Below are 144,179 nucleotides of genomic sequence, written 5' to 3'. Positions count from 1 at the left end.
GGACTGACACCATCCCACCACCTTTCTTATGTTGCCATATCTCTCTCTCTCTCTCTCTCTCTCTCTCTCTCTCTCTGATGATGGTAGGCCTAATTAACCAATCGTCTTGGAGCCAAATGTGTAGCTCTCTGAGGTGGAACGAGTCCACTCGGATCTGCCATGTGTACGTGTACACTCTTATAATTACAACAACAAAAACAAAACAAAAAAGAACTCAGGAACTTTACGATGCTGATTGGGGGTACCAGTGATACCAGTGATTCGGTGGGGGGTCCGCGTTGACACTTTCAGCGGGACATCGATTTTCCTTGTTGCAACTAGGCTATCCGTTTGGTCTCTCTCTCTCTCTCTCTCTCTCTCTCTCTCTCTCTCTCTCTCTCTCTCTCTCTCCTGCTCCCATGGCGTGTCTTTTATTCTGGTGCCAGCGCGGGCGCCATGCCGCGGCAGACTGGCGGTTTGTGGGTAATTAACGGGCAGCCTGAAGACATGTTAGCCAGCGCTCTGCTGCAGAGCCTGCTCTGTCCAGCTCCACCCGGACACCTGCAGTACCAGGAGAACCCACTGGCCCCCGGGCCGAGAGAGAGAGAGAGAGAGAGAGAGAGAGAGAGAGAGAGAGAGAGAGAGCACCGTTGAGCGCTCCATTCAGATGGTCGGCCAATCGCGGCCTTCCGCTCAGAACAAGCTGCCTAACAAGCCTGTGTTTACATCAGGGCCAGGGTTATCAACTACGGGGACAAAGATGTGTCCGTGGCAAAAACTCATATTGCACACATAAACAGCGTTATATACGAACACATTTTAAATCTGAGGCTTTTCTTTGCATACTATCTATATCAGGGAACTTCAAGGTTTTAGGCCAAGGACCCCTTAACAGAGAGAGAGAGAGATGAAGCAGTGACCCCCTCTACATATTGTATAAATGCGTTAATGCAGATTTTCATCGACTTGTTTGTCATCAGTCTGTTGGATTCGTGTTAATGTTTTTTTTTTTTCAGACATTTAGCCACTTCAATCGTTGATAGGTAGTGAATTTGACCTTTCACACTGTACTTGGTCTGCTCTTTTTGACCTCTACACCAAACCTCTTTGCTGAAAATAGCCGATCTACAAGCTCTCAACGCTTCGCAGTGCGTTGAGAGCGTGTAGTTCTGCTATTTTGGGCTAAAGTTCTCCTCAGAGTATTGGGATGCGAGGGTTCAAAGTTTTAAATTTAAAATAATTATCCTATCACACAAGGATCTGGTGGCCACCCTGTAGTAACTCTGAGGACCCCCTAGGGGTCCCGGACCCCCTGTTGAAGACCCCTGATTTATATTGTTTTGAGGAAAAAGAAAATGCTGCTATTTGTCCCAAAGTGACTGCAAAAGTTTTCTGCCATTTGTTTCAAAAATCTTTATACCCTATAACGACACAATGTGACATAGCTCTGTTTACACAATGCTGTACCCCCTCCAACTGTATATACTAGCCCTTACCCGTTCAAAGATATGAGCTCCAAAATGATGTGCAGTGTGTGGGTTATGGGATGTGCACTGTGCACACGGTATATGAGGGATGGAAAGTAACTTTAACTGGTGCTTGCATGATAATATGTAGGAGCATCAATATAAGAAATACCCGTTTCGTTTAATGGCTACAGAGATACTGTCCCCCCGCCCGCACGCACGCACGCACGCACGCACGCACGCACACACACACACACACACACACACACAGAGCTGGTTAAAGATGTTGCCTCATGCTAGATGCAGAATAGATATGCCTCATGCTAGATGCAGAATAGATAGTAGATACACCATAAAAATGCTAATATACAGCATATGATTTGTGAAAGTGACAAACGGGCTTCACAGTTATGTCAGGTGTGTTCATATGCTAATGGTGATGCGATTTCAGATCAATTGCTCCAGCCACTGAGGAGAAACGCTGTTTCAGACAGACAGACAGACAGACAGACAGACAGACAGACAGACAGACAGACAGACAGACAGACACTCACTCAGACATTCGGAAAATTATATGTTTGATGTTCCCCATTTTCAACTGTTTTTGTTATATTTTGACACTTGCTTTGGCAATGTAAACACATGTTTTCTCATGCCACTAAAGCTCCTTTGAATTGAACTCAACTGAAATGTGTCCGTCTTTTGCCTTCCCTTGCAGCCTCACTCACAATGAGATGTTCATAACATACTCCAGCTGCTGAGGGTCTGGATTGAGAGCTATAACGTCGTCAGGAGCTGAGCTTCCATTGATCTTTCAAAGTTTGGATGTCTCTGCATTGAGCATGTGTGAAGCTGCTCTTCTTCCCGGGAACATCGAGACCTGTTCGGCTCTTCACCGGGCTTCGGGTTCATCATTCATACAACAGCAAAGAAACCCTCACAGGTAAGTGATTGTGGACGTTTTATTTTGTATTTCCTCCCCCCCTTCCCCCTTTCTTTAGCCATTTATCCGTATCCATGTGCGAGTCAGTGCGACCGCACTCTAACCTAACGCGGACCAGTTTGTGTAGGCAGATGGGCGGGCGCGGCGAATCTCTCCGTCTCCGCGAGTCTCTGGCCAATAGCATGTGTTCTCCTCCCCCACCCCCCTCTGCTCCTCTGCTCAGCGCAGAGAACGCTGCTGCGTCATGACGTCAACACATTCGGTGCGACGCTCTCTGCACTCTGATTGGTTAGGGAAATTCTACAATTCCTCCAACAGTGATCATAACGCGATCGCCCAGGCTTCTTTTTCTTCCTATCACCAAAAGAAGCCTGGGTTTCCGAGGCTAGTGCGACCATGATCTGGTACCACCCAAATTCAGAGAAAACATGGGCCAGTTCTCATTCTACTGCTCTGCCACCAAAATGTTAACATTGTATGGTTGTATGTGTTGATGATAATGTAGGCCTACTATTGTGTTGCATTGTGGGACATTCATCATCAATAGCTTTGGCGATGGACACTAACGTAACTGTCCTTTATCTCTCTATCTATGAAAGGTTTTGGAAATGGCAGAAACAAACACTCACAGGGCAGTGCATAAAGGCATCAAGGCCACTGATGGGGCAGCCACTGATACTAATCGAGACTGAAATGTCCAATCCCCCCCCCCCCCCCCCCCCCCACACACACACACACACACACACATGCACACATAGCGCTCAATAGTAATTCTCAAATTCCTGCCATTTGTCTAAAATTCCTTTATTATTCATAATTATTAACAAAATAATAACTAAAAAAAAAGAAAAAGAAAAAAACAGACCACTTTTGAAAGAGTAATTTATATCCTGGCCGTAAGCCAAGCTGTCAGAAGTTGAGGTTGGACCAAAAGCAGATATTTGCCTCCATGTGTTCTCCCTGGAGAGAAAACACCAGTTTTAACACTAAACTCTATTAAATGAGATGTGTGTGTGTGTGTGTGTGTGTGTGTGTGTGTGTGTGTGTGTGTGTGTGTGTGTGTGTGTGTGTGTGTGTGTGTGTGTGTGTGTGTGTGTGTGTGTGTGTACGTGCGTGCGTCCATTGCACGCTTGTGCATGCGTGTGTGTTGTTTAGCATGTTTCCCTCTGTTTAGGCATTGGTGATTCAGACATACCCTCAATTCAATGCAAAATAGAGTGACACACATTGTTGCAGTTGGGTGGAAACCTTACTTTTCAGGACTCAAATTAAAAACAATTGCAACAAACAGCAAATCTACAAACTTGTATATCACAAAACAAAAAAAAAGTTAAACTATGGCGATGAAATGTTTCTGCCTGTATTTTGACACTTGCTTTGGCAATGTAAACACATGTTTTCTCATGTATAGTATAGTTACTTTGTAACAGTCTTATGGGTTTGTCGCTCTGACAACACTGTGATGTCAGGGGAACCACACTACCACACTAACAGAATCCCTTTTATACCCATATATGGAGTTCCCTGATGTCATCAATATTAAGCCCATATCTAACAGGTCTTCATATGGGAATGCCCATATATGGAGGCTACATCGGCCACACTAACAGAATCCAAATTATGGCCAAGACAGCCCATATCTGTGTGGCTGGTTCTACAGACAGGGATCTCCATGTACAGGCAAGAAAGGGATTGTATGTATGATGTCAGATGTCTAGACGTCATAGGACTTTCACATTTATCTATAACTATGTCCGTGTGTGTCTGCGCTGAAATCTTTCAACCAACCAGACTATAAATGGGCCAATCTCCAGAATTTGTCAAGCTTCACGTGACATCATTGCGTCCGTACGGGTATCGCCTGTCACTGTGGTTCCCCTGACACATCACTGTGACATCACAGGTGACATCACAGGCTTTGGAACATTTGGCCCCTCCATATATGGGCATAAAGAGGTGACATCAGAGTGGTGTGGCTGGTTCAGACAGGGATCTCCATGTATGGGCATAAAATGGATTGTATGTTGTGATGTCATGGGATCCACTCTATGCCCATATCTGGAGATTCCTGATGTCATTAATATTAAGCCCATATATAACAGGACTTCATATGGGAATGCCCATATATGGAGGAAGACAGCCCATCTCTGTGTGGCTTGTACAGACAAGGATCTCCATGTACAGTATGGACATAAAAGGGATTGTATCTATGATGTCAGATGTGATAAACGTCATGGGATTTTCACATAACGAATAACTGAGTAAGCATGCATGTTTGGGGTCTCACAGCATATCTCCAGACATGGCACGAACTCGCTTGTCGCCCTGAGGCGTCTTACATAATACCTTACAATAAAATGGGTGGAGCGGGAGCAAACCTCTAGTCTATCTATAAATTAGCCTATTATTAGTCTATGTCCTTCTGTCTGTCTGTGTGTCTGCGATTACATCAGCCAATGGGAGAACCCTTGAGAAAACACAGGGTGACGTCATCCAATGGGTAAAACCCTTGAAATAACACAGAGTGACGTCTTCAACACGCGTGATGACATCACCATCATCACCATCAACAGCCAATGAGGGACCAGCATTATTGGTTACGTCACCATCAACAAGTGCGGCCTGATATAAATTACAAGGCGCGCTCTGCCTGCGGGACCTCGCCCTCTGCGCGACCTCAAGGTCACTTTTTGCCCTTATGCGTCTTACTGGTGTTATAATCCGAATTTTTCGAAGTACTCTTCCCAGAAAAAGAGTCAGCATGAAGAGAAAAGCTCTGTCGGACAACAGACAGTCATACGAACGAGGTGACAGAAATGAGAAGGGGACAAACATGTCAACAGGGAGTGTCTGTGTTTATGCCATGGGCCCATAGCCAATCAGAGAGGGGCAAAGGGTGAACGTCATAACATTGAGGTAGCCTCGCGTAGCCAGGCTTTACTCATCTGCGAAGAGAAAAGCCTGGTGACAATATAAGGCAGAAAGCGTTCAACTTCCGCCGTGAGAATTTCCCCGGAAGACTGCAACGCATGATGTAACTTCCGTTAAACGCAGGACTTCCGCCACTTCCGCTAGAACCAACCGGAAGGCATATTGTCTACAGGGTGACATTGAGGCATACAGTAAACTAAGAGTCAAGAGAGGGGCTGTCTATGCCCGTAGCATAGCATATGCCAGATGGGCATAGATGGGCATAAACGGGAATATGTCCGATAAGCTTGAGCCTTTACTTCCGGGTTTGGTCATCAACTTGATTCAATGATTCAACTAAATTCACAGATGGATGAATTGCAACTGTCAGATGTGCAAATCGGTGTTATTAGGAATGATGTCATTGTGATGTCAGACCTGAGCTATGGTCGACCTGAATAAGATGTGACGCAGTTTCAAAACGTCACATTTAGTCTGAGTACGACCGTGAGGGAGCCTTTACAGACAGAGTGTACTGTGAGAGTCAGAGAGTCAGGGACATATAGAGACATAGACAAAGAGATTGTCAGAGAATATATTAGTCTTTCCAACCTAGCTGCAAGAGACACAGAAACACCTTCCAATTTACAGTCGTAGAGTAGCAGAAGGGGTGTCCATAAATCAATCTTCCAAGACACAGGTGTCCTGTCCATGCGCCTTCACGTCTCTGGTCACCCTCCATGAAAACATGAATAGGAGCCACAACGACCTCTACTGTCAAATGATGAGCAATGGACAGCTCCCCTCATCTTCCTGTCCGACGATCACCAGCTGCATAACCTGCCAGAAACAAGGAGACGCAGACAAACCAAGATCTTGCAAGGACTTCAACTCAGCCAGGAGAAGTAAAGAAACATTTGATGATCTACACAGGAAAGAAAACCTCTTATGTGATAAGGGTTTCATTGAGGTATCGACACAGCATGACCAGCGTGTCCACACCAAAGACAAACCTTTCCAGTGTATATACTGTGACAATGGTTTCAGTCAGTTAAATAAACTGACGACACACCAGCGTGTCCACACAGGAGAAAAGCCCTTTGTGTGTAAACAGTGTGACAGGAGTTTCAGTGTGTTAAGTAACCTGAAGACACACCGGCGTGTCCATACTGGAGAAAAACCCTTCCACTGTAAACAATGTGAAAAGGGTTTCAGTCATTTAAGTAACCTGAAGGCACATCAGCGTATCCACAGTGGAGAAAAACCCTTTGTGTGTAAACAGTGTGACAAGGGTTTCAGTGAGTTACGTTCTCTGAAGAATCACCACCGTGTCCACAGTGGAGAAAAACCCTTCTGTTGTAAACAATGTGACAAGAGTTTCAGTGTGTTATGTTCTTTGATTAATCACCAGCGTGTCCACAGTGGAGAAAAACCCTTTGTGTGTAAACAGTGTGACAAGGGTTTCAATAAGTTAGGGAATCTGAAGACACACCAGCGTGTCCACACTGGAGAAAAACCCTTTGCGTGTAAACAGTGCAACAAGGGTTTCAGTCAGTTAGGGGCTCTGAAGACACACCAGCATGTCCACTCTGGAGAAAAACCCTTTGTCTGTAAACAGTGTGACAAGAGTTTCTGTCATTTAGGTCACCTGAAGAGGCACCAGCGTATCCACACTGGAACAAAACCCTTTGTCTGTAAACAGTGTGACAAGAGTTTCAATCAGTTAGGTACTCTGAAGACACACCAGCGTGTCCATACTGGTGAAAAGCCCTTCATCTGTAGACAGTGTGACAAGGGTTTCAGTCAGTTAAGTAACCTGAAGAGGCACCAGCGTGTCCACACCACATAAGAGCTTCAGTCAAGGCATTAATATGCACAGGGAAAAAATAAAACATAAATAAACAAGACGAACCTCGGTTCGAAGTGAAGCGGTGGACAGATAAAACCTCCAATAGCACATGAAACCAAGTCATTTGATGAGACGATCAAATTGTAGATGTTCCTCTCCATGCTGACTATAGCAAAGTTAATAATTATTTAGTATAAACCATGCTATTACCTATAGGGTTGAATTGTCATGTGAAGCTTCACCAATCCAATGCAATAGGTGAGACCTATGCAATAAGTGAGACCTATTGCATATTTGAAAAAGCCTATTCATTCTGGACTGATATTTTACACGTACGGGACAGGAAAAACCTGTTCATTCTGGCCTGGAGTGACCATATATGGACATAAGGTAACGGACATTGTGTTTTTGAAAAACCCTGTTCATTCTGGACTGAAATGACCATATATGGGCGTGGTACACAGATTCATTGGAGGTAAGGGACATTCTGTTTTTGAAAAAACCTGTTCATTCTGGACTGAAATGACCATATATGGGCGTGATACACACAAAGCCATTCATTGGAAGCGGTTTCCACCGCTTCAAAAAGTAAAAAATAAATAAAAAAATGAATACAACATTTAGAGTAAATGTACGTAGTTAACGTTAAGAACAGAACATGCTATTTAGAAGCGCTAGCATGATACACAGGTGTTTACATGCAATTTAGAACCATTGGCATCATACCTACACAGCGTTTACATGCAATTTGAAGCATTAGCGTTGTAATGCAGGTTTTGCATGCTACTTAGAAAGCATTAGCATCATATCCTTTTCGAAACATTAGGATGCGTGTATGTGCATTACGGGATGCCATATAAGGCTAGCTTGCAGTCACTGCACTATAGTGGAGATGTTTTTTGCTCTGAACATACACTGTAACAAATATGGGCAAAGGAAGCGGTGACATCATCACCGACTGGTTTCTACACACGTACCCGTTTTGAAGCCAATTCAAATCCACCGTCTTGGAATTTCCAGTCCTGAAAAAAGTGCAGCGAGGGGTGGGTCTTCACTCAGCCAGTAGAAGCTCTAGAAGCATAGCCTACTTTATCATCAATTTTAAAATTGATGAATGATGATGATGATGATGATGATGATGATGATGATGATGACGATGATGATGGATTTACAAAAATGTATTTCCTGGTAATTGAAAGAGGACTTTAAGGTATAGGGTAAGTGATTTAATTTAATTCAAATAATAACAAAAAGGATCTATGTTCTGATAGTACTAGTTACTAGAGTGTTAGGTCCATATGCATATCTCCAGACATGGCACAACCTCGCCTGTCGCCCTGAGGCGTCTTACATAGTACCTTATACAATAAAATGGGTGGAGCGGGAGCAAACCTCTAGTCTATCTATAAATTAGCCTATTATTAGTCTATGTCCTTCTGTCTGTCTGTGTGTCTGCGCTTACATCAGCCAATGGGAGAACCCTTGAGAAAACACAGGGTGACGTCATCCAATGGGTAAAACCCTTGAAATAACACAGCGTGACGTCTTCAACATGAGTGATGACATCACCATCATTACCATCAACAGCCAATGAGGGACCAGCATTATCGGTTACGTCACCATCAACAAGTGCGGCCTAGCCTCGCGTAGCCAGGCTTACTCATCTGCGAAGAGAAAAGCCTGGTGACAATATAAGCCAGAAACAACTTCCACCGTGAGAATTTCACCGGAAGACTGCAACGCATGACGTAACTTCCGTTAAACACAGGACTGCCGCCACTTTCGCTAGAACCAACCGGAATGCATATTGTCTACAGGGCAAGTGCGGCCTGATATAAATTACAAGGCGCGCTTTGCCTGCGGGACCTCGCCCTCTGCGCGACCTCGAGGTCACGTTTTGCCCTTAGGCGTCTTACTGGTGTTATAATCCGAATTTTCGAAGTACTCTTCCCAGAAAAAGAGTCAGCATGAAGAGAAAAGCTCTTTGGACGGACAACAGACAGTCATACGAACGAGGTGACAGAGATCAGAGAAGTAACTTTTATCTTCCCCCCTTGACCCAGGGTATGGCAGCTGCATACCCCTGCCATACCCAATTGACGCCCCTGGTTTATGCCATGGGCCCGTAGCCAATCAGAGAGGGGCAAAGGGTGAACGTCATAACATTGAGGCATACAGTAAACTAAGGGCCAAGAGAGGGGCCGTCTATGCCCGTAGCATAGCATATGCCAGATGGGCATAGATGGGCATAAACGTGCATATGTCCGATAAGCTTGAGCCTTTACTTCCGGGTTTGGTCATCAACTTGATTCAATGATTCAACTAGATTCACAGATGGATGAATTGCAACTGTCAGATGTGCAAATTGGTGTTATTAGGAATGATGTCAGTGTGATGTCAGACCAGAGCTCTGGTCGACCTGAATAAGATGTGACGCAGTTTCAAAACGTCACATTTAGTCTGAGTACGACCGTGAGGGAGCCTTTACAGACAGAGTGTACTGTGAGAGTCAGAGAGTCAGGCACATAGAAACATAGACAAAGAGGTTGTCAGAGAATATATTAGTCTTTCCAACCTGCAAGAGACAAAGAAACACCTTCCAATTTACAGTCGTAGAGTAGCAGAAGGGGAGTCCATGAATCAATCTTCCAAGACACAGGTGTCCTGTCCATGCACCTTCACGTCTCTGGTCACCCTCCATGAAAACATGAATAGGAGCCATAACGACCTCTACTGTCAAATGATGAGCAATGGACAGCTCCCCTCATCTTCCTGTCCGACGATCACCAGCTGCATAACCAGCCAGAAACAAGGAGACGCAGACAAACCAAGATCTTGCGAGGACTTCAACTCAGCCAGGAGTAGTAAAGAAACATTTGATGACCTACACAGGAAAGAAAACCTCTTATGTGATAAGGGTTTCATTGAGGTATCGACACAGCATGACCAGGATGTCCACACCAAAGAAAAACCTTTCCAGTGTAAACAGTGCAACAAGGGTTTCAATGAGTTAGGGACTCTGAAGACACACCAGCGTGTCCATACTGGTGAAAAACCTTTTGTGTGTAAACAGTGTGACAAGAGTTTCAGTGAGTTGGGGGCTCTGAAGACACACCAGCGTGTCCATACTGGTGAAAAACCCTTCTTCTGTAAACAGTGTGACAAGGGTTTCAGTCAGTTAGGTCATCTGAAGACACACCAGCGTATTCACACTGGAGAAAAACCCTTTGTGTGCAAACAGTGTGACAAGGGGTTCAGTGTGTTAGGGGCTCTGAAGACACACCAGCGTGTCCATACTGGTGAAAAACCTTTTGTGTGTAAACAGTGTGACAAGAGTTTCAGTGAGTTGGGGGCTCTGAAGAAACACCAGCGTGTCCATACTGGTGAAAAACCCTTCTTCTGTAAACAGTGTGACAAGGGTTTCAGTCAGTTAGGTCATCTGAAGACACACCAGCGTGTCCACACTGGAGAAAAACCCTTTGTTTGTAAACAGTGTGACAAGAGTTTCAGTCAGTTAGGTACTCTGAAGATACATCAGCATATTCACACTGGAGAAACACCCTTTGTGTGTAAACAGTGTGACAAGAGTTTCAGTGAGTTGGGGGCTCTGAAGACACACCAGCGTGTCCACACTGGAGAAAAACCCTTTGTTTGTAAACAGTGTGACAAGAGTTTCAGTCAGTTAGGTACTCTGAAGATACATCAGCGTATTCACACTGGAGAAACACCCTTTGTTTGTAAACAGTGTGACAAGGGTTTCAGTGAGTTGGGGGCTCTGAAGACACACCAGCGTGTCCATACTGGTGAAAAACCCTTCATCTGTAGACAGTGTGACAAGGGTTTCAGTCAGTTAGGTCACCTGAAGACACACCAGCGTGTCCACACTGGAGAAAAACCCTTTGTTTGTAAACAGTGTGACAAGAGTTTCTGTCATTTAGGTCACCTGAAGACTCACCAGCGTATCCACACTGGAACAAAACCCTTTGTCTGTAAACAGTGTGACAAGGGTTTCAGTCAGTTAGGTCACCTGAAGACACACCAGCGTGTCCATACTGGTGAAAAACCCTTCATCTGTAAACAGTGTGACAAGGGTTTCAGTCTGTTAAGTAACCTGAAGAGGCACCAGCATGTCCACACCACATAAGAGCTTAGTCAGGGAAAAAATAAAACATAAAAAATCAATTAAAAAGGAATACAAAATTGAGATAAGATGTTTCTGCCCGGTAGCTACGATATATGTAAGAAAAACATAAAAGAGAAGTAAAGAGATACAGGTTTTCTGCCCGTCTGTGTCGATACGATGCATTAGCCTACCTTTACCCCCACAAAATATGTACAAAACAGTTTGATTACATTTCTGTTAGCCTGCGCTGTGACCTCGACCTTCAAGTTGGATCCAAATCAAATAAGCACTGCTATAAAACGTTATCGCTGTGACAACCAAAACATTAGCCATTCCAACTCCAGTTTGACTGCATTTAGGAGAGGCTACCCTGCACAGACACTGGTGATGAGGACTGGAAAAAAGTACTCAAATATGTTACTTGAGTAAAAGTATCAATACTACAATGTGGAAATACTCACTGTGGTTCCCCTGACACATCACTGTGACATCACAGGTGACATCACAGGCTTTGGAACATTTGGCCCCTCCATATATGGTCATAAAGAGGTGACATCACAGTGGTGTGGCCGGTTCAGACAGGGATCTCCATGTATGGGCATGAAATGGATTGTATGTTGTGATGTCATGGCATCCACTCTATGCCCATATTTGGAGATTCCTGATGTCATTAATATTAAGCCCATGTATAACAGGACTTCATTATGGGAATGCCCATATATGGAGGAAGACAGCCCATATCTGTGTGGCTTGTACAGACAAGGATCTCCATGTACAGTATGGACATAAAAGGGATTGTATTTATGATGTCAGATGTGATAAACATCATGGGATTTTCACATAACGAATAACTGAGTAAGCATGCATGTTTGGGGTCTCACAGCATATCTCCAGACATGGCACGACTTCGCCTGTCGCCCTGAGGCGTCTTACATAATACCTTACAATAAAATGGGTGGAGCGGGAGCAAACCTCTAGTCTATCTATAAATTAGCCTATTATTAGTCTATGTCCTTCTGTCTGTCTGTGTGTCTGCGCTTACATCAGCCAATGGGAGAACCCTTGAGAAAACACAGGGTGGCGTCATCCAATGGGTAAAACCCTTGAAATAACACAGAGTGACGTCTTCAACATGAGTGATGACATCACCATCATCACCATCAACAGCCAATGAGGGACCAGCATTATTGGTTACGTCACCATCAACAAGTGCGGCCTGATATAAATCACAAGGCGCGCTCTGCCTGCGGGACCTCGCCTTCTGCGCTACCTCGAGGTCACTTTTTGCCCTTATGCGTCTTACTGGTGTTATAATCCGAATTTTTTGAAGTACTCTTCCCAGAAAAAGAGTCAGCATGAAGAGAAAAGCTCTGTCGGACAACAGACAGTCATACGAACGAGGTGACAGAGATGAGAAGGGGACAAACATGTCAACAGGGACGGCTGTCCCACACTGAGTGTCTGTGTTTATGCCATGGGCCCATAGCCAATCAGAGAGGGGCAAAGGGTGAACGTCATAACATTGAGGTAGCCTCGCGTAGCCAGGCTTTACTCATCTGCGAAGAGAAAAGCCTGGTGACAATATAAGGCAGAAAGCGTTCAACTTCCGCCGTGAGAATTTCACCGGAAGACTGCAACGCATGATGTAACTTCCGTTAAATGCAGGACTTCCGCCACTTCCGCTAGAACCAACCGGAAGGCATATTGTCTACAGGGTGACATTGAGGCATACAGTAAACTAAGGGCCAAGAGAGGGGCCGTCTATGCCCGTAGCATAGCATATGCCAGATGGGCATAGATGGGCATAAACGGGAATATGTCCGATAAGCTTGAGCCTTTACTTCCGGGTTTGGTCATCAACTTGATTCAATGATTCAACTAAATTCACAGATGGATGAATTGCAACTGTCAGATGTGCAAATCGGTGTTATTAGGAATGATGTCATTGTGATGTCAGACCAGAGCTCTGGTCGACCTGATTAAGATGTGACGCAGTTTCAAAACGTCACATTTAGTCTGAGTACGACCGTGAGGGAGCCTTTACAGACAGAGTGTACTGTGAGAGTCAGAGAGTCAGGGACATATAGAGACATAGACAAAGAGATTGTCAGAGAATATATTAGTCTTTCCAACCTAGCTGCAAGAGACACAGAAACACCTTCCAATTTACAGTCGTAGAGTAGCAGAAGGGGTGTCCATAAATCAATCTTCCAAGACACAGGTGTCCTGTCCATGCGCCTTCACGTCTCTGGTCACCCTCCATGAAAACATGAATAGGAGCCACAACGACCTCTACTGTCAAATGATGAGCAATGGACAGCTCCCCTCATCTTCCTGTCCGACGATCACCAGCTGCATAACCAGCCAGAAACAAGGAAACGCAGACAAACCAAGATCTTGTGAGGACTTCAACTCAGCCAGAAGAAATAAAGAAACATTTTATGATCTACACAGGAAAGAAAACCTCTTATGTGATAAGGGTTTCATTGAGGTATCGACACAGCATGACCAGCGTGTCCACACCAAAGAAAAACCTTTCCAGTGTAAACACTGTGACAATGGTTTCAGTCAGTTAAATAAACTGACGACACACCAGCGTGTCCACACAGGAGAAAAGCCCTTTGTGTGTAAACATTGTGACAAGGGTTTCAATAAGTTAGGGAATCTGAAGACACACCAGCGTGTCCACACTGGAGAAAAACCCTTTGCGTGTAAACAGTGCAACAAGGGTTTCAGTCAGTTAGGGGCTCTGAAGACACACCAGCATGTCCACTCTGGAGAAAAACCCTTTGTCTGCAAACAGTGTGACAAGAGTTTCAGTCAGTTAGGTACTCTGAAGATACATCAGCGTATTCACACTGGAGAAACACCCTTTGTTTGTAAACAGTGTGACAAGGGTTTCAGTGAGTTGGGGGCTCTGAAGACACACCAGCGTGTCCATACTGGTGAAAAACCCTTCATCTGTAGACAGTGTGACAAGGGTTTCAGTCAGTTAGGTCACCTGAAGACACACCAGCGTGTCCACACTGGAGAAAAACCCTTTGTTTGTAAACAGTGTGACAAGAGTTTCTGTCATTTAGGTCACCTGAAGACTCACCAGCGTATCCACACTGGAACAAAACCCTTTGTCTGTAAACAGTGTGACAAGAGTTTCAATCAGTTAGGTACTCTGAAGACACACCAGCGTGTCCATACTGGTGAAAAGCCCTTCATCTGTAGACAGTGTGACAAGGGTTTCAGTCAGTTAAGTAACCTGAAGAGGCACCAGCGTGTCCACACCACATAAGAGCTTCAGTCAAGGCATTAATATGCGCAGGGAAAAAATAAAACATAAATAAAAAAGTAAAAAATAAATAAAAAAATGAATACAACATTTAGAGTAAATGTACGTAGTTAACGTTAAGAACAGAACATGCTATTTAGAAGCGCTAGCATGATACACAGGTGTTTACATGCAATTTAGAACCATTGGCATCATACCTACACAGCGTTTACATGCAATTTAAAGCATTAGCATCGTAATGCAGGTTTTGCATGCTACTTAGAAAGCATTAGCATCATATCCTTTTCGAAACATTAGGATGCGTGTATGTGCATTACGGGATGCCATATAAGGCTAGCTTGCAGTCACTGCACTATAGTGGAGATGTTTTTTGCTCTGAACATACACTGTAACAAATATGGGCAAAGGAAGCCGTGACATCATCACCGACTGGTTTCTACACACGTACCCGTTTTGAAGCCAATTCAAATCCACCGTCTTGGAACTTCCAGTCTTGAAAAAAGTGCAGCGAGGGGTCGGTCTTCACTCAGCCAGTAGAAGCTCTAGAAGAATAGCCTACTTTATCATCAATTTTAAAATTGATGAATGATGATGATGATGATGATGATGACGACGATATTTCCTGGTAATTGAAAGAGGACTTTAAGGTAAAGGGTAAGTGATTTCATTTAATTCAAATAATAACAAAAAGGATCTATGTTCTGATAGTAGGCCTACTAGTTACTAGAGTGTTAGGTCCATATTTGGACTTCAGTCTTATCCCTTGGAGATTCCTGATGTCATCAATATTAAGCCCATATATAACAGGACTTCATATGGGAATGCCCATATATGGAGGAAGACAGCCCATATCTGTGTGGCTTTTACAGACAAGGATCTCCATGTATGGACATAAAAGGGATTGTATCTATGACGTCAGATGTGATAGACGTCTTGAGATTTTCACATAACGAATAACTGAGTAAGCATGCATTTTTGGGGTCTCACAGCATATCTCCAGACATGGCACGACCTCACTTGTCGCCCTGAGGCGTCTTCAGGGCCGTAGCGCGTCTAATCGGCGCTCTAGGCGAGCTCTCTCGAATGCGCCCCCCCACTCCCGCGCGCGCGCGATTTTTGCGGGTTTTGCCGTGAATTTAGTCGGTTTTGGGCCGGTTTTGGGCTGGTTTGGGTCCACTCCCTCCATTTCCGCGCCCCCTCAGCGCCCCCTCTAGGATGGCGCAGGCGCTCTAGGCGACCGCCTATACCGCCTATAGCTAAAAACGGCCCTGGGCGTCTTACATAATACCTTATACAATAAAATGGGTGGAGCGGGAGCAAACCTCTAGTCTATCTATAAATTAGCCAATGGGAGAACCCTTGAGAAAACGCAGGGTGACGTCATCCAATGGGTAAAACCCCTTGAAATAACACAGAGTGACGTCTTCAACATGAGTGATGACATCACCATCATTACCATCAACAGCCAATGAGGGACCAGCATTATCGGTTACGTCACCATCAACAAGTGCGGCCTAGCCTCGCGTAGCCAGGCTTACTCATCTGCGAAGAGAAAAGCCTGGTGACAATATAAGCCAGAAAGCGTTCAACTTCCACCGTGAGAATTTCACCGGAAGACTGCAACGCATGACGTAACTTCCGTTAAACACAGGACTGCCGCCACTTTCGCTAGAACCAACCGGAAGGCATATTGTCTACAGGGCAAGTGCGGCCTGATATAAATTACAAGGCGCGCTTTGCCTGCGGGACCTCGCCCTCTGCGCGACCTCGAGGTCACGTTTTGCCCTTAGGCGTCTTACTGGTGTTATAATCCGAATTTTCGAAGTACTCTTCCCAGAAAAAGAGTCAGCATGAAGAGAAAAGCCCTTTGGACGGACAACAGACAGTCATACGAACGAGGTGACAGAGATCAGAGAAGTAACTTTTATCTTCCCCCCTTGACCCAGGGTATGGCAGCTGCATACCCCTGCCATACCCAATTGACGCCCCTGGTTTATGCCATGGGCCCGTAGCCAATCAGAGAGGGGCAAAGGGTGAACGTCATAACATTGAGGCATACAGTAAACTAAGGGCCAAGAGAGGGGCCGTCTATGCCCGTAGCATAGCATATGCCAGATGGGCATAGATGGGCATAAACGTGCATATGTCCGATAAGCTTGAGCTTTACTTCCGGGTTTGGTCATCAACTTGATTCAATGATTCAACTAGATTCACAGATGGATGAATTGCAACTGTCAGATGTGCAAATTGGTGTTATTAGGAATGATGTCAGTGTGATGTCAGACCAGAGCTCTGGTCGACCTGAATAAGATGTGACGCAGTTTCAAAACGTCACATTTAGTCTGAGTACGACCGTGAGGTAGCCTTTACAGACAGAGTGTACTGTGAGAGTCAGAGAGTCAGGCACATAGAAACATAGACAAAGAGGTTGTCAGAGAATATATTAGTCTTTCCAACCTGCAAGAGACAAAGAAACGCCTTCCAATTTACAGTCGTAGAGTAGCAGAAGGGGAGTCCATGAATCAATCTTCCAAGACACAGGTGTCCTGTCCATGCACCTTCACGTCTCTGGTCACCCTCCATGAAAACATGAATAGGAGCCATAACGACCTCTACTGTCAAATGATGAGCAATGGACAGCTCCCCTCATCTTCCTGTCCGACGATCACCATTTGCATAACCAGCCAGAAACAAGGAGACGCAGACAAACCAAGATCTTGCGAGGACTTCAACTCAGCCAGGAGAAGTAAAGAAACATTTGATGACCTACACAGGAAAGAAAACCTCTTATGTGATAAGGGTTTCATTGAGGTATCGACACAGCATGACCAGGATGTCCACACCAAAGAAAAACCTTTCCAGTGTAAACAGTGCAACAAGGGTTTCAATGAGTTAGGGACTCTGAAGAGACATCAGCGTATTCACACTGGAGAAAAACCCTTTGTGTGCAAACAGTGTGACAAGGGGTTCAGTGTGTTAGGGGCTCTGAAGACACACCAGCGTGTCCATACTGGTGAAAAACCTTTTGTGTGTAAACAGTGTGACAAGAGTTTCAGTGAGTTGGGGGCTCTGAAGACACACCAGCGTGTCCATACTGGTGAAAAACCCTTCTTCTGTAAACAGTGTGACAAGGGTTTCAGTCAGTTAGGTCATCTGAAGACACACCAGCGTGTCCACACTGGAGAAAAACCCTTTGTTTGTAAACAGTGTGACAAGAGTTTCAGTCAGTTAGGTACTCTGAAGATACATCAGCATATTCACACTGGAGAAACACCCTTTGTGTGTAAACAGTGTGACAAGAGTTTCAGTGAGTTGGGGGCTCTGAAGACACACCAGCGTGTCCACACTGGAGAAAAACCCCTTTGTTTGTAAACAGTGTGACAAGAGTTTCAGTCAGTTAGGTACTCTGAAGATACATCAGCGTATTCACACTGGAGAAACACCCTTTGTTTGTAAACAGTGTGACAAGGGTTTCAGTGAGTTGGGGGCTCTGAAGACACACCAGCGTGTCCATACTGGTGAAAAACCCTTCATCTGTAGACAGTGTGACAAGGGTTTCAGTCAGTTAGGTCACCTGAAGACACACCAGCGTGTCCACACTGGAGAAAAACCCTTTGTTTGTAAACAGTGTGACAAGAGTTTCTGTCATTTAGGTCACCTGAAGACTCACCAGCGTATCCACACTGGAACAAAACCTTTTGTCTGTAAACAGTGTGACAAGGGTTTCAGTCAGTTAGGTCACCTGAAGACACACCAGCGTGTCCATACTGGTGAAAAACCCTTCATCTGTAAACAGTGTGACAAGGGTTTCAGTCTGTTAAGTAACCTGAAGAGGCACCAGCATGTCCACACCACATAAGAGCTTCAGTCAAGGCATTAATATGCGCAGGGAAAAAATAAAACATAAATAAAAAAGTAAAAAATAAATAAAAAAATGAATACAACATTTAGAGTAAATGTACGTAGTTAACGTTAAGAACAGAACATGCTATTTAGAAGCGCTAGCATGATACACAGGTGTTTACATGCAATTTAGAACCATTGGCATCATACCTACACAGCGTTTACATGCAATTTAAAGCATTAGCATCGTAATGCAGGTTTTGCATGCTACTTAGAAAGCATTAGCATCATATCCTTTTCGAAACATTAGGATGCGTGTATGTGCATTACGGGATGCCATATAAGGCTAGCTTGCAGTCACTGCACTATAGTGGAGATGTTTTTTGCTCTGAACATACACTGTAACAAATATGGGCAAAGGAAGCCGTGACATCATCACCGACTGGTTTCTACCAGAGCCCTAGAATGGAGAGTTGCGTCACTCCCGTTCACTTCATGGGGCCAGGTCTTCTACGCACACATCTATTGGCGTATAGTGACAAACGGCGAACCGGAAGTTTACAAAATGCATTGAAGTCTATGAGGTGTAAAGTGACAATGAACCACGTGACCAGCGCTGTTTCTGACCCCGCGGTGACACCACTCTCTGATTATACTGCTCTGGTTTCTACACACGTACCCGTTTTGAAGCCAATTCAAATCCACCGTCTTGGAACTTCCAGTCTTGAAAAAAGTGCAGCGAGGGGTCGGTCTTCACTCAGCCAGTAGAAGCTCTAGAAGAATAGCCTACTTTATCATCAATTTTAAAATTGATGAATGATGATGATGATGATGATGATGATGATGATGACGACGATATTTCCTGGTAATTGAAAGAGGACTTTAAGGTAAAGGGTAAGTGATTTCATTTAATTCAAATAATAACAAAAAGGATCTATGTTCTGATAGTAGGCCTACTAGTTACTAGAGTGTTAGGTCCATATTTGGACTTCAGTCTTATCCCTTGGAGATTCCTGATGTCATCAATATTAAGCCCATATATAACAGGACTTCATATGGGAATGCCCATATATGGAGGAAGACAGCCCATATCTGTGTGGCTTTTACAGACAAGGATCTCCATGTATGGACATAAAAGGGATTGTATCTATGACGTCAGATGTGATAGACGTCTTGAGATTTTCACATAACGAATAACTGAGTAAGCATGCATTTTTGGGGTCTCACAGCATATCTCCAGACATGGCACGACCTCACTTGTCGCCCTGAGGCGTCTTCAGGGCCGTAGCGCGTCTAATCGGCGCTCTAGGCGAGCTCTCTCGAATGCGCCCCCCCACTCCCGCGCGCGCGCGATTTTTGCGGGTTTTGCCGTGAATTTAGTCGGTTTTGGGCTGGTTTGGGTCCACTCCCTCCATTTCGGCGCCCCCTCAGCGCCCCCTCTAGGATGGCGCAGGCGCTCTAGGCGACCGCCTATACCGCCTATAGCTAAAAACGGCCCTGGGCGTCTTACATAATACCTTATACAATAAAATGGGTGGAGCGGGAGCAAACCTCTAGTCTATCTATAAATTAGCCTATTATTAGTTTATGTCCTTCTGTCTGTCTGTGTGTCTGCGCTTACATCAGCCAATGGGAGAACCCTTGAGAAAACGCAGGGTGACGTCATCCAATGGGTAAAACCCCTTGAAATAACACAGAGTGACGTCTTCAACATGAGTGATGACATCACCATCATTACCATCAACAGCCAATGAGGGACCAGCATTATCGGTTACGTCACCATCAACAAGTGCGGCCTAGCCTCGCGTAGCCAGGCTTACTCATCTGCGAAGAGAAAAGCCTGGTGACAATATAAGCCAGAAAGCGTTCAACTTCCACCGTGAGAATTTCACCGGAAGACTGCAACGCATGACGTAACTTCCGTTAAACACAGGACTGCCGCCACTTTCGCTAGAACCAACCGGAAGGCATATTGTCTACAGGGCAAGTGCGGCCTGATATAAATTACAAGGCGCGCTTTGCCTGCGGGACCTCGCCCTCTGCGCGACCTCGAGGTCACGTTTTGCCCTTAGGCGTCTTACTGGTGTTATAATCCGAATTTTCGAAGTACTCTTCCCAGAAAAAGAGTCAGCATGAAGAGAAAAGCTCTTTGGACGGACAACAGACAGTCATACGAACGAGGTGACAGAGATCAGAGAAGTAACTTTTATCTTCCCCCCTTGACCCAGGGTATGGCAGCTGCATACCCCTGCCATACCCAATTGACGCCCCTGGTTTATGCCATGGGCCCGTAGCCAATCAGAGAGGGGCAAAGGGTGAACGTCATAACATTGAGGCATACAGTAAACTAAGGGCCAAGAGAGGGGCCGTCTATGCCCGTAGCATAGCATATGCCAGATGGGCATAGATGGGCATAAACGTGCATATGTCCGATAAGCTTGAGCTTTACTTCCGGGTTTGGTCATCAACTTGATTCAATGATTCAACTAGATTCACAGATGGATGAATTGCAACTGTCAGATGTGCAAATTGGTGTTATTAGGAATGATGTCAGTGTGATGTCAGACCAGAGCTCTGGTCGACCTGAATAAGATGTGACGCAGTTTCAAAACGTCACATTTAGTCTGAGTACGACCGTGAGGGAGCCTTTACAGACAGAGTGTACTGTGAGAGTCAGAGAGTCAGGCACATAGAAACATAGACAAAGAGGTTGTCAGAGAATATATTAGTCTTTCCAACCTGCAAGAGACAAAGAAACGCCTTCCAATTTACAGTCGTAGAGTAGCAGAAGGGGAGTCCATGAATCAATCTTCCAAGACACAGGTGTCCTGTCCATGCACCTTCACGTCTCTGGTCACCCTCCATGAAAACATGAATAGGAGCCATAACGACCTCTACTGTCAAATGATGAGCAATGGACAGCTCCCCTCATCTTCCTGTCCGACGATCACCAGCTGCATAACCAGCCAGAAACAAGGAGACGCAGACAAACCAAGATCTTGCGAGGACTTCAACTCAGCCAGGAGAAGTAAAGAAACATTTGATGACCTACACAGGAAAGAAAACCTCTTATGTGATAAGGGTTTCATTGAGGTATCGACACAGCATGACCAGGATGTCCACACCAAAGAAAAACCTTTCCAGTGTAAACAGTGCAACAAGGGTTTCAATGAGTTAGGGGCTCTGAAGACACACCAGCGTGTCCATACTGGTGAAAAACCTTTTGTGTGTAAACAGTGTGACAAGAGTTTCAGTGAGTTGGGGGCTCTGAAGACACACCAGCGTGTCCATACTGGTGAAAAACCCTTCTTCTGTAAACAGTGTGACAAGGGTTTCAGTCAGTTAGGTCATCTGAAGACACATCAGCGTATTCACACTGGAGAGAAACCCTTTGTGTGCAAACAGTGTGACAAGGGGTTCAGTGTGTTAGGGGCTCTGAAGACACACCAGCGTGTCCATACTGGTGAAAAACCTTTTGTGTGTAAACAGTGTGACAAGAGTTTCAGTGAGTTGGGGGCTCTGAAGACACACCAGCGTCTCCATACTGGTGAAAAACCCTTCTTCTGTAAACAGTGTGACAAGGGTTTCAGTCAGTTAGGTCATCTGAAGACACACCAGCGTGTCCACACTGGAGAAAAACCCTTTGTTTGTAAACAGTGTGACAAGAGTTTCAGTCAGTTAGGTACTCTGAAGATACATCAGCATATTCACACTGGAGAAACACCCTTTGTGTGTAAACAGTGTGACAAGAGTTTCAGTGAGTTGGGGGCTCTGAAGACACACCAGCGTGTCCACACTGGAGAAAAACCCTTTGTTTGTAAACAGTGTGACAAGAGTTTCAGTCAGTTAGGTACTCTGAAGATACATCAGCGTGTTCACACTGGAGAAACACCCTTTGTTTGTAAACAGTGTGACAAGGGTTTCAGTGAGTTGGGGGCTCTGAAGACACACCAGCGTGTCCATACTGGTGAAAAACCCTTCATCTGTAGACAGTGTGACAAGGGTTTCAGTCAGTTAGGTCACCTGAAGACACACCAGCGTGTCCACACTGGAGAAAAACCCTTTGTTTGTAAACAGTGTGACAAGAGTTTCTGTCATTTAGGTCACCTGAAGACTCACCAGCGTATCCACACTGGAACAAAACCCTTTGTCTGTAAACAGTGTGACAAGGGTTTCAGTCAGTTAGGTCACCTGAAGACACACCAGCGTGTCCATACTGGTGAAAAACCCTTAATCTGTAAACAGTGTGACAAGGGTTTCAGTCTGTTAAGTAACCTGAAGAGGCACCAGCATGTCCACACCACATAAGAGCTTAGTCAGGGAAAAAATAAAACATAAAAAATCAATTAAAAAGGAATACAAAATTGAGATAAGATGTTTCTGCCCGGCAGCTGCGATATATGTAAGAAAAACATAAAAGAGATGAAGTAAAGAGATACAGGTTTTCTGCCCGTCTGTGTCGATACGATGCATTAGCCTACCTTTACCCCCACAAAATATGTACAAAACAGTTTGATTACATTTCTGTTAGCCTGCGCTGTGACCTCGACCTTCAAGTTGGATCCAAATCAAATAAGCACTGCTATAAAACGTTATCGCTGTGACAACCAAAACATTAGCCATTCCAACTCCAGTTTGACTGCATTTAGGAGAGGCTACCCTGCACAGACACTGGTGATGAGGACTGGAAAAAAAGTACTCAAATATGTTACTTGAGTAAAAGTATCAATACTACAATGTGGAAATACTCACTGTGGTTCCCCTGACACATCACTGTGACATCACAGGTGACATCACAGGCTTTGGAACATTTGGCCCCTCCATATATGGGCATAAAGAGGTGACATCACAGTGGTGTGGCCGGTTCAGACAGGGATCTCCATGTATGGGCATGAAATGGATTGTATGTTGTGATGTCATGGCATCCACTCTATGCCCATATTTGGAGATTCCTGATGTCATTCATATTAAGCCCATGTATAACAGGACTTCATTATGGGAATGCCCATATATGGAGGAAGACAGCCCATATCTGTGTGGCTTGTACAGACAAGGATCTCCATGTACAGTATGGACATAAAAGGGATTGTATTTATGATGTCAGATGTGATAAACATCATGGGATTTTCACATAACGAATAACTGAGTAAGCATGCATGTTTGGGGTCTCACAGCATATCTCCAGACATGGCACGACTTCGCCTGTCGCCCTGAGGCGTCTTACATAATACCTTACAATAAAATGGGTGGAGCGGGAGCAAACCTCTAGTCTATCTATAAATTAGCCTATTATTGTGGGCTCGCCTGGAAGGCGAGCACACGTATGTTATCTTCATTATTTCTTTATTTATTTATCTATCAGTCAGTATCTCCTCAAAACTTTGGCGCGATTCATCTCTTAAACGCTTACACCTTTCAACACCATTCAAATTTTTATGTGTTCAGCTTACTGAGGACACGTGTGCTTGTATTCTTGGTTTTGAAATGTTTTGTAGTATAAATATAAAAAAATAAAAATGTTTAACTTTAAGCACCCAATGCATTTCCAATGGGTTTAGTGAGTGGGGACAGAGTGGAGAGAAGGATAATAGACCCATGTTTATGTTAAGGCGCTGTGGCTGCAGTGTTCACACTTCAGATATGCTATCTATATCATTGCGTTCACACAGGTCGGCTCTCTGATTTGATCCAAATATCTAAGCTTTGTGATGTATATATTCTGAGTTAAAACTACAAATATCTATAAATGTCCCTCTCCACTCTACTGATTGAGACAGCTGTGATTAAAGGCCTGTCTGTCATTGGCTGTTCTGTGGTGCTGCAAAGTAACCAAGTACATTTACTGAAGTATATACAAGTACTTGTACCTACAGTACAATTTTGAGGTACTTTTACTATACTTTCCATTTTTGTTACATATACTCTACTATAAATACAGCATTTGACAGCCTCAGTTACTTGTTACTTTGCAGATTTTATTATTAATAAAAATAGATAGATGGACCACTTAATACTGCTATGAAGTTGATCTACAATGTGCACACACACACACACACACACACACACACACACACACACACACACACACACACACACACACACACACACACACACACAAACAACTGTTACTGTGTTACTGTGGAGACGTTTGCTTGTATTTGTCTTTGAGACATGTTTTGTAGTGTTTTAGAAATTTTAGTTAAAAAGAATAAGGTTTTAGGATCCCGGGCAATGGGATTTACAGTATATATCCTAGAACCCGCAGGGACACTCAGCCGTATTAGTGGTTGTTGTTGGTTGTCAGGGAGATATCACAACCAATGCATTTTCAAATCAGATCCACAAACACAATAAAAGTCATGCTCCACTCCTCAGTCTGGAGTGGCCACATAGAAGAACGCCTTGGTTATAGACATAGTGGAGGACAGATGTGATCTGGGATTGTTAACCTACAGTGTATGCACTCAATATACACCTCTAGAACACATAGAATATGTACAGTACAGTAAGGTTCAGTTGAGTACAGTAAAAGTACAGTAAGGTTTAGTAGAGTACAGTAAAGTACAGTAAGGTACAGAAAGGTACAATACAGTAAGGTATAGTAGAGTACAGTACAGTAAAGTACAAAACAATAGAGTAAGGTACAGTAGAGTAAAGTAAAGTACAGTAAGGTACAGTAGAGTACAGTAAAGTACAGTAAGGTACAGAAAGGTACAGTACAGTAAGGTATAGTAGAGTACAGTACAGTACAGTACAGTAAAGTAGAAAACAATAGAGTAAGGTACAGTAGAGTAAAGTAAAGTACAGTAAGGTACAGTAGAGTACAGTAAAGTACAGTAGAGTACAGTAAAGTACAGTAGAGTACAGTATAGTAAGGTACAGTAGAGTACAGTACAGTACAGTACAGTACAGTAGAGTACAGTATAGTATAGTACAGTAAGGTACAGTACAGTACAGTAAGGTACAGTAGAGTACAGTAAAGTACAGTACAGTAAGGTACAGTAGAGTACAGTAAAGTAAAGTAAGGTACAGTACAGTAGAGTACAGTAAAGTACAGTAGAGTACAGTAAAGTACAGTAGAGTACAGTAAAGTACAGTATAGTAAGGTACAGTAGAGTACAGTACAGTACAGTAAGGTACAGTATGGTACAGTAGAGTACAGTATAGTATAGTACAGTAAGGTACAGTACAGTACAGTAAGGTACAGTAGAGTACAGTACAGTACAGTACAGTACAGTACAGTAAGGTGCAGTACAGTATAGTAAGGTACAGTACAATACTGTAAGGTACTGTACCTTACAGTACCTTAAAGTATCCTATTTTTTGGGTTGGAAGCGAGCCCACACTGTTTCGAAGGAACAGTATTTCTAGTTAGTCTATGTCCTTCTGTCTGTCTGTGTGTCTGCGCTTACATCAGCCAATGGGAGAACCCTTGAGAAAACACAGGGTGACGTCATCCAATGGGTAAAACCCTTGAAATAACACAGAGTGACGTCTTCAACATGAGTGATGACATCACCATCATCACCATCAACAGCCAATGAGGGACCAGCATCATTGGTTACGTCACCATCAACAAGTGCGGCCTGATATAAATCACAAGGCGCGCTCTGCCTGCGGGAACTCGCCTTCTGCGCTACCTCGAGGTCACTTTTTGCCCTTATGCGTCTTACTGGTGTTATAATCCGAATTCTTTGAAGTACTCTTCCCAGAAAAAGAGTCAGCATGAAGAGAAAAGCTCTGTCGGACAACAGACAGTCATACGAACGAGGTGACAGAGATGAGAAGGGGACAAACATGTCAACAGGGACGGCTGGCCCACACTGAGTGTCTGTGTTTATGCCATGGGCCCATAGCCAATCAGAGAGGGGCAAAGGGTGAACGTCATAACATTGATTCAATGATTCAACTAAATTCACAGATGGATGAATTGCAACTGTCAGATGCGCAAATCGGTGTTATTAGGAATGATGTCAGTGTGATGTCAGACCAGAGCTCTGGTCGACCTGATTAAGATGTGACGCAGTTTCAAAACGTCACATTTAGTCTGAGTACGACCGTGAGGGAGCCTTTACAGACAGAGTGTACTGTGAGAGTCAGAGAGTGAGGGACATATAGAGACATAGACAAAGAGATTGTCAGAGAATATATTAGTCTTTCCAACCTAGCTGCAAGAGACACAGAAACACCTTCCAATTTACAGTCGTAGAGTTGCAGAAGGGGTGTCCATAAATCAATCTTCCAAGACACAGAACCTGTCCATGCGCCTTCACGTCTCTGGTCACCCTCCATGAAAACATGAATAGGAGCTATAACGACCTCTACTGTCAAATGATGAGCAATGGACAGCTCCCCTCATCTTCCTGTCCGACGATCACCAGCTGCATAACCAGCCAGAAACAAGGAGACGCAGACAAACCAAGATCTTGCGAGGACTTCAACTCAGCCAGGAGAAGTAAAGAAACATTTGATGACCTACACAGGAAAGAAAACCTCTTATGTGATAAGGGTTTCATTGAGGTATCGACACAGCATGACCAGGATGTCCACACCAAAGAAAAACCTTTCCAGTGTAAACAGTGCAACAAGGGTTTCAATGAGTTAGGGACTCTGAAGAGACATCAGCGTATTCACACTGGAGAAAAACCCTTTGTGTGCAAACAGTGTGACAAGGGGTTCAGTGTGTTAGGGGCTCTGAAGACACACCAGCGTGTCCATGCTGGTGAAAAACCTTTTGTGTGTAAACAGTGTGACAAGAGTTTCAGTGAGTTGGGGGCTCTGAAGACACACCAGCGTGTCCATACTGGTGAAAAACCCTTCTTCTGTAAACAGTGTGACAATGGTTTCAGTCAGTTAGGTCATCTGAAGACACACCAGCGTGTCCATACTGGTGAAAAACCCTTCTTCTGTAAACAGTGTGACAAGGGTTTCAGTCAGTTAGGTCATCTGAAGATACACCAGCGTGTCCACACTGGAGAAAAACCCTTTGTTTGTAAACAGTGTGACAAGAGTTTCAGTCAGTTAGGTACTCTGAAGATACATCAGCGTATTCACACTGGAGAAACACCCTTTGTGTGTAAACAGTGTGACAAGGGTTTCAGTGAGTTGGGGGCTCTGAAGACACACCAGCGTGTCCACACTGGAGAAAAACCCTTTGTTTGTAAACAGTGTGACAAGAGTTTCAGTGAGTTGGGGGCTCTGAAGACACACCAGCGTGTCCATACTGGTGAAAAACCCTTCATCTGTAGACAGTGTGACCAGGGTTTCAGTCAGTTAGGTTACCTGAAGACACACCAGCGTGTCCACACTGGAGAAAAACCCTTTGTTTGTAAACAGTGTGACAAGAGTTTCTGTCATTTAGGTAACCTGAAGACTCACCAGCGTATCCACACTGGAACAAAACCCTTTGTCTGTAAACAGTGTGACAAGGGTTTCAGTCAGTTAGGTCACCTGAAGACACACCAGCGTGTCCATACTGGTGAAAAACCCTTCATCTGTAAACAGTGTGACAAGGGTTTCAGTCTGTTAAGTAACCTGAAGAGGCACCAGCATGTCCACACCACATAAGAGCTTAGTCAGGGAAAAAATAAAACATAAAAAATCAATTAAAAAGGAATACAAAATTGAGATAAGATGTTTCTGCCCGGCAGCTACGATATATGTAAGAAAAACATAAAAGAGATGAAGTAAAGAGATACAGGTTTTCTGCCCGTCTGTGTCGATACGATGCATTAGCCTACCTTTACCCCCACAAAATATGTACAAAACAGTTTGATTACATTTCTGTTAGCCTGCGCTGTGACCTCGACCTTCAAGTTGGATCCAAATCAAATAAGCACTGCTATAAAACGTTATCGCTGTGACAACCAAAACATTAGCCATTCCAACTCCAGTGTGACTGCATTTAGGAGAGGCTACCCTGCACAGACACTGGTGATGAGGACTGGAAAAAAGTACTCAAATATGTTACTTGAGTAAAAGTATCAATACCAGTAAGACTCCCTAATCGGGAGATAAGCGACCGTTGGTCGCTTATCTCCACAAATAGGCCAAAAGTTTGTTTTACCAATTATCAAGACATACGGGCAGTTGACAGTTTGCCATGGTTACTCATTGAAGTTGAATCTCCATATATGGAGATAACCTACGCATCACACTAAGTCTGACCTCACCAGCCCATATTTGGGCATGAGCAACTTATGTCTCCATATATGGAGATATGATGACATCACACAGTCCTCAGCCGATGATGTGGCGTGATGTCATACAATACACAAACGAGCCCTACAGTATAAAGGGGCAATTCTTGCCAGGAAAGAAGCATTTCTTCGACTCAGACCTTATCGCCAGGGTTGGCTTATAGCAGCTGTCGGAGGACCATATATGGATTCTGTTAGTGTGGATCTCCTAACAGGGCATCATCTGGGATACAATCCCTTTTATGCCCATATATGGAGATCCCTAACAGAATCCCTTTCATGCCCATATATGGAGATCCCTAACAGAATCCCTTGTATGCCCATATATGGAGATCCCTAACAGCATCCCTTTTATGCCCATATATGGAGATCACTAACAGCTAACAGAATCCCTTTTATGCCCATATATGGAGATCCCTAACAGAATCCCTGTTATGCCCATATATGGAGATCCCTAACAGAATCCCTTTTATGCCCATATATGGAGATCCCTAACAGAATCCCTTTTATGCCCATATATGGAGATCCCTAACAGAATCCCTTTTATGCCCATATATGGAGATCCCTAACAGAATCCCTTGTATGCCCATATATGGAGATCCCTAACAGAATCCCTTTTATGCCCATATATGGAGATCCCTAACAGAATCCCTTTTATGCCCATATATTATGGAGAAATCCCTGCTCTGAGTATCTGACATCAGTGTGATGTCACCTGTTTATGCCCATATATGGAGATCCCTGCTCTGCGTATCTGGTTGCTATGGTAAACAGTTGGTTGCTAGGGTAAAAAAACATGGTTGCTATGGTAAACAGTTGGTTGCTAGGGTAAACAGTTGGTTGCTAGGGTAAAACCATGGTTGCTAAGGTGGTTGCTAACGTACACTAACAGACCAGCAACAACAGACTGTTGCCACAGCAACGTACACAAAGGTTTGTGTACACATGTGGTGTGATGTCATACTGATGCGGAGATATGAGCAGGGCAAAGGTGTGACGTGTGACGGACGGACGGACGGACGGACGGACGGACGGCCGGTGGAGGTTTTCATAGTAAACTGCTCCCTGACGATCGCAACTACAATGTGGAAATACTCACTGTGGTTCCCTTGACACATCACTGTGACATCACAGGTGACATCACAGGCTTTGGAACATTTGGCCCCTCCATATATGGGCATAAAGAGGTGACATCACAGTGGTGTGGCCGGTTCAGACAGGGATCTCCATGTATGGGCATGAAATGGATTGTATGTTGTGATGTCATGGCATCCACTCTATGCCCATATTTGGAGATTCCTGATGTCATTAATATTAAGCCCATGTATAACAGGACTTCATATGGGAATGCCCATATATGGAGGAAGACAGCCCATATCTGTGTGGCTTGTACAGACAAGGATCTCCATGTACAGTATGGACATAAAAGGGATTTTGTATTTATGATGTCAGATGTGATAAACATCATGGGATTTTCACATAACGAATAACTGAGTAAGCATGCATGTTTGGGGTCTCACAGCATATCTCCAGACATGGCACGACTTCGCCTGTCGCCCTGAGTCGTCTTACATAATACCTTACAATAAAATAGGTGGAGCGGGAGCAAACCTCTAGTCTATCTATAAATTAGCCTATTATTAGTCTATGTCCTTCTGTCTGTCTGTCTGTGTGTCTGCGCTTACATCAGCCAATGGGAGAACCCTTGAGAAAACACAGGGTGACGTCATCCAATGGGTAAAACCCTTGAAATAACACAGAGTGACGTCTATAACATGAGTGATGACATCACCATCATCACCATCAACAGCCAATGAGGGACCAGCATTATTGGTTACGTCACCATCAACAAGTGCGGCCTGATATAAATCACAAGGCGCGCTCTGCCTGCGGGACCTCGCCTTCTGCGAAACCTCGAGGTCACTTTTTGCCCTTATGCGTCTTACTGGTGTTATAATCCGAATTTTTTGAAGTACTCTTCCCAGAAAAAGAGTCAGCATGAAGAGAAAAGCTCTGTCGGACAACAGACAGTCATACGGACGAGGTGACAGAGATGAGAAGGGGACAAACATGTCAACAGGGACGGCTGTCCCACACTGAGTGTCTGTGTTTATGCCATGGGCCCATAGCCAATCAGAGAGGGGCAAAGGGTGAACGTCATAACATTGATTCAATGATTCAACTAAATTCACAGATGGATGAATTGCAACTGTCAGATGCGCAAATCGGTGTTATTAGGAATGATGTCAGTGTGATGTCAGACCAGAGCTCTGGTCGACCTGAATAAGATGTGACACAGTTTCAAAACGTCACATTTAGTCTGAGTGCGACTGTGAGGGAGTCTTTACAGACGGAGTGTACTGTGAGAGTCAGAGAGTCAGGGACATATAGAGACATAGACAAAGAGATTGTCAGAGAATATATTAGTCTTTCCAACCTGCAAGAGACAAAGAAACGCCTTCCAATTTACAGTGATAGAGTGGTGTCCATGAATCAATCTTCCAAGACACAGGTGTCCTGTCCATGCGCCTTCACGTCTCTGGTCACCCTCCATGAAAACATGAATAGGAGCCACAACGACCTCTACTGTCAAATGATGAGCAATGGACAGCTCCCCTCATCTTCCTGTCCGACGATCACCAGCTGCATAACCAGCCAGAAACAAGGAAACGCAGACAAACCAAGATCTTGTGAGGACTTCAACTCAGCCAGAAGAAATAAAGAAACATTTTATGATCTACACAGGAAAGAAAACCTCTTATGTGATAAGGGTTTCATTGAGGTATCGACACAGCATGACCAGCGTGTCCACACCAAAGAAAAACCTTTCCAGTGTATATACTGTGACAATGGTTTCAGTCAGTTAAATAAACTGACGACACACCAGCGTGTCCACACAGGAGAAAAGCCCTTTGTGTGTAAACATTGTGACAAGGGTTTCAATAAGTTAGGGAATCTGAAGACACTCCAGCGTGTCCACACTGGAGAAAAACCCTTTGCGTGTAAACATTGCAACAAGGGTTTCAGTCAGTTAGGGGCTCTGAAGACACACCAGCATGTCCACTCTGGAGAAAAACCCTTTGTCTGCAAACAGTGTGACAAGAGTTTCTGTCATTTAGGTCACCTGAAGAGGCACCAGCGTATCCACACTGGAACAAAACCCTTTGTCTGTAAACAGTGTGACAAGAGTTTCAATCAGTTAGGTACTCTGAAGACACACCAGCGTGTCCATACTGGTGAAAAGCCCTTCATCTGTAGACAGTGTGACAAGGGTTTCAGTCAGTTAAGTAACCTGAAGAGGCACCAGCGTGTCCACACCACATAAGAGCTTCAGTCAAGGCATTAATATGCGCAGGGAAAAAATAAAACATAAATAAAATAAATAAAAAAATAAAAAAAAGAATACAACATTTAGAGTAAATGTACGTAGTTAACGTTAAGAACAGAACATGCTATTTAGAAGTGCTAGCATGATACACAGGTGTTTACATGCAATTTAGAACCATTGGCATCATACCTACACAGCGTTTACATGCAATTTGAAGCATTAGCGTTGTAATGCAGGTTTTGCATGCTACTTAGAAAGCATTAGCATCATATCCTTTTCGAAACATTAGGATGCGTGTATTTGCATTACGGGATGCCATATAAGGCTAGCTTTGCAGTCACTGCACTATAGTGGAGATGTTTTTTGCTCTGAACATACACTGTGTAACAAATATGGGCAAAGGAAGCGGTGACATCATCACCGACTGGTTTCTACACACGTACCCGTTTTGAAGCCAATTCAAATCCACCGTCTTGGAATTTCCAGTCCTGAAGAGTGCAGCGAGGGGCGGGTCTTCACTCAGCCAGTAGAAGCTCTAGAAGCATATCCTACTTTATCATCAATTTTAAAATTGATGAATGATGATGATGATGATGACGATGATGGATTTACAAACATGTATTTCCTGGTAATTGAAAGAGGACTTTAAGGTATAGGGTAAGTGATTTAATTTAATTCAAATAATAACAAAAATGATCTATGTTCTGATAGTACTAGTTACTAGAGTGTTAGGTCCATATTTGGACTTCAGTCTTATCCCTTGGAGATTCCTGATGTCATCAATATTAAGCCCATATATAACAGGACTTCATATGGGAATGCCCATATATGGAGGAAGACAGCCCATATCTGTGTGGCTTTTACAGACAAGGATCTCCATGTATGGACATAAAAGGGATTGTATCTATGATGTCAGATGTGATAGACGTCATGAGATTTTCACATAACGAATAACTGAGTAAGCATGCATGTTTGGGGTCTCACAGCATATCTCCAGACATGGCACGACCTCACTTGTCGCCCTGAGGCGTCTTACATAATACCTTATACAATAAAATGGGTGGAGCGGGAGCAAACCTCTAGTCTATCTATAAATTAGCCTATTATTAGTCTATGTCCTTCTGTCTGTCTGTCTGTCTGTGTCTGCGCTTACATCAGCCAATGGGAGAACCCTTGAGAAAACACAGGGTGACGTCATCCAATGGGTAAAACCCTTGAAATAACACAGAGTGAAGTCTTCAACACGAGTGATGACATCACCATCATCACCATCAACAGCCAATGAGGGACCAGCATTATTGGTTACGTCACCATCAACAAGTGCGGCCTGATATAAATCACAAGGAACGCTCTGCCTGCGGGACCTCGCCTTCTGCGCGACCTCGAGGTCACTTTTTGCCCGTATGCGTCTTACTGGTGTTATAATCCGAATTTTTCGAAGTACTCTTCCCAGAAAAAGAGTCAGCATGAAGAGAAAAGCTCTGTCGGTCAACAGACAGAACGAGGTGACAGAAATGAGAAGGGGACAAACATGTCAACAGGGACGGCTGTCCCAGACTGAGTGTCTGTGTTTATGCCATGGGCCCATAGCCAATCAGAGAGGGGCAAAGGGTGAACGTCATAACATTGAGGTAGCCTCGCGTAGCCAGGCTTTACTCATCTGCGAAGAGAAAAGCCTGGTGACAATATAAGGCAGAAAGCGTTCAACTTCCGCCGTGAGAATTTCCCCGGAAGACTGCAACGCATGATGTAACTTCCGTTAAACGCAGGACTTCCGCCACTTCCGCTAGAACCAACCGGAAGGCATATTGTCTACAGGGTGACATTGAGGCATACAGTAAACTAAGAGTCAAGAGAGGGGCTGTCTATGCCCGTAGCATAGCATATGCCAGATGGGCATAGATGGGCATAAACGGGAATATGTCCGATAAGCTTGAGCCTTTACTTCCGGGTTTGGTCATCAACTTGATTCAATGATTCAACTAAATTCACAGATGGATGAATTGCAACTGTCAGATGTGCAAATCGGTGTTATTAGGAATGATGTCATTGTGATGTCAGACCAGAGCTATGGTCGACCTGAATAAGATGTGACGCAGTTTCAAAACGTCACATTTAGTCTGAGTACGACCGTGAGGGAGCCTTTACAGACAGAGTGTACTGTGAGAGTCAGAGAGTCAGGGACATATAGAGACATAGACAAAGAGATTGTCAGAGAATATATTAGTCTTTCCAACCTAGCTGCAAGAGACACAGAAACACCTTCCAATTTACAGTCGTAGAGTAGCAGAAGAGGTGTCCATAAATCAATCTTCCAAGACACAGGTGTCCTGTCCATGCGCCTTCACGTCTCTGGTCACCCTCCATGAAAACATGAATAGGAGCCACAACGACCTCTACTGTCAAATGATGAGCAATGGACAGCTCCCCTTATCTTCCTGTCCGACGATCACCAGCTGCATAACCTGCCAGAAACAAGGAGACGCAGACAAACCAAGATCTTGCAAGGACTTCAACTCAGCCAGGAGAAGTAAAGAAACATTTGATGATCTACACAGGAAAGAAAACCTCTTATGTGATAAGGGTTTCATTGAGGTATCGACACAGCATGACCAGCGTGTCCACACCAAAGACAAACCTTTCCAGTGTATATACTGTGACAATGGTTTCAGTCAGTTAAATAAACTGACGACACACCAGCGTGTCCACACAGGAGAAAAGCCCTTTGTGTGTAAACAGTGTGACAGGAGTTTCAGTGTGTTAAGTAACCTGAAGACACACCAGCGTGTCCATACTGGAGAAAAACCCTTCCACTGTAAACAATGTGAAAAGGGTTTCAGTCATTTAAGTAACCTGAAGGCACATCAGCATATCCACAGTGGAGAAAAACCCTTTGTGTGTAAACAGTGTGACAAGGGTTTCAGTGAGTTACGTTCTCTGAAGAATCACCACCGTGTCCACAGTGGAGAAAAACCCTTCTGTTGTAAACAATGTGACAAGAGTTTCAGTGTGTTATGTTCTTTGATTAATCACCAGCGTGTCCACAGTGGAGAAAAACCCTTTGTGTGTAAACAGTGTGACAAGGGTTTCAATAAGTTAGGGAATCTGAAGACACACCAGCGTGTCCACAATGGAGAAAAACCCTTTGCGTGTAAACAGTGCAACAAGGGTTTCAGTCAGTTAGGGGCTCTGAAGACACACCAGCATGTCCACTCTGGAGAAAAACCCTTTGTCTGTAGACAGTGTGTCAAGAGTTTCTGTCATTTAGGTCACCTGAAGAGGCACCAGCGTATCCACACTGGAACAAAACCCTTTGTCTGTAAACAGTGTGACAAGAGTTTCAATCAGTTAGGTACTCTGAAGACACACCAGCGTGTCCATACTGGTGAAAAGCCCTTCATCTGTAAACAGTGTGACAAGGGTTTCAGTCAGTTAAGTAACCTGAAGAGGCACCAGCGTGTCCACACCACATAAGAGCTTCAGTCAAGGCATTAATATGCGCAGGGAAAAAATAAAACATAAATAAAAAAATAAAAAAAATAAATAAAAAAATGAATACAACATTTAGAGTAAATGTACGTAGTTAACGTTAAGAACAGAACATGCTATTTAGAAGTGCTAGCATGATACACAGGTGTTTACATGCAATTTAGAACCATTGGCATCATACCTACACAGCGTTTACATGCAATTTGAAGCATTAGCGTTGTAATGCAGGTTTTGCATGCTACTTAGAAAGCATTAGCATCATATCCTTTTCGAAACATTAGGATGCGTGTACGTGCATTACGGGATGCCATATAAGGCTAGCTTGCAGTCACTGCACTATAGTGGAGATGTTTTTTGCTCTGAACATACACTGTAACAAATATGGGCAAAGGAAGCGGTGACATCATCACCGACTGGTTTCTACACACGTACCCGTTTTGAAGCCAATTCAAATCCACCGTCTTGGAATTTCCAGTCCTGAAAAAAGTGCAGCGAGGGGTCGGTCTTCACTCAGCCAGTAGAAGCTCTAGAAGAATAGCCTACTTTATCATCAATTTTAAAATTGATGAATGGTGATGATGATGATGATGATGATGATGACGATGATGATGATGGATTTACAAACATGTATTTCCTGGTAATTGAAAGAGGACTTTAAGGTAAAGGGTAAGTGATTTCATTTAATTCAAATAATAACAAAAAGGATCTATGTTCTGATAGTACTAGTTACTAGAGTGTTAGGTCCATATTTGGACTTCAGTCTTATCCCTTGGAGATTCCTGATGTCATCAATATTAAGCCCATATATAACAGGACTTCATATGGGAATGCCCATGTATGGAGGAAGACAGCCCATATCATTGTGGCTTTTACAGACAAGGATCTCCATGTATGGACATAGAAGGGATTGTATCTATGATGTCAGATGTGATAGACGTCATGAGATTTTCACATAACGAATAACTGAATAAGCATGCATGTTTGGGGTCTCACAGCATATCTCCAGACATGGCACGACCTCGCTTGTCGCCCTGAGGCATCTTACATAATACCTTATACAATAAAATGGGTGGAGCGGGAGCAAACCTCTAGTCTATCTATAAATTAGCCTATTATTAGTCTATGTCCTTCTGTCTGTCTGTGTGTCTGCGCTTACATCAGCCAATGGGAGAACCCTTGAGAAAACACAGGGTGACGTCATCCAATGGGTAAAACCCTTGAAATAACACAGAGTGACGTCTTCAACATGAGTGATGACATCACCATCATCACCATCAACAGCCAATGAGGGACCAGCATTATTGGTTACGTCACCATCAACAAGTGCGGCCTGATATAAATCACAAGGCGCGCTCTGCCTGCGGGACCTCGCCTTCTGCGCGACCTCGAGGTCACTTTTTGCCCTTATGCGTCTTACTGGTGTTATAATCCGATTTTTTTGAAGTACTCTTCCCAGAAAAAGAGTCAGCATGAAGAGAAAAGCTCTGTCGGACAACAGACAGTCATACGAACGAGGTGACAGAGATGAGAAGGGGACAAACATGTCAACAGGGACGGCTGTCCCACACTGAGTGTCTGTGTTTATGCCATGGGCCCATAGCCAATCAGAGAGGGGCAAAGGGTGAACGTCATAACATTGATTCAATGATTCAACTAAATTCACAGATGGATGAATTGCAACTGTCAGATGCGCAAATCGGTGTTATTAGGAATGATGTCAGTGTGATGTCAGACCAGAGCTCTGGTCGACCTGATTAAGATGTGACGCAGTTTCAAAACGTCACATTTAGTCTGAGTACGACCGTGAGGGAGCCTTTACAGACAGAGTGTACTGTGAGAGTCAGAGAGTGAGGGACATATAGAGACATAGACAAAGAGATTGTCAGAGAATATATTAGTCTTTCCAACCTAGCTGCAAGAGACACAGAAACACCTTCCAATTTACAGTCGTAGAGTTGCAGAAGGGGTGTCCATAAATCAATCTTCCAAGACACAGAACCTGTCCATGCGCCTTCACGTCTCTGGTCACCCTCCATGAAAACATGAATAGGAGCCACAACGACCTCTACTGTCAAATGATGAGCAATGGACAGCTCCCCTCATCTTCCTGTCCGACGATCACCAGCTGCATAACCAGCCAGAAACAAGGAGACGCAGACAACCCAAGATCTTGCGAGGACTTCAACTCAGCCAGGAGAAGTAAAGAAACATTTGATGATCTACACAGGAAAGAAAACCTCTTATGTGATAAGGGTTTCATTGAGGTATCGACACAGCATGTCCAGCGTGTCCACACCAAAGAAAAACCTTTCCAGTGTAAACACTGTGACAATGGTTTCAGTCGGTTAGGTCACCTGAAGACACATCAGCATGTCCACAGTGGAGAAAAGCCCTTTGTGTGCAAACAGTGTGACAAGGGGTTCAGTGTGTTAGGGGCTCTGAAGACACACCAGCGTGTCCATACTGGTGAAAAACCTTTTGTGTGTAAACAGTGTGACAAGAGTTTCAGTGAGTTGGGGGCTCTGAAGACACACCAGCATGTCCATACTGGTGAAAAACCCTTCTTCTGTAAACAGTGTGACAAGGGTTTCAGTCAGTTAGGTCATCTGAAGACACACCAGCGTGTCCACACTGGAGAAAAACCCTTTGTTTGTAAACAGTGTGACAAGAGTTTCAGTCAGTTAGGTACTCTGAAGATACATCAGCGTATTCACACTGGAGAAAAACCCTTCATCTGTAAACAGTGTGACAAGGGTTTCAGTCGGTTAGGGGCTCTGAAGATACATCAGCGTATTCACACTGGAGAAACACCCTTTGTCTGTGAACAGTGTGACAAGAGTTTCTGTCATTTAGGTCACCTGAAGAGGCACCAGCGTATCCACACTGGAACAAAACCCTTTGTCTGTAAACAGTGTGACAAGAGTTTCAGTCAGTTAGGTACTCTGAAGATACATCAGCGTATTCACACTGGAGAAACACCCTTTGTTTGTAAACAGTGTGACAAGGGTTTCAGTGATTTGGGGGCTCTCAAGACACACCAGCGTGTCCATACTGGTGAAAAACCCTTCATCTGTAGACAGTGTGACAAGGGTTTCAGTCTGTTAAGTAACCTGAAGAGGCACCAGCGTGTCCACACCACATAAGAGATTCAGTCAGGGAAAAAATAAAACATGAAAAAAACTATTAAAAAGGAATACAAAATTGAGATAAGATGTTTCTGCCCGGCAGCTACGATATATGAAAGAAAAACATAAAAGAGATGAAGTAAAGAGATACAGGTTTTCTGCCCGTCTGTGTCGATACGATGCATTAGCCTACCCTTACCCCCACAAAATATGTACAAAACAGTTTGATTACATTCCCGTTAGCCTGCGCTGTGACCTCGACCTTCAAGTTGGATCCAAATCAAATAAGCACTGCTATAAAACGTTATCGCTGTGGCAACCAAAACATTGGCCATTCCAACTCCAGTTTGACTGCATTTAGGAGACACTGGTGATGAGGACTGGAAAAAAGTACTCAAAAATATTTTACTTGAGTAAAAGTATCAATACTGCAATGTGGAAATACAATACAAGTACAAGTCCGGAATTCAAAATTTAAGTAAAAGTAAAAAAAAAGATTGGTGTCAAAATATACTTAAAATACTAAAAGTAAAAATACTCAGTATGCACAATGTCGTGTTTCGCGTGTCGCTCACAATGCGTCGCAAAGCGATTTTCAAATAGTCATGGCTGAAGTGGCCTATGCTTTCCAAAGGAACTAACTTAAGTTGTCATACTGTATAATTGTAGTAAAAGTACAATATTTGCCTCTGACATGTAGTGGAGTAGAAGTAACATTATTTAAAATTGGAAATACTCCAGTAAAGTAAAGCTCCTGAAAATTACTTGAGTAAATGTACGTAGTTAACGTTAAGAACAGAACATGCTATTTAGAAGCGCTAGCATGATACACAGGTGTTTACATGCAGTTTAGAACCCTTGGCGTCATACCTACACAGCGTTTACATGCAATTTGAAGCATTAGCGTTGTAATGCAGGTTTTGCATGCTACTTAGAAAGCATTAGCATCATATGCAAGTTTTTACATGCTATTTAGAAGCATTAGCAACATTATGCAGGCGTGTGCGTGTCCTTTTCGAAACATTAGGATGCGTGTATGTGCATAACGGGATGCCATAAGGCCAGCTTGCAGTCACTGCACTATAGTGGAGATGTTTTTGCTCTGAACAAACATACACTGTAACAAATATGGGCAAAGGAAGCGGTGACATCATCACCGACTGGTTTCTACACACGTACACGTTTTGAAGCCAATTCAAATCCACCGTCTTGGAATTTCCAGTCCCGAAAAAAGTGTGGGTCTTCACTCAGCCAGAAACATAGCCTACTTTATCATCAAAAATATAAAATTGATGAATGATGATGATGAGGATGAGGATAGGGCTGGGTCGGTATCGACATTTTGTTATCGCGGTTACCGTCTTCCCATTTACCGCCGGTATTGCGGTAATTACCGCACCCCCGTATCTATCAATTAAGGTTCGGCGATAAGCCAAAATATTCCAATCATCTGCCCAGAATTTGCCGCTCCACAGCCCGAATTATACATCCCCGTACAGCACAGCGGGTCTGGCTTTGAAAGGAGCAGCTCACAACACGTTGCATCCGCGACGCGTTCTGAGCTTGTAGATCTCTGCACTGTCGGGTTACTATAGTAACGTAGGCTACATGGGCTTTTCAGACACAGTACGCTGTGTGTGAACAACCAGATGAGAGACGGCCCGGGTAGATCGTGTACATTGATTCTGTAAAGTCACGTCTCAAATTGCATTGATTGAGTGACAGGTTTTAGTTACTAGACTTGACACAAAAGGTTGTAAAATCGCCGACGGAGTCAGCGACGTGTTGGAAAAAGTAGAAGCTGGTTTCATTTTCGGTTTTAGTCCTCACGGCTCGCGCTCTGTCTGTATGAATAAAATAGAATCTGCCACAAGGTATATATAAACACGCTTGTGTCGTGTGGATAATGGAGAAAGTTTAACGCTGCTGCCTGCTACGAGACAGCTGCTCCAGTCAGTGTCCAGTGGGGATTTCTGTCTCCGCATGACGGCAATACCTGGGGTCTAGCGTTAGTTTCATTTTCGATGAAAAGGAAACTGATGGCCCATTAAGCTTCCAAACATGTGGTACGCGGCCCAGAGCAGAGTGGCATGGAGCGCATGCGGTCCTTGCTTCTCCCCCGTTTTAAAACTCGCTCGTTCTCAATAAAAAATTGCCTCTTTATTGTCTTTTTTGACCGCGGTAAGGACCCTGACACCGCGGTAGGCCGCGGTATACCGTGGTACGGCGATAAGGCGGTTACCGTCCCCAACCCTAGATGAGGATGATGATGATGATGATGATGACGATGAGGATGACGATGATGATGATGATGGATTTACAAAAATGTATTTTTTCCTGGTAATTGAAAGAAGACTTTAAGATATAGGGTAAGTGATTTAATTTAATTCAAATAATAACAAAAAGGATCTAGTGTGGCCGAGGATCTACATCGGCCACACTAACAGAATCCAAATTATGGCCAAGACAGCCCATATCTGTGTGGCTGGTTCTACAGACAGGGATCTCCATGTACAGGCAAGAAAGGGATTGTATGTATGATGTCAGATGTCTAGACGTCATAGGACTTTCACATTTATCTATAACTATGTCCGTGTGTGTCTGCGCTGAAATCTTTCAACCAACCAGACTATAAATGGGCCAATCTCCAGAATTTGTCAAGCTTCACGTGACATCATTGCGTCCGTACGGGTATCGCCTGTCACTGTGGTTCCCCTGACACATCACTGTGACATCACAGGTGACATCACAGGCTTTGGAACATTTGGCCCCTCCATATATGGTCATAAAGAGGTGACATCACAGTGGTGTGGCCGGTTCAGACAGGGATCTCCATGTATGGGCATGAAATGGATTGTATGTTGTGATGTCATGGCATCCACTCTATGCCCATATTTGGAGATTCCTGATGTCATTAATATTAAGCCCATGTATAACAGGACTTCATATGGGAATGCCCATATATGGAGGAAGACAGCCCATATCTGTGTGGCTTGTACAGACAAGGATCTCCATGTACAGTATGGACATAAAAGGGATTGTATTTATGATGTCAGATGTGATAAACATCATGGGATTTTCACATAACGAATAACTGAGTAAGCATGCATGTTTGGGGTCTCACAGCATATCTCCAGACATGGCACGACTTCGCCTGTCGCCCTGAGGCGTCTTACATAATACCTTACAATAAAATGGGTGGAGCGGGAGCAAACCTCTAGTCTATCTATAAATTAGCCTATTATTAGACTATGTCCTTCTGTCTGTCTGTGTGTCTGCGCTTACATCAGCCAATGGGAGAACCCTTGAGAAAACACAGGGTGACGTCATCCAATGGGTAAAACCCTTGAAATAACACAGAGTGACGTCTTCAACATGAGTGATGACATCACCATCATCACCATCAACAGCCAATGAGGGACCAACATTATTGGTTACGTCACCATCAACAAGTGCGGCCTGATATAAATCACAAGGCGCGCTCTGCCTGCGGGACCTCGCCTTCTGCGCGACCTCGAGGTCACTTTTTGCCCTTATGCGTCTTACTGGTGTTCTAATCCGAATTTTTTGAAGTACTCTTCCCAGAAAAAGAGTCAGCATGAAGAGAAAAGCTCTGTCGGACAACAGACAGTCATACGAACAAGGTGACAGAGATGAGAAGGGGACAAACATGTCAACAGGGACGGCTGTCCCACACTGAGTGTCTGTGTTTATGCCATGGGCCCATAGCCAATCAGAGAGGGGCAAAGGGTGAACGTCATAACATTGATTCAATGATTCAACTAAATTCACAGATGGATGAATTGCAACTGTCAGATGCGCAAATCGGTGTTATTAGGAATGATGTCAGTGTGATGTCAGACCAGAGCTCTGGTCGACCTGATTAAGATGTGACGCAGTTTCAAAACGTCACATTTAGTCTGAGTACGACCGTGAGGGAGACTTTACAGACAGAGTGTACTGTGAGAGTCAGAGAGTGAGGGACATATAGAGACATAGACAAAGAGATTGTCAGAGAATATATTAGTCTTTCCAACCTAGCTGCAAGAGACACAGAAACACCTTCCAATTTACAGTCGTAGAGTTGCAGAAGGGGTGTCCATAAATCAATCTTCCAAGACACAGAACCTGTCCATGCGCCTTCACGTCTCTGGTCACCCTCCATGAAAACATGAATAGGAGCCACAACGACCTCTACTGTCAAATGATGAGCAATGGACAGCTCCCCTCATCTTCCTGTCCGACGATCACCAGCTGCATAACCAGCCAGAAACAAGGAGACGCAGACAACCCAAGATCTTGCGAGGACTTCAACTCAGCCAGGAGAAGTAAAGAAACATTTGATGATCTACACAGGAAAGAAAACCTCTTATGTGATAAGGGTTTCATTGAGGTATCGACACAGCATGTCCAGCGTGTCCACACCAAAGAAAAACCTTTCCAGTGTAAACACTGTGACGATGGTTTCAGTCGGTTAGGTCACCTGAAGACACATCAGCATGTCCACAGTGGAGAAAAGCCCTTTGTGTGCAAACAGTGTGACAAGGGGTTCAGTGAGTTGGGGGCTCTGAAGACACACCAGCGTGTCCATACTGGTGAAAAACCCTTCATCTGTAGACAGTGTGACCAGGGTTTCAGTCAGTTAGGTCACCTGAAGACACACCAGCGTGTCCACACTGGAGAAAAACCCTTTGTTTGTAAACAGTGTGACAAGAGTTTCTGTCATTTAGGTAACCTGAAGACTCACCAGCGTATCCACACTGGAACAAAACCCTTTGTCTGTAAACAGTGTGACAAGGGTTTCAGTCAGTTAGGTCACCTGAAGACACACCAGCGTGTCCATACTGGTGAAAAACCCTTCATCTGTAAACAGTGTGACAAGGGTTTCAGTCAGTTAGGTCATCTGAAGACACACCAGCGTGTCCACACTGGAGAAAAACCCTTTGTTTGTAAACAGTGTGACAAGAGTTTCAGTCAGTTAGGTACTCTGAAGATACATCAGCGTATTCACACTGGAGAAACACCCTTTGTGTGTAAACAGTGTGACAAGGGTTTCAGTGAGTTGGGGGCTCTGAAGACACACCAGCGTGTCCACACTGGAGAAAAACCCTTTGTTTGTAAACAGTGTGACAAGGGTTTCAGTGAGTTGGGGGCTCTGAAGACACACCAGCGTGTCCATACTGGTGAAAAACCCTTCTTCTGTAAACAGTGTGACCAGGGTTTCAGTCAGTTAGGTCACCTGAAGACACACCAGCGTGTCCACACTGGAGAAAAACCCTTTGTTTGTAAACAGTGTGACAAGAGTTTCTGTCATTTAGGTAACCTGAAGACTCACCAGCGTATCCACACTGGAACAAAACCCTTTGTCTGTAAACAGTGTGACAAGGGTTTCAGTCAGTTAGGTCACCTGAAGACACACCAGCGTGTCCATACTGGTGAAAAACCCTTCATCTGTAAACAGTGTGACAAGGGTTTCAGTCTGTTAAGTAACCTGAAGAGGCACCAGCATGTCCACACCACATAAGAGCTTAGTCAGGGAAAAAATAAAACATAAAAAATCAATTAAAAAGGAATACAAAATTGAGATAAGATGTTTCTGCCCGGCAGCTACGATATATGTAAGAAAAACATAAAAGAGATGAAGTAAAGAGATACAGGTTTTCTGCCCGTCTGTGTCGATACGATGCATTAGCCTACCTTTACCCCCACAAAATATGTACAAAACAGTTTGATTACATTTCTGTTAGCCTGCGCTGTGACCTCGACCTTCAAGTTGGATCCAAATCAAATAAGCACTGCTATAAAACGTTATCGCTGTGACAACCAAAACATTAGCCATTCCAACTCCAGTTTGACTGCATTTAGGAGAGGCTACCCTGCACAGACACTGGTGATGAGGACTGGAAAAAAGTACTCAAATATGTTACTTGAGTAAAAGTATCAATACTACAATGTCGAAATACTCACTGTGGTTCCCCTGACACATCACTGTGACATCACAGGTGACATCACAGGCTTTGGAACATTTGGCCCCTCCATATATGGTCATAAAGAGGTGACATCACAGTGGTGTGGCCGGTTCAGACAGGGATCTCCATGTATGGGCATGAAATGGATTGTATGTTGTGATGTCATGGCATCCACTCTATGCCCATATTTGGAGATTCCTGATGTCATTAATATTAAGCCCATGTATAACAGGACTTCATATGGGAATGCCCATATATGGAGGAAGACAGCCCATATCTGTGTGGCTTGTACAGACAAGGATCTCCATGTACAGTATGGACATAAAAGGGATTGTATTTATGATGTCAGATGTGATAAACATCATGGGATTTTCACATAACGAATAACTGAGTAAGCATGCATGTTTGGGGTCTCACAGCATATCTCCAGACATGGCACGACTTCGCCTGTCGCCCTGAGGCGTCTTACATAATACCTTACAATAAAATGGGTGGAGCGGGAGCAAACCTCTAGTCTATCTATAAATTAGCCTATTATTAGTCTATGTCCTTCTGTCTGTCTGTGTGTCTGCGCTTACATCAGCCAATGGGAGAACCCTTGAGAAAACCCAGGGTGACGTCATCCAATGGGTAAAACCCTTGAAATAACACAGAGTGACGTCTTCAACATGAGTGATGACATCACCATCATCACCATCAACAGCCAATGAGGGACCAGCATTATTGGTTACGCACCATCAACAAGTGCGGCCTGATATAAATCACAAGGCGCGCTCTGCCTGCGGGACCTCGCCTTCTGCGCGACCTCGAGGTCACCTTTTGCCCTTATGCGTCTTACTGGTGTTATAATCCGAATTTTTTGAAGTACTCTTCCCAGAAAAAGAGTCAGCATGAAGAGAAAAGCTCTGTCGGACAACAGACAGTCATACGAACGAGGTGACAGAGATGAGAAGGGGACAAACATGTCAACAGGGACGGCTGTCCCACACTGAGTGTCTGTGTTTATGCCATGGGCCCATAGCCAATCAGAGAGGGGCAAAGGGTGAACGTCATAACATTGATTCAATGATTCAACTAAATTCACAGATGGATGAATTGCAACTGTCAGATGCGCAAATCGGTGTTATTAGGAATGATGTCAGTGTGATGTCAGACCAGAGCTCTGGTCGACCTGATTAAGATGTGACGCAGTTTCAAAACGTCACATTTAGTCTGAGTACGACCGTGAGGGAGCCTTTACAGACAGAGTGTACTGTGAGAGTCAGAGAGTGAGGGACATATAGAGACATAGACAAAGAGATTGTCAGAGAATATATTAGTCTTTCCAACCTAGCTGCAAGAGACACAGAAACACCTTCCAATTTACAGTCGTAGAGTTGCAGAAGGGGTGTCCATAAATCAATCTTCCAAGACACAGAACCTGTCCATGCGCCTTCACGTCTCTGGTCACCCTCCATGAAAACATGAATAGGAGCCACAACGACCTCTACTGTCAAATGATGAGCAATGGACAGCTCCCCTCATCTTCCTGTCCGACGATCACCAGCTGCATAACCAGCCAGAAACAAGGAGACGCAGACAACCCAAGATCTTGCGAGGACTTCAACTCAGCCAGGAGAAGTAAAGAAACATTTGATGATCTACACAGGAAAGAAAACCTCTTATGTGATAAGGGTTTCATTGAGGTATCGACACAGCATGTCCAGCGTGTCCACACCAAAGAAAAACCTTTCCAGTGTAAACACTGTGACGATGGTTTCTGTCGGTTAGGTCACCTGAAGACACATCAGCATGTCCACAGTGGAGAAAAGCCCTTTGTGTGCAAACAGTGTGACAAGGGGTTCAGTGTGTTAGGGGCTCTGAAGACACACCAGCATGTCCATACTGGTGAAAAACCTTTTGTGTGTAAACAGTGTGACAAGAGTTTCAGTGAGTTGGGGGCTCTGAAGACACACCAGCGTGTCCATACTGGTGAAAAACCCTTCATCTGTAGACAGTGTGACCAGGGTTTCAGTCAGTTAGGTCACCTGAAGACACACCAGCGTGTCCACACTGGAGAAAAACCCTTTGTTTGTAAACAGTGTGACAAGAGTTTCTGTCATTTAAGTAACCTGAAGACTCACCAGCGTATCCACACTGGAACAAAACCCTTTGTCTGTAAACAGTGTGACAAGGGTTTCAGTCAGTTAGGTCACCTGAAGACACACCAGCGTTTCCATACTGGTGAAAAACCCTTCATCTGTAAACAGTGTGACAAGGGTTTCAGTCAGTTAGGTCATCTGAAGACACACCAGCGTGTCCACACTGGAGAAAAACCCTTTGTTTGTAAACAGTGTGACAAGAGTTTCAGTCAGTTAGGTACTCTGAAGATACATCAGCGTATTCACACTGGAGAAACACCCTTTGTGTGTAAACAGTGTGACAAGGGTTTCAGTGATTTGGGGGCTCTGAAGACACACCAGCGTGTCCACACTGGAGAAACACCCTTTGTGTGTAAACAGTGTGACAAGGGTTTCAGTGAGTTGGGGGCTCTGAAGACACACCAGCGTGTCCATACTGGTGAAAAACCCTTCATCTGTAAACAGTGTGACAAGAGTTTCTGTCATTTAGGTAACCTGAAGACTCACCAGCGTATCCACACTGGAACAAAACCCTTTGTCTGTAAACAGTGTGACAAGGGTTTCAGTCAGTTAGGTCACCTGAAGACACACCAGCGTGTCCATACTGGTGAAAAACCCTTCATCTGTAAACAGTGTGACAAGGGTTTCAGTCTGTTAAGTAACCTGAAGAGGCACCAGCATGTCCACACCACATAAGAGCTTAGTCAGGGAAAAAATAAAACATAAAAAATCAATTAAAAAGGAATACAAAATTGAGATAAGATGTTTCTGCCCGGCATCTACGATATATGTAAGAAAAACATAAAAGAGATGAAGTAAAGAGATACAGGTTTTCTGCCCGTCTGTGTCGATACGATGCATTAGCCTACCTTTACCCCCACAAAATATGTACAAAACAGTTTGATTACATTTCTGTTAGCCTGCGCTGTGACCTCGACCTTCAAGTTGGATCCAAATCAAATAAGCACTGCTATAAAACGTTATCGCTGTGACAACCAAAACATTGGCCATTCCAACTCCAGTTTGACTGCATTTAGGAGACACTGGTGATGAGGACTGGAAAAAAGTACTCAAAAATATTTTACTTGAGTAAAAGTATCAATACTGCAATGTGGAAATACAATACAAGTAAAGTCCGGAATTCAAAATTTAAGTAAAAGTAAAAAAAAAGGTTGGTGTCAAAATATACTTAAAATACTCAGTATGCACAATGTTGTGTTTCGCGTCTCGCTCACAATGCGTCACAAAGCGATTTTCAAATAGTCATGGCTGAAGTGGCCTATGCTTTCCAAAGGAACTAACTTAAGTTGTCATACTGTATAATTGTAGTAAAAGTACAATATTTGCCTCTGACATGTAGTGGAGTAGAAGTAACATTATTTAAAATTGGAAATACTCCAGTAAAGTAAAGCTCCTGAAAATTACTTGAGTAAATATAGTTAACGTTAAGAACAGAACATGCTATTTAGAAGCGCTAGCATGATACACAGGTGTTTACATGCAGTTTAGAACCATTGGCGTCATACCTACACAGCGTTTACATGCAATTTGAAGCATTAGCGTTGTAATGCAGGTTTTGCATGCTACTTAGAAAGCATTAGCATCATATGCAAGTGTTTACATGCTATTTAGAAGCATTAGCAACATTATGCAGGCGTGTGCGTGTCCTTTTCGAAACATTAGGATGCGTGTATGTGCATAACGGGATGCCATAAGGCCAGCTTGCAGTCACTGCACTATAGTGGAGATGTTTTTGCTCTGAACAAACATACACTGTAACAAATATGGGCAAAGGAAGCGGTGACATCATCACCGACTGGTTTCTACACACGTACACGTTTTGAAGCCAATTCAAATCCACCGTCTTGGAATTTCCAGTCCCGAAAAAAGTGCGGGTCTTCACTCAGCCAGAAACATAGCCTACTTTATCATCAAAAATATAAAATTGATGAATGATGATGATGATGATGAGGATGAGGATAGGGCTGGGTCGGTATCGACATTTTGTTATCGCGGTTACCGTCTTCCCATTTACCGCCGGTATTGCGGTAATTACCGCACCCCCGTATCTATCAATTAAGGTTCGGCGATAAGCCAAAATATTCTAATCATCAGCCCAGAATTTGCCGCTCCACAGCCCGAATTATACATCCCCGTACAGCACAGCGGGTCTGGCTTTGAAAGGAGCAGCTCACAACACGTTGCATCCGCGACGCGTTCTGAGCTTGTAGATCTCTGCACTGTCGGGTTACTATAGTAACGTAGGCTACATGGGCTTTTCAGACACAGTACGCTGTGTGTGAACAACCAGATGAGAGACGGCCCGGGTAGATCGTGTACATTGATTCTGTAAAGTCACGTCTCAAATTGCATTGATTGAGTGACAGGTTTTAGTTACAAGACTTGGCACAAAAGGTTGTAAAATCGCCGACGGAGTCAGCGACGTGTTGGAAAAAGTAGAAGCTGGTTTCATTTTCGGTTTTAGTCCTCACGGCTCGCGCTCTGTCTGTATGAATAAAATAGAATCTGCCACAAGGTATATATAAACACGCTTGTGTCGTGTGGATAATGGAGAAAGTTTAACGCTGCTGCCTGCTACGAGACAGCTGCTCCAGTCAGTGTCCAGTGGGCGGATTTCTGTCTCCGCATGACGGCAATACCTGGGGTCTAGCGTTAGTTTCATTTTCGATGAAAAGGAAACTGATGGCCCATTAAGCTTCCAAACATGTGGTACGCGGCCCAGAGCAGAGCGGCATGGAGCGCATGCGGTCCTTGCTTCTCCCCCGTTTTAAAACTCGCTCGTTCTCAATAAAAAATTGCCTCTTTATTGTCTTTTTTGACCGCGGTAAGGACCCTGACACCGCGGTAGGCCGCGGTATACCGTGGTACGGCGATACGGCGGTTACCGTCCCCAACCCTAGATGAGGATGATGATGATGATGATGATGATGATGATGATGATGATGACGATGAGGATGACGATGATGATGATGATGATGATGGATTTACAAAAATGTATTTCCTGGTAATTGAAAGAAGACTTTAAGATATAGGGTAAGTGATTTCATTTAATTCAAATAATAACACAAAGGATCTATGTTCTGATAGCACTAGTTACTAGAGTGTTTGGTCCATATTTGGACTTCAGTCTTATCCCCTGTGAGTAGAAAAAAGCAGTTTCAGTTGCTCCACCAAAACTGTTGTGTGACAAGTTTTCCTCCAATCAGGATAGAGTGAGGCCTTCCTCCAATCATGGTCGGGTGGGGGCAGGCCTTATGCGCACCAAGGCCCGCCCCCACTTGATCATGATTGGAGGAAGGCCCCCGCCTATTCTAAAACTTAAGTGAAATCACTTGCCCTACCTTTAAACTATATCATAAAATAAATAAAAAAGCAATACAATCAAATGCATCAAGTCCAGTCAGATGGTGGTAATTCTTCTGCAACCAGTTCTTCATTAATAAGTACTACAGTGCTGAGAAGCACTTCCTTATTGGCTTCATATCCAGCGAAAGCTTCCCTTGCCGTCTTGGTGCGGAAGCTTCGCTCAAGCTCATCTGCATTTCCCAATACACTCACCTCATAAGCATCAAGACAAACATTGTTCGCCATTCTCTTTTTCCAATATCCGTCTTCCTCTCGCAAACGTCTAATATCATTTGAGCCTTGATGCCGCCCCCTGAGCTGAATATCAGCGGCGTCAGGTCACAACCTTGTATGTGCAAAACCTTTACTGTACCAGGAAATGGGTGTGTTGTTCCAATAGATCCAATCGGATTATTATTTGGTCACAAGCTCTTGATGATACTTTTCTTTGGTTCAATATTCATACAAAAATAAACACACACACACACACACACACACACACACACACACACACACACACACACACACACACTCACTCACTCACTCACTCACTCACTCACTCACACACACACACACACACACACACACACACACACACACACACACACACACACACACACACACACACACACACACACAGACACAGACAACTTTCACTTGCATGTTTCAAAAGTTGCGAAAATAGCGCTGTGACGTGTTGGGAGCTTGTAGATTGGCTGTTGCTCTCCTTCTACATGACATACGGTATAAGGAGTCTTGTATGACACAGTAGCGCTTTAATTAACCAAAAAATATGCAGTAAAAATACGGAGATACAAGGTTTCTGACCCGCCAGTAATAAAATAGGCCAATACAAATACAAGAAACCCGGACTGCCGAAGCAATAGATACCTTATATTGGAATAGTGTTTCTACTACAGGCAGTCAGATATTACACTTTATCTTAATATATCGACTCACTGTAACATCATTGCTGATGTCTGTACAGTACAGGCATGATTTGGTTTGGCGTTTCATGTGCGAAGACAGAAAAAAAACGTGTTCTTGAGCATGTGTGTAATCTCAGCTGAGTTGCAGCATGCGATATTAGGTAGCAGTAAATAGCTTATCAGTGGAAGGTCCACAGCTCGAGTTGACGCTCCTGTCCGTGTATGTGTGAGTGAGCGTGCGTGCATGTGTGTGCACGTGTGCACGTGTGTGTGCTCATGTAGCATATACGCCACACACAACAGCGACTTACAATAAGCTGTTGTACATAGAATGCTAAATGGTGCATTTTTTAGCGCCTTTATCCAGGGCGCTTTACAGAGATTGTGCATTACATTCACCCATTCACACACATTCACACCAATGGCGGAGGAAACCATGCAAGACATCAACCTGCTCATCGGGAGCAATTAGGGGTTCAGCGTCTACATAATATATACATAGAAAGCGGAGAGACAGTAAACTAGGATCACAGGTAAACCAAGAACCTAGCAATAAATAATTCATACTATCAACGTAATATTCTGTACAGAGAAAACTAATAGGATATCAGGAAGCATATGGGCGATGAAACATCAGAGGGGCATAAACGGACACAGGCAAACATATGGTCAAAACGGGTCTTATGACAACAGGTATAATGGGGTTTGCATTAAAGGGTAGGACATTCACAGCGATCTCCATATACTGTATGGACATAAAATGGACGCCCGTATGTGGAGCTGATGTCTGACATCAGCTCCACATCTGAGTTTTCCGGAACCGGCACTGTCTGCAGAGATCTCCATAATGGGCATAAGTGGACACAGGCAAACAGACAGATAACTCCATATATGGGCATAAATGGACACAGGCAAACAGATGGTCAAAACGGGTCCTACAAAGATCTCCATATATGGGCATAAAATGAACATTGACAGATATCTCCATATATGGGCATAAATGGACCCAGGCAAACAGATGGTCAAAACGGATCCTATGACAACAGGTATAATGGGGTTTGCATTAAAGGGCGGGACATTCATTCCCTATTTACATCGTTCCCGAGTTGGCCAGGTCGCCGACTAGACGCTGGAGTCTGTGAGGTCAGATGTACAGTAGAGGTATTGGCCAGCTTCATATTGTATGGAGATGTCTTGGCCATATAGGGAGCCTGACATGAGGCGTCCGTGAGGTCAGATGTAGAGGTATTGGCCAGCTCCATATATGGAGATGTCTTGGCCATATATGGAGCTTGACATGAGGCATGACAGACGGACATGATCTGCAGGTTTTCATGCTAAATGCGATCTATACAGTACGGTCGCAACAATGAACCCATCATCTGTTTAAATAACATGCTATAAAAATTACGTTCATAACATTGTGGTCCATGGAAAAAAAGGAGGGGAAAAAAAGGAACAAAAACACAAGAATCACATGGTTTATGGGTTTCGTCTATTTATATGCCACATGCCGCTCATAAAAAAATAATACAACACCCGGTTTCGCCCGAACCTCCCGGAGGCTCGTCGTATTATTGGATGCAATTACGTATCGTGATTTAATCCGATTCAGCTGGAATTATAAATGGGTTAGAGTCAAAACGGGGAATAACGCAAACAAATAAAGTGATACATTTGACAGAAATTGTAAGTTACAGACGAGCCTGTCCCGGCCATCTGGAGTGCTCTGGCGAGAGCCGGAGGCAAGCTGCGATGGAAGAGACGGTTCACACACTCTGAGTGCTCTGTAGCATCACTGGTCCTCTGGAAAACATGTACGTACAAAAGCCTGACTTTACAACGACTTTTGTGAAATAATCTGTGCAGTGGTGGAAAAGGTATTCATATTTAGTTTATTTTTTTTACTTGTAAAAGTATCAATACTGAAATGTAGAAATACTCTGTTACAAGTAAAAGTCCCGGATTTCAAAATGTACTTACGTAAAAGTACAAAAGTATTGGTATCAAAATGTACTTAAAGTACCAAAAGTAGAAAGTACTATTATATGCAGAATGTCCAATTTCACAAGTTTTCAAATGTATAAACAAAACATGTTTGAAAACAGCTGATCTACAAGCGCACAATGCATTTTTTTAAAGACACATTTGTATGACAAAGTTATTTATGAAAAAAAGAAAAAATCTCAAAAAATATGGAGATACAAGGTTTTCTTCCTGAGAGCCATGATATGAGTACTCTTCAAACTGAGGAAGCAATTGATTATGGGGGGGGGGGGGGGGGGGGGTGCTCAAAGTACATTTACTCAAATGCTGCACTTAAGGACCAGTTTGAGTTACTTCTACTTTATTTGAAATGGATATCCATCTTGTCCATTTCTTATATTACACTCCACTACAACTCAGAGGCAAAATGTTGTACTTATTTACTGCACTACAATTACGTGACGGCTTTATTAGTTACTTTGCAGATGTGGGTTAGGCCTATTTATTATTAAAAAATATCAGGGGGTGTAATTGGGTATGGCAAGGTATGGCAGCCAGCATATGAATTCAAATTAGAACAAAATGATTGCTTTCAGAGGGTTGATAGTCCTGGCCACTCCCAGTAAGTAGGGCGAAACACCCAGGCTGGGCTAAACACCTGGGAAAGTGGTGAACAGGAAACTCTCTGAGTGAAACCTGTGTTGCCATGTCTGCATATAATAAGCAATTTGGGTCTTAAAAAAGTGTACAGTAGTTGCTTCTTGGGCTTGGTTTTTAATGTTTTTTAAACCAGTGGACCCCCAGATTAATATATGTTTTCCACAGTCGCAGACTCCCATCTGATATGTGGTGAACTCCACACAAGATGTTGTTCAAACGTCTCAAAAATCTTCAAAATATAACAGTAGGCCTACCGGTATATGTTTTTTCCTCAATATAAAAAAAGCAGATCTACAAGCTCACAATGTGTCTTGCTGATCTATTTTCAAATAGCCAATGTAAAGTAATAAAACTGAGCCTATAGACCCGGCCGCTTGTTTCTTTGGCTAAATCTGGCAACACATGATTCCCAGCGGTTCACTTCCTTACTAGGGAGGAAGTGAGAAGATGTTGAATGAAGCAGCACACAGAGAACAACTCAATAGAGACACACGGGCTCCTACAAATATGGCCGTCCTATTGTGATAGCGATCCGACTTCGGGTAAGGATGAACGGTGAACTGCAGCTGCCAATGCAATCCCAATGAGAGGCATCGTGAAATATCATAATTTCAGTGGTTGACTACTGAGGCATTAGCGATTTTTTTTGTGTTCTAATAAAGTGTCCCATGAGTTTAATTGTGCCTTTTTAAAGTGGCATATCTGTCATCTTGATACACTACCTACAATATACTTTAATATACTTCATCTGTGAGTCAAAAGTGCTAGCATTGGAAATCTTAAATTTAGGTGGTCGCATGGTACACACGTCATGGACGCATCCCTTGAGGTTTTCTATACCCAGATACGCTCGTCTCTCATGTATAATTAGGCTGTTTATTTTTGGGAAATGATCGCATCTCGCCTTTTCCAAACGGAGTCTTGCAGGTTATTTTTGGATTAATACTAACCTGGAGAATCCACTCTGTAGTTGAAAAGGTCGGGATCTTCAAAGTCGGCGCTCATAAACGCACAGCAGTAAAGACAGTGATGTCACTGAAAAGCGACAGGTTCTGTGTCTGCCGTTTCCCCTCTTCTCTGTTAACATTATGGGTAATCCATTCAAGTGGCAAATTAAATGTGACACACATCATGTATTTAGAAAACAAGAAGACATGTTGTCAGGGTCAGGCCATACATCTGGAAACATATTTTTATTCAAATCAAGATAGTCTGCAGTTCGTGTAGGATTATTTTAATATTAGGCTAACCACAGCTGAATTGCAATGACTTTCTATGGGCTGGCTTGCAGTGCACCGTTCTCCCTTACCCGAAGTGGGGTCGCTATCACAATAGGACGGCCATATTTGTAGGCGCCCGTGTGTCTCTATGCAATGCATTTTTTTGTTTTGTTGTTAGCAGCAGTGGTGTTTTTTCAAGTGGCAAACAGTTGTTTATTTGTGGTTGCAGCAAAACAATACTATCCACTCACGGACAAGTCATCATGTCTTGCTATTTTCATCAAGTTCATACAAGTTCATCTTAAGGTAAGACAGCACTTGTCTTTCTTATACTTTTTCTTTCTTGTTGTGCACGTATGTCTGTGTGCCATCAAACATGCTCACTTTCCAGGCATATAGACACTAGTATGCTTATAGGCTACTGCTGGCTTATTCTCTTCCATTTGTATTTGCTGCTTTTGGTGTTAAATTGTGGTCTTTAACTTTATGGTCTGTTCAAGTGATACTGTTGTGTTTTGTTGTTGCATAGTGTGGTTTGGGCTGATGAGTCGAATGTACTGTATACAAGAAGAGTGGGCACTTTGATGTAAAATTGTAGATTTTCATACAAGTACTGATAGTACTGGATGGAGTAGGGTTCATACTGTAGTAGGATGACACTGCATTTGAAAAGGCTTATGTTGTCTCAAGCCATTTGCGCACATTGACATGTCGGCTACTACTAAGTATAGCCTACTGTATGAGTGTTTGGTGGCCTTTGAAATGAATGCTGTCACGTGAACTTGCCATAAGTTAGCTTTTGCTGAATTGACGCAACATCACTTATTGGCCCTATTGTATACACACACACACACACACACACACACACACACTTGCGCGCACACACTTGCATAACTGTACAGCGTGTGGGAGTTGACAGGGGGAGAGAGAGTGTAATATTTTTTGGGGGAACAGACAGTATCAGGCAAGCCTATATAATGTGATCAGCATGTATAGGCCTATACATAATGCTGTTGACAACACTATACTGTACTGTAGTTTCCTATATAAACATCTGGAACCAAAGACCCTGTTCAAGTTGCACTGCAGACCATGATTGCAGCACATGATGTCACCCGCACCCTCAAATGCCTCCACTGGCTTCTGGTTCAAGTTCCGCATCACCTACAAACCGCTCGTCCTCACCTGCTGACTTGAGTAACTCTGAGAGTGTCTGTCTGGGTGAATGCGCGTCCTCAGTCAAGTGTGTGTGTGTGTGTGTGTGTGTGTGTGTGTGTGTGTGTGTGTGTGTGTGTGTGTGTGTGCGTGTGCGTGTGCGTGTGCGTGCGCGCGCACATAATGTAATTGGGTGGCTCCCACGTATAAACTCACTCACCCTCAGAGTCAGACGTGTGCTCATATGTGTGTGTGTGTGTGTGTGTGTGTGTGTGTGTGTGTGTGTGTGTGTGTGTGTGTGTGTGTGTGTGTGTGTGTGTGTGTGTGTGTGTGCGTGTGCACGTGTGTGCATGTGTGTGTGCACATAAGAGCCCACGCAGTTGTGTGCATTATTCTCTTGTGTGAGTCTGTCTGTAAATAATGAAACTAGAACTGTGTGTGCACTGTGCACACACCTGGGGGGGAGTCTGCTGTGGTAGACTAGTGTTATGTAATTAGATGTTGTTATTATTAAACATCACTCACTCAAGGTTTGTGAGTGTATTAACAGTGTTAATTCTGACAGCACTAAATGTTGATGTAGTTTTAGTCTCATAGTCTTCTGAATACATTTTCATTTAGTTTTAGTCATATTTTAGTCACCAGAAGTAATTTTAGCCTAGTTTTAGTCGACTAAATATCTTTAGATAAGGTTTTAGTCAATGGGGTCTTAATGGTAAAGACAGAACCTGTATGTTCCCCCCCCCAAAAAAAAAACATGTTGCTTTTTTCAGGAAATGGCGAGAAAAACTAAAATACTGTGTTCCCATTCCTGTCGTTATTATCTCTTTTTCTACCATGTAGGCTAAGCTATAGGCTAATCACCTTTTCTGCTGTTTTCAGCAAATCACTTAAAATGTATAGAATAACATATACATCCATTATTTCCATCTGCGGTGTTGTTTAAAAGACCCCTGGCTGCATGTCTCCTAGTGTTGAGGAAAAAAGAAAACAATCAGACAGCCGGGAATCTCCAGTGCAAAGATAGAACCAGTAGACTGTGGCTTGTTTTCACCCAAAGTCAGCACAAAGCAGAGAATTCTTTACCCATAGCCTCTTTTCTTTTTACAAACGAAAGCAAACAATCCTGGTCTAGTTCAGATCACATGACTTGGTGCTGTAGGATCACCCACAGACAGCAGACACCTGCCCCCTGTGCTTCCTTGCCCAAATAAGGATTTGACGAACGCTCGCCGTGGCAAGAATGGGCCGTGCGTCGAATGAAGAACACGCTCGTCAGAGGCAGTAAAAGAAAAATCCCAGGCTCTTGTTGATTTGTTTTCATTGGTTCAATATTTATAACACACACAGCTCTTATTTTATTTTATTATTTTATTTTGAATCTATGATAGAACAGAGAAGTTACAAGTGCCATATAAAAATGACATATTCTCTATCAATTACACACCCCACGACGCCTTGAATTCATAGAGATTTTATTTTATTTTTTGTCAAATCCCTGAGCCAATAATTGGATGACCGGCGGGGATTCTCCTTAGTGGCCGATGACCCGGTCATCAAATTATTGGCTCAGGGATGCGACAAAAACTAAATCTCCATGAATTCAAGGCGTCGTGGGGTGTGTAATTGGTAGAACATATGTCATTTTTCTGTAAACTTTGTTTGACCCTACAAAGTGCAGTAACTACGAACAAAAATGTGACTGAAATGGGTTTAAAGGTGTTTCAACTCGTCAGCCAAATGAGATATCAGCATGTAAGTGCTAGTACACTAATTGCATATCTGTTCTTGAGGTAAAAATGTCTATCCTCCCAAAATCAAAAACATATTTTGATCTTTAGGATACACAAATAAGTTGGTGTGTCCAAAACATAGTGCAATTTGGCTTTGTAGGGCATAACCACTTTCACTTTAGTTTTTGTTTTTAAAAAATAGTGAAAATAATAAATATAACAGAAATAGTGACAAATAGATCAACTGTTTTTGGCAAGGAGATTTGGCGTGGATGGTCAAAAGTGGTCAAAGTAACAGTTGTAACTCTAGTGCAGTTGTCCTTAGACTGAGAGGGGCTCAAGTTAATTATCACAAATAAAATAAATGAGCTCGAGGTATCGGAGATACAAGGTTTCCTTCTGCGAGAGAGAGTTTTATGGCAGTGGATATGAGAACACATGCAGGAAGCCGCCTTTTTGATAAGGTCACTGATGACAGAGTCTCTGCGCCGCTTTCTAATTAAAGAAAAGGGACGCAGATGATACAGACCAGCAGAGAGAGAGACAAACACACACACACACACACACACACACACACACACACACACACACATACACACACACACACACACACACACACACACACACACACACACACACACACACACACACATAGAGAGAAATAAATGTGGACTTTCTCGCCTGCTCGACATAGCCCTGGGTATAGAGGACGTTAAGTTTCAACACTATCCTCCTATAATTGTTCCTCGGTAATGCTCATTATAAGATGACACCTTTTCTGTCCCCTCGCTGTGTGTCTGTACACAGACTTACAGAGCTATACCAGTGACATCATCCATGGGGATTCCAAGCTCCCATATTATAGACATCCGTCTGAAAACCGGGTTATAACTGGTCTAAAAGTGAAACTTTGTATTTTCTAGGCTCAGCCATTGATTAGCTGTAATCTGTTTCCATGCGGCGAAGACTGTGTGTGTGCATATCAAAGGTTTACATAAACTTGTTTTTTTTATGACTTTTTATTTTATTCATTTATTTTTACAATAGGACAGAACTGAGGGCAGACAGTAGTAGCCAGGTCATCATTATGGATCATATGTTCCCTAGAAAAACTAAAACCTCAACAAAAGCCGAACAAACATATCACATACTGACAAATAAACAAGCCCAAACCTAAAACTACAAAAAAGAGAAAGAGAGAAAAAAAACAACATGAACAAAACATAACATCTACATTAAACTGTAAGGTTTGCATTGCACCTCTACCATAATAAAGCCTCGCACACCAGTCCACCACATTCTTACGTGACAGGATAAATATACATTATGTGCCACACCGACGTGCCTGCATGGTCTCCTCGGCCGTTGATACCCAGAGAGGGCTGAGACCCTGGGCCTGCCCGGGGCCCCTCCGTCTGCGCATGCAGTAGGACCCCAGAGCCAGCCCAGAAATGGTGGTGTCGTGTTGTGAGAGCGTCTCCTCCGGTCTCCTCTGTGTCGTCACTTCAGCTCTACAAATCGAGAGTAGCATGCAGCGCTGCTGGCCCCGCCCATTGGTTCCCGGAACTCAAGTTTAGTATACTACCTCAAGAGCAGGACCAAAAAATGTGCCATGGCATTGGTCCGAAGGTTCATTAGTCCGAACGTTCATTAGTCAGAATTTGTTAAGAATACTATGCCTAACTCTAACCCTAACCCTAACCTCAGTAACCCTAACTAAATTCGGACTAATGAACCTTCAGACTAATGAACCTTCAGACTAATGAACCTTCGGACTTATGGGCAGTCCCCCCCAAAAAAATGGTTCCCAGAACCTTGTCTGAAACTGGGCCGTGCGCTACGGAAACAAAACCAGAAACGGAAGACTAGGTTGAGGTTCTGGAAAGTTCTGGTTCCGACTCACAGTGGAAAAGCGTCTTTTGACTACTACTACCTGTTTGCTCAATTCATGGGTTGCATTTGTAGTCCTACACCAGCCATTTTGAGGACCAACACAGGTGTTTTGATTAACGTAGAACATTAGTTTTATGCCAATCAGACAAATTGAACACCTGTGTTGGTCCTCAATATGGCCGGTTTAGGACTACGATTGCAACCCATGAATTACTAGTTTGTAACCAGAAATACTGTTCCTACGAAACAGTGTGGGCTCCCTGCTCCCTCAATGGCTAAAGGCCCTGCCTTTGTACTGTCAGCCAGTTTTTTGAGGAGAATAACCAGAGTATATAAAAAATTCAACTCATTCTTTCAATGGATTAAAATCGTGTTTTATTTGATGGCCTTCCTGCCCTGGCATTTGGCCTTTGTGCCCTCAAAAAACACCAAAGGCCAAGTGGCCTTGTCCCTAAAATGATGAAATTCCAGGCCTGCTTCCCTATTCTATGTTTTGGCTGGATAGTCTGTAACACAGTATTGTTAATAATAAAGACTAAGTATGAGGCAAGCCTGCTGTGTTTTATCCTTTTGACAATACAAAGATAAGACCAGTAAGACTCCCTAATCGGGAGATAAGCGACCGTCAGGTCGCAGCGTGATTTTAGGCCAGAATGTGTAGGAGCAGTGTCCAAAAATGTGTTTGAAAAAATCGGCCTGATGGTGGTGGCGCTATATGGGACAGATCCATGTTGATGAGATGAGTGTAGACATACTGTGTACAGATTTGCGTGATTTTAGGGCGAAATCTGTAGGAGCAGTGTCCAAAAATGTGTTTGAAAAAATCGGCCTGATGGTGTCATCAACATGGATATGTTGATGACATGAGTGTAGACATACTGTGTAGCGATTTGCGTGATTTTAGGGCAAGATCTGTAGGAGTAGTGTCCAAAAATGTGTTTTAAAAAATCGGCCTGAAGGTGGCGCTAAATGGGACAGATCCATGTTGATGACATGAGTCTAGAGCAAGTGTGTTCCGATTTGCGTGATTGTAGGGCAAAATTTGCAGGAGCAGTGTCCAAAAATGTGTATGAAAAAATCGGCCTGATGGTGGCGCTATATGGGACAGATCCATGTTGATGACATGAGTGTAGACATACTGTGTAGCGATTTGCGTGATTTTAGGGGCAAATCTGTAGGAGTAGTGTCCAAAAATGTGTTTTAAAAAATCTGCCTGAAGGTGGTGCTAAATGGGACAGATCCATGTCGATGAGATGAGTGTAGACATACTGTGTACCGATTTTGTGATTTTAGGGCAAGAATTTTAGGAGCAGTGTCCAAAAATGTGTTTTGCAAGAATCGCCCTCATGGTGGCGCTAGAAGAGGGGCATGTGAGAATGTGGAGGTTGTGGTTTGGCAGGCAAGGAGTGTGTGTGCAAAATTTGGCATGGATCGCGGCAACGGTTGCGGAGATATGAGCAGGGCAAAAGTGTGACGTGTGACGTGTGACTGACTGACAGACTGACGGACGGATAGCCGGTGGAGGTTTTGATAGTAAATGTGACCTGACGGCCGCAATTAAGCATGTATTTCCCATATTTTATTTTGTCAAGCAAAGCAGAATGGAACTTGGTGCGATGGGGATAAAATAATACTTATTTTATTCTCCAATATCCTGTGGTTTAAGAAGGATTCAAAGAGAGACAGTACATTTGAAGGAACACACACACACACACACACACACACACACACACACACACACACACACACACACACACACACACACACACACACACACACACACACACACAATCAATATTTGATTGTTGTGGTTTTACGTCTTTCAATAATGGAGCATTGGAGTTCATTACTGGTCTGAATCACATGTTTATGAAAATGATCACATGTCACATTATGTATTGATTAATTCATGATATGTATTTTGGCCTACGTCACACACATGACCACACAAAAACTATTCTTGGGGAAAGTTCCATTCCATCAAGTGGAATCACTTCCTCATTCTTGGCGCCATGATGTACAATGTCATTGTATTAATGTCCATTTTTTAGGGAAGTTAAAATAATACCCAGTACGAATCGTGGTAAGCCCCAGAGGGAGAAACTCTAAACATGGGAAGTCGTGGGTCTTCCCCATGAGGGTTATACTGTATAAAAGCAACACTACAGAGAGAAAGGATTCATAGAACTTCATACAGATTTGACAGCTCTCAGTCACACACACACTGTAAAGACTATTGAACACATACTCCAGGATGGCTGCATATTTGCGTCTCGCTCTGTCCGTATTTGTACTGATGCTGGCTGTCACAACACTGACTGAAGGTAAGAAAGGGTGTTTTTCTTTTTACAGGAATTAATGATGTATATGTGTTGTGGAGGGAGACTCGATCAATGGAATGGACTTGGCACTGCTGTATTATGTTTTGATGGTAACCCCTGGGTGTTTGTTTGGTTATAGGTATGCGTGGTCCTGGACCTAAGAGGTGCTGCTTTGATTTCACTAAGCATGAGCTGCCTAAAGCGAGAGTTATCCGCTATGTCCGGACCAGCCAGCGGTGTAATAACCCTGGTGTGCTGTAAGTATGCTGTTGGTATGTGTGTGTGTGTGTGTGTGTGTGTGTGTGTGTGTGTGTGTGTGTGTGTGTGTGTGTGTGTGTGTGTGTGTGTGTGTGTGTGTGTGTGTGTGTGTGTGTGTGTGTGTGTGTGTGTGTGTGTGTGTGTCCATTTGGTCAGCATCATTACATACATACATTCATCAACATCGTGCTGATTTCTCTGCTTCTTTGGGCTCTTGGCTTCAGGTTGACCACGGTGAAGGGTCGTCAGATGTGTGCCAGACCTTCAGACAGCTGGGTGAAGGAAGTCATCACCTACCTGGACACCAAGGCCAACATTGGAAAACAGACCAACTTCTAATCAATTGGTCTGACATCACAGACCAACTTCTAATCAGTTGGTCTGACATCACAGACCAACTTTTAATCAGTTGGTCTGACGTCAGCGTGTGAGGCCATGACAGGCCAGCTTGTGTGACATGCAGCTGCACATTTACCAGAGTCAAGAGACCTAAGAGAGATTGGATGTATTTATTTGTATCAATAACCTCCATCATTTTGCTATGTTAACATGTCTTATCTGTTAAATAGTTCTACTAGCATTCTAATATTTAGGAAAATATGATTCGAGAAAGGATCATGGAGCTAACGTGAATACCACTGAATAACAGCAATGGATACATTTTGTATTTTTCATTATACTGTGTATATATAATATATATTTTCATCTCATGATGAGCATAATTTGATTCTAGATTCAAAAGAAGATGGCAGCATCAGTTGACTAAGCTAGACTGTATCACTGTGAATTGTTTGTTTTCTTATATGGGTGAACTGTAATTTCATAAATGAGACCCACACAAATTTTGATAAATGCTGGATGGATATTCAAAATTAGGAGATTCTAGTGTTTTTTTATTTATTATTATGCAGGATATGGCTGTATAGGTATCTGTCACTGAGCACCTTACTTACTGTTGTTCTGTATGTAATGTATTGTACTGTACTGTAGCCTACTGTACTGTACTTTTGTATTTTTTGTATGCTGCTGGATGTCCATGTGTCCAAGACAAATTTCTCCTTAGGGAGACCAAATAAATGAACCTTGAACCTTGAAATGGTATAATGTTTGCTTGTACACTGTATTTTTATAGCAATTTTTCAAATGTATTTCATAACTAACCAGTAAGACTCCCTAATCGGGAGATAAGCGACCGTTGGTCGCTTATCTCCACAAATAGGCCAAAAGTTTGTTTTACCAATTATCAAGACATACGGGCAGTTGACAGTTTGCCATGGTTACTCATTGAAGTTGAATCTCCATATATGGAGATAACCTACGCATCTGTCTGACCTCACCAGCCCATATTTGGGCATGAGCAACTTATGTCTCCATATATGGAGATATGATGACATCACACAGTCCTCAGCCGATGATGTGGCGTGATGTCATACAATACACAAACGAGCCCTACAGTATAAAGGGGCAATTCTTGCCAGGAAAGAAGCATTTCTTCGACTCAGACCTTATCGCCAGGGTTGGCTCATAGCAGCTGTCGGTAGATAATGCCGGTCTTATATAAGGGTCATTTGTGTACGGTGTGATGTCATACTGATGTCAGCAGTGTGATGTCATACTGATGTGGAGATATGAGCAGGGCAAAGGTGTGACGTGTGACCGACGGACGGCCGGTGGAGGTTTTGATACTAAACTGCGACCTGACGGTCGCAATAAAGATTCGGGAGAAAATACGCTTTCAGCGTAGTGGTGGTGATCTCTCATTGGCTAAAGGCCCTGCCTTTGTACTGTCTGTCGGTCATTTTCTTTTTTAGGAGAATAAACTTGACCTAAAGGTTTGCTATAACATACTGGTCTCACCTTTCAGCGAGCCCACAATTAGGGATACACAATGTAAAGACCAACTGTCTGTATGTTTGCCTCTCTCTCTCTCTCTCTCTCTCTCTCTCTCTCTCTCTCTCTCTCTCTCTCTCACCCTCCCGCCCTCAAACCCTGCGTACAAAATCCTGCGCCTGCACAAGCCGCACGCGTGCACACCCACCCACGTGCACGCGCACGTGACATTTAGTTATGTTTTGTCCTTTTGGCCGCTTTGATCTCCCTCATTTTTCCATGCATTTACATATCCCCGGGAGAGAGGAGGAGAATAGAAGCTATGTGAGCCATGCTCCGCTCGGAGGAGGCTCTGTTAGTCTCATTTAGCAGGGAATCTGGGGAATGATGATGACACGCGTTTCATTGATTCACCACGGCACAGCCCGGGACAAGAGTACGTACTCCCACAAGTACATACTCAAGTATTCAAAAGTACCAAACTGTGAAGTACATTTTTACTTTTTGATATACTAATGTTGCTATGTTGAAATGTAATACATTTACAAAAAAGAAAGAAAAAAGATGGGTAGGTATAGGAAGGTAGATAGAAACATGGGCAGGCAGGCATGCAGACAGACAGACAGAGAGATAAAATAGCAGACAATGCTCACAACCCATTGCACTGTAGATCATTTCACTATATTTAAAATTACTTAAATGTTAATTCACAAAATATTTTCATAAAGTTTGAGTCTCAAGAATGACAAAATATTATTCTTTTTACTTAAGTTACAGGACTCGAGAAAATGTACTCAGCTACTGTCCAGCACTGTTTAGCAAGGAATGCGAGGAATGATAATGATATTATTCATAAGAGTAGCATACAGGGGGATTCTCTCTCCACACAGTCTAAATGATATGTAGAGACGCATGCTTCTCCACAACCCTGGTGCTCTCGCTAATGGACAGACCCAGAGCCGCCGCTGAAGGACAGTTAGGACACTCTTTATGAAGGCTCAAACTTCAGAAACTTCAGAAACTTTCCAGAAGCCGTAAATAGAACTGGGATCCGGAATCGGGAGGAACCGGATCCGACGTTGGGGAACTATTAGTTCTGTCACATGTGGAAGCGTTTCCGGAATCAGTTTTTAATTTGTATTTCTATCACACTGTCAAAGCTGGTATGTGCATGGACTTGCACATCTGCTATACCAGGGGTCGTTTGAAACTATACTGTTTGGAACTATACAGATGTATTTGGAACTATAGACCTTTTTCCAGATTGCTGCCTTGGAGCTGCTGTGTCGCTGTGCGAAGCAGTGACGCTTGACACCGCGGTTATGGTTGACGCTCTGAGAAATCAGTCTATAGGCTACAGTAATGTTTGGAACTATACTGTTTGGAGCTAGTTACAGCCCTAGTCAGTTGACAAATGGGGGGAAAACAAGTGTACAAGACACAGAAAAAATAGAGAGACACAAAAATACACAATTAGTTATCTTCCTGCTAAGATAAGGGTCCATTTGGTTCCATGTGTACTCTCTCAGGACCTGTAGACTCATAAGGGTCCATTTGGACCACCGGCAGTGCCCGGAACCCCATGTTGACAAACACTGCAATAGGCTTCCCTTGTTTAGAAAGTCTATTAATGACTGTCTTCCCCCAGCTTGGCTCTAACCCTTTCCCAACGCATTAAAGCTGGAATTGATTCTTCCATTGAACTGTCTTTAACCAGAGGGCAGATAACTGGAAGAGAGAGAGAGAGAGAGAGATATTTGTTTCATTACAAAACAGCCAGCGCGCCTGACGCTTACCAAAACTTCATATGTCTCTAGAAAGTCGCCCTCTCTGCCCTATTATATTTAGTCTGCCTCACTGGATCTCTGTCTCAGTGTGCCGATTACTTGATTAGAGGTGCAGTAAGTGATGCGAGAGGGAGACTTTTTTTGTTTCGTTTTTTGTGTGTTTGTTTTTTGCCCCAAATGTAGTCGTTATGCCAATTGATTCGTTTCCTAGACACATTTCTGTATGTTTTCACTGCTGCTATTCTATCCTACTGGCTCACCTGCTCAGCTTCTAGATCGGCTATTTTCGACAGTTTGTTATACATTTTTGACAATGTGTCAAATGGGATATTCTACACTGTGAGTAATTTCTGCCTTTGGTACTTTAAAGAACTTTTGATACCAATACATTTGTGCTTTTGCTCAAGTAAATTGAGAGATCCTGACTTGTAACAGGGTATCTCTACTTTTCTTTAAAAAAAAAACATGTTAATAAAGAATGCAATTCCAGACATAGTATTGCTATCAGTGAAATAAATACATACAGTACATACTGTAAAAAATACTTCACAAAATTTTTTAATGGTACTTCAAAATTACCAATATTAAATAGAAGCTGCTGTGACAAGAGTCAATATAAACTCAGGAGTAATCTGAGGCAATGGTCTCATTTGAAGATTTGAAGAGGCCCTATCCTATGCCTAATCGCATTTTATCATTTGGGAAACATTATTTAAAAATATTGCAAATAGTCGATCTACAAGCTCACAACGAGTCGACCTGTGAAGGATGCATGGAAGAGGCCCAATATCTTTCCATTATGGCTGTTGCGGCCTACAGCATTGCGTTGTAGCCTCGGGATCCAGACTTTTCAAGAAGGAAAAGCCTGGGATAGCGCCCCTGTAACTGTGGCTCACAACATTTTAATTGCATATAAAATATATGTAGCCGTTCAGATATCTTACTTTACATCAGTATTGTTCATGTGAACTGGTTTGTTTAGGTTTATCCATTATCATTATAAAATCGCTATGATTTATCACTCGTTTTCCACCGCGGATCACTTCCTCATTTACTCAAAGCGGACAGCAGCAGGAGTCGTGTCCCCCGCCGCGTCCATTCCGAGACGCCGGAGGAGCCGATGAGAATGTCCGCGTTAGGTTAGACTAGTTGCATTGTGATTGTGCTGTGCGTCGCATCCACCAACACATTCTCACTCCCCAACTTTTATCAGGCTTCAGAGGCTTTCGTCGCATTAACCTCTGAAACAACTAAAATCAACTAATGTCCCAAAATCTCCATCGCAATGCTTCACTGCCTCGACATCTTATTTCACGGAAGCAGGGATGAAATATGGCACTTCCATTTTTAAAAACTAGGCGCGTTGGAACTACATTTAGTGGATCATTTATTTTCATTTGGACCTGGACATGGCAGAAGAAGTAAAGGATTGTTCTCGTAACATTACTGCTTAATCGTATTAAAGATGAGACTTTGAAAGACGGATATGTAAGCAATTATTTTCATTCTCAGGGATAAGGGGAGCCGGAGAAGGACTACAATTGATGCCGAATCAAAGGACTAAATATAACAATACTGGCTAAACCCTTTTTTAAAGCCTGGCTAACAAACAAACAAACAAACAGTAATACTGTATGTCTAACCAAACAGAGATACAGTGGCAGGTAGTTTCTTCTTAAACAACTCTTTTATCAATTGTAAACCTGTGCTTGCCTGTGGAGTCTTTCAGCATCTGAGGAAGTATTTCAGGAGCAACAAACAAACGTTTTGCATCCACAATGGTTTATTTTCAAACTTCAACTTCAGTGCATTTAACCTCGCATAGGGCTGTCACAATTATTACATAATCATCTAATCGCAATTATTTTACATCGCAATTATTTTGGGATAATCTTCATAATCGTTTACATGTTGAAAAATGTTTATATATGTTCAAACATTTAAAAAATAGTGGAAATAGCAGATCTACAGGCTCACATCGTGCCGCGATGTTCTTTTTAAAGTGTAAAGTTGTCAAACATGCCAGTAATTTCTTTGTATGTTTAGGTTATGTGTCATATCTGCCATGTGCAACTTCAAGGCCTACAAGCCAAACAGAAATGTAATTGTCAACGACAAAAACACAATTAAATCATTAATCGCAATTATTTGAGTGACAATTAATCATCATGTAAAATGTCATAATCGTGACTGCCCTTAACCTCGCGTCACCAGACTTTCCACCTCGGAGGAAAGCCTGGTGTTGGTTTTAAACGGCTGTGTAATCCGGTCTAGGCGTGGCCTAAACCGGCAACAGGCAAAAGAAGCAGCGTCTCTTTGTTTTGGTCCCACCTGTTTGTTTCCCCAATCCCTACTTAAATGCTTTGGAAATGTAGTCTTGCTAGTCGCTGCGAGTTGGACTAAAAGATGGATATACTGTACCAAACAAACCTTTCCAGAAATAAGCAAAACTATGCCGCATCAAGGGTTTTATTGGGTAGGCCCTAAAATTATATCCTTGAAGGCAGGGAAAGGTTTTTGTGTTAAAACTGTTTCCGGTTTGGTAGTTCCGGCCAAAGTGTAATCTGTCTGATGACTACAACATGACATAGATTGTTGCCGCTCCCGACCGGATCAGGAACTGGAAATGCAACTGATCCCAGGCTACAATGCATATTACTGTATGTGCACCATTAGTTCAGCACCATGGACAGCTCAAGACAGAAATACACCCCTAAACAGTTGTGTTTTGTATTGCATTTCAGTCTGACCAGAGATAAAATGAACATTTTGGCAAAGACACATTTGGTGTAGAGTGAAAAAAAAGTACGTACCAAGTGCACTCTTTGTCCATTTTACTAACTATAGAGGGTTTAAAGGGATAGTTCAATTTCAGGTTTTGGGTATGTTTTGCCCATCCCTAATGTGCACTGTAATTTAACATGTACTGTAGTATGGAACAGCTTGCGTGCGCGTCTGTGTATACATATAAAATTCCCTACAGGGACTATTAAAGGTTAAATTATTATTAATATGGAAGCACATTTAAAGGAGGCACCTGGAGGTAGGAGCCTCATCGCAGCATCATGTCCTGTTATGAGAAAACCGTTATTTTGCTAGAACGCAGACATCTGGACAGCTGTGATGACAATACTCCAGTTGTCTGGCTCAGGGCACCCCTGTAAATATGTTTTTCATGCACGGCACCCATGAATTACTTGTTGCGACCAGCATGTCTTGTGTGTCCTTCCCTCTGTCACCTAATCAAAGATCAAACCCTGGATATCCATAATGAGCATTGGAGATGACTGGATCATCATCTAGATCTCCATATATGGAGTTGACCTCTACATCTGATTCCCAGATGATGCCTTGTTACTGAAGAGCAACCACACTAATAGAATCCCTTTTTGTATGCCCATAAAAGGGGACAAGGACTGAGAGACAGATACTGACACGCACAGACGCATGTTTGGGGTCTCACAGTGCATGGTTGGTTCTACAGACAGGGATCTCCATATATGGGCATAAAAGGGATTGTGTATGATGTCAGACATCATAGACGTCATAGGACTTTCACATAACGAGTAACCGAGTAAGCATGTCTGGGGTCTCACAGCACATCGTTGGTTCTACAGACTCCAACTTTTGCACAAGGATAGCTCAGATTTTTGCCTATATTCTTAGCTTCCGTTACTGTACTTGCATAATGTACAGTTGTATGAAACAACTTTTTTTCAAGAACCGCCGATCCAACCAATATGCCCATATCTCCATATACATGGATCTCAAGACAGATTGCCAAGACAGATGGCGTGGAGGTCGCTTTTCACCCTTAGGCGTCTTACTAGTTACTACATACCCGTAGACAGCACCATTCATTAATCAGTCATATTATATGGTACGCAAATATGTAAATCATTCCTCTGATATAGTATGTCATGAGGAAAACTCAAGATAATATCCATTTCTATTAGGACAGATTAAATATATTCACTGAAAATCAAGTATGAAGATATTTTCAATCTTGAGCGAAAACTGAAAAAGACACTAGCGAAAATACTTTCAATATTACTGTAGCTGTGTGAGATGTGCTATTATGCGTGTGTGTGTGTGTGTGTGTGTGTGTGTGTGTGTGTGTGTGCGTGTGCGTGCGCGCGCGCTTGTGCGTGTGTTCATGCGACACATAACAGGCCTAATAGTAGTCAATCTTTCATAAACCGGTTGCCTCTGTGCATTGTTCAATTGCCCATGGATGTCTTTATCGTCGTCTTATGTCTCTTACTCTTACCTGTGTGTAGCCTGTGTTTCATGCGTGCTGCTGTTGTATTTCCCCCGCGGGGATCAATAAATGTTCATCTTATCTTAATACCCTGCCAAGCGCTCCTCTGGGGGAAGTAAAAAAAAAGGGGGGAAAAAAAGAATACAAATAAACAAAAGGCAAGCTCCTTTCCGGAGCAATTACTGCCATGTCATTCCACTGGGTTCACAATTCACATGACTATATCTGTCATCCCAGGTCTATAGCAGTGGTTCTGAAACATGTAAACCGTCAATTCTGATTTTTTTCCCCCCCCTCTACGCCAAAGGGCGACTAGGGATGGGACGTTAAGCGATGTTATCGTTTATCACGATAAAAAACACTCATGATAATCGTATCGTGGAGATTCGATATACCGGTATATTGTGATATCGTCCTCCGTCATGCACTGGGATCAATTCACCTTTACTTTGCCGAGCTGCATATCTGGTACCACTTAAACCCTCTATAACTGGTAAAAAGGTACTTATAATCTACGTACTTCATACAGTCTTTTTTTCACTCTCTATCAAATGTCTTGCCAAAAAATTGCCGATCTACAACATCTAGACATTTGACTCTCGGTGCAGAACTTCTGTATTTGCGATGGCGGCGGCGGCAGCAGCGTCGGCTGCAGCTGCAACTTTGAGATCTAAACCTGTGAAATATACGGATGCTGATGGCAACATCATTGTGGAAGATGAGTTTCTTAACTTTTTAGTCATCAAAATGAAAACGATGGGCCAGGATGAGTTAATATTGTTGACTACAAGCCATTTCTCGTCTGAGTGGATTGCGAGTTCTAAGAAAGCTTTGTTTGAACTCTGCCCAGAAACCAGCCAGCGCTGTGTACAGCACAGAGGGGAGCAAAAGGACGTGAATAACGTCAAAAGTTGCATCGGACTAATTAACGAGCTTGGGGACAAAATCCCTCGCTTTGTGTCACACAATATTGACGAATTGCCACCTGTGTCCTTTAACAGCATTGATGTTTCATGTTTGCTGACAAAGATTGAGAAGCTGGCTGCAGATGTTGCTATAATGAAGCAAGGTATGGCCATGCAGGTTAAAGCCTCTGATGAGCTTTGTACTATGTCCGTGGATCTAAACCAGCGGCTGTGTGTCGCGGAGAAACTTGGTTTGGTGAAGGGGAACGTGCTGGTCTCGACTCAGACAGAGAAGGAGACTCCTAAACAACAGGACAAAGGCAATGGAAGAGGTGCCGGGCCGTCGCTCAAACCACCGGCTCAACGTCAACGACAGATGAGCTGGAATACGCTGGCCTGCGATGAGCGCCCTGTGCCTGAGGCTGAGAAGGATACAGCGGAGGGGGGCGGGGACGCTACTGCTGCTGCTGCGGTGACTGAAACATGGAGCTACGTGGCTAAGCGGGGGAGCCGTGGCGTACAGGCTGCTGGAGTACCTGTGCGACCCAAAACCAGGCTGGAGCCTCGGCGTGACAAGAAAGTTGTTGTCGTCGGGACTGGCTCGGGAGGTGACATCCATACGGTAAAGACAAAGCTGGTGAGTGTATTTGCCACAAAGTTCGCGCCAGAGCTGGATGCACACATTCTGACAAAGTACTTGAGAGACAAACTTCGTCGCGATGTTGATAGGGCTGGTTTTGAGACGTACATGTAGTACGTTTCGGAGGCCAACGGTGTTGAGAATTGCTTCAAATAAGGACAACTGGGTCTGGCTTTCTGGTGCATTTTATTGATCACGAACACAGTCAAAATGGATACTCTGTCTCCTTGACAAAGTCTGCCAAGGAGAGGAAGCATAGCTGTGTCCGGGCCCATTTGTCTACCAACAGCACGTGGGCTGTTAGCAGAGGTGAAGGGCCCGAATGGTCACAAGCATACAGTATATATTGCATATGTGAGCTCCTCCCTCCAGGAGGGAGGAGGAGGATCTTACAGGCTGGTTAAACAGATACGCATACATAAGTACATCAATTGTCAGAGTAAAATACAGTACATACATTGATTGTCACATTGATTGTCAATCATCAGATACATCAATACATTACAACATGGTACATGATGTTAAACTATATGAAAATACATACTGTAAGATATAGAGACAGATAGAACACAGAGAGGCAGAAGGGGAAAGGGGGGGGGGGCAGAGGAGAGAAGGAGGAATGGTGAGATAGGTGTGTGTGTGTGTGTGTGTGTGTGTGTGTGTGTGTGTGTGTGTGTGTGTGTGTGTGTGTGTGTGTGTGTGTGTGTGTGTGTGTGTGTGTGTGTGTGTGTGTGTGTGTGTGTGTGTGAGACAGAGAGGGGGGGAGAGGGAGAGAGGGAGGGAGGGGAAATGGAGGATGGTGTCCTAAAGGACAGAGATCAAAGAGGTCAAAGGGGTCTGTCTTAACAATCATATGTTGTTGGCCGTCACTCCGGGTGGGCAACTGATGTCAAATAGCCTAAGGTCTACAGAAGTTGCGGGAACATTTATACTATGGAAGTTTACGAATAGAATTACATTTTATGACCATATCATATCCTCCCTTTTGTTAATTACAACAATCTAAATTGCTTAATTAAAACAATAAATGTAACTTCAGTTACGACAATAAATGTAATTCTAGCTTATAATGTATATACCATAATAATTTCTTAAATTCAACAAAATACATAGCATTGTCACACTTTGATTAACTTTATTCAGAACAGTGTGATTGCTGTGACTTTGACAGAGTTGCTAACAAAATTTTACAAGTTTGCAGTTTTCTTTCTTGTCATATGTGTCTTATGTCATGAGGTACAGTGCGTGTTTGAATGCATTATACAACCTGCTTGTTGAATTCATCTGGAGGACGCCGCCTGTGCAGATCCCGGAACTCTCCTCATCACCCCATGCGTGTCACACCGCGCCATGGTCTGCAGGGTGAGCGCTGTTGCCGCCCTGTAGGCCTGTAGTCTTCTCCCAACAAATTATAAGCAACCAAACTGGCCAATCGTTTTGGGACAACTGATTGACAGCTGTACCAACTATGTTCATATAGTTGCATTGTCAGTGCTCTTCAATGTTCATAGAGCTGAAAATGTCAGTGTTCTTCAATGTTTCTTCTTCTTTCTCAAAGTGTCAGTGTTTGTCTCACTCCAGCAAAGTGCGTTTACCATTTCAGTTTCCGTGTAGCCTCTGCCACTGCTCCCAGCCCCCCTTTTCGTCTGCAACGCAGGCAGGCAGACAGGTAGAGTTCATGGGGGGCTGCAGGCAACAGAGTCAAACTGGTTCTTCCAGTGTGGCTCACAGTGTTCTTTGTTTCAGATTGCTAATCAACGACCGTCTAAGCCTAATGTATTGAAAGTCTTCTGACAGTGTTGTTCTAATATCCATGTGTGAGGTTTGTCCCAGTCTACCAAAGGTGTTAGGGCCCCGGTCCGGCCTCTCTGGGGTGCAACATGGTGGTGTTGAGCAGGAAGCATTTATGGTTGCTGAGCTGAGCTGTGATTCAGGTGTGGCTGGCAGGCAGGCATGTATGCATATCGGCGGCAGGGGGTGTAGAGGGTCCGAGGTCAGGCACAGACAGGCGCCTGCAGAGGAAAAATAAAAAATAGACACCCTGTTACTTGCATATGTTCTCATCATTTCTTCACATTGACATATATTTTCATAAGTCATTATCTATGAATCTCCCCTTTTTTTTTTTTTTTTTTTTTTTTTTTTCTCCATCCATCATCCATTACGTCATTCATTTTCTATAAAACAAAACTACATTGCTTGAATGCATGCTTGAGGAGGATGATACGCCAATTGTGCACATTGGCCCTCACAAATCCTCAGACAGTGCACTCAACAATTATGCATATTTATGAAAACAAAACCATGTTAATTACATGTCTGAGTACGATGGCAAGCAAGCATTGCGCATATGCTTAAGCTTAACACAATCCCCAAACAGTATTCAACAATACTCCACACTTTTCCTCTAATTTCCCCACACTTGTGTTAAACATATCTAAATCATTGGTTTCCTTTCTAATTGTAATTTTCCATTTTAATTTAGATTTTCCCAAAGACAAAACAACATAGGCTAAGGCATTAAACAGCTTCTTCTCGTCCCTAAAAATACCCAATGTATAATTCCACAAGGCAGCGCAAAGCGACTCGTTGTGAGCTTGTAGATCTGCTACTTTCATTAGGCTACTACTAGTTTGGGCTTAATTGTGTTGGTGGAGTAAAAGTGTCACATTACAATACAGCCAATCAGCATGACAAGTTTGAATGAAAAGAACCAAAAGTGTTTTCTGTCTACACCCAACGTCAACATGAGAGAACATAGGTTTACCATACTATAAAAGAGGTGTTGGGTGTCCTGCTGAGAGGCAGGAAGAAATTCTACAGACCCAAGGAAAGTCTCCCAGATCTAAACAAAAGGTCTCAAATTCTTATCTGCAAAACAAAGGTCACCAGTCCTGGTGGCTCTCCAAACCTACAATGGAAATGCTAAATACATAATGTTTGGGAATTACGTAGACAGTGGAGTAAAGAAACCAAGCAGATCACTCAAGCATTTACTTAATTACTATTACTACTAGTTTGGGCTAAAGGGTTTGGGAATTATACTTGCTGTAGACAGTGGAGTAAAATAACTAAGTATATTACTCAAGTACTTAATTTGATTACTATGTAACTTTTGCTATGTGTAAATGAAGCCCTATACATCATGAGCAGACATCTGCAGATTGTCTACTCACTAATGCCCAGATACTCCACTCACACATACAATAAATACTTTAAACCTCTTCAATATTTCACTCAACTCAATCATTAATTGTATTTGTTCCATTTTCTTAATATGGGCATTCTTAACTTAAGTCAGTACAGAACAATGTCCGGTAGTTTTTCATATTTTAGGTTTCAAAGAAAAACATCTTTCCTAGTTTCTCCAATCTCCACTTAGGAGATCCCTGCCCTAGGGGGCACCTGGTCAGGCTTTAGGTAGGCTAAAAATAGCCTTTCGTCACCTCTCCTGTCCTCTCCTCTCTCCACCCTCCCCCCTCATGCAGGGGAGAGAGAAAGAGAGAGAGAGAGAGGAGAGAATCCATTTCTTTGTCTGTGTTCAGCTTCATTTTTCCATAGTTCAAACATTTTCTTATGGTGAATGCTTTTAGCTAAACATGCAGGTTTTATTTTCTTTTTTGACATCATTTTTAGCTCTGCGTCTGTCAACCTTTTACCCAAATCAGCCAGTTTTTTTAACACTCAAAGAACCTTTTTCAGGGAAACCCATTTTCGACCACTCTGAAAGACAGCTTAAAGATTCGTGTCCATATTTAGCCTCCATATCAGTCATAACCTGATTCCAATCATCTCTGTCAAATAAGACAAGAGGTGAACTTCGTTCATTGCCCATCTTTTCTGACTCTTCTCTCCCCACACAGGCAAAACCACAAATCTCTCCAAATCTAGTGACAAATCTCTCAAATCTCTCCAAATCTAGTGACAAATCTCTCAAATCTCTCCAAATCTCTCCAAATCTAGTGACAAATCTCTCAAATCTCTCCAAATCTCTCCAAATCTAGTGACAAATCTCTCAAATCTCATGAACAAATCTAGTGAACTCTTCTCTTCCCTCAAATCTAATGGACAAATCTAGTGAACCCTCAAATCTAATGAACCAATCTAGTGAACAAATCAAATCTAATAAACCAATCTAGTGAACTCAAATCTCATGAACCAATCTAGTGAACTCAAATCTAATGAACCAATCTAGTGAACTCAAATCTCATGAACCAATCTAGTGAACTCAAATCTAATGAACCAATCTAGTGAACTCAAATCTCATGAACCAATCTAGTGAACTCAAATCTCATGAACCAATCTAGTGAACTCAAATCTCATGAACCAATCTAGTGAACTCAAATCTCATGAACCAATCTAGTGAACTCAAATCTCATGAACCAATCTAGTGAACTCAAATCTCATGAACCAATCTAATGAACCAATCTCAATGAACCAATCTAATGACAAATCTTAACCAAATGACCAAAAAATTAAAAATAAAAACTAGATGGGCAATGAAAACACAAAAAACAGGTCGGCTAAATATGGACTATTTTAATAGGTTTTTTTTTTAACTCCGCTTCTATCAATTTCTTTCACGGTCTTAATTGCTCTTAATTGTCAGGATTTTTCTATTTAGAGTATGGAAATAAAAACATCTCACCGTTTTCATTTTTGCCCTTGAGTTCGTTGAAAACCAGGCGTTTCGTTCCAGGAGGAGAGAACGTCCCGTGGCTCCTTCGTCGACTTAAGGCGCGGCGCGTTTCCTCCCCTCCCAGGAATACGAAGACGCTGATCCCACTTCTGACACCATCTGATAGGGCTGGTTTTGAGACGTACATGTAGTACGTTTCGGAGGCCAACGGTGTTGAGAATTGCTTCAAATAAGGACAACTGGGTCTGGCTTTCTGGTGCATTTTATTGATCACGAACACAGTCAAAATGGATACTCTGTCTCCTTGACAAAGTCTGCCAAGGAGAGGAAGCATAGCTGTGTCCGGGCCCATTTGTCTACCAACAGCACGTGGGCTGTTAGCAGAGGTGAAGGGCCCGAATGGTCACAAGCATACAGTATATATTGCATATGTGAGCTCCTCCCTCCAGGAGGGAGGAGGAGGATCTTACAGGCTGGTTAAACAGATACGCATACATAAGTACATCAATTGTCAGAGTAAAATACAGTACATACATTGATTGTCACATTGATTGTCAATCATCAGATACATCAATACATTACAACATGGTACATGATGTTAAACTATATGAAAATACATACTGTAAGATATAGAGACAGATAGAACACAGAGAGGCAGAAGGGGAAAGGGGGGGGGGGCAGAGGAGAGAAGGAGGAATGGTGAGATAGGTGTGTGTGTGTGTGTGTGTGTGTGTGTGTGTGTGTGTGTGTGTGTGTGTGTGTGTGTGTGTGTGTGTGTGTGTGTGTGTGTGTGTGTGTGTGTGTGTGTGTGTGTGTGTGAGACAGAGAGGGGGGGAGAGGGAGAGAGGGAGGGAGGGGAAATGGAGGATGGTGTCCTAAAGGACAGAGATCAAAGAGGTCAAAGGGGTCTGTCTTAACAATCATATGTTGTTGGCCGTCACTCCGGGTGGGCAACTGATGTCAAATAGCCTAAGGTCTACAGAAGTTGCGGGAACATTTATACTATGGAAGTTTACGAATAGAATTACATTTTATGACCATATCAATGTAACCTGCGTAAAAATAGCGACCGCACAAAGCAGATGCAGTTCATTCAAAGTTACTGCTGAATGTCTTGATGTGAAGGACATGTACGATGCGGCTCTGTGGCCGGACGGTGCTTTGGTGCGGCGCTACTATGAGGCACGCAAACCTAGGACCACTGCTGTCACAGGAGGGGCGGTAGTGGTGGAGGAGGCTCTGTCTGCTACACATACAGTGTAGATGGCTGTTTGATTCTCATGAGAGTTGTGTCATATAACACACGCGGCCTGCGTCTGGGACAAACGGCAGCAGACAAGGCGCGGCGCCTTGCTGTAGACAAACTCCTTGAGGATACAGACATTTTATGTATTCAGGAAACCTTTCTTCCCAAGCAAGACTTGGACAAACTTAACGCTGTTAACTCATCTAGTGCCGTTTGCGTGATGTCACGCAATAAGTACTAGAGTACTTACAGTGCCGAATGCGTGATGTCGCGCAAAAAGTAATAAATTACTGTAACGTTGAGTACATTACCGAGTAGAATGGCCGGATGTCCGGAGACGAAAATCCGCGCTGATTTGTCATCATCACGGCTCCACGAGCACACAATAGTCATCCCATAACATTGAGGTGGACGGCCGATCTCATCTTTAATGTCCATTATCTCAAAACAACACTTTAGAAGCGAAGATGGAGGCAGATGCTCGCTTATATAACACATGTATAAACGCTCCATTGCAATCCAGCATGGCACCACGTAAACAATGATCGGTTCCGGCGCACGACCCGATGACGTCAGACCGGAAGTGATCACGCTGTGGCACTTCTGGCTTTCAAAATAAGAGAGTGCAAGCGGATGGAGCCTGCGTGAGGCACTCTGGACATCATTGCGACCGAAAATCGCGGGCACAAAATGAGTTAATAGTAATTTTCATGGGGCAGGGGAGTCCACAACGGATCTGAGCATGGGGCTTGTACAGGGGAGAATACCTGGAGGTGTCGCTATATTATGGCATAAAAAATATGACCCCCTGATAAGTGTTATTAGGATGGGGGCTGACTGGTGTATAGCAGTTAAAATTGTCTTTAATAACAATGTGTTTATAATAATAAATGTATACACACCATATGAAAGCTACAGCAATGAGGATCTATATCTTGAAAGACTTGCCTTTATAAACGCTTTTATAGAGGAAAATGAATATACGTGTATATACATAATGGGGGATCTGAATGCTGATATCAGTGATGATAAGTCCTTGTTTGGTCGGCATTTGCTTCAGTTTTGTATTGACAATAAGTTAATCTTATCTAGTAGGGTCCTGCTGCCAGCAGCTAGTTTTACACATGTCAGTGAGGCTTGGAACACAACATCCTGGCTGGACCATATCATATGTACAGCGGATGCTCATGACTGTGTGGAGCAAGTTGAGATCCTGTATGGGCTGGCAGCAACTGACCATATGCCTGTATCTTGAAATTGTTCTTCAATGTTCTATGCTTTTATTTTTTCTTGCTTTATTGTAATCATTTTACTTATCTCTTTTTTATGTATTTTTTATTTCTATTTTACTTTTTCTCTGTTAAGCACGTGTGCTTCATTTTATGCTCTGTAAAGCACTTTGAGCTGCATTTCATGTCATGAAAGGTGCTATACAAATAAAGTTTTATTATTATTATTATTATTATTATCTATGAAGATAAAGGTGGAGAACCTAACAGTTCCAGAGTTGACCACTAGTAGTGATACAAGCAAGTGTGGTGGCAAACTCCAGTGGGCCAGGCTCTCAGAGGATGAACTGAGGGCTTATCATGATCATACTGAGAAGAATCTTGGGGGTATTGAAATCCCATATAATGCTTTTCTGTGTGACAATATTAACTGTGATAATTCTAAACATAATGATGAACTGTGCATAATGTATGATATGATTGTTAAAGGACTAAACAAGTCTAGTGCAGTACTCTGCCAGAGAAGAGGAAAGATGCATAAACTCAGGCCAGGTTGGAATGAGCATGTAGAGGAATTACACCAGCAGGCCAGAGAAACTTTTAAGATGTGGGTTAATGCGGGCAAACCTAGGAATGGTCCTGTATGTGATGCAAAAAAGCAGGCTGTAGCTCGGTTCAAAAGTGCAGTTCGATACATTAAGAGGAATGAGCTGACCTTGAGAGCAAACTCTATGGCCAGAAAGCTGCAGCAAAAAGATGTCTTGGATTTCTGGAAAGAAATCAAGATAATAAATAATAGTAAAATTCCGTTGCCTTCCAATATTGACGGGATCACAGGGAGTGCAAAGATTGCAGAAATGTGGAAGCGACACTACAAGGACCTTTTTAATTGTGTTAAAAGTGATGATTTTAGTGTTGGAGAGGTGTCCCCTGATAAAGTAATCATCAGACCAGATGAACTCAGAAACGCTATAGGAAAGCTGGCTCTTAATAAGTCCTGTGGCCCTGATCAGATAACAGCTGAACATTTGAGGTACTCCAGCCACAGAGCTTCAGTACTACTTGCCCTGTGCTTCTCTGGAATGCTGATGCACGGAATACTTCCTGACTATATGATGTCAGTTATGCTAGTGCCTGTAGTTAAAGAAAAAACAGGGAAAATCTCTAGCATTGACAACTACAGGCCTATTGCCTTGGCTAGTGTGCTGTCAAAAGTGCTAGAGAGAATAATACTTGAAAGACTACATAAGTATATTGTCTCCACTGATGAGCAATTCGGGTTTAAAAGTAAACATGGCACTGACATGTGTGTGTATGCTCTAAAAGAGGCAGTCAGTAAGTACAATAAACATAATTCCACCATGTTTACGTGCTTTCTGGACGCCTCTCGAGCCTTTGACCGCATTAACCATGGCAAACTTTTTGCAAAACTAAGAGAGCGAGGGGTCCCTTCATACTTAATAAGAGTTTTACATTTTTGGTACTCCCATCAAACCATGCAAGTAAGATGGGGTGATACTATATCTGGTCCATTTCAAGTGACTAATGGGGTCAAACAGGGTGGGATATTATCACCTGTGCTTTTTAATTTGTATATGGATGAACTCTCTGTCAGTCTTAAAAAGTGTAGGACTGGCTGTATGATGGGAGAAAGGCTTGTTAATCATTTAATGTATGCAGATGACTTGGTTGTCATGTCTCCCAGCTCTGCATGCTGGGTTACAGCAGCTGCTTAGAGTGTGCTCAGATTATGGTCAGATGTTTGACATTAAGTTTAATCCAAAAAAGAGTGTTGTCATGATAATGAAAACTAAGGAGGAACGAAAGGCAGCTTTCCCTTCTTTCCAGCTGGCCGACAAGGTGCTTAATGTTGTGGACAAGGTCAGATATCTTGGGCACATTATAAGAGACGACCTCAGTGATGATGATGATATACAAAGACAATACTGTAAACTATATGCACAAGCCAATATGCTCTCACGTAAATTTTACATGTGTACTGATGATGTAAAGATAGCCCTTTTTAAAGCCTATTGTACACCACTGTATACTGCCCACTTGTGGTGCAGATATAGCAAAAGTAAATATAATAAGTTGCGGGTGGCGTATAATGATGCCCTCAGAATCCTGCTGCGGGTCCCTAGGTGGACCAGTGCCAGCCATTTGTTTGTGAACAGTGGGGTTGCCACTTTGAATGCGGTAATCAGGAATCTGATGTACAGCTTCATGATGAGGCTGAAGGACTCTAAAAATGAAATTATAATGACTTTAATCATGCCTAAGAAGAGCAGCATTAGATACTCCTCTTGTCTCTGGAGACATTGGATTGAGTGTCTGTATGTTTTTTAGTGCCTTTTCTGTTGTGCCCTGTTGTTGTTGTTGTTTTTGTTTTTAATCTCTGTTGTTTCTTGTATTGTTGATTGTTGATATATGGACCTGTAGAGTCTGAAATAAAGATTGATTGATTACAAGCTCACAACGCGTCACAACGCGTCACAACGCAACGCGTTTTGAGCTTGTAGATCAGCTATTTTTTGGCAAATGTTCCGCCCCAGGATAATGGATTTTGATTATCGCGATAATATCATAAATCGCGACTTATTTTGTCACAATAATCGTGATATGAAATGTTCATGTTGTCCCATCCCTAATGCCGACATATAAGCTCACAACGTGTCGTGGGAGCTTGTATCTGCGATGTTTGGTGAATTCTCGCTCTTTTTCTCTTTCTAACCATCACACAAATAGGGGGCATGCTTAGCATGCATGCAAGAATACAAATATTGAAGCTTGTACAAGAAAATCCTTTTTAACACCCTTTTTTGTTTTGGCCCCTGCAAAACCTGTGATGTGACAAAAAAGTTGAAGTTGGGTGTTTTAGTCTCTGTAAAAGACAGATGGTGTTACAATCCATTTGTTCCCACCGGAAACACATCCTTTGCTGTCAACTCACACCGTCTGTTGTCCAGGAACTGTACGTTGGCTAGCGGCACACTGGCTCTAAAAGTAGGGTTCGGGGACCTCCAGGGGTCGCTGAGGGAGTCCCAGCGTGTACTCAAGCAAAATGGCTTAATGTGGCATCAAAATCATGCAGTTTAACTCATTTACTACTGGAATATTTAACCAAACTGCTCGTCATATCCCATTTATTTGTTCTCGCAGCGTCTCCATTGTGCACGATGCACCTTCACGGTCACTAGATCCGTGTGCCGGATGTCGCTGCACAGATCCAATCGCAAAAATATCCATGCTATAAACTCAAATGTAGAAAACAAAAGGCATGCAGGATCAGGAAACAAGAGAAATGTGAGTTTTCAATTTTACCATGAGAGGCAATGCCGATCAATGTTTTTTCGTGTTTTTTTTTTTTAACGGTTTTTAGCCAATGGATGCAATAAAACTAAAACAATTGTACAGAAGTAAAATATAGTGGAGCTCGTCATATCTTATCATTGGTACGGAGTGAGTTAACCACCGTTGACAATTCGGAAATAGACAATCTACAAGCTCACAGCGCGTCGCAGTGTGACAAGTTGCAAGCTTTTAGATTAGATTAGCTATTTTAATTTAGTAACAATCACTTCATAAACACCATGTCTTCTTAGTGCTGCCAACCACAGTGAGAGGTCCAGTGCCACATTGGCTGCCCCGGGCGACGAGATCAAACAAGTGCACTTTATTGTGGTGGATGTCGGATAAGATCTTTTTATCTGACCATCATGGATGCTGGATAAGATCTCCGTCTGTGACAATGTTTGGCCACTCTTCCCTTTTGTCGTTATCAAATTACAGAGGCGCTGTTTTCCTGGAATTCATCGGCGTATTGCATGCAGGCAGGATACAGATCAATGCTTACGAACATGGATCTCAATGTGAGGTGCTGGCTTATACAGCTTTATTTATCGATTACTTAATCTTGCATGGATCAGTGTATTGCTCAAAGTACATGGTACTCAAATACAAGGCCATAGGCTCGTACTTTGAAATGTTACAATAGTGTTAAGTGATGATAAGGTTTATTTTTCTCTTCTTTTTGTATAGATTGAAGCTATATTCTGACAATAATAATTACAAATCGATTTGGCTCTCACTTTAAATGGTAAATGGTGCATTTATATAGCGCTTTACATAGATTGTGCATTACATTCACCCATTCACGCACACATTCATACACCGGTGGCGGAGGAAATCATGCAAGGCACCAACCTGCTCACCGGGAGCAATTAGGGGTTCAGAGTCTTGCTCAAGGACTCTTCGACATTAACTCAGGGGGAGCCCGGATTCGAACTGGGAACCCTTCGTGCTCTAATAACGGTTTCTCTACCCCTGGCCTGAGCTATGCCACCTCCACTGTCTCTCCAGCTCTTCAATGAACATATATTTTCAGGTGAGTTTCAAGTTGTGTCCAATCAGGAGAGAGAACAGCACAAATATCATTTAGCAGCAGTTCCAGTATTATTTAGAGTTCTCTTCATCTACTTCTCCTCTTTGGGTAAAATTGGTATCCCACCCTGAAAAAATGTAGCTTATGTTTACTAAAAGAGATGAACCAAAGGCCTATACAAACTGTGTTCGGACAAGGAAAGGTAGCCGGGAAGGTGATTTTTCTCAATGTGCATATTAGGATGGGGTGGAAGTGTTTGACAGTCGCAATTCCATTTTAGCCTTTGCATAAGCCTGCAATGTCGTCGAGGCCAGGGCAAGATGCCACGTTAAGTGCTATGGGCTAAGGTGGAGTCTGAGGAGGAAGATTGGAAGTGAGTCTAGTTCTTCTAATTGCAGCGGGGAGTTCATTCCGCAGTTTGGGAGCCAGGAGGGAGAAGAGTCTGGGACGAGTGGAGCTCTGTTCCGGATGTTTTAGCGAAGGTTCTGACATGGTTTCCCTCTTGTGTTAGCTGATCTGACACATGCAGGGAAGCTGGCAGAACCTTCACTAAGGCCCCATTTACACAGGCAGCCAAATGCCAGCCTGAATCAGATCTGTGCCACATCCAGATTGGAATCCCATTGGTTTAAATGGTCACATGTTCACATGGAACAAATCAGATTCCAATCTGGTCTGACACAGATTCAGATTCAGGCTGGGTTTGGCTTCCAGTGTAAATGGGGCCTAGAACATGACGATCATGTCATTGGCATAACAACTAAATTGAGAGACAAAAGGGAATGAATGAATGAATGAATGAATGAATGAGGTTGCCTGTTACTGGTGCATCAACAACCTGTTATGAGTGAGAAAGCACTTTCACATTCCATTGGGGGGACTACCGGGACCACTGGTATCAAACGGGTGAGACCAGAATCAAATGGGTGAGATGCGTGGTGAGACGGGTGAGATGCATGGTCAAATTTTGACGGGTGAGATGCGTGGTCAAATTTTGACAGGTGAGATGTGTGGTCAAATGTTGCCCCAACATGTTACTATAGTGCGACCTGGGAGTGGGAATGTGTAAAACAAAATAGACCTTTAATCATCATTAGACCCTTGATCATCAAAAGATCATTGTTAATCTACAGTATCATCTACCAGTCTTTTGTCTTAACTTTCATATTGACCCACATGCAGAGACCGTGTTTGTGTGCTTGTATCCTTAATGCGTATCTATTGGAACCGAGTCAAACTAAATGTAATACCTCAACTCCTACGATTCCAAGTGCTTGTCAGAGATCTAGCACAAGGAAACATAGAACGTTTGTGAGATCTGTGATTAGGCTTTGCCCACTTTATTATTTGTGCATCATTTTGCACCTAGTGGCGAAAATTGGGATGGTGACTCTTCCTAAACCATGGGTCCAACAGGGGTTCCGGGACTCCTAGGGGGTCCTCTTAGTTACTACAGGGGGTCCTCCAAATCTTTGAGTGATAGAAACATTTTCCCTCCTTTTTCATATTATCCACTTGAACCCTTGTGTCCCTATTCTGAGAACCTTCTGCGAGGCGTTGTGAGCTTGTAGATCGGCTATTTTCGGCAAAGAGGTTTGTTGTAGAGGGGAAAAAGAGCAGACTAAGTACATAGTGAAAGGTCAAGTTTATTAATTAAGTATTGACGGTTCAAGTGGTTAAATATCTGAAAACACAAATTGACATGAATCCAAAATAGACTGACGATTGTGCTGTCAAACAATGAAACTATATGTCATCTCTGAGAAGGTTGTGGGGGTCCCTGCTTCATCTCTCTCTCATTTCAACTAAGGGGTCCCTGGCCTGAAAACGTTGAAGTCCCCCTGTCCTAAACTGATTGAACATCTTTGATAGTGTCTTTCTGCTGGCTTCAGCACTGTGCCCTCACCTCCCCTCAAACTCTGCCAACCACATTGAGAGGTTGGTTCAGTGGCACATTGGGTGCCCCGGGCGAAGGGATCACACAAGTGCACTTACATATCGTAGTGGATGTTGGATAAGATCTTATCTAAGCCATCATGGATGCTGGATAAGATCTGCAATGTTTGGCCACTCTTCCCTTTTTATCATCGTTATCAAATTACAGAGACGCTGTTTTCTCGGAATTCATCGGCGTATTGCACACAGGCAGGATATAGATTCTTGGATATCAATGTGAGGTGCTGGCTTATACAGCTTTATTCATTGATTGCTTAATCTTGCCACGGATCAGTTCATCGTTCAAAGTACATGGTGTTCACATGCTGCATTCAAAGGCCACGGGCTTACGCTTTGAAATGGTAATTCAAGTGACAGCAGTGCTTTCTCACACCCGCTGTGTCACACACAGGTGACCAGGTGACGGAGGAGTAGCCTACCCAGATTTTTTTTTTTTTTTACTTAAAGGAGCTATAGTCAACTTTTTCATTGTAGGGCCGACACTTTGTCTATAGACTAGAATGTAAACAAAGTGTCGGTCTGACAATGGCCAAAATGATTATTTTATCATTATTTTACGCTTTGTGTGGTCATTTTTTAATAGAAACACATATATGAAGCTTATTTTTTTATAAAATATTTTCGAAACATTATTTTTATTTTAGCATTCGTTTTTCAAGAAAAAGTTGACTATAGCTCCTTTAAGTAAAAAAAAAAATCTGGGTAGTAAAAGTATCAATGTATAAATACTCTGGGCTATTCCGATATTCAAAACTGTAAAAGTACAAATGTATTGACATCAAAATATACTCAACGTCATTTCAGCAGCTATATATATATATATATATATATATATATATATATATATATATATATATATATATATATATATATATATGTATATATATACTCAACGTCATTTCAGCAGATATATATATATATATATATATATATGTATATATATACTCAACGTCATTTCAGCAGATATATATATATATATATATATATATATATATATATATATATATATATATACTCAACGTCATTTCAGCAGATATATATATATATATATATATATATATATATATATATATATATATATATATGTTGTTTTTTTCAAAACAGCTAATTAATGTCTAGGCTAAGCCTAGTCGTTGAAAAAACGTTCACTTTTAGACAGTTTGTCTATGGCTGGGTATCACTGCTAGGTATCACCCAACCCTCTGGAACTCTCTCCCCATGGCGATTCGCCAGTTGCCAACATTGGACTCCTGTTTGAAAGACGCTACAGTATGTGAATTCAAGTTATTATTATTAGTATTCGCCAAAAACAGCCGATAGCCTGGTTTTAAATCAGCTGGTTATGCCCAATGTTTGCTGCAAAGCTTGATGTGGTTAACACGCTTTTACAGCTTGAACAATGTGAATTGAATAAGCGTTATTGTGCCTGTGCGTGGCCTTGGGTTTTTGAAATACGCTATATGAATTCAAGTTATTATTACTATTATTCACAGAAAACAGCCGATCTAGTCTGGTTTTAAATCAGCTAGGTTTGCCAAATGTTTGCTGCAAAGCTTGATGTGGTTAAAGGACCATTTCACCTCTGGGACAACCAGATCTTATTTTATAGTTGTTTGGGACACGAGGCACACGATTAACACAATCCAAGTTATTTTTTGTTTTCAATCTGTGTTTTTAGATATTTTAGTTTTTCGGCATGCTACAAAGCATCATATGATGCAAAATGCATCATATGATGACAGATTGAACACACAAAAAAAAACTCAGGATTGTGTTGATCGTGTCCCAAACAACAATAAAATCAGATCTGGGTTGTCCCCAGAGGTGAAATGATCCTTTAACAAGCTTTTACAGCTTAAACAATGTGAATTGAACAAGCAGTATTGTGCCTGTGCATGGCCTACTTCTGGTCCGAACTGCTCTCAGAAACGGTCGGTGCTGTTGGAGCTGTGCAGCAGGTGAGACACAGATAGCTCCCAGACAAGCCGCCATTGGTTGGACGTCGCTATGGCGACGCCGGCGAGGCTACATTGACGGGGTCCTACAGTACATCTGCATTGGAAAACCAAGTGCCTGCATGTGGTGCCCAACGCAAGTAGACTGGAGGAGAGAGAGTCTCTATGGTGGAGTTGAGACGGAAAGGCTGCAGGAAAGTTTCTTTGCATATGAAATGTGCTCCACAAATTGTCGCTGTCGCTGCACCAAACCTTGTATCTCCATGTTTCAGCTTTTTAAATGTTTTCATGAACTAAAGGCATGTCCATAGTATCTCTGAAATGTTCGGTGAGTTGGACCTTTCCGACATGCAAATTTCTAAACTCTCATTCGGTGTAATTCGGTGTTCAGAAGTCGCGAAGTGACGTCATTTTGTAGTCGAACCGGACCTTTTGACAGAAAAGTTACGTTTCGGTCAAAGTATGGACAGGTCTTAAGGCTGTGCTAAGAAGCTACGCACAAAAGTGGGAGGAAACCGATCGGCTATTTGCGAAATAAACCGATAGTTTGGACGTGAAAGTGGTTCAGTGATTTTGTGGGTTTTATGAGCTTGTGACCAAATAACTGCACTTGAGCCACCGGAAGACAGGTTCCGTTTTATAAATGTATTTTATTTTATTTTTTGTTTTATCTATAGTTTCCTGAAAAGTGACTGTTTTGGACATACAAGGTCTCCATCCGACAGACAGGAAGTAAAGTTTCACCGATTGTCAAAAAGTTGGATGTTCCTCTTCATCCGCTCATCCTCTGTGTGTGTGTGTGTGTGTGTGTGTGTGTGTGTGTGTGTGTGTGTGTGTGTGTGTGTGTGTGTGTGTGTGTGTGTGTGTGTGTGTGTGTGTGTGTGTGTGTGTGTGTGTGTGTGTGTGTGTAATGTGTGTGTGTGTGTGTGTGTGTGTGTGTGTGTGAGAGAGCAGTCAGAGCTATATGCATGTATGTTCATTCATGACTATTTTTTTTCATATCTCCCGAACAGAATGACGGAAGGGAAAGAAAGAAAATATATATTCATGTTATCTGTCATCGACCGTCCTGTCTGTGTGTGTGTGTGTGTGTGTGTGTGTGTGTGTGTGTGTGTGTGTGTGTGTGTGTGTGTGTGTGTGTGTGTGTGTGTGTGTGTGTGTGTGTGTGTGTGTGTGTGTGTGTGTGTGTGTGTGTGTGACTTGCATGACAGTAGACAGGACACTAACATGCCGTGTGTGTCAGTAGACAGGACACTAACATGTTCTGTGTGTGTGTGTGTGTGTGTGTGTGTGTGTGTGTGTGTGTGTGTGTGTGTGTGTGTGTGTGTGTGTGTGTGTGTGTGTGTGTGTGTGTGTGTGTGTGTGTGGTGTCAGTAGACAGGACAGTAACAGGGCATGCTGGCCTACATAGCATCGTGCCGTGTGGTAAGCAGAGCCCACCCTCCCCTCCCCTCCTGCCTGCCTTCAGTCAGCATCAGTACAGAGCACTTGTTTACAGCTCTGCCTGCCTCTCTCCATGCCGACTGCAAAGCCCACTACGTCCTATCTCCCCCACTGTCACTCACACCTGGGCTGGAACCACGCACACACACACACACACACACACACACACACACACACACACGCACACACACATGCACATGCACACACACACACACTCACCCACAGGGGCGTCACAAGCGGGGGAAAAGTGGGACAGAGTTACTAGGGCCCAAGGTGCCAAGGGGCCTTAATTATTTTATACTTTAGCTATTGAAAAATAGCAGATCTACAAGCTCACAGCGCGGCACAGAGTGCCGCCGCGCTGCGAGCTTGTAGATCTGCTATTTTTGAAAAAGTTGTGAAAATGTGTGCAAATCTTTGAATATATTTTTAAGCGAACGCTTGTAACTCAAATTTTGCTTCTGTGGGGTCCCTGGAACTAAATGTTTTGAGATGGAGGTCCGTGGCCAAATACATATAATTTTGGGGGTCCTTCACATGAAAAAGTTTGAGCACCACTGACATAGAAACATAGGTTTTAAACCTTAGGATTTGAAATATTCAAAGACTTGCACAAAATGTTCACGATTTTTCAAAAATAGCAGATCTACAAGCTCGCACCGCGCTGTGAGCTTGTATATCTGCTATTTTGCAATAAAGCACAAAATATGAGTGAATCTTTGTACCCAGGGCCCAGAATTTGGTGCGACACCCCTGCACACCCACACATACACACACACGCGCACAATGTTGCACGGATAGACACGCGTGAGTGCACACACCTGCAAACATACAAGTGGTGGAAAGTAACGTAAGTGCATTTACGCAAGTAGTTAAATACTTTTTTTTCTCTTCTTCCACTCCACTAGATCTCAAAGGCAAATATTGTGCTTTAACTGTGCTAAAACTTGAGTTACTGGTTGGCTTTGTCGACCTTTTTATTATTTCAAAGCCGCTCCAGACCTACGTAGTTCGACAATTTGGAAATGGCAGATCTACGAGCTCGCCGACGTGTCGCTTTGCCGTGCGCTGTGAGCTTAATGTAGATCTGCTACTTGCAATTTGCAGATCTGCCAAACTCATACTTGCCACCGACTATTTCTACAATAGGGTGTTACTTGATACTTTTACTCGAGTACAAAATCAGAGTACTTCTTCCATCGCCGCATACGCACACAATCACGCACGCCTACGCGCATGAGCGCACACGCACGCACACACACCTGCAAACATTCAGATCGCTCCGCTGATATGAAAATACCCCTTCTTCCCCCCTCTCCCTCTCACTCTATCTCTCTCCAGTCTATATATGTCACCTGATGCCCCTCCAATTTACTCACCCCCAGCCCTGACAACTGTTGTGACTCGTGCGGGCCGGTCGGCAACAAAATGTCAAAACAGTGACACCCAAGGAGCAGCGCGCCGCCTCAAAGCAGCTCTCAGCCCAGGGAGAGAGCAGCAGCGTGGAACAGAGGGGTGAGGAGAGGGGGGAGGAGAGGGGGGAGGAGGGGGGAGGGAAAAGGAGAGGAGAGGAGGGAAGAGGAGAGGAGAGGATGACTTCTTGTTCCCTGCTATCTGTGCAGGACTCGCTGGAGTCGATTATAAACAGGGATTTACACAGAGCAAGCAGAGGACAGAGATAGCACTCTACACTCTGTGTGTGTGTGTGTGTGTGTGTGTGTGTGTGTGTGTGTGTGTGTGTGTGTGTGTGTGTGTGTGTGTGTGTGTGTGTGTGTGTGTGTGTGTGTGTGTGTGTGTGTGTGTGAGGGAGACACGATGTACAATACACCCTAATATGAAGTGCACTTCCACACAGTATGCGCACCGTGGGAGCAGCAATGTGTGTGTGTGTGTGTGTGTGTGTGTGTGTGTGTGTGTGTGTGTGTGTGTGTGTGTGTGTGTGTGCACTGTGCACGTTGTATTGGAGAGCCCCTGAACATGAGCAAACACAAAGGATGTGTTCCCAGCACATACCATGTACTTCTTCACACCAAATTAGGCCTTTGCCATGCGTGAACAAAAACACACACACACACACGCACGCACGCACACACGCACGCATGCGTTCGCACCTTTATCGGGGAACATTGCTGATGTCTCTGTTTCCCTCGAGGACCAGATAATCAGATGTTTTTTAGTTTTTCTTAGTAAATATCCACCTATGACATGTCCACAGTAAGGGTGAGTGGCTATACACTTTGCAGTGGTGTCAAGTAACTAAGTACATTTACTTAAGTAATGTATTTAAGTACACTTTTGAGGTATTTGTACTTTACTTGAATATTTCCAAATTCCAATACTTTTACTTCTACTCCACTACATCTGGGATCCAAATGTTGTAGTTTTACTCCACTACATTTATTTGAAAACTATAGTTACTAGTTACTTTGCTGATATAAATTATAATATGTTAAAACATGCATAAACCACTTTAGCCCTATTTTATACCTACATTGTATTTGAAAACAGACGATCTACAAGCTCACACCGCGTCACATCGCGACACGTTGTGAGCTTGTAGATCTGCTATTTTCAAACATTTTGTACTTTTACTTTTAGTACTTTAAGCAAATTTTGATGCCAATACTTTTGTACTTTTACTCAAGTACATTTTGAATCCTGGACTTTTACTTGTAACGGAGTACATCTATAGTGCAGTATTGATACTTTTACCTAAGTACAACATATGACGGTTTGCTCCAGACGGCTAAAAGGCTCTTGACATCTGAGAAAGTAGCAGCCAATGATGTGAGCAGACTGTGGCAGAGTTACATCATCCTATTGGATAACGAGGCTGGCTGTCAAGAAGCAGCATGGTTTTAGACGCTAGGATTCAATTAAGATCTGGAGGACTCCGGCAGGGGGTCGGCACTCAAACGCAATGCTCCGCTTGGCATCGCTGCAACGAGGCAATCTGATTGGATGATTTTATAGTTTAATTGACACCTTCATGGTGTCTAGCTCAGAAGGTGCATCGTTATGAAACGTGTCCTCCCTTGTGTGGATAGTTCCCCAAGAGAACTATTCTTCTTTTGAGGTATCGACCGTTTGGATTAGCTTTTCTGCCAAATTAGGACTATCTTCTCATGTGGACCTGCCGTTGTGCTGCTAACTTTTGACTTTATTATTAGTCTGGTTGCCCAGCAGGGCAACCAGACTATAGTTCTGGGGAAACTTTATTCTCTGTTTCTAAAGTAACTCAATGTTTGAAGCCTACTACTCCGACAGTTTTTCGCGCCACACAATCGCGCTATATGTCAAATCGACCGGCTTCATCAGGAATTAGCAATTTGCATTTTTCTAAGAGAAAAGTTGTATTGTTTAATTGATATTAATTTATTAGTGAATTAGTTTTCCCAGTGGTTCATATTAACTCTTCCCAAATATGGAGATGACTGACATCATAGACCACATGAAACCATATATGTCCATATATGGGCATTCCCCCCGAAAACGGGAATCATACTTTGAGTATGATTCCCAGATGATGCCCTGTTAGGCCCTGTTAGAGTTTGTAGATGCACTGTTAGGGTACCCCCTTATACTCATACAGTATATGGGGATTACAATGCACAAGATGCATTTACCTACTGGTAAACAAACATAGTTCACTTCCCAAAACTCAAATATGATTTGAAACACAATGAGACCACACTTGCAATTTCACAAATTGCAAATGTTCTAGTTTACTGTAGGTATTGGGTATGTACACAGTACAACCTCATGTACATACAGTAGGCCTACCTGTTGCTATGTGGACCTACCTTATATCTAACCTCATGTACATACGTACGTACGTACGTACCTGTTGTTTAGTCAGAAACAGTCACGTCAAAGTAGATTTAACCATTTATTGCAACAAATGGAATACAGTTAGACTTGGCGTTAAAGGGCTCTGCGTTCGGAGATGTTCCCTGAATTTTATACACGCACGCTTGTGTGTACATGCTTGCGAAATCAGGGAACTTTAAGCAAAACCCCCCATAGGGATAAAATAGTAGTACAATAGCAATACATTGACATATTAGCTTGAATCAGAATTGCAAGCATTTGAGCCTATGCCAGACTCTGATCAAAAGGTGGAGGCTGGGGTGGAGGAGGTAGCTAAGCAGCAGCAGCAGATCCAAAGCTTCGGATGAAAGACGAGCAGAGCTATAGTGAATGCAAGGCATATTTAAAGGAGCCTCCCTTTACTGAGCAAGAGCTCTGACTGGATTCGACAGTGTGATGTAATGATCTGCAGATCTGTGAATGAGGAAAGGATCTGGCTGACAGCTGATTACAGCTGAGGCGGGCGAGACTCGACTGTCCTGCATAAACTAACGCTATGCTTCATTTATGAGGACCTACCGTATGTCTAATATAATGCTATGTGTAGGCTATATAGATGACAAAAAAAATGCGACACTGTGGTTCCCCTGACACATCACTGCGACATCACAGGTGACATCGCAGTGATGTCAGATACTCAGAGCAGGGATCTCCATATATGGGCATAAACAGGTGGCATCACAGTGGTGTGGCTGTTTCAGACAGGGATCTCCATGTATGGGGATAAAAGGGATTGTATGTTGTGATGACAAAAAAATATATACTCCTGCTATATCTGATCCTCCCCCTTTGTCTTTCTCTCCATGCAGGAAAACAATGAAATGATGTATCTTGCACAAAAAAAAGGAAAATCAAATCACCCACTGACTTAACATCTGTATCCCAGTGATATGACAATATAGCTGAGTCTGATTCTGAAAGTAAACAAAAGACTGGAAGACTAATAGACTATATAGATTGAAACGACATTTCTCATTTTACTGTCAGGGGTAAATCAACATTTCAAAGTGCAGGCCTGAGGTGTGCGTCCCGCACAGCACCACGCGGTATGAGAATACCATGCACCTTGAACGATGAACTGATCCACGCAGGATTAAAGCAAATCGATAAATAAAGCCGTATAAAGCCAGCACCTCACATTGGAGATCCATCTCTGTAAGCATTGATCTGTATCCTGCCCGCGTGCAATGCGCCGATGAATTCCAGGAAAACAGCGCCTCTGTAATTTGATAACGACAAAAAAGGGAAGAGTGGCCAAACATTGTCACAGGCGCAGATCTTATCCAGCGTCCATGATGGTCAGATAATAGATCTTAATCCCACATCCACCACAATAAAGTGCACTTGTGTGGTCGTCGCCGCGGGGCATCGAATGTGGCACTGGACCTCTCATTGTGGTCGGCAGCACGAAGAGGACAACGTGTTTATGAAGTGATTACTTGCGCCAGCAGAGCGCACATAAGTACTGCGTTCGGTTGGATGTACTGTATGTCGTTGTCCTTCTTTGTTTAAAGAGGTGGTGCTATGATTTTTCCCCCCTCTAAAACATGATTATCAGGTATTATGATTATACTAGGAGGAAGATCTTTTTCCAAAAAAGTATACAGAAAGAGTTAAAAGTGTTTTTTTATGTGGCCACACCCCCAGTTCATTAACTCTTTGAGTGCCACCCTAGTCACCACTAGAGGGCGCCCAGTGGCCATAGAAAATCCCATAGAGATATGCTGGTATATGCAGAAGCCCTGCAGCCATGACTTGCCTGAACACTTTCCTTTGTGCATGTACAGGAAGAGGATGAAGTTAGCTTGAAGTTAGCTATTGGCTACCAAGCATTTTAGAAGCCTTATTTTCGTCAACTTAGCCATGATTAAACCTTGCACACCTCATGCATGGGAAAAAAACAGAGAAGAATGAGCTCTAAAAAATCCAATGCAATCCTGGATTGCATTGGAGTGGATTTGTGCAGTTTGTTCACAGCTTTCAAACAAAAAAATCCGATTGGAAATCCGTTCAGGCATTCTTGAGATAATCGCCATTATGTTTTACATGTTATGTAAACAAACATGGCTGCCCTGTATGTTAGATGGGGTTGTATGGGGGTGGAACATGCAAAATCGCGATTGAAATCATGTTCACTAGATTTGATGGGGTCCAAAAAAAAAAAAAAAAAAAATTCAAAAAAAAATTTTACAATTTTTTTTTTTTTTTTTTTAAAGCCGAACTAGTTCGGGATCGGCACTCTGCGATACGCTAATAAAGCCGAACTAGTTCGGGATTGGCACTCAATGATGCATGGATGTCATGGTGGGTGGTGACCCAGCTGAAGTTAGCCACACCCCACAGTGTTGGGTGAATGGTAATTAGGGGAGGAGTTGATTCTGTGATGTAAAAGTATCTGTGTTTTTTAACTGACACTTTTGACCACAAGGTGGCAGCCTCCAAGAGAACTCAAACAAATACCAAGACAATACATTGCTCATAAAAACCACACCAGGGGATCCAATTATGTACTTTCAACCTCCTAGACACATGAAAAACAGAAAAAGTACAAAACTATGGCACCACCACCCAATATGGGACCAGCATTCCTGGTGATGCCAGTGGTGATGTCACTGGCATCGCCAGTAGTGATGTCAGCGTTGAAGCCAGTGGTGTGTTGGAGCACCACACTACTAGTACAACATGCAAGTGAAGTTGGCACCTCGAGTGCAATCCTCATCACACTAATTACATTGCTAGAAGGCACCTTGTGTCTGCAGAATTCAGAGCTAAGCAAGGAGTAAGAGTACACAATAATGCATGTATCAGAACTAGCACTTGCAATTTCCTTGAATTGCAAGTGTTCTGAAATAGAATTGCAGAATTCAATTTCCAAATGTGACTCACGTCAGGGCAACCACAACTGGCAATTTTCAAAACACATACCTACTCTACATACGCAGCTGACGGCTGCGTATGTACAGTAGGTAGGTAGGTAGGTAGGCTCTGCGCACGTTTGCACCCCGACAGAGTGCTGTTTTTACTAAACCCCCTCCCAATAATAAATGTCTCCCCATTGAACACCCCCTGTTGCTGCTAATGGCTTCTTGTGTTGTTGTGTTGTTGTTTTGTTGTTGTTGTTTTGCTTCTAATGCTAATGATGTGTACTAGATCTTAGAGTTTCCCACAGTGCACTGAACCACTTTGACTCTTACAATTTTGTTATTTTTTTATATTTCTAAATAGTGAAAATGATATGCATTTGGCTGCAGACCCCTTGTGCCAGGGACCCCCAAACAAGGACATTTGTAAAATATAAAAATAAAAATAAAAATGATACCAAATTTGAATTCCGACAAATTCCGGGAAACCAGCGTCTCTGTAAATTTGATAAGGATAAAAGGGAAGAGTGGCAGATCTTATCCAGCATCCATGATGGTCAGATAATAGATCTTATCAGACATCCACCACAATAAAGAGCAAATAAAGTGACCTCGCCCGGGGGCAGTGTGTGTGTGCCACTGGACCAACAGTGTGTCTGAGGGGAGGTGAGGGCACCGTGCTGCTGAAGCCAGCAGAGAGATGGACTGTGTGTTTCCCAAAACATTTCAGCCTGATCCCCAAACCAGAAATATGATGTCTCACTGGGACCCTAACCTCAGCTTGTAGATCGGCTATTTTCACCATTCCCCCCCTTAAAGGAGTAGTTCACCCCCAAAATGACTTTTTTTCTATTGATTACTCATGCCATGGAGAGTAGAGTTCAATAATATCTTTTGTTTTTTGTCGCATTCCTGAGTACACCCCATTGATTCCGGATGGGGACCCGTTTCGAAACGGGTCCCCATCCGGAACGAATGGGGGTAAATTTATTGTTATCACATTTTTGTCTTAGGAATGCGACAAAAAACTAAAAATATTATTGAACTCTACTCTCCATGGCGTGACTAATCAATAGAAAAAAAGTCATTTTGGGAGTGAACTATTCCTTTAAGTTAGTTTTGACTTAAATGTGACTAAAAGTAGGTGACTTTTATTCAAAAGACTATGACTAAAACTAAATCAAAATTAATTCTCAAAATCAACACCGGTGGATTAGATGTATTGTTTTTTTTTTTATCCCAGGCATTCCATTTTCAAATAGCCTAGGTATTCACGATATTCCTGGCCATTCTATGGAGGCTGCCATTTTCCTTTTACAGAGGGCGCTGGAGCATTTTTAAACATCTTTTCACTTCCTCCCAAGTCGAAGAACAAGAGATCCCAAGGAAGTGACAGGGAATTGTCTGTTGCCAGATATTGCCAGAGACAAGCGGCCAGGTCTATGAATAATAAGCCCAATAGAATTAACTAGGTTCAGTTTTACTACTTTACATTTACATTTGAAAATAGCAGATCAGCAAGCTCACAATGTGTCACATTGTGACACATTGTGAGCTTGTATATTTGCTATTTAAAAAATATAGAGGAAAGAAAAAACGAAAATAATTTGAATATTTTTGAAACATTTTAACAACACAAATCTGTGTGGTGGTCCCTGGCACCACATATTTTCAGATGGGGGTCTGCGACTGTGGACAAATCTGTTAATCTGGGGTCCTTGATATGAAAAGATTTGGGAACCACTGGTTTAAAAAATATTAGAAAGTAAGCCCAATAAACAACGACACCAATTGCTTATTATAAGCAGACATGGCAACATCGGTTCATTCAGAGCCAAGAGCCCAGCGCGCCTCTACTGACACTTTAATGCAAGGACACAGGAAACCAAATGATGTTTTTTATTTTCTTTCAGGATATGAACAGGAAGCCGGGGGCGGGGCCAGGAATATCGTGAATACAATTAGGGCTAAATTGATTGATGTATGTTTTATAATTTAATTTCTGCTAAATAACTACGGTAGTAACTAAAGTTTTCAAATAATTGTAGTGTACTAAAAGTGCAGTAGTTGGATCCGAGCAGTAGTGGACTGTAAGTAAAAATATTAGAAAATTGGAAATACTCCAGTAATGTATAAATACCTCAACATTGTACTGAATGACAGCATTTAAGTAAATGTATCCACCTCTTTCCGCAGGAGTTTACTGGAGATTATTTGGACCACACTTCCGGTTTAACAGCAGACATACAAGCTCCCGTTGCGTCGCAGATGCAGCCCGTTGTGAGCTTGTAAATCACACTCGGCTGCGGCGCCGGAAGCTCGGTACAACGTCTGCGCAATGCACTATGGGGCGTTGGAAAGCCGTGGATAGTTACTTTACAGCACTGCTAATGAGATGTGTAACAATGAAGACACTTTAGATCTTGAGTCATAATCCTCTTCATTCAGCGTGAGAGGCGTCTCCTCTCAGAGGTGCTATTGAGTGTCACAGAGCAGAGCACATACACTCACCAGGCCTTTAACCCCAAGCCACTGCAATCCTCCAGCAGGGAAATGTGTGAGAAATATGAACTGAGTCTTGCTGTCTCTAAAGGAAGTAGCTTCCCTCAGCAACTGTGTTTACATTGGTGAAGGAATCTTGCTTGCTACTCCCTCAATCCTGGTCTAAAAATGATGGGAGACGGCTCTACGGAATCGTATCGGCGAGGCGGAGGTGCTCGCGACGGCCGCTACTGACCGCTAGTTGAGCAGCTTCCACAGTACAGCTTTAAGGCCAGACTACACCAAAAAATGCACGCATACGCGCATACTGTCCATGAAGACGCTCACGTATGCGTAAACGCTCCAGGCTACACCAAGTATATGTGAGGAAGACCAGATAGTCTGTGTACAAAATGCATACGCGTGCTTAAAACCTAGAACCGATCCTATTTTTAGGGAATGCGTATCCGTGGTTCGCGCTATCCGTACGCCTGGTGTAGCCGACTGAATTGATATACATTGGATCTATCCAAAACGCGTATACGCGCACACGACCCGCATACGCACGCATACGCACTGGCGCGCGCAAAACGGCTTGGTGTAGCCCGGCCGTTACTGTAACTTCTGATAGTGTCCATTTTCCCCCAATGTTTTCTAGTCCACTACATCTCAAAGGCAAATATTACATTTCTACTCCACTACACTTATCTGAGTAGATTGAGCTCATTATTACAAAACATACTTGCAATTTGAAACACACATTTGGCACGTTGTTGTCCTCTTCTTTTGGCTAATTCCCATCGAGGCGCCACAGGGGAAAATCAGTTTCCATGTGCTTGTTGCGACCATAGGTCACATTTACTAGGAAAACCTGCAGTCTTACTAGTGTTATCTGCCTCCTCCTCGGTCACTGCAGCCACCTGCTTGATGTCCTCTCTCTCTCGTTCATCCATAAACCTCCTCTTTGGCCTATTTGGCCTATTACCATTCTCCCATGTCTTGCCTGGCAGCTCCATCTTCAGCATCCTTCTCCCAATGCCAGGCATCATCAACATGTCCACACATGAACAAATGTGTCCGTGGCAAGATTTGGTTTTGTCCGTGGCAAATTCTAGATTTAGTTTTTTTCACACCATTACAATTTTCTTATTTTCATCATTGGAACCCACATGGAACATTACGTCTCCAAACAAATTTTTTTTTCAACAAAAGTGATTTGCATATCGTTTACAGAAAAGAAATACACCTTCATAGTCCTATTGTTGAACACATCCAAGTCCTAAATGTTTTCGTAGTATTTATATTCAAACAATTCTTGTGCTTTAACAAACCTCTGCCCTCCATGCATATTTCTTTCTTTCCTACTTTGCAAACATGGATACAAGATAAAAGTAAAACCAAATATAAACATCTGTTTTAGTAGTAGTAGGAGAGAGTGAGAGAGAAACTATGTATAAATGTGCAAATAAGGTATGTACCGAAACCTCGTGTGCAGCGCTATAGCAGCCAAAGTAACGGTTAACACTTCCCAACATGGCCCTGCCAACTTCACAAAGGGAATGATTATGCCCAAACAAACAATCTATCACTGCCATCATCTGAAACTCATCTAACTGCAAATTAGGACTGAAGTCGAGTCCCTTTCAAAACACAAACTTCCAGCGGCTATTTTCGGAGGCCTCGTCACGTCATTCTAGACGTGACAGACTGAAGTGACGGGGGGACAGATGGGAGAGCGACAGGGGGCCACGGTTGACCCCCCGACATCACGAGTGAGAGCGACGGAGGGGGGGGCGCGCCGTAGAGCAGCAGCACGACAAACTGCATGCGCCGGCCGGGCAGACTGATCTGCCATAGTTTGAGGAGGACTGGAGGCGGTATTAGCTTGACGCGTGTGCGTGTGCGTGTGTGTGTGTGTGTGTGTGTGGTGGAAGAAGTAGTGTACACAGAAAGTGTACTCGCTGTAACTTTTAGCTTGACTTTAAGCAAGCATTGTGGTGTGCAATACCACAATGTATATACTCTGTCACAAGCAAAAGTCATCATGTAAAGTGTTTTACTTGAGTATAAAGGTACAAAAAGTATAAGCAATAGGTCGTTTTATGTTTGTATCGTGCTGGAGCTTCTGTGCGTATACGTTTTGTTTTCCACATGTATGTACACTGATCAAAGACATGAAGGGAACAAAATGTTACCTTAATTCTTTGAGCTTTCTTTGAGCAATACTACAGAATACTATACTCAAATACATCCAAATAAATTAAGGGAACATTTTGTTCCCTTCATTTCTTTGAGCAGTGTACATGTACAGTATGTGTGCGTCAATAAAAGTGAATCTGAAAAATCTGAACACGCACCACGTTTGTGAGCTTTGGAGATTGGCTGTTTTTGAAAAGCCGAAGTATATAATTGTTAATGTATGTTTTGTAACGATGATCTACATCTACAAAGTAACTAAAGCTGTCCTATCGTCTAGTGTCCAAAACGGTGGCTTTTCAGGATTCAAATAGCAGATCGACAAGTCCAAAACGCGTTGCTTTGCGCCACATTGTTACCTTGCAGATCAACTGATTTTGATGCTTTCGTGCAACACTGTGGCATGATCAAGTAGGCCGTTAATTTACGAAAATGATACACAAAAACGTTAGAAAATGGGGATAACAGGTTTCTGCCCGATAGCGACAATTGCAGTCTCAGAGTTTGCCTCTGAGACGTAGAAAGTAGAAGTATGAGGTATCCAACATATTGAAAAACTCAAGTGAAGAAAAGTACTTTACAGTTTGTACACAGTTTGTGCTCAAGCTGCTGCAGTCCTTGAATAAATGCACTTTTGTAGCTATACGTTGCACCGCTGGGTGTGTGCATCCGCGCGGAAACCCGGGACAGGGCTCGACTGCTGAGTCAAGGAGTGACAGCACGGCACTTTAGCCGGGAGGGACACCAGACTGTAGCGCTGCTGCACCGCTGCTGCTGCTGCTGCTGCTGCTGCTGTACATCAAAGCCTGGAAGAACGATGGCTCTGTCCGCTGAATGACACTACAATGCAAAGTCAACATGTCCCTGTGTAGCTTCCACTGAGGACACCGAGTTTGTGCCTTGTTTTTTTTTTTTTTATAATATACTGTACACACACAAACACCAACACACATACATACTCACACACTTGTTTTACTTTTTACCACCAGGTTTTTGGCATAATAGCAATATAGCGTTAACTCCTTAAGGTCTGAGGCCGGTTTCACAAATGCCTTCTAAACTTTTTTTTCAAACACTTTTACGATCTCCTTTTTTTTTTGAATAGCAGATGTGAGAGCTCGTAGCACGGCACAAAGACAAAGTGATGTGATGTGAGCTTGTTGAGTTGCTATTTTTGTCAATGTTAGATGTAGAGTAGGGACGTTTTGATTGATTGACTGACTGATTGATTGAATGAATACGTTATTAAAAGGTAGTGCAGTCAAAGGGATAACACAAAAAGCCTCAGGGGCTTGTTTCGATTTTGGAATTAAATGGATTTAAATATCTCCCCCTAAAATGTATGTATGTCATGAGGAAAACTCAGATTGAAAATAACTTTTTATTCTTGGCGTTTGACCACTTGAACCCCAGCATTCCTATTCTGGGTGGAATATTCGCCCCAAAATAGCAGATCCACAAGCTTGATGCTATTTTTGGGTGAAGAGATTTGTTGTAGAAAGAAAAAAAACGCACCAAATACAGTGCAATTAATAAGGGGCCTAGTGGTTAAACCGAAGTGATATTGATGAATTCCAAAGTATTCCGCGGCACCCCTGGACTTGAACCCCTGGCATCACGGCACCCTAGGTTCTCAATCTTTGGGTCGGGACCCCCAGGGGGGGTCCCCAAATTATTTTGGAGAGTCCCCAGACGATGAACTTAATCTGCAACATTGTTTTCTCACTCAACAGTAAACAAATGAACATGAAGTTTAAGTGTAAGAGGGTATATGCACTTTTCTAAAGTGACAATAGAACTTTTTAATACCTCTAAAATTACAAATGAAACATTGGCCAAGTTGTCAAATATTAGAGGCTGAAATTATGAAAATAGCGTGGCGTTGTGTACCGTAGATCTGCTATTTTCACAATAGAATCGTGTTATACAAAATGTAATGCCTCAACTCTTAGTGCTCGTCAGGATGGCGTCCACGTTTTTCCCAATGACCCTAAGTGCAACGGTGGGGGCGCGGGGGGCTGCATGGGAAAGGAGCGCTTGTTTTCGCTGATGACGACAGAGGTCCAAGTGAACACAGCGAGGCGCTCCCTACCTCCTTGCCCACCACTGGCCCCCGCTGTTGCGCTCAGGTTCCCTGGGAAACGCCAGGTCGCGTCAGGGTGTGTGTGTGTGTGGGGGGGGGGGGGGTCCCCAGTTAAAATATGATTATTCTGAAGGGGTCGCGGCCTGAAAATGTTGAGAACCACTGTCTCAGGGCACCCCATGAATATTTTTTTTGAATCCGAGGCACCCCTACATTATAATTTTCACTCCCAGCACCTTATATTTATAGCATATCGTCATTGTTGGATGGAAACCTTATATGTCCAAAACCGTTAGTTTTGTATTTATCATCTATAAAATGTACAAAACTAATGAAAACAGCAGATCTACAAGCACACAACGCCTCATGATGCGAGGCGTTGTGTGCTTGTAGATCGGCTGTTTTCACTAGTTTTGTGAGACAGTCTTGCATGATAATGCAGGGCTTTGCTTTACCAAAAGACGTACGCATTTGAAACTTGGAGATACGAGGTTTCTGCCCGACAGTGATGATATTTTAGTGATTATGTTGCGAGGTACTTCAAGTTTAAAATGATACTAAATATTTTTTCAAGTGTCCACTCCAATTAAATTCCAAATATTATCAAATGATCTCGCGGCACCCCTGGACTGCCGTCATGGCACCCCAGGGTGCCCCGTCACCCACTTTGAAAACCCCTGTGTGTAAACAGCATTGTTGTGCCACTCTGGTGCAGATCTACATGCTCTGTTGTGAGCATGTAGATATGCTATTTTCACAATTTCTGCCTCCAATATTTTGACAGTTTGGCCAATGTTTAATCTGTCATAATCTCTTCTTTTTACGATAATGTCTTTATTGGCTCCCGACTGGATCGGCGGGCGATAAACTATCAAGGTTCCTTTTGTTTCACACCGTCTATACACCTCCCCGCCCCGCCATCACAGTGGCGTCAGTTCAGCAAAAGCTAGGGTATGGTAAAGATGGGAGTCCTCATGGAAAAGAGGCATTACATTTTGTATATAACAAGTTCTTTTGTGAAAATAGCAGATCTGCTGCGAGCGTTGTGAGCATGTAGATTGGCTATTTTCACAATGTCTGAAAAAAACTAGTTTTGACAGTTTTTTATACAGGTTTCTACGGTTTCTTGGGCTGGATATGGCAGCCTGGAATGGTTGTTCAAGTGCAGCTAAACTTGGCATGTTAGTAAACGTGCCACAATTAACAATAATGCATTGCACCTGTGCAGCTGACCTGCAGAACCTGGGAATATACCATTTGTCAAAATGGGTATGGCAGCTGCATACGCCTGCCATACCCAATTGACGCCCCTGCGCCATCATCCACCCCTCCCCTCCTTTCTCCTCCTACCACCGCTCTTATCTGCCTCTCACCATCGCCGCCGCCGCCGCCCGTCACCATATTTTATCGCTCAGCGATTTCGGGGCGAGTGTCTCGTTCATCACCGCCGCGCCGGAGGAGGCCGCGCCGCCACCGGATTTGGTTTACAAATGAGAGAGAGAGAGAGAGAGAGGGTTGGGGGACGACGGCGACACCGGGGCGTCACAAGGGGGGGGGGGGGGGGGGAAGTGGGACTGAGTTACTAGGGCCCAAGGTGGAGGGGCCCTAGTAACTTTAGCTATTGAAAAATAGCAGATATACAAGCTCACAGCGCGCTGCGAGCTTGTAGATCTGCTATTTTTGAAAAGTCGTGAAAATGTGTCCCTGGAACTAAATATTTTGAGATGGGGGTCCGTGACCAAATACATATCATCTTGGGGGTCCTTCACATGAAAAAGTTTGAGCACCACTGACATGGAAACATAGGTTTCTTGTACACATCTTCACATTTTTTTCAAAAATAGCAGATCTACAAGCTTGTGAGCTTGTATATCTGCTATTTGTCAATAGTTAACATTCATGGGGGGCCCACAGTGAATCCTTGTACCCAGGGCCCAGGATTTGGTGCGACACACCTGACGGCGACACCGGGGCCGCTACAGCTGGAATAGACTCTCACACACACACACACACACACACACACACACACACACACACACACACACACACACACACACACACACATAGACACACACACACGTACGTACGTGCGTGCGTTTGTGTGTGTGTGTGTGTGTGTGTGTGTATGTGAGGTTGTGAGGGTTTGTGTGTGTACGCATTCGCGATGACATGATAAAAGACATTGGGTGATGCGAGGGATAAAAACGTGTGTGTGTGTGTGTGTGTGTGTGTGTGTGTGTGTGTGTGTGTGTGTGTGTGTGTGTGTGTGTGTGAGTGTGAGTGTGAGTGTGTGTGTGTGTGTCAAAGGGTCGTTTATCAGAAGGCACCAGCGTTTTCTCGTGAATCATGGGATTCCTTCATCACAGCGTTCAGAGAACAATGTGGGTTTAAGCTAACGCTGCCATGTGTCGTAGTTGTTTGCGCTGGTAACCACCATGTGTGTGTATGTGTGTGTGCTTGCATATCTTCGCTGTCGGGAAGAAACCTCGTATCTCCAAGTTTTACATTTGTAATTTATTTCGTAAAGTAAAGCCCTGCTTCATTATAGAAGACTGTAGCACAAAACGAGTGAAAATAGCAGATCTAAGCACACAACGCCTCGCAGATTGGCTATTTTCACTCGTTTAGATCATTTTTAAAATGATACAAAACGAAACGGTTTTGGACATAGAAGGTTTTCACCCCACAACGACGATATACTGTATGTGTGTGCAAACACTAATGCAAGCATCACACACGTACAGACAGTGTACGTGTGTGATGCTTGCGTTATTGTGCATAATTTGTCCATGTATACTTTGCATAGGTGTGTGTGTGTGTGTGTGTGTGTGTGTGTGGTGTGTGTGTGTGTGTGTGTGTGTGTGTGTGTGTGTGTGTGTGTGTGTGTGTGTGTGTGTGTGTATGTGTGTGTGTGTGTGTGTGTGTGTGTGTGTGTGTGTGTGTGTGTGTGTGTGTGTGTGTACAGGATTACAAGCTGAGCTCATTACAGACAGGCAGACAAACTTGTACTGTGGCCGCGAATATAAGGGTTGCATGAACGCGTGCCTGCATGGATGTATGTGAGTGTGCATGCACATTTGAAACACATACGCACGCACACACACACACACACACACACACACACACACACACACACACACACACACACACACACACACACACACACACACAAATAAGCATGCAAACGAGCTTGTAAATATTGCTATACACCGCTAATTTGTCCCTGGAAGTGGATTGTGTGTGTTTGCGTGCATGCATTACCGTATGTGTGTGCGTTCGGCGTGCATGCAATCACTCATCTCGCATCAATGCTTAGCTATTATTCACAGCACAATACAGCTGTGAACACACACACAAATGAGCGCACACACACACGCACGCACACACACGCACACCCCAGATCAAAGCAGCTCTGAGATGTATTCATAAATAAAATAAAAACTCGATCACCGCCGCTGTATGGAACCCAATAAACACAACACAAAACAGCCATTGTTGCTGTTGCAGCTGTTGTCTTTGGATCTCATAAAATAGCTGTTCCACGAGCGAGCTTGTAAGTTCAGAGTGCCAACATAAATCACCATCGCAGGTGGACGACCTGTCTCGGTGCCAGACAGCTGATAGAGGAAACACCTCTGCTGTTCTGCTCCTTGATACTGTACGGAGGTTTTAGCCCAGAGGAGATGACATTGGCCCATGGATGAGAGAAGAGGCAGATTGATAGACAGGGATGGACGACCGACAGACAGACAGACAGTATAGATCTGATTATAAATGCTCTCTCTGTCTCTCTCTCGATTATTATTATTATTATCTTCTTCTTTCGTGTATCATCGTCCTTGATGATTGGTTGGCGACATTTTATTTCACAAGTTTTCTTGTTACTTAGGGGAGGCCATGGGGCTGGCTGTCGTCTTCTCCCCCTTGCTGACATCGGCTTAGGCAGGGTTTGAACCACTCACCTTCCGCATGAAGGGCATATGCACTAACCACTACGCCAGTGTCGCACCCCATTATTATTATTACCAGTAAAACGCCTAAGGGCGAGGTCGCGCAGGACAGAATAGATGTCTTATGATATAGACCACATGAGACTCACACAATATGTCCATATTATGGGCATTCCAAGCTAAGGGCATAATATCGAGGTTCATTATTGGATGAGCTACGAGGCAGAAATCCATTCAACAGGCTACAGCTGCTCTGCATAGCTCTGAATCACAGAGCAGACACCTCTTCATGGCTTGTATTTATCACAGCGTTTTATAGTCATCTCACATACTCACAGAAAACTGGTTATTCACACGTAGATGTGAAGAGCAAAGGCCTTGTGAGTCACTGGTATTGACATTTAATATATTCTCACGAATAAACGACCATAGGACTCGCATGCGGTGAGAGATGCAAGTCGTAAAATGGGAAATATATTGTTCATGTGAACAGTGCTGTTTTGTAGCTTAGTGTGCTTGACCTTAGTGGTATTGTCACCTTCTCCCGGGGTTAATCGCCATGCTGACCATGCTGACTTTGTCAGAAGTCTATTTTTGACACGTCTTTGCCACGGACATATTGATGCCCCCTGCCTTCTCCTGTCGGCTGTAAACCCGTGCACAGGTCTGTTCGCCGTAATACGTAATAGAAGGTTCCCTAGGGCCGATCACACTCCACTTTTAGAGGCAAATTTATTTCGGTTCGGCTCTGTCCAAACTACAATTAGGGATGGGACGATCACGATATTATTGTTTATCGTGATAAAAAACACTCATGATAATCCTGATCGTAATCGTGATATCGTCTTCCGTCATGCACTGGGATCAATTCAAATTCTATTTGCCGAGCTGCATATACCACTTACAGTAAACCCTTTATAATTGGTAAAAGGTACTTTACTTGATACGTCTTTTTTTCACTCTCTCAAATGCCTTTGCCAAAAAATAGCCGATCTACAAGCTCACAACACGTCACATTGTGGGAAATGTTCCGCCCCAGGATAATGGATTATCGCGATAATATCGTAAATCGCAATTTCTTTTGTCACAATAATCGTAAAATAAAACTACAATATGATGTCATTCAGAGGTCATTCATTTGACTGTTCGGTGCCACAGAGATTTTGTGACTCCTCGAACCGAACCGAAATACATTTGTCTCTTAACAGTGGAGTATGAATCAGCCCATCGCGTTAACTCCTAACGGTCTGGACCAGAGCTCTAGCCCTGTCCTAATCTCACCACTTTCTGGTCTGATAGCCTGTATTTAACGCTTACTCAAAGAATCATGTCTCCCCCCCACCTCGATTTGTGCACTTTTTGGCTTTACACCAGAGAGCCGTTCTATACGAGGCAAAGCACATGTAATCATAGCCTTTACATCTGCGCTCGCGAGGACACTTATCCTCCTTTCATGGCAGCAACACTCTCCACCCAGCTTTATAGGGTGGATTAAAGTATAATGCATTTCTTAATAATAGAGAAAATCAAATATAGCTACACTTAAAGGCTCTGTTCAAGACATTGAAGGAGATTTGGAGCCCCTTCCATGACTATTACTAGAGCTTACAGGTGCCACTTAACCAGGAGACCTAAGTGGATGGAGCACTACAGGCGAGACTCCTTCTCTTCCCTCTCTCCTTTTTTCCCCTTTTCCTTTACTATTTTACTCAGACCTTCTCTCTTTCCTTCTTATTCTCTTCTTTATTAAAATTAAAATAAATAACGTGTGAGACTGTATACAAAACAAGATTGTCGTTTCAAGATAATATATCATCACTGTCGGGCAGAAACCTCGTATCTCCAAGTTTCAAATTTGTATTTTGTATTTTTTTTGCAAAGTAAAGCCCTGCTTCATCACATAAGGCCGTCGCACAAAAGTAGTGAAAACAGCTGATCTACAAGCACACAACGCCTCGCGGTGCGAGGCGTTGTGTGCTGTTTTCACTAGTTTAAAATACAAATACAAAAAAAAAAAAAAAAAGGTTTTGAACATACAAGGTTTCCACTCGACAACACCGATATGTACATGTAGGCTACTTGTTTATTTCACGTCTTTGCTACGGATTTGTATGTTTATGACAAAACAAACCTGTCCAAAAGAGAAAAATACTATATTGCCAAACAAACAATGTTATTATATGTAGTAGACGGAGAGTAACGTCTCGATCTATCGATTGTCGCCGACAAAGTGGCGACCGACCCCTGGCGCGGGGTGCGGACGCCACGGATCCATTAGAAAAAAAAAGACTGCCGTTTCCCCACAAGTCCCTGGGCCTTGTTTGTCTTTGACCGGGCGACCTTCGGTCTGACTCGGCGAGCTGGAGGGAGGGAGGGAGGACGACCCACGCGACCCCCCCGGTTTAAGAAAGACCGTGCCGGGGGAGCGAGGGAGCGCGTAACCTCTCGGAAGACGGTGTAACCCGCGGCATCCGTCCCGCTAATTGTCGGGTCGCGCGCGGGGGGTGGGAGGGTCTCGACCTCCACTCAGCCCTCCATCCCTCCTCCTCCGTTGCTTTACCACTCATTAGGTGGAGGTGGGGACAGGTCAGGTCCCTGTAGTGGGGGGAGGGGGGGTGTAGGGTGGCTGGGTGCTCAGAGCTAATGAGAGGGGAGAGCAACACTCTTTATCCATGATTAAGGCACCCTTAAGGTCCCCCAAGATGCCTACTTCACTGGATGCGATTAAGACCTGTGGCCGATTCTACATTGTCTTCTAGTTAGTTAGTTAGTTTCATTTATTGTCCACAGTGTGGAAATGTGTCTTTTGTCTCATATACATTTAGACAACATTAAAATGACAGATAAACAGCAACAAACACTTAGACACAAAACATCTTAAGGCAACAAGAAGGACAGCAGTGGCATATAAGGTGAAGAAAGAGGCAGATCAACGAGACATGACATCATTCAATCATCTTAAGCGAGTCGAGCCCTAATACTTCTCGTGTGCCGAACAGCAAAAAAAGAACCAAATCAACAAGCTTGTAAACCGGATTTCTTTTTTCTTTTCTTCTTTTTCTACTATTTTGTGAAACCTTATGAAAAACTTTGATGGTGTTTTGTGTGTGACAGGTTGGACTGGTATGACATTGGAAACATACAGGCATGACAGTAGATGAAAGCCATCTGGGATTTTGTGTAAAATGCTTAACCCGTTAAAACCGGCGAAAGAGTTGTGGAGTTTTTTTGCGTCGGCTATTAAAAAAAAAATAGATGTACAAGCTTGCAGCGTGTCAATTCGTGCCACGCTGCGAGCTTGTGCATCTGCTATTGTTTTGTTTAGTTCTTTAGATTGAAAGTGTGTGAGAACTAAACGATTCAGAACTGACTGATCTAGAAGGCATTTTGTAAATTCAACCTTAATGGGTTAAAAATTGGACGACCTCCAGGCAGACAAGACCTCACGGCCCCCCCTGTGATCTTTGGCAACCCCCTCCCAGGGGGGTCCCCGGGACCCCATGTGGGGATAGAGAAACGTCTCCGAGCTCAACGGGTGGCGTTTCATGAAAGACATGACTTCATCATCAGCTGTCCCAAAGACCAGACAAGATGGCGGGGGGAAAGTGAAAGATGTGAGGCCAGGGAGGTGGGGGATGGGGGGGGGGGGGGGGGGGGGGGATAGAGACGCCTTTGCCAAGCCACCGAGCAACATATCGAGCGGCTTCCGCGGTGCGAGCCAAGCGGGGCCGGCGGGCCCTTAATTAGATTTGAGCCGATTCAATTAAGCGTTTTGTGTTAATGCGTCCCGTCCCCGTCCCCCCGTCCCCGCCCCCACACACACACACACACACACACACACACACACACACACACACACACACACACACACACACACACACACACACACACACACACACACACATATACACACATATACACACACACATATACACACACACACACACATATCCGAAAGTTCTGATAGCTGAAGTTCATCGGGAACGCTGAGTTGAATGTGGCGAGTTTATGATTACGTCACTGTTTTCGGGGGGTGGGCGACACAGAGAGAGAGGAAGGAGAAGAAATGAGGGTGTGTACGTTTTTTAAGAAAACTATTATCATCTAGAACATTGTTTCAGAACAGTGGTTGTCAAAAGTAGGAGATATACAAGATTGTAAAACTGCTGTTTTCTATTTTATTTTTTATTTTAATATATCATTTAATATAATGCATTTTCGATTTTCAATTTGGGGGTCCTTGACTGGAAAAAAATAGTTCTACTGATTCAGAAACCAGAATCGGCCTCAGGCCCTGACGCCCACCTGAATCTAATGGCATTTAGATAGCATTTGTATATCTATTTTCACCTCTTTTTTTTGTCTTTTTTCTTTTTTTTGCCTAAATTGTAAATTGTAATGGCCAGTCCACACCAATGCTACTCTTGCAACCGGGGCCGGATCTAGGCATAGGCAAGGGGGGGCAATGCCCCCCTAAATGCCCTGTCTGCCCCACCAAACATGATGGCATGCAAAAATCAAAAATCGGCCAGTATGATATCAAACCGGCCGCATCGGTGACCGGACGGTCACTGACATAAATTCCGGTGCACAGCATGATGCTCTGGACTAATTTAAACATAGCAAATAGCAGCCAGTCTACTTAGTGGCAGCCTACAACAGAATACAGATGATGCTGATTACCTTTGCAATGTAAGGATATATTCCATAATCCTGTGTCAATGTAGTCTCAAAGAAGAAGGAAAAAAAAAAAAAGCATCGCAAGGCTTTCCTGCCTCCAGTCCAGACGGTCCATGCAGAAGGAGTTTACTTTCACTTTCATTTAACAGAAAGCAACAGCATTGCAAAAGCTGTTGCAAGCGACAGAAAAAGCCATCCTATAAATGTCCCTTTATTTTAGCCAGTTTCAAAGGAAAACCACCTCCCGTTTCTCTGTTGTTGGAAAAAAAAGTCAGTTCACTTTGCGTGGTGTCATTTGTGTCCATACGCTGGATTAATTAATGCATGTCCAGGTGAAGCCTGTTAAAGGTCGTTATAGTATCCTCCGATAGTTTCACAAAGTACATTAAGCAACAGAAATGAATTATGTAACATTTTAAGTCCCTTACAGAGGTTTTACAACCCAAAACAACAGCAACAGCCAGGGTCATGAGGTAATATTTTGCCCTTAAATATTTGAAAGGAAGGAATAGACTAGAGTCAGACTACTGTGACACAAGGTAAATTTCTCACCTTGAAGACAATGAATGCAACCTTATTTATTTTAGCTTTTAAGACAATCGTTTTGCTTGTTAAAAAATATTTATTCAATAATAATATTATTAATATTTGAAATAAATGATCTCAATATGTATACCAATAATTTAAAATAACGGTTTTGCCTTAATCGTGCAGCTCTAACAGTGACACAGACAGAAGCAATGGCACAGCAATTATACAATATATACAGTAGTATGTATTTTTAACTTTAGGCCTTACAGTGAATGATCAGCTGGCATCAATATTATATCCATATCATATTAGACTGGATATTGACTGTGATTTTGGATATTGTACTTTTGTGATTGATTTGGCATTAGTGTTCTTCTAGCTTATTGGTACTCAAATTGAAGTATGTCTTCTAGGCCTACTTGGCCTGAAAAAAGGGTATTGGAGCAACCCTATTTTCTAGTTCATAGCTAAAGAAATCGGTATCGGAAAATCGTTTTTGGCAGGTCAGACCTTCATAAAACCGGTGGATCGGTACCGGCCAAGAATTTTGCAATCAGTCCATCTCTACTAGAATATATAGAGACAGAGAGAGATAGGTGTAAGACCTGTTGTTTGTAATGCGTGTTATAGGTATAAGTGTGCCAAAATGCTTTGTTTTTTATGCATTTCGGGTGTTTTAGGGGGTTTGATCCCCCCATTTTTTTCCGCCCACGCCTCACGGCGTGGGCTGGAGGTGCCCCCCTATCATTTCTTGCTGCCCCACCTACTACTAGAGGCTAGATCCGGCCCTGCTTGCAACTACTTACAACCATTATCCCCGATGGCAGTTGCAATGAATTGCTTTGGAGTTGACTGTTTTGTGAGTGACTGACCTTGAAACTGTTTTGTTGCAAGGAATTGCAACTACTTCCTTGCATTGGTGCGCTCTGTTCTTTGCGTTAGGAGTTATAGTTTCATAGAGTTTTTTTTTTTTTTTACCTCACGTTATGTCAATCATTCCCGTTTCGTATTTATTTTCGGACCAGGGTTCATATTCGCAACTGTCGCCACTGGGTCCCTTGCTCTCTCCTCTCTCTCTCCTTAGCCTTTTTTTTTTTTTTTGCGGATTTCGGATTCCCAAAACAGCAGCAGTGTGCAAAGACCTTTAGAGTTGGGGTTAAGTTTAAAGTTTAGGGGTTAGGGTAAAATGTTAAACATCGTAATGAAAAATAGCCATCCTAAAATGTTGATGTCCTGACTAGTGTCTGTGTGCGTGCGTGCGTGTGTGTTTTATGTTAGGCTACCTGTCCTACTCTCTTAGAGCACCCCCCCCCCCCCCACACACACACACACACGCACAATAAAAAAAAAAGAAAAGAAAAAGAAAACCTCACCTCAAACCCAATCAGCGGTTCAATGCATCAAACCGGCTGCCTTTATACATCTTATGGAGATTTCATTTTCTCCACGCCGGCCCCTGGAGAAAAGTACATGTGCATACACTTAGGGCTTAAACTACCTGTACTGGAGCGCCGCCACGTATATCTATGTATATCTGACTGGATGTTAAACAGAGACAGATACAAGCGCGGCGGCTTGTATCGCAGCGGCCCAGTGTTTAGGTTATGGAACATTACCTCGCGGTTAGCAGGAGTCTTCCAGGCCCCGAGGACAATAAGATGTTAACAGTGGGCAGGGGCGTCACAATGAGGGGGAAAGTGGGACTACTAGGGCCCAAGGTGGAGGGGCCTTAATGATTTTATACTTTAGCTATTGAAAAATAGCAGATATACAAGCTCACAGCACGGCACCGAGTGCCGTGCTGCGAGCTTGTAGATCTGCTATTTTTGAAAAAGTTGTGAAAATGTGTGCAAATGTTTGAATATATGTACTTTTTAAGCGAACATTTGTAACTCAAATTTTGCTTCTGGGCAGGGGTCCCTGGAACTAAACATTTTGAGATGGGGGTCCGTGGCCAAATATAATTTTGGGGGTCCTTCACATGAAAATATTTGAGCACCACTGACATAGAAACATAGGTTTTTCTAAAAAAAAAAAACTTAGAAGGCTTTGAAATATTCAGACTGCTCACATTTTCCCAATTTTTCAAAAATAGCAGATCTACAAGCTCGCAGCGCGGCACTCGGTGCCACGCTGTGAGCTTGTATATCTGCTATTTTTCCAATAGTTAAAGCACAAAATGTGAGTGAATCCTTGTACCCAGGGCCCAGAGTTTGGTGTGACACCCCTGACAGTGGGTGGAGGGTGGGATGGGGGTTGTGTGGGTTGTGGGGGTTCTTTGAAGCGCTTGCTCCGGGGTACATTTGGTTAGGGATTGTTTATTTCATACTGACATGGCCGTTTGCGAAAACGGAAATGCGTGAATATCCGCTAAGTGAATTGCGAGGATGATGAAAGGCGAGGCAAATGTATTGAAAACAGAAAACACATTATGAAAATGCGTTTGAATTCAGTAAGGAAGAAGAATAAACATGAGTTAAACATCTTTCTCCCTAATATGAAACAGCCATTCACAGAACACAATATAAAACAGTAGTCCTAAAGACGAAAGGAGTGGAAATGTGCACATTTCTCCACACACAGAAGAGAAGGAAAAAGAAGAATGGCCAGGCTCTGGCAAATAGAAAGGTCTTTTGCAGTGATTTAAAATAAACCAAGAGTTGCAGCAGACCTGCAGTTTTCCTGGGAGTTAGTTCCAGATAATATTTGTTCTGTTGTTGTCAGGTGGAAACCTTGTATGTCCAAAACCTTCCCTTTTGATTTTAAAAACAATTTAAAGCTAGTGTATAAGTGATTTCATTTAGTTTCATGATTGGAGGAATGCCCCACTCCTCCACCAAAGCTTAAACTACATTTTTTTTCTCCTCACAGGGGATAAGACTGAAGTCCAAACATGGACCAAACACTCTATAGTAACTAGTAGGACTACTATCAGAACATTTTTATGTGACCCAGTATTTGAATGAAATAAAATCACTTACACTACCTTTTAAAATAGTTAAAATAGCCAATCTACAAGTGCTTAATTGTAGATTGGCTATTTTCACTTGTATTGTGCGACAGTATTGCATGATGAAGCAGGGCTTTACTTTGTGGAGAAAAAAAAATGTACAAAGTGAAACATGGAGTCAGTGACTAAATGCTGTCTCTCCACACTCTTGTCTTTCATTCTAGGGACAGAAAGCAGACCTTCCCCATACAGGTGAACTGACACGTCTGGATGGTTCATGATATCAGCACAAGGTCAGTGATGTGTTTTCTTCTCTCTTTTTTTTGGCCGTAAACCATTCAATGATTTATAGACCAACGGTAGTATTTTGGAAATTGCTCCTTTGGCGAACAGTACAGCAAGATTTAAGCTCTGGATTAATATGCTCCACTTTCCTAATTTTAGTAAGGACTTGGAGTGGCGGCGTTCTGAATCAACTGCAGTCATAATATTTTAGGGAGCCCTCTGTAAAATCTCTATTATTATCGGCAATTCTTTTTGGCGAAGAGATTTGGCGTAGAAAAAAAGATCCAAGGTCCAAGTGTGGTTGCATCTCAAGTCCATTTCTTGTATTACCGTGCATTTGGAAATAGTTTGGCTGATGGCCCAGCTGTTTTAGTATCCAGTGGACAATTGGATTGAAATTAATCATATATATATATATATTTTTTAATCTTTTTACCTTTTTGATAGTTGTGTCACCGATCCCGTAGCCCCAGGGGACTGCAGCCAAGATACAGAGGCCCTGTTTTGTGTTGCAACACGTCATGTTATAGAAATTAATTAATGTTTCACAAGGATGAAGGATTTGAAGAATTGACAAAGATTTATTCAAAAGGACAAAAAGTTGAACAGAGTATAGCATTCCCAGCATTAGAGGAGCAGGCCTCCTGGCCTGTCCTGTCAGCCCCTCCGGGCACAGCCCTCCCCTGCACCATTATCATACATCTCTTACAGTCCATTCTGACAGAGATGCTATTCTAACATGGTAACATGGTCTTATAAGGTTATGTTCTAAAGATAAAGCAACATAGAAATAGTTACACACAGTACAGATTATGCTGACACAGAGAGGTAGAAGTCACAGGAGGATGTCAGCTGTTAGTTTGACAGCTGCAGGCAAATCTACATTAGTGTGAGATTTGCTTTAAACTAAATTCTACAAAGTTGAATATACTACACATTTGACAGTCTATAAATATTTCTACTACAGTCATCGTAGCCTGACTGCAAGCGTCAGACTCTATCACACACTTCGTTACCAACAGGGGGTGGTGTTGTGCAGTCTGGTTTATTAACCAGGCTACAGTCATCGCACAACAAAGTCCAGGTAAGGCTTTAGTATACTGTACCTGGGAGATGAGTGGTGCGTTCGAGCTGTGCGATTACATACAAAGTGAATGCAAAGACGAGACGTCGCGCGACCGAGCCGAACGATGCCATTCACAGATGCCAGAATGTTCAAAATAACATTCATCAAGCGGAAACACAGTATGTTCAGTTCAAGTTCGCCCACAATATTAACGGGTTCATGAACGATCATTCATTGAACACGTTCAGGCACAACACTGCCAACAGATTGCCAATAGCTAGCGTTTCAGATTATAGAATAACAGATTATTAGTGTTTTAAATGCGTAAATATCGATATCCCAGATCTGACCACCAGGTGACGGCTGCTTCACTGTTCTACCACAGGTTGTGGGGGCTTCATCGTTAAACCTACTTAGACCAGCGGTCATCAATATGACCATACAAGGACAAATGTGCCCATGGCAAGACTTCTCCTTGTCTGTGGCACATTCTAGATTTAGTTTTTAACAACACATTATAATGTTCTTATTTTGATCATAAGTAAGCAATTTACCCCGAGTGAGAGGACATTATGCTCTCATAATGTCCGCAGTGAGGGTGTTATCGGACGAGGCGCAGCCGAGTCCGATAACACCCTCACTCAGGACATTATGAGAGCATAATGTCCGACCCCGAGTGGTAAATAGCTTTTCTACCACTTTTTCCCGTATACATGAAAGAAAACACATAGTTGTAACTTGCAAGGATCTTAAGTTACAATCATTATTGCCTATAAAACTTCCGCGAGACAGCAGATAGTTCCACAAACAACATCTTCTACTCACCAACAGATGGCGCCAACTCCATACTAATCCATGCGTCTAGCTTACAGCTAAGCTAACGTCAGTTAGAAGTACCGTTCCGGCCGTAAATAGAGGCTGTTCGCTTCCAGAAAGGCATAGGTTCAGAGAAAAGGGGCTTTAAAGTTGGCGGATTGCATTGGATCCAAATAAATCGGCGACTATAGCATGCACGTTAGTAAACATAGGACCGTTGCCACCGTCATTTGTTGGTTGGGGGAAAGGTGTTCCGACTACCTCCTGAAGTCCCCGGATGTACACTGAGGCGCATTGATCTCGGACACACAACTTTGCGGCAGTTGTCCTCTCATAACCTCCGGAATTTAGCCAATCAGAATCCAGTATTTGAACACGTGACTCGAAAAAGTGGTAGAAGACCCAATTACTGAATGTCAGTCTCCAGGTTTTCTTCAGAATATCGTCGTTGTCGGGCGGAAACCTTGTATCTCCAAGTTTCAAATGTGTACGTTCTTTCGCAAAGCAAAGCTCCACTTTATCGTACAAGGCTGTCGCACAAAAGTAGTGGAAACAGCCGATCTACAAGCACACAACGCCTCGCGGTGCAAGGCATTGTGTGCTTGTAGATCGGCGGTTTTCACTAGTTGAAATCATTTTTAAAATGATAAATGCAAAGCGAACGGTCTTGGACATACAAGGTTTTCATCAGACAACAACGATATGTATGACACTGATTTACTATGACAATATGTATGGCAAAACAGGAGTCCACCAGTACTATAGTGATTCTCAAATGTTTTATTTTCAAGGACTCTCATAACTCTGAGTGTACAAAAGGAACCAACTGGTCCATTTGGAGCTTGTTGATCGGCTGTGTTTTTAGTTTAGTTTTTTTTGGCAAACGTTCCCCCCAGAACGTGGATGCTGGGGTTCAAGTGGTTAAGGATCTGTGGTCCTCGGTGCCGGGAAATGTGCGGGGCGAGTGCCAGAGGGCTGGGAAGCAGCTCTGTGTGTAAGTGTTCTGGGAGTGTGTTCAGTTGACAAGAGACTGCCTGCTGCGATTCATCACACATGTGTGTGTGTGTGTGTGTGTGTGTGTGTGTGTGTGTGTGTGTGTGTGTGTGTGTGTGTGTGTGTGTGTGTGTGTGTGTGTGTGTGTGTGTGTGTGTGTGTGTGTGTGTGTGTGTGTGTGTGTGTGTGTGTGCGTGTGTGTGTGCATGGCCTGCTGCGATTCATCAAACTGTCTGATGGTGTATGATCACTCACTCAGCATTCTTATCAGTATATTAACATGCACCGTGCGCGAGCGTGTGTGTGTGTGTGTGTGTGTGTGTGTGTACTTGTATTAGCCTACTATACTTGTGAGGGCCATATGTCTCCACAAGTATAGTAGGTTATTGGGACCGTAGGTGGCATTTACTATGAAAACCTGCTGCTCATGTGTGTCAGTCAGTCAGTCACGCCTCATGTCACGCTCCATATATGGCCAAGACAAAATTAATTTGCAAGTGTGACTCTAGTGTCACAGCAGCCACGCTTGCAAATTAATTATGTCCTTGTCCCTTTTATGCCCATATATGGAGTTCCCTGATGTCATCAATATTAAGCCCATATCTGAGAATGCTCGTATATGGACATAATAGTGTCAGACTTTGTTGTGTCAGCGCGACCTCGCCCTTTAGCGCGTCTTACTCGTACTTATAATTTAACAACTTACAGTTAGATTTCAAATGTACAATTTACAATTTGGGCATTCAGCAGACGCTCTTAATCCAAAGCGACTTACAATAAGCAAGGTAATACATCAATACAATAACATCAATACAACAAATGCATAGAAATATTAATCTAGACAAAAATAATGTTGGTAGACTGAGAACCTAATCACTAAAATAAAAAATAAAAAAAATGCTTTCATGTACGGTCATTGGGGGTAGGCGAGTGCTACAGTAAGTGCTATGGGCTTAGGTGGAGTCTGAAGAGGTGAGTCTTCAGGCCACGGTGGAAACTAGGGAGTGAGTCTGTTGTTCTAAGTGCAGCAGGGAGTTTATACCACAGTTTGGGGGCCAAGAGATTGGCATTGGGGTTAGGGTTGGAGTTAGCCTGCAGCATATGTAGTAAGTATATTATGAGTGTAGGGGCATGCAAACCGTGCACGCCTGTTTGCGTGTGCATTGTGTGTGCGCGTCACTGTTTGGAGTTAACTACACTGGAATGGAACGTCGCTGGCAAGAGATGCTACTGTATGGAAAGCATGCATTGCACATGCACACATGCACGTGCGCACACATGCACGCGCGCGCACACACGCACGCACGCACGCAGGCACGCACGCACGCACGCGCGTCACACACACACACACACACACACACACACACACACACACACACACACACACACACACACACACACACACACACACACACACACACACGCATACCTCACATTACATTACATCTTGAGGCAAAACAACTGGAACAAATGCAAATAAAGTGGAAGCAGAACATTTCTATTGTACAGTTTAAACCAAAGCAGAGTCTATCATCTTCTTCCAGCTGAAAAAAAGAAAAAAATGTTCCAGTTTGTGTCTTACAGTGTTTAGCCCCGGAGAAGAGAGAGAGAGAGAGAGAGAGAGAGATTTAGGGGAAAACGGAAAAACCAAAGACAGGAGAGATGTGAGAGAGAACTGAAAGAGGAATAGAGGGAGAGAGGGAGAGAGTGAGAGAGAGAGAGAGAGAGAGAGAGAGAGAGAGAGAGAGAGAGAGAGAGAGAGAGAGAGGGAGAGAGAGGGAGAGCGAGCCTGCATCTCTTGTATTCTGACCGTTCTTCCATCACGTTTAATGGGGCTGCAATCCATCAGTGCCGCCATCTGTTCCCAGTCCCCCTGCCATCCATCCGTCAGTCCCCCCCACCTCCCCTCCACCCAACGCCACCCACCCCACACCACCCACACCCCCAATCAGATCGCCGTTGGCACCGTCGCCCCTCAGAGCGCCACTCCCTCACAACCGCTCTCCCCCTGAGCCCCCTTCACCCCCGTGAAACGCACGCACACACGCGCACACAATTCCATTTTGCTTTAGTCACAATTTAGTGATCTTAGTGTTTTATTGTTTTAGTTTTAGTGTAGTGTTAAGTCAAATAAATCTACAGTTGATTCTGTTGACTACAATGTATTCTGGCGTGCACGGGTGCGTGAATGTGCATGCGTGCGTGCGCACGTTAATGCGTGTGTGTGCGTGCGCTCGAGGCCTAGTCGCTTCTTGTTGTTTTTGTAGACTTGTTTGCTTGCAGTGTTGACTTTGGCAGCACGTTTTGATTTAGTTTTAGTCATGGTCTTTTGAATGAAATTACATTTAGTTTTGTGTGTGTCATATTTTAGTCATCTAAAATGATAGTGTTTAGTCTAGTTTTAGTCGACAAAATATACGACTAATATATTCGACTAAATCTACAGTTGATTTGGTCGACTAAAATGTATTTTGGCAGGCCTTGGTGGCGCCGTAACGCCAGAGTTTACACTTGGTTGCTTGCTGAAAATAGACGATCTACAAGCTCACAGCACGTCGCGCTTGTAGATCTGCTGTTTTCAGAGCGCAACCAAACATAACATGACTTGTCTTTCAGTTCTCTTCTCCACTAACATTTTATTTTTCATTTGTGTTATTGCGACCGGTCGCAGTTACTATGAAAAGCAGTCAGTCAGTCATGTCACAGCACTCTTGCCCTAGTCATATCTCTGCCACCATTGCCCCTACCCATGCCAAACTTTGCACACACACTCCTTGCCTGCCAAACCACAACTTCCACCCCTCATTTCTCACATGGCCCTCTTCTAGGGCCACCATGAGGCCGATTCTTGCAAAACATATTTTTGGACACTGCTCCTACAGATTTTGCCCTAAAATCACGCAAATCGGTACACAGTATCTCTGTTCCCGCTAAGTCTTGTCATCAACATGGATCTGTCCCATTTCCCATATTCCCTCCTGATTGGGTACCATTGCCTTCTAAAGTTTGTTTATGCGACCTGACAGTCGCTTATCTCCCGATGAGGGAGTCTTACTGGTATAGTGTTAGTTTTAGTCATATTGTCAATATAGTGTTAGTTTTAGTCGTTGTACTGTAGCTTATTGTTTTTATTCCGTTTTCATCTGTGAAAAAGCGCAGTCGACGAAAATTGTTTCTCAGCCAACACTGCTATAGGCACCCGTAGCCAGCTTGTCGCAAGGCCGACCCTTGGTCTCCCCTACACATGCAGTACTGTACACCATGTACCTCCCTACCGTACAGTTCTGCCAGCCTCTAGTTATCCCTTCCTCCTTTCCCACAACCCAGAGAATACATTTTCTTTTCGGGAGGGAGGGAGGGTTGCAGTCATAGTGTTTTTGGGGGGACTGTCTATGCCGGGGCTTTGCCCCGCTCCCACTTCTCCTGACTGCTCTAGCAGGGGGAGAGAGAGAGAGAGAGACTGAGCCAAGTTCCACGTACGGCTTGCCAAAGGTACTGAGCATCAGCTGCAGAATGCTGGCTGCTAGCTAATGGGGTCCCGGATAGCACAGGGTACACTGTGTTTTCTCCCATGCCACCCCGGCTGACTGAGGCAAAAAAGAGAACGTGTTTGGCTGGGTGGGTTTTTGGGGTTGGGGGGAGATCAACCTAAATTGAAAATCCATTTGAAGCCAACAGCTAACAGGAAACTGAGGAAGCAGAGAGGAGTTGTGTGGATTCTTCATAACGAACTTGCATCTTCCCGCTGCTCATGAAACTGCGTGCTGCTGAAACGTTCTCTCTCCCGGGGTGCAATGTTGATGCGTCGCGTGGGTGTTCCGTTTGCGCCGCGTTCTGTCACGTTACTGTCTGTCGTCCGTTTGGTTTGGCCGTTCCAGAACGACAGTTTTGTCGTCATTCATTCAGGTTTATTGGGCAGGATCAGAACAAAAGTTTCGGTGCCTTTGAGATGTTTGTCCAACTGTTCGTGGGGGGGTCAAATATGATTACTTTGGGGCCGGGCAGCGGCCTGAAATAAATGGTAAATGGTGCATTTATATTGTGCCTTTATCCAAGGCACTTTACAGAGATTGTGCATTACATTCACCCATTCACACACATCCATACACCGATGGCAGAGGAAACCATGCAAGGCACCAACCTGCTCACCGGGAGCAACTAGGGGTTCAGAGTCTTGCTCATGGACTCTTCGAACTCTGGGGGAGCCCGGGATCGAACTGGGAATCTTTTGGGAACCCTCTGTGTTCTAATGACGGTTTCTCTACCCCTGAGCCGGCCCCCCGAAAGGGTTGAGAACCACTGTTAGGCCTATAGAACGTCGTCTCGTCCCACTACGTTAAGTGGCGCTACGTAACCGCATGTCACGGTGTGTTCCGGTACATCATGACATGATGTTACACTACGCTACAACAGAGCAGGCGACACTGCCAACCTCAACAGACTGGTGAGGAAGGCGGGCTCCGTCATTGGGTCCTCCTTACAGCGGGTGGAGGAAGTAGCCAGGGTGCGTACAGCTAGTCTTGCTGTGGCTCCCTTTATTGCTTAAAAAAAGAGGGAAACAATATACATATATATTCTTGATTTATTTGCACTGAATTTTCTGGCCCTGCACTATTGGGCTGTGTTGGTTGAACTGAGTACTATTGCTGTGTTATGGCGGTGTGATACTTGTGTTGCATTGACTAGCATTGACTGTTATGTGCACTTTTTTGTTTGGCACTGTCTGTTAAGTTGTGCTTTGAGTATAGCTCATAGTGACATGTCACTTATGAGCGTTGAATGTTTCGTGGTCACTTTATGTATATATTCTTCTTTTTTGCAATAGCTTTTCGACACTTTATGTTTAGATTCTTCTTTTTTTGTGCTTGCTCTTTGGACTACAGTACTCTTTTTCTTTTTCCTACTTCTTTGTAACTTAAACTGCTGTGCTGCCTCTGGGCAAATGAATTTCCCCTGTGGGATAATAAAGGTATCTATCTATCTATCTACGCTATGCTACGCTGTGGTACCGAGTGACCCCTTTTACTCTATAGTGCCACCCTCAGGCCAAATATCCCCCACCTTTGCACACAGGGATGGCTCATGGTAATCTAATTGGGAGATGGCAGGATGTGAACTCTAGTGGTTTGGGTGACACCGTGGCCTTTCCTTCCTCCGCAGATGGTTTTCATCGTCCCAGACAGCGGGCCTCCCTCCAGACAAAGGTCAGACAACCCCTCCTAAACCCCCCTTCAAAGGACATTACTGATAGGCCACTGTCTTCACTGGAAACCACAGGCTGTGTTTACTAATAGGCGAAGAGCAGTGGTGGACAGTAACAAAGTACACGTATACTTGAGTACTGTTTTTAAAGGACAACTTAGTTTTTTTCCAACAATGGTTCATATTTTAGATTGTAATTAGAGAAAAGAAAATATGAGTGTTGAAATGTTTTCATTTACTGCCCATGAAAGATTGCTGTGCATATTTTTGAATGGGCTTGTTGTGTCTAAAGACATATTTAGCCACTTGTACTTATGCCTTCACCCCACCCATTGAAATCAAAATCATTACATTTGCTAAAACAATAGAAAGCAGTAAATGAAAACATTTTAACACAAATATTTTCTTTTCTCTAAATACAATCTAAAATATTGTCGTTGTCGGGTGGAAACTTCGTATCTCCAAGTTTCAAGCCCTGCTTCATCATACAAGGCCGTCGCACAAAAGTAGTGAAAACAGCCGATCTACAAGCACACAACGCCTCGCAGAAACGGTTTTGGACATGTTTGGACAGGTTTTCACTCGACAACGACGATATGAACCCTTGTTGTAAAAACAACAAACAAAGTTGTCCTTTAAAGCTATACTGTGTAAGTTGCTCAACTAGTGGTCAGTAGCAGTAGAGCAAACCGCGGTCGCGTCTGCTTTTTTCGGCCGTTTTTCGCCGCGGACCTGGCATTCAGACCACCGCGTCCGCCTCGCCTCGCCGAGACCTATCCATAGAGGTCTTTCGTGTCCCTCTACGAGCCTCGGTTGGGGAGTTACATGCTAGACTCCTAGCCCAGTGTAAACACTGCAGTGTACTTCCTGAAGAGCTCAGCAGTGTATGATCTGGGCTTTGATTGGCCGGTAGGGAGACACGTGTACAGAATGATGCATATGACGTAATTTTGACGGGAAAAACAGCCCCGGTCACGGCCACCAGGGCTCAGTAGAACACATATAAAGAAAAGGCTTTGGGAGCTGAAATTAACAGAGTGGGGGTTCTAAAACTTTAGCGATTTAATAGTTAGGACAATTTTAAGATATGTTTTATAAAAAAAGTTACATAGTATAACTTTAAGTACATACTGTAGTTGTTGTTGTAGTAGCATCAGTAGCATACTTTGCTTGAATATTTGTGTTTTTGAATACTTAAAGACTTTCACTCCCCTTCAAAGAAAGATGTTGCAGTGTATCAGTCTAAAGATATGATCACACCGGAAATGCCATATTTTCACTAGTTTATGTCATTTTTAAAATGATAGATGCAACAAGAACGGTTTTGGACATACAAGGTTTCCACCCGACAAACGACGATATACAGTGTGTGTGTGTGTGTGTGTGTGTGTGTGTGTGTATGTACCGGTATGTATGTATGTATGTATGTACCGGTATGTATGTATGTATGTATGTATGTATGTATGTATGTATGTGTATACACATCCAATATGATTGAAAAAGGAGCGCTCGTTTTCTAGCGCAGTCGGTCGAAAAATCTGTGCCCACAATATTTACTCTTCTGGCCCCCTGGTTTACAACTTCTAATGGCGATGATTGGGCTCATGTGACCTTCGCAAAGCTCGACACGGCGTCTCGCTCGATTTAGCTCGCTCGGCGGTGTCTCGCGTGGCTCACGGTCGCCTGAGACGGCACGCCTCCGCCATGGTCAATAGAAAACGAGCTCTCCTTTTTCAATCATACTGGTTCTTCAAACAGAGAGAGACAGAGAGAGAGAGAGAGAGAGCGAGAGAGAGAGAGAGAGAGATCCACTGAGGTTGTTCTTCCTCATCACAGACAATGCACCACTTTCAAATTGCTCCGCCCCTGTGCCCCCCTCCTCCCCCGCTCTGGCACCAGGCCTCCCCCCTGGCAAAGTGTTCCGCTTGTTGTCGCTACTTTGTAGCTTTTTTAATTAAGGTACTTTATTTCAGTCCACTTTAAAGCGCCTGGCTGTTGTTTACAATGTTGTCCTTCAGTGATTATATAATACACGGTAGCCTATAGCACTACTACTACTACTACTACAGTACATGCACACTCGCACGCACACACACACACACACACACACACACACACACACACACACACACACACACACACACACACACACACACACACACACACACACACACACACACACACACCCACACACACACACACACACACACACACACACACACACACACACACACACACCCTGTGAAGTTTCGTCGTTGCTGTTTGTTGTTGTAATTCTTCTTTTTCTCCTAGCTCCCCTGGGTGGCCGACATAAGAAACCCCCCAGAGATACTGACATAATTATGTAAGCTGCTGACAGAGGGGGTGCCATTGTCCTGTAGAAACATGATCGCCTTCAAAGGAGAATTTTATACCTTTATATCGTCATTGTCGGGTGGAAACCTTGTCCAAAACCATTTGTTTTTTATATCATTTAAAAGAATGAACTAAACTAGTGAAAACAGCTGATCTATAAGCTAACAACGCCTCGCACCGCGAGGCGTTGTGTGCTTGTAGATCTGCTGTTTTCACTACTTTTGTGCAACGGCCTTGTCTGATGAAGCAGGGCTTTACTTTGCGAAAAAATGTTCAAATTTGAAAGTTAACTAAATTGGAGATACAAGGTTTCTGCCCGACAGTGACGATATGTACTTATTATCTCCCCAAAAGACTGGTCCCGGTGTTTATTATAATTACTTTGTATATAAAAAACGAGCACAACAAGTAAGGAAACTTGACTTCGGTCCATTATATCTCCGCTTTAATAATACAAAGTGGCATAGTGTTTTACATCATTTTTATTGTTGATTAGTCACCTTTATAACGAGGTACAGCTTGTAAACATCGGGCATTTGTGTAATGAGCTACACAGCCAAACGTGTGGGTGGGTAGTGCCCCCCCAACATTTGCCAAAATTTGGTCCATTATATCTCCCCTTTAATTATGCCAAACGGTATTGTGCTTGATATCATTTTTATCGTTACCTTTACAACAAGGTCGTGGAATGAGCAGCACAGCCAAACACGTGGCTAGCGCCCCTCCAAAAATGGTCAAAATGGCCTGGCAGGCCTGCAATAGTGTTCTGGTATTCACCTTTGTTGCTTGGTGTATTGAATGATTGCAATCTCCCACAGTAATAAGGAAAAGAAGGAAAAAAAAAACACATATTGGCCATTTTTACACTTTGTTCTTTTTTTTTTCTGTGTAGCTCATGCCTCGAATGCCTGATGCTTACAACCTGTACCTCGTTGTAAAGGTGACTAATTAATGATAAAAATGATATAAAACACAATACGAGTATCGTCTTGAGTCATTAAAAAACAAGCAAAACACCTGGACCAGTATTTTGGGTAAGAAAAGCTTCTAGGCCAAAATTCTCAAAATAAATAAATAAATAAATACAAATTATATATGTTTTTCTACTGTATCTAATCGTAAGTAATAGGCGGGGCAGCGGCCAATGCGCTATGGCTATGCAGGCCGGGGTTGCACCTTGGCATGGGGAAGGTTTGGAGGTGGATGGGGCAGGGCGGGGGAGGAAGGGGTGCGTGCGTGCGTGCGTGCGTGCGTGCGTGCGTGCGAGCATGCGCGCGTGCGTGCTTGTGTCGGTGCATGTGCTCCCCGCGCCGGCATGCCCTGTGAGTGTGCATTCCATCACAACTGCATGATGGGATAGGGATCGGTGGGGTCCATTGATTTCCATTAGCTCATGGCTTGTCCCCGTTCAGAAAGCCTAACTAGATGGATGTGTTGGGGAGGCCCGTTCAGACACCAGGCCTAATTGGGGCCAGTGTTAATTAGCGGGGGCTAATTGGGAGGAACGCCAGGCTGGGGCATCCTGGGGGGGGGGGGTGGGCGGGGTGGACATGAGAGGGGGTCTGCTTAAGAGACCACCTACATCCGACCGGCCTACACTAAAGACCAGCGGTGCAACGGTTAATCAAAATAATCAATATAATTGATTATTAACCCATTAAGACCCGGGAACCCGATTCTACAGATGCCCTATAAATCAGTATAGTTCCCAAACTTTCAAAAGACTTCAAAAACGTTCATAAATAGCAGCTGCGAGCTTGTATAACTGCTATTTTTGAGTGGCCGACGCTAAAATCTAAAATTACACAAATTGCTTAAAATGCATCGATAGTTGCAGCCCCTATTATCGATTAATCAATTACGTGGTTTAAGCACTTAGCAAAATGGTGGACGTAACTCATCCACAAGTTCACATGGTGCATAGTGTTGCGAGATCGGCTTTTTGCTGTTGTTGTTGACATTTTCACCTGTAATGACAAGGACACAATGAGGACGCCAGGCTGGAGGTGGTCGACGGACAATGGTTTAAAATAGTGTTGTGCTGAATACAATCACACAGAGAGAAAGAAGCCTTTTGTGGTTGGCAATGTTGAAAACCGAATATCCATTCATTCATGTCACGACGAATATTGGCTGCTGACCTGCAGTAATAGACCGAATGAAGATGTGCATACTGTGTTTTGACTATAGAATTGTATACATAAAGGGAAACTAGGTAATATATAGCAGTAATTTCCCAGCCATTACTGTATATTATTGTGCTGGGCTGTTAGTAGTTTGGTTGTGTTCCACTGTTTATGTTGACATTTATCTCTTGCAGGGACTTCTTTGTCTGTGAGGGGTGGGGGTGCTCGGCCAGAGCTCTTAACTCATTTGCTGCATTTTAAAAATGGCTGCCAAAGTGCCAGGATGCCACAAGTCTCCATATAATTCCATGTAATTCATAGTGCACGCATTGATCATGCTCGCCCATGCATAGATCATGCACCACGTGTGTGCACACCGTTCAAAGCTTTCAAACAAAACACAAGCAGCCATGTTTTCTTCAAATGTAAACAAACATGGCTGCCATGTTTGAAAGATGGGGTTGGTATGGGGGTCAAACATGTAATTTCGTGATTGGCCATTTTTTTTTCTTTTTTTTTTTTTTTAAAGGGCAGAAACTCGGTCGTGGTGGCGTCAGAGTACGGGAATAACTCGGGAAACTCATGAGGGGGCAGCAAATTAGTTATTTGATCCCTTAATTTGAACTTCAAAGGGGTTGTGCACTGAGTTGATGGCCCATAAAAGTGTCAAACTCGTTATGTGCTCGTTAGTGCCAATCTCTCTAATCATTAAAGCACCAAAGACAGAGAGGGGAGGGGGGAGTGTGTTTGTACACATACAGACTTGCCTAGTATCCCTTTAAAGGGTGATATAATAGTTTACAGGATTAGTTTTTTCTTTTTTCATAATCTAGCAAGAAATCGTTCATCAGCATCAAGAAAAGTAAAAAAATAGTCTTGCTTGATTAAAACCGAACTAAATCAATTGTTAGACCACAAGACATCACCGTCGCACATTTCTAGGCCAGAGCCAGTCGACCAGACGGGTGTGATTTTTATGCAGCGACGTCATTATACCTGCATTTCCAGCCGCGAGCATGAGGGAAATGTTCAGGTGTAACCACAGCCGTCTAACTGTTGGCCACTGTGAACCCATCAGCAGAATGTCAGCCGCGGTCCAAAAATAATGGTCTTGCCAGCTGGGTCAACAAGATGCCTGAAATATTGTTATTATTCCAAACTGTGGTGACTGAGAGAATGTTGTAGTGCATTAGCAGAGCCTCCTGCTGCAGGGGACCACAGCTCTGCCGTTCAGGTTCCTCTGGCAGGGCCAGCGGGGACAGATTTATAGACACCATAGGGCTCCTCAAAGTGGGTGACGTGGTGCCCATAGGGTGCCTTGACGCAAGCAAGTCCAGGGGTGCCTCGGAATACTGCTGATAATATTTGGAATTCATCAACATCACGTTATGTATTTTCCCACTTACTATACTTATTAAAGGGGAACACATGCCGGATGTGGCCGGCTGCGCATGCAGCAGTCGCGTCGCAGTATGAGTGACCTTAAGCAACGCTACGGCAACGGCAGATGACAACGGTAACCGGAAATGATCCGCGCTCGATAGATAAACCTGCCGTCGCCGCAGCTGTCTCTACTACGGCAGAAGGTCCCTTCCCACGTAGCGCCTACTCCGTCTGCTGCGTGTACGCGTCGCCATGGGAACCAACGCGTTCAGTGAAAGGGGTGGGAACCCGTCACCGCCGAGGCTTTGCTTAACCATTTTGATCGCCATGGCGATTACGTCATAGCAGCCGTAGTCCGCCTGGCGTTGCCGTCCTGAAAATCATCTAGTTTAAAGTCGCTACAGACGCGTGTGAAGTGCGTGCGGTAACACCAACTGGATGCGGCCGCGCTGCCGCGTGGTGCATCCATTTCCCTGCAAACATTTTTTCACCGCGCGGCAGCGCCTAGAAATATAACAGCTGCTTCTCTGCGCGGCAGGCGAAGCGGCAGACCGTCTGACGCCGCCGGTGTGGGTTACTTCATTGAAAATAATTGGGGCGTATGTGTTGCCGCGCCGTGTCCGGTGTGTTTTTCCCTTTAAACGGACCTCAGTTGTACTGTACTTGGTGCGATCTTTTTTTCAGCCTACAGTACACCAATCTCAACAAAAGAATGCATATCTACAAGCTTGTAGATCCGCTATTTCTTACGCCAAAATATAGATGTTATTTTCAATCTATAATGGCAACAAATATTCTCTCAAGTTTTCTCGTGACATACTGTATCTTAGGGGGACAGATTTACATAGCCTATTTGACACAAATGGAAGGTGCTGTAAAGTAACAGTGTAATTCAGGGGAGCCATGGATGAAAAGGTTATGTACAGGGGTGAACCCGAACCAAAACATTTTGAGAAAACCACATAGTTTTTCCAAAATAGTAAAAAATGGCAAACAAGTTTAGGCATAAGGGGTAGGGCATTGACGAAAATAGAGCCCATAGAGTACTAGCTTATATACGGTGGTCTGTGGCTGGTGAGTATGTAGCTTATGGTCTCCCTGTGGGCCGTGCCGTCAATGCCACTAATTAAATCTGCACTTAACTGGGAAAAAAAATACCTGTTTGAATGAACGCCGACTTCCACTTAATAAGGCCCGAGATCTGTTCCATTAACACAAGCCGTGTCTTGTTTTTTTATCCGCCTTTTCCCACTCAAAGTGGATTCATTGTGCGTTTCACAAACAATGCATCCATAATATGTAGGTTTTGGCTAACCCTAGCCTAATGCTGGCTGAGGAATGGCCGAGGCATGACAAATGTGCACTACTAACATTTGCAATTTGACTTTGAAATGATACAGAGTAATGTATGTCATGTGATGTAACATCTGCGTCTAGCAGATTACCAAGCGTGTCTAGGAAGGGAGCACTCCTTTTATGGTTAGATGTCACAGTTATTGTCCACGACATTCAGTTATTGTCCACGACATTGCAAGCGGCGCGAAGGCCAGCGGACCTTGGTCCTGCTCTTCGCGCCCGCGCGCCGCAGGCGCGAGTGCCCGCGAAGAGCGGGCGGCCGCGCGAGTTACGAAGCCGTGGTGAATGCAATCGTTATATTTATGCCCAGGCCGTAAGGCCTGGGCAAGCGCACGATAAACGAGTGGGTTTTGGTGCACCTCGCGCGGTCCAAGTGACTACAACGGAACGCTCCCTACGTCCGGTTCAGCCAATCACAGGGGGCTCGGCGGGGACAGGAACCGGTAAGTTAAGAACAGTTCTCAAGTTCTCTTGATCGAAAACGTGTTCATGGCCCACCCATCTGAGCAGTGGTCAGATGAGTGGTCAGATGACTGAGCCACGGCCACTTCATAGCATGTTTCATTGTGTTTCGGCTATCATTGGCATCACAATCAAAAGAAATTTGTCAAAGTTGTAAAGATACCGCCACTACCAATACCGATAGTATTAGTATCAAAATTGTAGTTTTCTCGAGTTGGACGGAGATGCAATGTCCTCTTGGGTGGTGGCTCCTCACTGGCAGGTGAGGCAGTAGGATATACAATGGGGTAGGGGTATACAACAGTACAGTACAAAGAGTACAAAGGACCACGATGTAAACAAGCCACGGTGCTCTCTTGGGGTTAAATCCTATTAGTAGACTGTGTATCTGAACTTTACCGTCCTGTGCTTTTCCTATGTGAACTGCTAATAAAGTAAATCAGTCAATCATTCAATCAAAAGGAGTTGGCAGCACAGAAATGTTGTGAATTAAACTGGCATAATGGACTAAATTGGGAGAAATAAAGGGGTGAAATAATTGTCTACTCAAATACCCAAAATAAATAACCAAATGATAATGGATGTCTTGCTGTTTCAGAGTTGGATACAGCCCAAATGAAATATTAATTTGCAGCCTGATTTGAGCACCGAATAATAGGGTTAATAGGTTGCTTGATGGGTTCCTTTGGTGTTGCAATCCACACTAAATAGGCTCAGAGAAGGCTGCCTCGCGCAAACAAATCAACCACCACGACCGTTTGATCTTCCCCCCTCTTTGAATCGCCACGTGATGAAAAAGCAATAAAGCGCAACACCTTCGAACAAGAGACGTGGCACCTCACCGCTCGCGTTCGCACACTGAGCTTGGAGAGGCTTGATGCAACACAATGCCACAGCCTGGCAAAGATCTGAAAGCGCAGAAAAGAGAGGGGAAAAAAAGGAACAGCGTCTGTTGCCTCATTAGAGATGCTATTCATAAATTCCTGGCACACAATAGCAGTGGCTATGTGCGAGAGGGATTCAGTGGGGAAAGGTCACTAATGCTATTTATTGGGGTTTCTGCTGCGATTGCGGCAGGTGTGTGCACTGCTAATGTATAAAGAGGACATGGTGGTTGAGTCAATGCCGGGCTGCAGGCAACACAGGAAGGGAAACCAAACATATTGATTGTCGGAGAAAGGTGTAAAAAAAAAATGCTCACACAGAGCCTGAATGCCAAATATGACACTTTGCCTTCATTGTGTATGTTGCAATCAGCTTGTTTTAATTATAAGTTTATTTTTATGATGTCATTGTGGGGATGCGCAATTATAAGCCAATCAAATTAATTGTCTGTATAGCTTGACTGTATGACTACTTACTGTACTGATCAGCTGTTGTTGGGGGGCGAGGGGCAGATTACACTGCGACATGAGCTTCATACTGTTTCAGACCGTTTTCAGAGAAGCTGTGTAATCTGCGCCTCAACCCCTTTAGGTGACAGTACCCCTTTAAGTTAGTTATTTATTGTTCATTGGCTGTAGCTGTGTACTTAGGAATGAGTTATATGCTTATATTGTTCTATTGTTAATTAAAATGACATCTATAAGATACATATTGTCCATTTGCTATAAGTACATTAGAGTGCTTTAGATAGATGCCAAAAATGGCATCTGGGACAAATTTGGTGCTTTTACACTGAATTAGTGCAAAAATGTCCCTAAGGCCCTGGACAATAATAAGTTGACAGTTTTTATTAATTTTGTCATCAAATATCTAAATAAGAATTGTTACAAACTTATATGTACATTTTGAGCACCTCAGAAAATGTGTGGCTCCAACGGTTTAGAACAGGGGTAGGCAACCTTTATTATCAAAAGAGACATTTTTGGCACAAATGTTTATTAAAAAATATGTTTGAAGCCGCGAAAAGACGGTTGCTTTATATATTCATGTGTTTCCTTTCTGGTCTTTCAATATAACTTTTTTTATTATTGTTTATTTTTATTGTTTGCCAAATTCTCAAAGCAGATCAAGTACACCAGTAAGCCAGCAAGCGTTGGTGGTGAAAGCAAACAACATATCCAAGCATTAATATAATCTTTGTTTTCCTTCAATAATTAGTTTCTTATTTTTTTTTGGTGTATAGGCAACACTTTTTTCCAATAGGAGAATGTAAGAATAACTATGACTTCTGCAATAATAAAGTATTATTTTACATACTTCTTTGCCCAAGCAACTGTGAGCCCTCGGAGAGGACCTAAGAGCCATGCGTCTCTATAGCAGCAGGTTGCCTACCCCTGGTTTAGAAGATAGAGCCATGTTGGAAGTTGCGGTCATTTTTAAAGGGGCGCCGTCATTTTCTGGTATTTCGTCCCGGATAGAGAATTTCGCACAGTTCTTATGTTGTTCCTTGGGGTCATATTATCCAAGAACAGTTGAGATATTCTCTCCTAAATTAAGCGCATACATATATACAGACTAAAGGGGAACACACACCGGACACAGAGGCGGCGCGGAAGAGGCGGGTCAAAAAAGACGGCCCCATTATTTTCAATGAACTAACCCAAACCGGCGGCGTCAGACACGCCCAGCCGCGGGTCTGCATGCCTCGCCTGTCGCGCAGATACGCCGCTGTTCTATTTTTCCAGCGTTGCCGCGCAGTGAAAATGTTCTCCCATGGTTCTCCCCACCAAGGGAAATGGATGTGCTGTGTGGCAGCGCGCTGCATCTACTGTAGTTGGGGTTACCGCGGGGCACTTCACGTGCGTCGATACCGCAACGCGACGCTGCACAGCCGCTTAAGTGTTTCGCCCCTTAAGTGTTTCCCAAGCATTTTAGACCTTTTATGAGTCGTGCGGAAATATGCTTTTTTTTTTTTTTAACGGTTCCTACAATGACGATTACTATTTCAAAGGATTTTCAAAAATAAAAAGTATGATTTTTCAGAAAACGAACACAATCTTTTGTCAGTTTACCATGAGAAATGTCACAGCTTGTCTATAGACGTGTAGACGTGTACACATTTTTCTATGGGCAAACCCATAGACCGTATAAATGTGTCATCATGATGTCATAAGGCTCTGACGTCGCTGTGATGTCAGGGGAACCACTCTACCAGAATGGGTATGCTGCTCTGACACCAAGCTCTGGTTTCAATGTGATGTCACACAAACAGTTCCCTTTTATGCTCATGAATGGAGTTCCCTGATGTCATCTATCTATAAATGCGAGAAGTCTCTGCGTGTCTGCGTGTCTGTAATCCGCGTATCTCGAGAACCGTTCGTCCCACCGGCTTCAGATTCGGCACACGCGTTCCCCGCCGCGGCGCGGAGTGCAGTGCCGGGCCTCAAGACGACCCGACGTGCGGTTTTCCCTAACCGACGCATAACGTTAGGAATCTCCTTATGCCTGAGCTGATTGTTGACATCAGGCTGTTCCGGAGGAAATCGGCGCAAGCGTTGAACTCATTGTGACATCACTTCATAAAAGGCTCTGACATCACGTACGCCACATGAGTCAATGGGCATAAATGGACACAGGCAAACAGATGGTCAAATACGGGTCCTATGACAACAGGTATAACGGGCATAAAATGGATGCAGACAGACAGATACAGATATCTCCATATATGAGCATAAATGGACACAGGCAAACAGATGGTCAATACAGGTCCTACAGAGATTTCCATATATGGGCATAAAATGGACGATCGTCCCACCGGCTTCAGATTCGGCACGCGCGTTCCCCGCCGCGGCGCGGAGTGCAGTGCCGGGCCTCGACACGACCCGACATGCTGTTTTCCCTAACCGACGCGAAACGTTCGGAATCTCCTTATGCTGAGCTGATTGTTGACATCAGGCTGTTCCGGAGGAAATCGGCGGAAGCGCTGACTCATTGTGATATCACTTAATAAAAGGCTCTGACATCACGTACGCCACATGAGTCAATGGGCATAAATGGACACAGGCAAACAGATGGTCAAATACGGGTCCTATGACAACAGGTATAATACAGAGATCTCCATATATGGGCATAAATGGATGCAGACAGACAGATACAGATATCTCCATATATGAGCATAAATGGACACAGGCAAACAGATGGTCAATACAGGTCCTACAGAGATCTCCATATATGGGCATAAAATGGACGCAAACAGACAGATAACTCCATATATGGGCATAAATGGACACAGGCAAACAGATGGTCAACACGGGTCCTATGACAACAGGTATAATGGGGTTTGCATTAAAGGGCGGGGCATTCATCCCCTATTTACATTGTTCCCCAGTTGGCCAGGGCGCCGACTAGACGCTCGACGCAGACAGACAGATAACTCCATATATGGGCATAAATGGACACAGGCAAACAGATGGTCAAAACGGGTATACGGAGATCTCCATATGGACATAAAATGGACATAGACAGACAGATATCCCCATATATGGGCATAAATGGACACATGCAAACAGATGGTCAAAACAGATCCTATGACAACAGGTATAATGGGGTTTGCATTAAAGGGCGGGGCATTCATCCCCTATTTACATTGTTCCCGAGTTGGCCAGGGCGCCGACTAGACGCTCGGCCGCCCTTCTAGTCAATATTAATGATGCCCTGAGATCCAGGGGGAACAAATCCCTTTTATGCCCATATATGGAGATCCCTGTGATGCCAGGGGAACAAATCCCTTTTATGCCCATATATGGAGATCCCTGTTGTCCACATCCCTGATGTCCACATCACTGTGGTGCGACTTCGCGCTTGTTACCCTGAGACGTCTTACTAGTAAATAAAAGAAACAAACAAACAAAACCAAAAAAAAAAAAAACTAATTTAAAACAGTTTTTTTCCCCACTCACTTTTCATTATTTCATAATGTTCATTTTAGTTTGAGTTAATTTTAGTAGCCCTGGTCCTCTCAGCCATTCACCACCTCCCTCCCTCTCACTCTCTCTCTCTCTCTCTCTCTCTCTCTCTCTCTCTCTCTCTCTCTCTCTCTCGTTCAGCACGGCACATTGTCTCGTTCAGTCCAGTGGTGTCAGTTCAGAAAAAGCTAAGGTATGGCAACATGACTGGTGTATTGCATGTTGCCATACCTTAGCAACAGGCATGATACATTTGATTTTTTTCCCCTGTTTCTAAGGTTTCTTGGGCTGGATATGGCAGCCTGGAACAGTTCAAGTGCAGCTAAACTTGGCATGTTAGTAAACGTGCCACAATTAACAATAATGCATTGCACCTGTGCAGCTGACCTGCGGAACCTGGGAATATACCACTATGTCAAAATGGGGACAATATAATTATAATACCTTTGTCAAATTGACAAATTATTTGTTACATTTTGCATTTGTAGTTATTTTACTGTAATTTAACAACCAGCACAGATAGACAAAGAGACATTCATGGATTTATATTTAAAAGTATTATTTTCCCCCCTGGGCCCAGGGTATGGCAGCTGCATACCCCTGCCATACCCAATTGACGCCCCTGGTTCAGTCTGCTGTGTGCTTGGCTCTGCCTTTCTACAAGGCGAGTTGCATCATGGATTATTTGTTAATTAAATTCCTCCAAGTCGGGCCCATGCCGGTGCTGTGTCTCCCTCATTGTTATTGCCCCTGAGCGTGGTGGTTGTTGTTTACAAAATGTGGGGCTCGTACTTTTCGGTTGACAAATGGAAGCTTGTCTGTGTTTGGCTGGATAATCATTTTGTTAGATTTTCTCGTATTTATTCATTTTTTTATAGTATTTGATAGTGTAATTTGGCTCGTTGTGTTATTGTTTTGTGTTTGTGGAACAACAGGCTTTGTGTAGTCTTACAGGGGGTCCTCCAAATCTCTGTTTGATAGATAATGTTTTTCTCTGTTTTTATATTAACCACTTGAATTCTAGCATTCATATTCTGAGAACTTTAGCCAAAAATAGCAGATCTTCAAGCGCTGCGAGGCGTTGTGAGCTTGTAGATCGGCTATTTTCGGCAAAGAGGTTTGGCGTAGAGGGGAAAAAGAGCTGACTGAAAGGTCGGGTTTATACACTTATTGTTCAGGTTAAATATCTGAAAACACAAATTGACATGAATCCAAAATACACGGATGATTGTGCTGTCAAACGATGAAACTAGGCCTATATGGAATATACGGGGGTCCTTGGCCTGAAAACATTGAAGACCCCTGGATTAGACCAGAGACCCCCAGATGATACCATTTTGTAGTCTTTCTCGTTGTAGGCAGCAGGGGCGTTGTAGTCTTTCTACTTGGGCAGCAGGGGAGTTGTAGTCTTTCACCGTGTATAGTAGGCAGTATGGGAGTTGTAGTCTTTCTCCTTGTAGGTAGGGGCATTGAAGTCTTTCTTGTGCAGCACTGTATGTTCTACGCAAGTAACATTTTCAATAGAAACCTCAATGTTTGTAGATCAGCAATTTTCGGCAAACATTCATGTGTACAGAACAAGTGACGGCCGGTCTTCATTAGGACAACTTGGAGACAGGCGGTGTTCTAGATCGTTTGGTTCTGCATCCTCCTACACATGTGCCATTACATCCACGTGCACGCACACACGCACGCACGCAATTATGCTCTTGTATTGATTTCTTCGATTAAAAGAAAGACAAGTAATTTTAAGTTTGATTGCGCTCGGGTGTTGTGCTCTGAAAATAGCAGATCTACAAGCTCATTGTGAGCTTGTAGATTGTCTATTTTCGGCACGGCAAGTGTACAATCAGGCATCACGAGGCCATCAAGGCATGCCAAAAAAACAAACAAAAAAGAAAACAAACTGCTGTCAAAATCAACACTGTCTTTGTAGCTAATTATGTCTCGGATTATTTGTTAATTGAATTCCTTTTTGGTTTTGGGTCTGTTCAGTTGCTGCATCTGCCTTGTTGTCAGTGCCTCAGAGGCTGGTTGTAAAACGAGCTCACACGGAGCCTGTATGCCAAAAGTGACACTTCGCCTTGATATGCAGTGTGTTGCTGCAATATGTTGCAATCATCTTGTTTTTTGGGGCAGTTTTTCTTTTTTTTTTTTCCATTGAGATAACAGTTGGGAAAGCATGGCACGGCCATGGACTGTTGTTGATGATGATCCATCTCATATCAGAAGGATCTGGCTGAGGGTGTCTGGTGGATGAGTCACTATACACAGCCCATATGGTCCTTGTAATTCGTCGTTGTCGGGTGGAAACCTTGTATGTCCAAGACCGTTTGTTTTGTATTCATCATTTTAAAAACGAACTAAACTAGTGAAAACATCAGATCTACAAGCACACAACGCCTCGCGCCGCGAGGCGTTGTGTGCTTGTTGATCGGCTGTTTTCACCGCATTTGTGCGACAGCCTTGTAAGATGAAGCAGGGCTTTGCTTGGTGAAAAAAGTACAACTTTGAAACTTGGAGATACGAGGTTTCTGCCCGACAGTGACGATATGTTTGTTTTATTTTTTAAACAACATGTATTTTGTACCTCATCGTGCAAAAGCATAGGGAAACTAGGTGGTCTACATCAGGGTTGTCCAAACTTTTTTCAAAGGGGGCCACATTCGAAAATATTAAAACACCCAAAGGCCCTGATAAATATATTATTTGTAAACAACAACACCTTCTTATTCCCCTATGAGATACAATAATCCATCACAAAGAAATAAGACAGGAGAGTGATTCAGAGTGAGAATGGAATGTTTACTATGGAGAGAGAGAATTCAAGACAGGTACAGTACAGAAATAATGGTTCAATGGTTTGTGCTCTCTCTGACAAATGATGTTTTGACATGAGTATTAGTATGGTCATTTGGTCAGTCAATGGATGACGTTTCAACAGTTCATAGGATGTTTCCACAAATGACAAGACAAAGAGTTCTCATTGTTTTAGGTACAGGCTCCATGGCAGTAGATAAGGCCTCATTTCTATCAGACAGAGAGAGACCTTGTGGGTACGGTACATGACATTAAAGCATGGCACAGTCAAGAGCTGTGCCTAAGGGTCAGGTGGTCAGTTGGTCATCAATATGAATTGATAAAAAAGATGATTTAAACCACAACAACATACCTAACAGACCCGACTGACATAATGTAGACTACTTTCGGTCCATTTAAGCGATTTTATTCAACTATCATCATCAACATTTTATAACAATGGTCTTTTGTCAGGTGTGTGTTCTGAACAAGACACAAATAACTCGTGCAAGGTAAAAAATACAATAAAATAGCCTTTCTTTGACCCCTTCAGAATGAGACAACAGCGAGGAATCCTGAAAATCATACTCTGGCAAAATATTAAAAATTAAACAAGAAACACGCCGTGCCAAAACAAAGCAAAAAAAGAATACAAATAAACCAAACTACAATGTAAAAATGCAATCCCCATCATAACTTTTTTCCATCTATCACTGCTTCAACAAAGGGATATTGTGTGCTTGCACAGGTTGAATGCAGCTTGCACAACATTGCACAATCAAGCGCTGTTCTCTGTGGAGCTAACCACCAAAGCACTGATGACAGCACACTCACTACAGAGAGAGAGAGAGAGAGAGATTGAGAGAGGGAGAGAGAGAGGGAGGGAGAGGGAGAGAGAGAGAGAGAGAGAGAGAGATGCAAAAGTGAAAGCGGCGCTATACCATGCACTATATTCTACCATGGGTTTTGAACCCGGTTTCCTGCAGGAGAGCTGAAATGTTTACCATTGAGCTAAAAGAGCCTGCCTCACTGCTTGCTCGGGGGTTAAATTGAATCTCGACCATCAGGTCAAAATTTGTGTCAGATCACGTCTGGTCTCGGTCTCAATAGAAGAGCATGGGAGACAAAATACAACCACCCCAGTTGTATAAGCTATATTGTATTAGCAGTCATAAACCATAAAGATTGGGTAAAAAGAAGAGAAAAAAAGTATATATCGTCACTGTTGAGAGAGAGGGGCCTTTTACACCAAATTAACCTTGGTTCAAGAAACCAGTGCCGTTCAACTGTCTTGGAACCTTGGTTCTTTCTTGCGAACCGGCCACGAACCGGCTTGCGTTTCCACCAGATTTAACCAGATTGAACCAGACTGAACCATAGGAACCAAGGATTTTGTGGTTCCCGTTCTGAACCAACTTTTACGGTTCGGAGGAAAAGCTCACCTCTGGTTCATCCCATAGGCGGGAGAAAGAACCTGAACAGGTTCTTTGCCGGTCGAAAATGCAGAGGATGACATGGGAGGAGGGAGACACACAGGTGCATACCTTTGACTTGATTAGGCCGGATGGATTTTCAATGTGAGGATTGGACCAGTTAAGGGTTAGGGTTTCAGCTTCATTATCTTTGTCAGATGCTTTGAACAGGTGTATTGACAGCTCATTAGAGGGCAAATCAAGTGTGTTAAGGCTAATCTATGCTCCATCGCACGGCGGTCTGTGTCATGCGGCGAACATAGCAAACCCACAAGCTACGTAACAACTATAGGATTCAGTGGTGTAAAGTAACTAAGTAGATGTACTTAAAGGCCCACTGACACTCTCCGAAATTATAATAGTATGATACACTAGGTCACGTGGTCTCTCTGAAAATGTTCTGAAATAGTCTGAAACTCATGTCACAGTGTAATCTGCCCCTCGCTCCCCAACAACAGCTGACCAGTATAGTAAGTAGTCTAAGTACTGTCAATTAATTTGATTGGCTTATAATTGCGCATTCCCACAATGACATCATAAAAATATTAACTCATATTTTAAGATGACTTTTTAAAGTGACAATACAGTACCCCTTTAAGTAATGTACTTAAAGATGGGGTGGCCGTGATCCCCTACAACATAATAATCAGGTATTATGATTATACTTGGAGGAAGATCTTTTTCCAAAAAGTGTACAGAAAGTGTTAAAAGTTTTCAGTGGCCACACAGCCACCTGCTCATTAAGTATGCCTGATTGTCATGGTGGGTGGTGACCTAGCTGAAGTTAGCCACACCCACAGTGTTGCTGAATGGTAAAAAGGGGAGGGATAATATTAGGGTGTCATTTCAATTGGGCCTTTTGACCCAGAGGCTTTCTGGAAGTAACCAAACTACACCAAGACGACATATTTGCATATTATAACCACACCTCAATATTAAGCCCATATCTGTCCCATATTGTGTCAGTCTCATGAAAACCAACGTGGTTTTTGCGAAGCGAGTCACACTTGCAAATGAATTCTGTCCTTGTCCCTTTTATGCCCATATATGGAGATCCCTGATATCATCAATATTAAGACCATATCTGGGAATGCCCATATATGGACATATTGTGTCAGTCTCTGTTGTTTTGCCCTTAGGGTGTCTTACTGGTTGGCTAGTATGCTTGTTTCTGCTGTGATTGGCCATTAGCCACTTAGAGTGGCAGTTGGGTCAAACGCTCTTGCCTAAACGTTATTTAGTATTCTGTCCCTATCGGGGCGCAACTCCAAGGGCGTTGAGTCGGCTCAAGCAACCTTGAGCCATGAGGGACCTTGAACCACCCAGCGAGCTAAAGCAAGCGAGTTGCCGTGCCGTCGCGGTCAATAACTATACGTTATCGCCCCAAACGGCGAGACACACTTCCGCGTTGGCCACAGAAGAGCAAGAGCGTGGTTATAAGCACGGGCGGTTGAGGCTTTAGTATGTCGCGTCGCTGAAGCTTCATTGGGTCAAAAAGACCCCCTTTTAAGATTTGTTTTGGGCTTTCATGCCTTTATTCAATAGGACAGTAGACTGACAGGAAATGGGGGGAGAGAAGGGGAGTGACATGCGGCCGAGGTCGTCCGGATTGGGAATCGAACCGGCGACGCCGTCAGGCATCAATGCCTATGTGGTATGCAACTAGACCAGTAGGCCAGCGGGCGCCCCCTCGAATAGACACTTGTACTGTGTCTATGCAGTGTGTGCATGCCTGCATGCGTGGGGACACATTTCCTTGCCCTCGCAAGGGAAACGGTTGTCTTATGTGTTTTATTTTTTTAGATAACATTTTTGCAAGGCCAGTGTGTGAGAATGCAGAATGTGAGGCCATTCGAGTGCACCCCAGTGTTGGATTGTTCTCCACAGAAAGTTCTTTCTATGATTGCAATCAATCAAGCATGACCCGCTCCCCCAATGTCTCCAAAAAAGAAGGAGGAAAAAAAAGAAAAGCTCGGAGCCAAGCTTTAAGCATTGATTTATCAACGACTATTACCAGTTGATGTGCGAGTTGTTTGCTGGCTCCCAGGGCTGATATAATGCTTCTCGGGGGCGCGTGATCCATATGCAACCCTCATAAGTGGTGAATTAACTCCGCCGCCGTGAAATTTATTTGAATTTTTATTTGATAGGGGATGATGCAATTTAACATAATTCCGATACCGAGCATGAAACTGATTGTGCCGCGCGGAGAGTTTATAGCCAGTGCTAATTTATTGCATTACATAACCGCTAAGAGAGTGCTTATTTGAGCCCATTTCTTTCTTTCCGTTTTTTTCCCCCCTTCTTTTTTTTTTTTAGACCCTGTGTTCAATTAACAGTGTGGATATTACAATTTGATTTAACACAATGCCATGCGCTCACATGGGACTTTAATTAAGGGAGGTTTTAATGAAAGGGCCTTTGACTCTCTCAACACCACGTTTGGAAGCAGCAAAACAGATATTTTGGGAAGCAGTGGATGAAAATATATTTACCCTGGCTGGTAGGCTACTGTAATTAAGTTGCATTTTGAGGTACTTTTACGTTACTTGAGCATTTTGTACTTAATTTATATTTCTACTCCACTACTTCTCAGAAGTTAGTTGCAACCGCTAGGTCGCAATTACTATCTACCTCCACCGGCTCCACGTCACGTCATACTTTTTGCAGACACTTATCTCCGGCATCGTTGCCCCTATCCATGCCAAACTTTGCACACACACTCCTTGGCTGACAAACCACAACCTCCGCCCCTGATTTCTCACATGCCCCTCTTCTAGCGCCACCATGAGGTTGCTTTTTGCAGACACTTATCTCCGGCACCGTTGCCCCTATCCATGCCAAACTTTGCACACACACTCCTTGGCTGACAAACCACAACCTCCGCCCCTGATTTCTCACATGCCCCTCTTCTAGCGCCACCATGAGGTTGCTTTTTGCAGACAACATACATGCGACCTGACGGTCGCTTATATCCCGATTAGGGAGTCTTACTGGTATTATGCTTTTCCCTCAAATGTATTTATTTAGGTCATTATTACAAAAATTGTATTAACCACTTATGCTCTGATACTGAATTTTGACAATCGTTTTGACCAAAAAAAGACTACAGGTACTTGTATATTTTAATCCAATGTTGTCAGGATTAATGACAACTGTTTTCTGCATTATAATTTTGTTACCTATACTCAAGTAAAAAAATAAATAAAGGAGTACTACTTCTTCCAACACTATTGGGAAGTGATTTTGGTGGAACACTGAGAAATTCACTCGGGATTTTATTTTATTTCATCTTTTGTTTTACAGGTTTGGCTAGACTAGTGCCCCAGTGTCCTACATGCATTTGGTCCACATTTGGAACGGTCTGGTGTCATTTTGTACGCTGCACCCACCTCAATGGTGCTACTGACTAATATTCCTGCCTCTTCAATTCTAACAGGGTTTTAAAATAATGTGTCTGTGTTTTCTATTGCTATAGGGCTATGCTTTTGTTTTTGTTGTTGGTGTGAGTTTCAATCTTAAAGCAGGGGTTCTCAAACTTTTCAGGCCGCGACCCCCAAAATAATCAGTTGAACTGGGGACCCCCCACCCAGACTAGCACTTGGAGTTGAGGCATTACATTTTGTATAACACACCACAGTTCTATTGTGAAAATAGCAGATCTACATGCGAGGTGTTGTGATCTGCTATTTTCACAATTTCTGCCCCTAATATTTGGCCAATGTTTAATTTGTCATTTTAGAGGTATTAAAAAGTCCTTAAATAGTCACTTTAGAAATGTGCAGATCCCCTCTATACCCTTAAACTTTATGTTGGTTTGTTTACTGTTGAGTGAGAAAACAATGTTGCAGATTAAGTTAATCGTCTTGGGACCCCGCCAAAATCATTGGGTACTCATAAGGCCCGCCCCCACTCAACCATGATTGGAGGAAGACTCCATTCTATCCTGATTGGAGGAAAACCTGTCTCCTCCACCAAAACTTAAACTTTCTCCTCACAGGGGATAAGGCTGAAGTCCAAATATGGGTCAAACACTCTATAGCAAGGTTCCACAATAGGCGGCCCGCGGGGGGCTTCTGTCTGGCCCACACCAACCCCAGTAATAATGGTGGTATAAGAGCAGCAACAACACTAGTATATTGTCGTTGGCGGGTGGAAATCTTGTATCTCCAAATTTGTATGTTCTTTCGCAAATCATACAAGGCCGTCGCACAAAAGTAGTGAAAACAGCAGATCTACAAGCACACAACGCCTCGCGGTGCGAGGCGTTGTGTGCTTGTAGATCGGCTGTTTTCACTAGTTTAAATATTTTTTTAAATGCTAAATGCAAAACAAACGGTTTTGGACATATTTGATTTTCACCCGACAACGACGATATCTGAACTGTCACTGGAGTAGCGGGAACGCCACCGTCGCCCCCTGCAATGTTTTGGTACCCTAGACATAATTCGGCCCTTGGGGAAAACTAATTGGGGAATCCTGCTCTATACATTATAGTACTATCAGAACACAGACCCATTTTGTTATTATCTGAAATCACTTTACCTTTACGCTACCTTTTAATGGATTAATACATTGCGAATCACAATGACAATCAATCGTCAAGTCAAACTTGGGGAAATGCGTGACCGCCCTGCCGTGGTCACTGTACATCTGCGACAGCCAGCTCTGTGCAGGACCCGATGTCTGGTGGCATCAAGGGCAATGTAACTGTAACTCTGTACTGCAGGAAGCTCATTTGCATATAATAGTTTGGATGGGGGGGCATGGGTGGGAGGGACATATTCTTTTATTTTCTCTTTCGTCTCGCTGTGAATGTGCGTCGCTTGGCTGTCAGGCAGACAGAACATTTAATTCCCAATATCGCCATTCTGTGCGTGTGTGCATGCGCGCGCGCGTGTGCGTGCGTGCGTGCGTGTGTGTGTGTGTGTGTGTGTGTGTAATTAGCGGGGGGCCTGTATGCAGCAGATAAGAAAAATAAAGTCTCACT

This window comes from Nannobrachium achirus, assembly GCF_963921795.1.
Source record: "Nannobrachium achirus genome assembly, chromosome: 17".
Taxonomy (NCBI): domain Eukaryota; kingdom Metazoa; phylum Chordata; class Actinopteri; order Myctophiformes; family Myctophidae; genus Nannobrachium; species Nannobrachium achirus.
The sequence above is the reverse complement of the archived record's forward strand: the minus strand, read 5'-3'. Positions refer to the sequence as shown.